We start from the raw sequence: 144,179 nt of genomic DNA on the forward strand, positions 1-144,179 counted from the left end.
CAACATAAAAGTACTCCACACGACTCCAGTGGTTAAATCAATGTCTTCTGAAGCAATATGATTGGTGTGAGTGAGAAACAGATCAATATTTAAGACCTTTTTCCTTCACTTTCACTTTCTCCTTCTTGTGTTTTTGGTGATTCATATTCTTCGTGCATATCGCCCCCTACTGGGCAGGGAGGTGAATTTGTGATAAAAAATAAATTTAAAAAAAGACATAAATATTGATCTTTTTCTCACCCACACTTATCATATTGTGTCTGAACACATGGATTAAACACTGAAGTCATATGGATTACTTTTATGCTCCCTTTATGTGCATTTTGGAGCTTCAGAATTTTAGCACCCATTGTATGGACCTAGAGAGCTGAAATATTCATCTAAAAATCTTCATTTGTGTTCTGCAGAAGAAAGAAAGACACACATCTGGGATGCCAGGAGGGTGAGAAAATCATGAGAGAGTTTTCATTTTTGGGTGAACTATCCATTAATGTAAATTGGGTAAGTAATTATTCAACTGTTTATTATGAAAAAGTAATTGTAAAACTGTTTGATATGAAAAAGAAACTAACATTTACATTCCTCTGAATGTTTCTAAAACTTCCAGTGAATGAAAGCCTGTTTTTGCTAAAACGCTTCATTTCTGATGCTTAAAGAAATGACCAGACTGCTCAGATTTTGCAGCTAGTGTAAAAATATTCTACTTGTCTTACAGTGTTCATGTTACAGTGTATTTACATAAGTACTGAGTAATAATAATGAACTCACTGTGCAATTATTTAGTGAAGCTACTTGTAATTACACCTGGTTATTGTTGCTACTATAGTAATTAACTTTAGCAACATTTAATATCTGTAACAGGAACACTGTAAACTGAAGTGTCACCATATATTCTACTCAAAGGCTGGATGAGGACGCTGCTTTATTGCTCAATTCAAATTCCAGCCAGCCGGGGCAGTCATGCACTGGTGTGTCTGTGTGCGGGTGCTCGTGTGTCTGCTGAGTTGGGCTTGTGGTTGGCAGAGGTGTGGCTTCTTTCCCTCTGTGGTCACAGCAGAACAAGATCATTCAGATATTTGCACAACCTGCCAACCTGACAGGGAGAAGGGAGAGTAGAGGAAGGGGGAGAGCAAGGCTTTTGCAGTCTCTCTCATTCCTCTCTCTCTCTCTCTCTCTCTCTCTCTCTCTCTCTCTCTCTCTCTCTCTCTGCATACACAGAAAAAGGAAAGACTGTCTACTTCATGCCCTGTGAACTGAGCAGAATCAAATTATAACTGCAGCTTCATGGGTAGTTTACTTGGTACCTCTCATTCAATTTAGGTACAACAGATCAATTGTGAGCTATTCTCTCAATTAATAATTATTTTGACTGAGACAGTGCAATAGGCACTCATTAAGAGTATGGTAAAGATCCTTTTTAGATGCTCCAGGAGAGAGTGAAAAGGAAACAGAGAGAGGGAGGAGAACACCTTGCTGGCCTCTTGGAAAGGTGTGTCAGCTGTCACAAATAAGAATGAAGCAAAATCACAGTTACTATACTTGACTTAATACTATGGGAACAAAAAGGGGCTTGAAGACCCTCATCCCCAATAAAGAAATTTCCTCTAATCCAAGGGTTTGCAAATGTATTTGTCTGCTAAACCCATATGACCTGTTTGTTTTTAACTTGTAGCCTACCACTTGAGAGTTTAAGGCATGTTCATTTTTAAATATTTTTGTTAATTATTTCTGTCATCACATTTTAATTAACAATTTACTTTCATCTTTAAACTTTACATTTTTTATAGTTTAAAAACAGTTTTTGTAACAAATTAAATTTAAAGCATTTAATTTGGCATTCACATTTCAATCATGTTTAAAACAACAACAACAACAATATTAATAATAATAATAATAATAATAATAATAATAATAATAATAAACTCCTGCAGTACCCTCACAACCCACTAGGGGTTCACAAATCCCCGTTTGCTCAAATATTATGAGGAAGTGAGACATGAAGGAATCATTCATTAGTCAACATGAACGCATTTCACAACCTACTTTTCTCATGTAATCTGATGTATTTCTTAGTGAAAATGCATATTCAATATAAAAAATGAAGGGTGTGACTTGATTTTATTCATCATGAATTAACTGGATTGTAAAAAATTTGGCGATACAGAGGGCTGGCACTACGATCTGAACTTTAAGTGATGGTTTTTATAAAAAAAGTTAGAGGGATTTGTGACATCAGCCAAAAAAGAAAACTGTCTCAGAGCAGGAGTTGTTGAATTTTGATGAAAGAATTACACAAATGTTTTATTTTTTTTATCCTACATACACCTATGAATCATTCACATTAAGACCAGGAATGTACATTAAGAAATAAGCCAGGTCAATTTTGATTTTCTCGACTGTCATTGAAGGTCCTGTTAGTGATTATTGTATGGAATACCACACAGAAATGGTCCCTTTTACCTGACAGATATCACTGTAATAGTTGTCCTAAGATATCGCCCTAATTTCTGTGACAACCCTAGTCTCTGTAAACAGCAAAAAAGCCAAAGAATGTTTTTTTGTTTTGTTGTTTTTTTTGCCAGATCAGAAGACGCTGAGGCACTCTCTGCCTGCCAGTCATTTTCAGAGTATTGCTGACATATATTTGGAAGGTAGGATTTTGGAGAGAAAGGGAGTTATAATTCAGTGTCTAACAGTCTGGCAGAAGTTAGTTAACTGAGTGACTAACAAAGTTACAGCACGTTTATGCTCTGTTATTGCATTAAAGTTAGCTGCAGTTAAGGAAACACTCAAATGTTGTTGTTGTTGTTGTTTTTTTTTTTTTTTTTTTTACAAAATTTGACCTATTTTAGGGGAGATAAAACTAGGGCAATTAAGAATGTTGAAAGGAGTGGACAAATGCTACTTGAAACAAATCAGTCAGCTATATGAGACCCATAGTACTTACTGAAAACATTAAAGAATAAGATGGCAAATACTTCCCTTGCTATCTGCTCATGAAACTTGAAACTTATTAAGAAGCTTGAAAATGAAGGGACTGTAAAGTGGACACAAGCCCTTCATTAGATTAAGGTCATGTACATACAGAGACACAAAGAAAAGAATAAACTGCAGAGTTGTGTTAGATAAAGGGAAGAATATCAAACAGTAAAAGTGAGATGGTTACAGTGAGCGGTCCTATAGAAGACAAGTACTGACTCACAACTCTCATAAAAAAGCAACACGATACACTGATGAAAGACATTTTCGTCCATGCTTTGAGCTGGCCTCCCCCCATTCAGTTAGCCCTTTTCCACCGACTTGGTTCTGGGGCGGGTTCACAGACACTGCCACGTGCTAAAACTGTCCCTGTTACACAGCTGTGTGGCCCCAATACTGGAAATAAATAGACTCCTGCTACCAGCCCATGAGTCATGGGTGCAAAATGGAGGCAACTGTTGATGCAAAGAAATGCCCACTTTCCTATGCAGAGCAGCTGTGTGACTAGAGAGAACTGGAAGTCTCTTTCTCACTCATGAATCTTGTAACTAGTGTACATTATTCAGTATACTTGCTATACGATCTTCAATTTTACTGGCATTTCTACAGCATTCAAGGTGCATTCAGTAACCATGCGTATGTGGTCGAAATCACATACTGTCAGAGTACTGTATTTGATGAAGGATGCACTTCTCACTCAGTAAAACAGTACGTTCATTAGGTATGCGGGTATTATAAATAGACTTTGGACTTCACCCAGGAACATGGGCATTGTCCTGTGACCCGAATATATGACGTAATAACAACAACCGTGGAAATTTTTTACTCACCATTTGAGCACAAGGATCAGCTTTCTTGGTATATACTGTATATCACTTACAGTTGAAAAATTGTGCTATTTGTTTTATTCTGTGAGTGAAAGTGTCAGATAGGGGGTTACCAAGACAAAAATGTAGTATTTCCCTGATCATTCATTCACTCATTCTCATTCATTTATAAATAAATGAATGAATGATCATGTGATCTCAACATGGCAGCTCCGAGGTGGTAGACCAGCTCTTTGTAAAAAAAAAACACATACACAAACACACTCATGTTGGTGCGGCTATCCTTATGAGGACTCTCCATAGACATAATGATTTTTATACTGTACGAACTATAGATTCTATCCCCTAATCCTACCTCTAAACCTAACCCTCACAAAAAACTTTCTGCATTTTTACATTTAAAAAAAAAAAAAAAAACATTGTTTAGTATGTTTAAGCGATTTGAATTATGGGGACACTAGAAATGTCCTCATAAACCACATTTATAGCATAATACCCTTGTAATTACCAGTTTGGAACAGAACATTTTATCCTCGTAAACCACTTAAACCACAGTAAAACTCTTTAATTAAGAAAAAATTTCTGATTGCACCTAAAATACTTTGTAGTAATAAAAAAAAAAGTGTTGAAAATTTAAATGAAGTAATCATAGACAATGTATTTTTTCTCTGTTTATTGTATGATATAAAACTAGAAAAGTAAGACTGTTTCAAATTCATAGACACATGTCCATATTTTATATATATTCTACAGTCCACACCTTGAAGCAATACAGTGATCATCAGTTGACGGGTAATTTTTTTAAATTTTTTTTTTTTACGAATATGTAGGTAATATTGCATAGAAAAAGGCACAGCTCCAAAGCCTGAAGATACAGCCTTTCTTAATGAGCAGAAAAAGGGTAAGGACCCCCCACAGCACTATCTTTCACTTTCTGTCACTCACTCACAAACACACATTCACACACAAATAATCCCAGTGGTCACTATCCTGAAACCATTTCATTTTAACTTCGCCAAAATTGTGGCTTGAACCATGAGCTGAAGACACCGAGATACCATTTAAAAATAACAACCAACATCAGAAACCATGCTGCCTTTCTTTTTACATTTGGCATTGAGGGTTATCAAAAGATTTTCCCAGCAAGAGACTTTGGAAGATTGAAATTCTGAAGTTTGTAGAGAATAAAGTATTGCTTCACAAACCTTTCCGTTGCACACAATCTGAAATACATAAAAACATTAAATACTTGTAATTAAATAGGGGCTAGGAGTGTTGACCTGGAGACTAGCACAAATACCACCCCGAATTATAATACAATAAACTTAACAAGACACAAAAGAATGCATTATCAAAACAAGATGAAAAAAAATTTTTTTTAAAATAAAATGGCTTCCACCCTAATTAATAAGCAGTGATACATTCCTGTAAGCATAATACATTCCTATCTCACATTCTGTACAAATTACAATCTGGATGTTAGCTTAAATAAATAGATTTACACAGAAAACGAAAAAATAAATAACTTCAAACAAAACAATCACTCCAAATCCAAAAAAACAAAACAAAACAAAAAAAATATCCTATAAGTAATATTAATCATAGTTTTGATTCAATAGTATTGTCCGATCGGCTCTCATTTACTCATGTTTAAAATTCTCAGACAATCTCTCCTTTGAATTTGGGGTTTTAACAAATTCAAAGCTTGCCTCTAGCAAAGGTATCTCTGACAGTAAGTTCAAATCTCAGATCTTTGATGGTCACACCTTAACAAGATGAATTACCTGTTAAAAAGACATTTAACTTGTGATGAGAAACATGTTTTCTTCCCTTCCCCATTGCTCACTGCAATGGATGTTTGATTGATTCATACCACAAAGCCATATTGTGCACAGCATTTGTTTTTTCTTTTTCAGTTTGTATATCCATAACCTTATTATTAATGGTGCAATACGGCAGACTGCTCTAAGAAAATAATACAGCTGATATGATAAATGGTCCCTTTTCTTGTAATTCAAACATGTGAACCGCACACAAAATAATATTCTAAACAATTTGATCAACCAATCAAATTCAGTGATTTATAGAGTTTTCTTTGCAAATATACTGTGCTTTCTATTGCACATTCATGCAGGATACTCTTCAACAATGGGAGAGGGAATGACAATAGGACCGAATGAAACTCCAAAGCTTAGTGTAAAGAATTTCCCCAATAATCACATCTCTAGCAAACTTACAAACTCTTCTGGTGAACAAATACCATGAGTGCATGTTAAGAGGAATGTTCTGGGTTCTGTAAAAGTTCAGCTCACTGGACAGCATTTGGGGCATAATGTTGATTACCACAAAAAATTATTTAGACTCGTCCCTTATTTATTTGAAAAAACCACAGCAAAAAAGCACCAACTGTGGTTACCCTAAGGCACATACAACAGAAGCAAATGGGGCCAGTCCAAAAACATTTAAGTATAGCCAGTACATGTATTAAACGTGATTTTAGAGTGATAAAATCGCTTTCTAGCCTATCTGTGTGACGTTATTTCCAAAATTAGGCTATAACACTGTTGTCATGACAACATGATGCTGGTAAACCCTGTAATCTGGCTACTGCTATAACGCAGGTAAATCCTTGATTTTATTACTCTAAAATCATGTTAATATGTATACTGTTTATGTCTTATGTCTATATTTTTGAAACAGTGTATATTTTAATGTTAATTGACTTGGCCCTATTCTCTTATTTTGTAAGAGCTTACTGTAACCGCATTTTTAAAAATAAATGAAGGATGAGTCAAAATAATGTTTTTGTGATGATCAACATTATGCAACAAATGCAGTCGAATGAGCTTAACTTGTATTAAACCCAGAACATTATTTTAAACTCTACCAAATAATCTTCCACTTCAGTGTAATGTGACCATTTCTACTGGCCAAACAACACTAAGAGGAAACCCAGCAGGGCAACAGAGAGATAATCTGATGTAAACATGAACAGATAATATAAATTAAAACTCAAACAATGGTATAAATAAGATGAAATAAGACCAAACCATAAAAAAATCATATATCTGCCATCTGTACAATTATGAGCTATACTCCTGCATGCATTAGTATGTTAACAGAAATGTACCGTTGTACTGATGAGAGACATATATGAAGGAAATGTTTGGCAAACAGAGGTCGATGGGAAATTAGTTGAAAATGGGCTCATAGAAACAGCAACCTTGAACTTACGTGTCTGTGTAGAGCTTTTTTCCTCTTTGCATGAACAGACATGCATAGACCCTCTTGCTGTGCATTAGTGTAGCATTAAAACTGAAAGAGCCACTGTGTCAAGAGTAATGATATAAAGCCCAAAAAAAGGCCAAAAAAGAAGTTATGATGATGCCTTGAACACGGATAACAAGGAAATGGGTGCGAGGAGTTGATGGTTTGCTTATTACTGATCAGAAAAGCATTGATTGCACACATTAAAGGGGTTGTAGCATTGGCTTGGTAATTTTCCCACCGTATCAAAGAAACCTATCTGTAAAACACTATGCATCAGAACTAATGTTCACTTATTGCCAGCTGAGATGTAAACACATGGAATCTGAGCCGTTATGGCAGATTACAAGAAATTTGGTTGACTGTAAATATCTAACCACTGCACAAATGTATCAATAACCTGGTAAAGGTAAAGCATGTTCCATAAATGTGTACATTTCATGTTTCACTTTAACATTAAAATGGAAGCAGACGAAAATGAATGAATGACTGACAGCAAAATAACAGAACACTTTAAATATTACTAAAATTTCTAGAAGCATTAGCTCTGTATAGAAAAACATGAACACAAAATAAGTTCCTCTTTTAAAAATCATTGTGCTTTGTGAAAATGAAAGAACAAAATAGGGCTGTCATTGCACATTCTTGCATCTGTCCGCTGAGGAGGGGGAAGAAAGATACTACTCCTCCTCTGATGATTTGTCTTGTTTGATTAGAAATGATAAGAGACAAGGATGAATAGACCAGAATTTACCAAGTGGTCATAAATGATGAAGGCACTCAGATCTGCCAGAAGCCAAAGTTTGTTCCATAGATTTCTTCATGTTCATTTTTGGAAAAGGCAAGCACAGTGCATGCACAGTGTTGAGAAGTAGTACTGGGCAACTTCACTATAAAAATTTCAATTTCCTTGTCTTTAAAAACTGTACAAAAACACTCACAAAGTGATTCTTAAGTTCCATTCGCAGTCTGTACAAAAAATTATTTGATTGTTTTTGCATTTCTTCCCCAATTCCCTCCAAACCTGGTCATGATCCCACAAGCACCTCCATAATATGATCCAGTTCAGTGAGGTCCATTTTAAAAGGCTGGTTTGAGGTGACCGCAGGAGTAGCACCGCTGTACGGAGACAGAGTCTTGAGGAGCTCGTCTGCTGTCACCATGGGCGCCAGTTTTGAAGAGACAGCACCTGAGGAAGAGGTGCAGGGGTCAAAGTCGTACATGGAGGTGTCAATGTCTGCAAAGAGAATGTCGTCCAGGGCCAGATCTGTTAGAAAGCCTGAGGACGAGGAGGTGGGTGAGGTGTTCATGTCCAGGCTGTTAGGAGGAAGGGACTCCAGCAATCTGGATGGCGCATTGGGGACTGCAGGCTGTTCCTCAGGCAACGGGACCAGCCCTTCAAGCTTTGGGCTGCAAGGCTTACAGCAGTCTTTGGAGTCCCCTGAGTTTAAGGTGGGGGGCAACAATGGCATGTGGAGGGCCACTGTAGGGGAGGAAGGGGGAGAGGTAGCACCGGGCACTGCTGTAGTTGGTGGTAAGGGAGACGGACAGAGTTCCTCAATCTCATCCAGGGCAGATGAGAAGCTGTCTCTGGCCACTGAGGGAGGGAGTCTGGGCAGAGGAGGAGAAGCTAGCGGAGTGTGTGATATGCAAAGCGTGACACTGTCCTCCTCTAAGAGTGACGCTGGGGTAAGACAGGCCTCCAGAGGAGCTGGGTTTGACAGTCCTGGCGAGGGGGACATAAGGACCGGAGCGGAGAGTGCGGGAGACTGGGACAGCGGTGGTGCCACCATAGACAGCACGCTGAAGGCAGGTTGTGCCTCGCGGAAACTTTCGTCCACGGGGTCGTCTGGCGGAGGGGAGGGGGGAAAGAAGAGTGGCCGTAGGTTGCCCTCTTGCTTTAGCTCATCCTGGATGCGCCTCAACATGTTGTTGATGAGCACACGCTTTTCCAGGCTGGGTTCGGTAAGTGCTCGCTGGTTGTACAGCTTCATCAGGGACATGTTGAAGATTGTCTGCCTCTGCAGTGTGTAGGAGACCTTAGAGAGGCCGTCGGTCATTGCTCCGGCCCCTGCCGCCAACGCTTTGCCTTCCAGGCCCTCTTCATCCTCATCTAGTTTCCGCTTTGACCCTTTACCCAACATATATCTGCTTAGGAAATAAATAGATAGAGAAAGAGAAAGAGAAAGTGTTATTGAGTGAACAGCCACTCATTAATGCTGTTTAGCACTTTGATGACTCAACAACATTTCCAAATAAAGCTCTCGTTCCACATAATAGAAAAGTTCTAAGAAAGTTTCAAATGTTGTGTAGATGTGTATAAAACATATTAGCAGCTAAACATAAAAAAATCACAAAAGCACTCACAAAGACCAAATATTTTACAGACATAATCAAACTCTTACCAAAACTCTTGTGGTAGTCTTGTGGACATTTTTTTTTTCTTTTTTTTTAATTAAGGGGCAATATTTGTCCCCTGGAACGGAATGTCAGGGGCATTTTTTATTTTATTTTTGTCTTTATGACAATTTTTTTGTCTCTAAAAAATATTTTTTTAACATATATTTCATCAAAACCACTTCATATTAGTTTCGCATTCAACTGCAGTTACCTCTTAGAAAGCAAAACAGTATCTGGCAATTACAGGTTATGGTGTCTAAACCCATCAACAGAATGAAATATTTTAAAATAAATAGTTAGATAAGATAAACAACAGAAATTCAACAATCACTATGGGGGTATTTTTGGCCCATCTTTTTAAATGTCTGGGGCACGTGTCATTTACACAGGCATTTTTGGCCCAAGCACTGGTTAATTAAATTGGTGGTAGCTATAATCTGGTGTTTGTTAAAATGATGTTCTAAAACATCTTAGGCATATACTGTAGATGAAAAACCAATAGATGAAAAACAAAACACATCCAATCTAACAGGCAGCCAACCCAAACAACTGTTAGTTTTGGGTTGGCTAATCAACAAGTTGACTGAGTTAAAAATAAAAGGAACCATTTCGATTAACAGATTTGTGGCTTGTTGCTATGACATTGCCCTGCAAGCTGTTGTCATATTAGCATTCGCAGCCATCAGTGGGGTGAGAGTCAGAACAGTCTCTGTGCAGCAGTTGCAGAAAGGAAAGAGCCCACCATGCCTTATTTTATTGCTGTGCCAAACAGATAAGGTAACAATATATGTGAATGGCACTGTGTGTTAACGCACACTCAGATATACACACAATCAGAAATCTTTGAGCAACCACAGCATCTCCAATAAGACATTCAAGGGATAGTTCACCCAAAAATGAAAATTCTGTCATCATTTACCTCATTCACCCTAATTTTGTTCCACTGTTGACTATCTTTCCTCCATGGAACACAAACAAAATGTTTAATAGAATGTTATTCTCAGTCACCATTCACTTTCATTGCATTACTTTTCCATACAATCAAACTAAATGATGACTAAGGCTGTCACTCCTAAAATTCTGCATCTTTTGTGTTCCATTGGTTTGGAACAATATAAGAGTGACTCAGTGATGACAAAATTGTAATTTTTGGGTGAACTAACTCTTTAATGCCTCTAAAAGCATTACCAAACACAAGAATTTACAATTTTGGATTGTTTGTATGATGAGCCATTACCGCAGGAGCGCTTACAGATATACAGCTTTGACTACTCTTTTCTAAGCCATGCTGCAGTGAGGAGGGAGGCAAATACGTGTCAGACTTTCAGTAAGTACTCACGGTAAGAATGTGTCACACAAGCGCAAAGAACTGATCACTGCCTGCTCAAGCATATGCTGGATGCAGGAAGACAGGATCCAGCTGAGTGCTTGGTGGAAAAGGGACAAGAGGAGGATTGTGTGTTTGTGTGACCTGTGCTGAGTTAAAATGGCAGCAGTGCTCTCAGCTACTGTAGCACTGTAGGTTCATAATACTAGAGGTTTATAACAGATCACATGAGCCATCGTAATATTACAGTACACTGAGTCGCCATAGACTCTGCTCAGGGTAAGAGAGAAAGTGACATGGAGAAAGAACAAAGGGTCGTCCATGTACACTGTACAGTACATATTACTATGCTGAGTGCAACTCACATGTATGTGGGACTTTTAAAAAAAAGACTTTAATGAAAAGTTTCTATCAAGTATTGGCAGTTAGGGTCATTAATAATCTAGTATCTTTATGTATACATGAAACTGAATTTGCAACCAATTTTACTTCTGAAATCCAACGTGTTTCCAAGTAAAACAAGATGTTCAATTAAAATTTTGATCTTGGTAATTACTTGCATTGTGTAAAATGGGCACTACATACAGTTGAAGTCAGAAGTTTACATGCACCTTAGCCAAACACATTTAAACTCAGTTTTTCACAATTCCTGACATTTAATTGTAGAAAACATTCCCTGTCTTAGGTCAGTTAGGATCACTACTTTATTTTAAGAATGTGAACTGTCAGAATAATAGTAGAGAGAATAATTTATTTCAACTTTTATTTCTTTCATCACATTCCCAGTGGGTCAGAAGTTTACATACACGTTGTTGTATTTGGTAGCATTGCCTTTAAATTGTTTGTACTTGGGTCAAACATTTTGGGTAGCCTTTCACAAGCTTCTCACAATAAGCTGCTGGAATTTTGGCCCATTCCTCCAGACAGAACTGGTGTAACTGAGTCAGGTTTGTAGGCCTCCTTGCTCGCACACGCTTTTTCAGTTCTGCCCACAAATTTTCTATCAGATTGAGGTCAGGGCTTTGTGATGGCCACTCCAATACCTTGACTTTGTTGTCCTTTAGCCATTTTGCCACAACTTTGGAGGTATGCTTGGGGTCTTTGTCCATTTGGAAGACCCATTTGAAACAGAGCTTTAACTTCCTGGCTGATGTCTTAAGATGTTGCTTCAATATATCCACATAATTTTCCTTCATCGTGATGCCATCTATTTTGTGAAGTGGGATGGTGCTCTTCGGCTTGCAAGCCTCACCCTTTTTCCTCCAAACATAACAAAGGTCATTATGGCCAAACAGTTTGTTATTTGTTTCATCAGACCAGAGGACATTTCTCCAAAAAGTAAGATCTTTGTCCCCATGTGCACTTGCAAAATGTAGTCTGGCTTTTTAATGGCGGTTTTGGAGCAGTGGCTTCTTCCTTGCTGAGCAGCCTTTCAGGTTATTTCGATATAGGACTCGTTTTACTGTGGATATAGATACTTGTAGATATGCACCAAACTACGTTCATCTCTAGGAGACAGAATGCGTCTCCTTCCTGAGCGGTATAATGGCTGCGTGGCCCCATGGTGTTTATACTTGCATACTATTGTTTGTATGATGAACGTGGTATTTTCAGGCATTTAGAAATTGCTCCCAAGGATGAACCAGACTTGTGGAGGTCCAAAAAAACATTTCTGAGGTCTTGGCTGATTTCTTTTGATTTTCCCATGATGTCAAGCAAAGAGGCATGGAGTTTGAAGGTAGGCCTTAAAATACATCCACAGGTACACCTCCTATCAGAAGCTAATTGGCTAATTGGCTAATTGTCTAAAGACTTGACATCATTTTCTGGAATTTTCCAAGCTGCTTAAAGGCACAGTTAACTTAGTGTATGTAAACATCTGACCCACTGGAATTGTGATATAGTCAATTAAAAGTGAAACAATCTGTCTGTAAACAATTGTTGGAAAAATTACTCGTGTCCTGCACAAAGAAGATGTCCTAAACGACTTGCCAAAACTATAGTTTGCTAATATGAAATCTGTGGAGTGGTTAAAAAAATGAGTTTTAATGACTTCAACCTAAGTGCATGTAAATTTCTGACATCAACTGTATCAAAATGTAGCCAGGTGGTCGTAGGGAAGGGGTTACAAAATAAGAGGGCTAGGTGATGTCAGATGAAGAAGAAAGTCAGAACACGTTATTACATTATATTACACGGCTCTCCGGATTACTCGCTTCTAATTGTTCAATCGCGCCATTCAGCAGTGTGATGTTTCTGAATAATGACTGTACATCTGGGGATTAGGTGATATTTCACCAGTCATCCGGTATTGTGAGTCAACTTCGCATATCACTCTGTGATCTTTACAAAGAAGCTAATAAAATAATTTAAACTCAAATCAATCTTTCATATTTGTTTATTTATTTATTGTCAAGTAGTTGTGAAATAAGATGGAAAATATATAGTCTCCCTGTCGTTATTGCAATATAAACACCTACAGAGTGATACCTGACCACCCTGTTGTGGTTTATTTTGCTATAGTGACAAACTGACTGTAGATTAAACCTTAATTGATGAAATGTTAGGAATACAAACAAATTATCCTTTGTAATAACATGCACTGATGAATCGTTCACAATAAGACCAGGAACGTGTATTAAGAAAGTAAATAGGCTCGATTTCATGTGTACTTTATAGGTAAAGTTTTTAATGTTAAAATCCTTTCTGTTATTCCAGCTTAATATGCAGAAACAATTAACCAATGGTGTCAGTTTGTTAGACAAATGGAAGACAAAGGGAATGTTTAGGGAAACCTGTCATAAAACAGTCATTATTTTTCCAATTCAATTTGGTGCTGCTAAAGGCACAGAAATCTTACACTTCACCTTTAAGGTTAGAATATGGGTAATTTATCAAGTGAAATATGTATCAAGCATGTAAAAGGACAAAACAGTTTTCACTTTGGCCTACAAGGAAAAGACAGAGAGAGGGAGGGAGGAGTGAGTGAGTGAAAGAGACAGACAGAGAGGAAAGGAAGCCCGTTCCTGAGGCCTACCCTCATTAGCATAAAGTGAAGGCCAGTAGCGGTAGGCAGCGTTGCAGTGTGCTTGAACCTAATCCAGGCTGACAGCCTCACGCACCCTAGCCCTGTCTGCACACACACAAACACTCTCTCTCTCTCTCTCTCTCTCTGCGCAGACGCAGATCTGTCAGGCTGCTTCACTCACTCAGGAAGTGCAAGTGGCTGGGCCTGTTGCCTTGCTGCCTGTTACCATGACAAACACAGTCAGCTGGGAATTCACCCAAAGTGTTGACAAAGAGGTAGTGGAGAGAGAGAGAGAGAATGTTTTGGGTTTTTTTTTCACTATTACTTATTGTATTATTGCATCTTTTTTATTCTATTTTTATATTACTTTATTTAAAATCTATATAGAAACAACTTTGTAATGCTTTGGCAATACTGTTCTAAAACTGTCATGTAAATAAAGCTGAATTAAAATTAAAACATTTAAATTGTGAGAAAGAGAGAGAGAGAGAGAGAGAGAGAGAGAGAGAGAGAAAGAGACAGAGAGAGAGAGAGAGAGAGAGAGAGAAAGAGAAAGAGAGAGAGAGAGAGAAAGAGACAGAGAGAGAGAGAGAGAGAAAGAGAAAGAGAGAGAGAGAGAGAGAAAGAGAGAGAGAGAGAAATGGGAGTTTGGCAAGGGGGGAAGAGGGGCTGAGGGAAGTTAAAGAAAGAAATGTTTCTTTTCTTTCAGTCCTTTAGTGTTCTGAGCCTATGAATCTAAAGCAATATGTGACTTTCTGGAGAGAAAAACAGGTTAGCCTGGAAGAGATGAATGTGCATTCCAAAGCATACCATTTACATGCAGAGTGCAAATAATTCATAAGACGGAGGGTATATGAACAAGTAAACTAGATTTACGATCATGTGTGACCTAAATAAGTATTAGTTCAGTGGGGGGAGATGGAGGAAATGTTAATTATTTTTTTTTTTTACAGATTTAATGGATTTCAAGAGAGCAATGTACAAATACAAGCAGTTACAATGAGATGAGCACAGAAAGAGTATTGAATTTTGAAACAGGAGATATAACTAGAAATTTTATAAGTGTACAAATGAGTTTCATTTAATCCAAATTATAAACACCTTATTTGCTGATAAAGAATCAGCCAAGACGTTCAAATTGAAATTTTAACATCCTCAACAATGTCAGACCGAAATGTGAGTTTTGTTGAAATGCTTTTCAGTACAGGCAGCAATTTGGGACTTTTTTCAACAGAGGTTATTTTGAAGATGAGTAACAGAGAAAAAAGACTTAAAAAGCATAAGAGTGACTCAAGCTGAGTTTTAAAAATAGCATCTTACACTACGCTGCTACAAAGTCACAGCAAAATTTGGGTTCAGATTTATAAGTGATTCTGAGATGGAGACAGTGAATATGACCACAAAAGAAAAGGCCAAATAAGCTTACAATCAGAGAGGAGCACAAAAAGCTGTTTAGTCTTTTCTTATGGCTATAAACTCACCCAGCATGGCCCTAGAACTATGTGCAATTGTCTGAAGCTTAAAGAAATTCTCAAGCAAATAAAGTTTCCCACAGTAATCCACACAGAGGAATGCCACAGCAGCTGAACATGTCCTTGTGACTCACGCTGAGGAGTGGATACAACTGTCTGAAGCACTCAAATGCCACTGCTGCCCCACCCTACAGATTCATTCTGATTGTGGCTCTGTCTCCTCTTCCTCCCTTCTTCCATTATTTTCTCTCCATCTTTTGTGTAAAAGGTCAAAGAGAGGGTCTGAGTACCAGGTAATATGCCACCTGGTACTGTGGCATATTGTTTCTCCTGGTTCATAGTTCTTTAAAAGGGATAGTTCTCACCTGTCGTTCTAAATACATACATTTTTTTCTCTTCTGTCAAACACAAAAGTTTAATTTTCAGGAGCATTTTATGATTCCTTATTGGTGCTTTTTGTCATTTTGGAGCTTGACAGCCCCAATACTCATTCATCACATTTGTATAAGGTATTATAAGGTAAAGAGCAGCCAGGATATTCTTCAGGAATTAACCTTTTGTGTTCTACGGAAGGAATAGCCTTTTGGTTTTGGAAACGATATGAGGGTGAGTAAATTATGACAGAAGTGTCATTTTTGCATGAACTATCCTTTACCATGTTTGACTTCAGGGTTGTATAGTTGGTAAAGCTGGGCCAAGACCAGAGTGACTGGGCAACCTGTACTTTGAGTTGGCTGTTGGTCTGGATTTACTGACCACAGGGAGACAACAGAAAGAGCCAGAGAGGAGAAGGAGGGGAATGCTGAGTTTTCCTCACTAAGAAGTGCTGGGGCAGCACACTCTGTTCCCTCACACAGAGAGACATTCATAAACATACAACCTGCCTCTTTGCTCCCTAATGCACCTGCGCATAAAATGACCTGTGCAAAATCTCTCCAAGGAGAAGAAAAGACACAGCATCAAAAAAAGGCTGTGTTGCAATAGAGGCTTTAAAGACCCCATGAAATTGATAGATGAGTGTAGTTTTTTTTTTTAATGAATAATGACGTATATTGAAACAGGAACTCTGGGCAGGACATTTCAAAGGGCTTGTCTCCTTCTTTTTTTAAATAGCCAAAAGCCTTTAGTTTCCATCAAAGTCATGGACCATGATTTGCTACAGTGTAGGTTGTATAGAGCGCGACAGCCTGGTTCCAGAAGTACAAATCCCATTCATTTTCTCCACAGGGGGATAGATTTTTGACGATAACTTATAAACCTTAAAAGACAGAATTACCATGAGCTCCAAGGCTGTTAATTTATCATACTTGCTTCTGTTGAAGCCATCAATCTGTGTTATGCCATCTTCATTTTTTGTAGATTGTAGTTCATTCCATTATTATGTTAAGTAAATAGTCTTCAATTTTCTAATACTTAATTGATTTAAATCACAGTTTGTGATTAACTCCACCTCGATTCACTTTGGTGCTGAGATTTGGTTTCATTGGTTAGAACTCTTTTATGAAGGATTTTATGCAATCCCAAGAACCAAGATGTCTGAGAAAGTGGGTGGACAATGTTGCGCTTTTTAGGGGGAGGGACATTCTCATTTTAGGGCATTTGAGTCGTGCAGCATGAGTCAGCAATATTTTTGGTCAGTTTTCTTGGAATAAAAAGACAGTACATTCTAAATGCTTATACTTATGCTAAAAGTAAATGTTGTCTATTCAAGTAAGCTTCTATGGAGTGCACTAGCATATAGGTGGTTTCAAATCTAATAGACATGGACTAAATGCCACAAAATTCTAATTATTATTTCATGGGGTGGCAAAAGCACACTTTTAAAGGACAGCTTCAATTTAGTTGCATCTGGTTTCCTGGTTAAGACTCCTACCATTTGCCAAGTTTCTAAAACACAGCACTGGATATCACCCGAATTAGTGTAAAAAAAAAGGCAGGCTGTACGTTCAGTTCCAATACTACACACAACAGACACGGCACATAAGGGACCGGGTGTGACACAGAGGTTTCATACTGGGTGTACTGGTGGAGCCGGAGCGAGAGAATGTGGCGGAAAGATGGCGTGAGCAGGCAAACAAGTGCAGCGGAGAGGATGGAGTGAGTGCACAGTTTTCAGTGATATTACGATCCTGTAACAGGATCTGCACGTTTCCATGCCTGTGCTTCAGAGCTCCCCTCCCCCCTCACCTCTACACTGTGCTATTTAAGATCCGGAGGGTACCGATTCCCACAAACACACTTTCTGTCTTTCTAGCTTTCTCAGACACCTGCAGATACGAATGCACAAATGTCAGACACACATCGCAAGCATGCTGAGAAACACTTCAATACCAATTTTAAAAAATGATCACAAACGTCAAACTGGTACACCAGATGACAACAACCACAATTACAGACATAAACAATTCACACACACGAAAGACAGTCAAATTTCCTTTGAGTGTTCAAATAATAAACACAATCCTGTTTACAACAGCAGACAGTTTGAAAAAGTGATGCTAAACAAAGAAATTAAAGGCAGATGAGAAGTGAGAGACAGAGATAAACACTGCACTCTTTATTATTATTTCACAGAAGCATTTCAAGGAGATAAGATGTTTTACTGTACTCTCCATCTAGACTCTGTAGTACTTAGTGCAATTTGTTGCAGCGCAAAGATGGAGAGGCATTTGTGTGGGAACTCCTGATGAAGACTGAATGACACTGAGCACAAGCCGAATCAGACAGACGATAGGACTGTGCTAAAACAATCATATATTGTATCAGAGAGAAAGTCAAGACAGATGGACAGACGGTAAAGCCAAGTCGTAATAACAGTACGAGAAGGAAAAATGTTACAAAATCGAGTTGGCTTGTACAAAAACGTACCTAGCATAGAGAAAAATAAACAAATCATGTTGTTATGTAGTTTAACCGCTAACCCGAACCTAACCATAAATTCTAACCCAGGGGTCGGGAACTTATGGCTCGTGAGCCACAAGTGGCTCTTTGTTAAAAATCAAGTGGCTCGCCGGGTGTCTCACCATTTACCAACACATGATCGTTTAAAACTTTCTAGATTTAATTTTCCTGCAAAAAGTGTGGGTGTGATTGCAAAGCTTGAATCATAGACACTGTTTTGATTTCCTTTCTCCCGAATTTGTCATACAGCCTACTCCTGGTGAACAAGGTTTGAAATCAACACCTGCCAAATGCAGATTTTTTATGCACAGTGGCGGGTCATTTTGCTGTGTAAACCACTGTGGAGAGCGATATATAAGACTTCTCGGAATGACATACTGTATGACAAGAAATTAGACACAAATACACGCATTTGACGAAACGTGTGATTATATTTTGAAGAACAGACAGAAAAAAATGCCGCCGATGCACGTCTGATTTGATATATGTGTGCAGCGAGCTCTGCTATTCACGAGAGCAATGAAAGCACTTCTCTTAGACACACACATGCATGTTCTGGGCCTCGTTTGCCAATAACTATTGATCTTAGCGGTTAAGAGCATTTTCTAGGAGTGATTTTACGAACGTTCATTATTTTTTATGTGCGCCCTGGGTGTGAAATAGCATCCGCCACCCGCCAAATGTGAAGAGGCTCAATCCAGTTCGCGAGCTCCTTGTCCAAATGCAGGTATTTCATGCATGAGTAATTTTGCTCATCTACCCACAACAGGCGGGTGACCTGTAAGACATCTTCGGAGTGACACATGACAAGAAATGCTGTTAGTTACAAAGACATGCGCTTGAAGAAACGTTATTATATTTTTATTATATAAAAACAGACAAAAGAAAAGCCGTCATTGCTCGTGTCTTATTCGCTGTTTGTTCTGAGGAGTGCAGCGGGACCCTCTCTCATGGAACACAAAAGAGTTATCACTCCTTTTTCTCTGTTTCATTCATCTGAAAACTTTTTGTAAGAATAATGTCATCTATGAGAATGCTGCAAATGTTCTCCGATCATCTCAGAAGGTGCCGTGAGTTTCGCTTTATTTCCACGGCGCAGTTCACTTTTAAGCATTGTGAACGCAACTCTGTTATATATAATATATATATATATATTAAAGAAACAAAGTAGTGATTAAATCATAAAATAATATGACACCTTGAACCTAAAATTGAGTTCTATTTTCTTTTCTTTAGGCAGCATAATCTGTATTACCAAAACACAATACAAACACATTCGATAAGAACACACAATGGGCAGCATTTTTTTGGGAACACATGGGAATTTATTAAGCTTATTTATTATGATTATTATTATTATTATCTTTACATTTATAATTGTCTTTAGTTCTTAATTTGTAGGCTATTAGTAAATTTTTCACCTGTTGTGATACTTACATGATAGCAAATGGGGCCGTTGGAGACGGTAAATGTCTGGATTCGTGGAGGTGGTCATATATAAGATTTTTTGATCACTTCATTATTTTAATTGATTTTTCAATTTGTTTAAAGTGCAATACGAATTTAGAAATGTATTTTAAGTTTTTCGTGTTTCAATAAATTAATGTAATTTTTAAAGCAGAATCAACAAAGCAAAAATATTCACTGACCCTCAGCAGGGGGGTTAACGATATAATCGGATATCACGATAATTTTTTAAGGCGATTATCTTTCAAATATTTTTTTTACATATCGCCCAGCCCAAAAGGGAAGTGAACTTTTTCATGAACAATTGTAAACTGAAGTAATTTTATGGAGATCAGTTCCACATTACAACATGTTACCTATTAATTGTTGCATATTTGTTTTCTTTTTGTGTTTCTGAGTAGTCTATGGGCATAATAAACATTTTATTTTATTGAAAAACTTAGTAAAATAGAAAATAGTAAATTATTAGTTTGTGCTATGGCTCTTTCCAAAAAATGCATCAACCAAAAATAAAACAATTGGCTCCTCAGTGAAAAAAGGTTCCCGAACCCTGGTCTAACCCCTTACCCAAACCCTAAACCTAACTATGATTTAATAGGAAAAAAAACTTTAGTATACCACAGAAGAAAGATAACATTGCGGTTTAGAAGGACACAATGGAAGCATATTGCAGGTTATTGACATACATTAGCCATTTGTACTACATATAAACAATTTTGATTTCGCCATCTCGTACAAATTTGTACAAGCTGTCATAAGACTATGCTGGTAGGGCTGTGCTAATACATTTATTGAAACATAAAAATTTGCATTCTCATGATATTGCATCAATACTATAGATCCTTGTATTTATATACAATATTTTATAAATATACAATATATTTTATTTATGTATGCATACAATTTTTCCTACAGTTCAATTCATGAATAAAATTCAAGCATTGCAGTCAGAGTCACTTCTTTGAGGTGGCATACTGGACAAAAGTGAAGTATACTTTCAATCAAGATCCAATTATGATATTTTGATGCATCACAATGTTTTGAATTGAGAGAGAAGAGTGGCACGAGAAAAGACAAAGAGAGAGAACTGTAGATGGAGAAAGAAGGAGAAAGAGAGGGATATGTGTGAGACAGTAAACACAGAGCGATTGAGACAGACAGATGGAGAACTCTCACACAACACCAAACGAAAGTTGCAGGGGTCAGGCAACATTCTGACATCTTAAACACTAACAAAATAACACGTCTGTAACTGTTACATGCTGAATCTGTACCATTCCTCTGCCATACCATCCCCTCCCCTCCATCACTTTGTATTATTAAATGGGCAAATTTTTCGGTCCAGTTTTCTGCGCTATTCAAACAGGAAGCTTTGGCGAGACATATCAACTTGTCTCTTTTTTAACATTCAATAGCTTTACTTTACATCACAGCCATGAACCATTATTTGCTTCTTGCTAGTTAGTTGCAGGGGAAAGGGACATTCTCAGTCTAGAGAGCATCTGATTGGACAAAAATTTGTGTAGTGCAGCATGAATCTTCAATATTTTTGGTTAAATCTTATCTCATTAAAAGTGAATTTTGTCCACTTTTAGGTGTACACTAGCATAGATGGCTTAACAGCTTACAGAAATGTTCTTAAAACCACAAATTATGATTTCATTTAAGGTCTTAAATGTAATGTAAACTGTATTTGTAGATTTGTCAAGTCTGCAAAGCTGTCAAACAAGTGTACAAAGTGTCTGTTGCTCTACTACTATTCATAAGAATGTGACCTCATGCATATTACCAAAAAGTGAGATACAATAAAAGCCAAACGTCAAAAAACATGCAAATGAGCCTCCACTGCGTGGCCATATAAGAATTGAGAGCAGTCTGCCTTCACTTTAAAAGTATGTAATAGAGATTTGGATCAAAACTCATTCTGAAACTGATCCTATGTGCTCTTCAAATGATCAGATACAATGTTTGCTTGTAACTGCACTTTTGGCCCACTTGAATTATTGAATTATATTCCTTAGTCAAAGGAAAATAATTGTTATTAAGAATTCATAGAGGTTTTATTTTATTTCTCTTGTATTATTTATGTTGTTTTGTTGCAAATAGTTGTTTTGTGTGAGGTCACCATTAGGGTGATCGGTGTACCCTTTAGTCAAGTTGGACCCTGTTAACTCTATTTCATTTCACTTTGTGCATGTGCAACTGACGTACTGGCATATATGCATTTCGGTGGACAATTAAGTTTCTTTTATGACTGACCTAGAATTGCTTATAATCTACTTTATTTGAGCTGTGTTACTGTATGATCTAAATTTGAGTCAATTAAATTTAAATTAATAAGTAGAAATAGAAATATAAAAAAGCAAATCTGAGTTAAGTCTACTTGCATCTACTTACTTTAACTTAAATAGTTAAATTCATTCTATATGAACACCAAGTTAAGTGAACTTAATTACACAAGTTTTGGATACGCCATTCTTCAATTTAATTGAGGGAACATTAGTGTGCACAACATAAGTAAGGCAAGATTAAAGCTACTCATATACGTCATTCTCGTGTTAAAAAACAGCTAAATGGTAGCAGAGAGAGGAACGCAATTCAAACCGGTTCGACCAGAGGGGCAGAAGGCTTGGAGCACTATGGGAAGGCATAAGACAGGCGTGCACATACACACAACACACGTTCAAACAGAACTACCCACAGTTTAAGTGAAAATAAAACTAAGCAGGCAACAGGTGAGCACTATGTGAAAGGAAATTAAAGGGTTAGTTCACCCAAAAATGAAAATTATCTCATCATTTACTTACCCTCATGCCATTCCAGATGTGGATGACTTTCTTTTATCTGCTGAACACAAATGAAGATTTTTAGAAGAATATCTCAGCTCTGTAGGTCCATACAATGTAAGTGAATGGGTGCCAAATTTCTGAAGCTCCAAATGCCAATAAGGGCAACATAAAAGTCCAGATGTCACTGGTGGTTAAATCCATATCATCAGAAGTGATATGATAGGTGTGGGTGAGAAACAGATCAATATTTAAGTCTTTTTTTTTCTTTTTTTTCTATAAATTCACCTCCCTGCTCAGTCAATATCCACTTCACTTTCACTTTCCATTCTTCTTCTTCTGTTTTTGGTGATTCACATTCTTCATGAATATCAACTCCTACTGGGCAGGGAGGAGACTTTATGAACAAATGTCTTAAAAATGCATCTGTTTCTCACCCACACCTATCATATTATGTCTGAAGATATGGATTTAACCCCTGGAGTCATATGGATTACTTTTATGCTCCCTTTATGTGGATTCTAGAGTTTCAATATTTTGGCACTTGCATTGTGAGTACCTACAGAGCTGAAATATTCCTCTATAAATCTTCATTTCTGTTCTGCCGAAGAAAGAATGTCATACACATCTGGGATGCCAGGAGGGTGAGTAAATCATGACAGAATTTTCATTTTTGGGTGAACTATCCCTTTAATTAAAGTCTAATAAACAGTACTAAGCTATCAGACTTCTTTACATTACTAGTGCTGTATTACTGTATAAAACCTCATTCCAAGAGATCAAACTATTTTATCTGTGATTGAAACAGCAATATATAACTGAAAATACATTTCGACAAATATTTAAGACAGCAAAGACCGATATCATCTGTGAAATAATGCCCAAAAGACAAACTACACCTAACAGTTAGAGATGCAGTTAGGGGACCTGGGTAGCTCAGTGGTAAAAGACACTGGCTACCACCCCTGGAGTTCGCTAGTTCGCATCCCAGGGCATGCTGAGTGACCCCAGCCAGGTCTCCTAAGCAACCAAATTGGCCGGGATGCTAGGGAGGGTAGAGTCACATGGGGTAACCTCCTCGTGGTCACTATAATGTGGTTCATTCTCGGTGGGGCGCGTGGTGAGTTGAGCGTGGATGCCGCGATGGATGGCATGAAGCTTCCACACGCGCTATGTCTCTGTGGCAACGCGCTCAACAAGCCACGTGATAAGATGTGCGGGTTGACGGTCTCAGACGCGGCTGCAACTGGGATTCGTCCTCTGCCACCCAGATTGAGGCGAATCACTATGCGACCACGAGGACTAAAAAGCACATTGGGAATTGGGCATTCCAAATTGGGAGAAAAAGGGGAACAAATCCAAAAAAAAAAAAAAAAAAAAAAGAGATGCAGATATTATCCTGGTCCAACTTGCATAAACTTTACAGGGTAAAACATTAATGCTGAGCACAATGCTCAAATCCATGAAGTCATAAAGGTGTTTGAGAAGGGAATTATAGACACTAAACACACCCACCCTGTGACATTTACTATTAATTGAGGGACAAATATCTCATTTTACTTCTGTGACTAGTTGCAGGAAGGAAGTGCACATTTAAAGATGACACAGAGAGTACAGCATGTAAATGTCACAGAGTCAGTCTTTTTGTTTAAAGGAAATAAGGTATACGATGAACTGCCTGATGAAAGCAAGGGGTTGTAATCTACTTTGCTTAATGTGAACCAAGCATTCACTAGAAAATCCAACTGGACCTTGATCCTCTGAATGTACTGTGTGTGTGTGTGTGTGTGTGTGTGTGTGTGTGTGTGTGTTGTCCACGTGAGATATTCGGACTTTGAATACCTGTGTGTCTGACACAGGATAGCAACTGCAAAATAACCGCTGCACTGAGTTGTTCACAGATTACACAGACTTTGGAAACACAACAACACACAACAAAGATAAATAATAATCAGCTTTAAGTGATGAAAAAAAGCAAGAGTGTGAGAATGCACATGTGAATTTTCAAAAACAGACAAGAAAGTCCAGGGTGGACATGAGACTTTGCTCACTCACTGAGACCTACAGATACTGTCTCTCAAAATCCTTCCACTGCCATTTTCCAGCATGTGAATTTGTTCCATGACGAGCAATGAAAGCCAGCAGATGCATTTATTTATTTTAGTCACCTGCCAAATATCTACAGTGTCAAAGCCAATTGAATGCATACTTAGTATGTAACCACTACCAAAATCACCCATTTACAAATCATTTCTATTTCAACAGACGAGTCAACATGCAACTTTGTGAGAAATGATCCAACAACAGTTACAGTACAGCGTAACATCACACTCTCATCTAGGTTAAGACTCATGGAAAAACAAAAAAAGACACTCAGTTTCAATGGAAAGCTGTCTGTCTGATTCTGAACCTCTGTCCAGCGGGTTCCAGCTGAGCTTTTCTGGACAAAGAGGTTCGAGCCGAGCTCTCTATAAGCCAAACTGGATCTGTAAATACTTGTTTTCAACACTTAAAAACAGATACTTTTTTAAAGTATCTGAAAATACACTTGTACAATAGGGCCAATTAAATTGTCTTCTCACCCTAATTGGTTTTATGCTATTTTTTTAAAAAAAAAAAGGTTTATGGACTTTATTTATTCTTATTCTTTGAACTCAATTTTAATTTTTTTTTCAACATGTCTGACATGTTTTTGTTGTCTGTAAAGCATTTTGTAAACACTTTAAAATGTGCTGTATGAATAAAGCTTCACTCTAATAGGAGTCAAATATTCAGAAATCAGATTATGAGGTATACTGTTTGATTCAATTATAAGAGTAGATTCGGTTCCCAGGTTCCGACCAGTTGTGGCTTGGGTTGCGACATGCCTCTGAACTTTCCGAAGATCGCGCAGAGCGCCAGACAACAATATGCGAATAATATGTGTATGACTGTTGCCTTTGCTATGTGCAACATCAGTGACACCGCGCGCCTGTTACATGATTTCAGTTATTTATGAATAAGATTCGCGCTTACCTCGTCTACTTGAAGTGGAGGTATCAATTCAAGCATCGGGAAGGATCTGTCTTTTATTCTTGACGACAGCTGTTCCGAATCCGAGTCGGTACCGATAAAACTCTAGCGGCCGAAGAGGAAGGTCGGCAGTGGGTTTGTGGAGAGAAAAGGTCCTCTAGCCTAGTGCTTTAAAATACTGTACAGTCAGTCACTACCAACCAACACAATCGCCTTCGAAAGTGAATGACGTAGAGTGAGACTTCTGCTCGACTACACAGAGCCTGGCCTCGGAATAGTCCAGCCCCTACACACGCAAGCACACCCGACATGCTTCCACCCATTAACTCTCGGGCATTGTCTCAAAACTTAGCAGGCTGCCTACACAGATAGCATGATGATGGCGCGTGCAGCGCATTTGGGCATCACAGGCGCGCTCCGAGTCAGCTGCACCGAGAGTGTGCGCGAGCATATCAAACACGGAACGCGACTATAATGCATAAAAATGCTGTCTAGGTAGGCAGCTCAATAGGTTTTGTGACACAGCCCCTTTCTCTCTCTCTTTCTAGCACACAGGCACACAGTGTGAGGACTGACAAAAGTTATAGCAGCCTACATGCATTGTTTCTTCTGAACTTACAACATTAACACAAATAATTGAACTATTGTGTAATTACACTGTTACAACTTTAGGCTACTGAAAATTATAAAATATTTTGGCTGTATTGAAAAAAAAATAGATGTTCTTCAATGCATACAATGTAGATATATTGTATACAATGAAAGGGTTTTCTTTGTGAAGGGTGTGATTTTTTTTAGGGCAATGTGCATGTTTGACCCTAGTGCACAACAGATGCATATGACCTTATGCTCATATAGTTAACAAGCTATCAAACTGCCACCACATGGCCTAGGACTAGCACTGCATGGCTCTAAAAACTACAGAATATCCCCATACATTGGAATTCAAGCAGTATAATAACTGATAAAAGATGAGAATAGTTTAATGAGTACTATAGTTTAATAATAACATTAAATTTGATAATTAACAGCTGAAATGCAGCAAACATTAAAACAAATTTGTTGTTGACATTATGCCTTATCAGCAATAACCAACCATGCAGACTAGATTTGACATTTTCTGATGAAAATTTAAGTAGTGCTTGTCCGTACAAAACTTGCCACCACAATGCTAGGGTGTTGTGCATAGTTGCCAGGGCATTCAAATGTGGTTGCTAGGATGTTCTTTGTAGCTGCTAAGACATTGCAATTGAGGTAGCTAGGGTGTTATGGGTGTTTAAAACTGGCTCAAGTCAAAAGGGGCTCTCTAGACATGGGCCAGTAAGCAACCACTTGTCAGCCAATAAGCCATTTAGTTCCCTTCAATGTGTATCAATATTGTGTGTGTGTGTGTGTGCATGTTTTATTGTTTTATTATCTGGCAGGTCTGATCACTTAGAGAGGTAATCACTTACCTCAATCCTCAATAAGTCACACAACTAAGTCACACAGGTATCATTAATAACGTTGCATGAAGCAAATATCTGATTGTCTTTAAATGTCATCAGATGTGTGAAATTTCTTCTTCTTTTTTTTTCTTCATAATTTTACACTGGATGCAAGATGCAAGCTGACATATTCTTCTTCTGTGCTTCCGAGCACTGCATCATCCCAGAATTAAATGCTTCACTGTCTGTTCTTACTTTTAGACTTGACCAACTGCATTTATATGGCAATCAATTACTTCCAAAATAAACATTCCAACACAAATAAATACACTACTGTCTCTTTAGAGAGAACTTGCAATGCAATGTGATTCACTGCCACCACTGCAATTCTGATAAATATTAACAATGACATACAGTAGGAAACAGGTCCATTTAGTGAATGCTGTTCATGTGCTGTGCATGAATAAAGAGTTGGTGAGGCTTAAGAGCCACCGTTGCCAGTATATCTGGCACTGAGGCATTATGACTGGCGCGACGCTCACCTATTTTAAGTCTGCAGCATGCTTAGATTTAGGGCAGCCAGCTCAGTAGCTAGCCAGTTCCAATGGTTCATCAACTCTGTTAGAGAAAACCTTGCAACAACTGTGAATTCCACAAAGGACACTAACTTCATTTAAAGTCTAAAGCCATTTTTACACAGTATTTCTTGCACACTTCTCATATTGACTTCTGGTCCAAAAGCTAAAGCTATGGCCCTCAAATATTTGCAAAAAAATAACACAAAAAAGTGAATCTGTGAATCTGTTCCTGCCAATCTCAGTGTCATTATAAATGAGGAGGAGAGTGCAGAGCATAAGCGAGTTTCTAAATAAAGAGTTCAGGTCAAAAACAGGAAATGGCTCAGTGAGCAGTTGAGGTAGGACGCAGAAGTGTTGGCCGCTGGGCGGCATCTACAACATCCCCTTTGTTCCTCAACACTACAAGCAAGGAAGCACAGCCCGTCCCTTTTCTCTCTCTCTCTCTCTCTCTCTCTGCATGTCTTTCTCCCCTCCCTCTTTTTCTCTCTCTCTGCCTCCCTCCCTCCTTCCCTCTGCCTCTGCCTCTCCCTCCCTCACACTCCAGGCTCTCTCCTGTCCCTCCTGCCTTCCTTTATGACGCCTTTCTTACACATTGTGACAGTGCATGTTCATTTGTTGCAGGAACCTCCCACCAACTGTCTCTTCAGCAGGAGCACGGAACATGGCACGAACAGCGTGGGCAGTCATTCAAAAAAAAAAAAAGCATGAGTCACTACCAAATAATGAACAACTGCTTTATTTCCAAGACTAATCTTGCTACTACATTCTTTGGGTGCATTCTTTATACACACACACACACACACACACACACACACACACACAGGCAGCAAAAAGTTTGGAATAATGTACAGATTTTGCTCTTATGGAAAGAAATTGGTACTTTTATTCACCAAAGTGGCATTCAACTGATCACAATGTATAGTCAGGACATTAATAATGTGAAAAATTACTATTACAATTTGTAAAATTAAACACTTCAAAGAGTTCTCATAAAAAAATCCTCCATGTGCAGCAATGACAGCTTTGCAGATCCTTGGCAATCTAGCTGTCAGTTTGTCCAGATACTCAGGTGACACTTCACCCCACACTTCCTGTAGCACTTGCAATAGATGTGGCTGTCTTGTCGGGGACATCTCACGCACCTTATAGTCTAGCTGATCTCACAAAAGCTCAATGGGGTTAAGATCCATAACACTCTTTTCCAATTATCTGTCGTCCAATGTCTGTGCTTCTTTGCCCACTCTAACCTTTTCTTTTTGCTTTTCTGTTTCAAAAGTGGCTTTTTCTTTGCAATTCTTCCCATAAGGCCTGCACCCCTGAGTCTTCTCTTTACTGTTGTACATGAAACTGGTGTTGAGTGGGTAGAATTCAATGAAGCTGTCAGCTGAGGACATGTGAGGCATCTATTTCTCAAACTAGAGACTCTGATGTACTTATCCTCTTGTTTAGTTGTACATCTGGCCTTCCACATCTCTTTCTGTCCTTGTTAGAGTCAGTTGTTCTTTGTCTTTGAAGACTGTAGTGTACACCTTTGTATGAAATCTTCAGTTTTTTTGGCAATTTCAAGCATTGTATAGCCTTCATTCCTCAAAACAATGATTGACTGATGAGTTTCTAGAGAAAGCTGTTTCTTTTTTGCCATTTTTGACCTAATATTGACCGTAAGACATGCCAGTCTATTGCATACTGTGGCAACACAGAAACAAACACAAATACAACGTTAAGCTTCATTTAATGAACCAAATAGCTTTTAGCAGTGTTTGATATAATGGCAAGTGATTTTCTGGTACCAAATTAGCAATTTAGCATGATTACTCAAGGATAAGTTGTTGGAGCGATGGCTGCTGGAAATGGGGCCTGTCTAGATTTGATCAAAAATTACTTTTTTCAAATAGTGATGGTGCTGTTTTTTACATCAGTAATGTCCTGACTATACTTTGTGATCAGTTGAATGCCACTTTGATGAATTAAAGTACCAATTTCTTTCCATAAGAGCAAAATCTGTACATTATTCCAAACTTTTGGCTGCCAGTGTATATATATATATATATATATATACACATGGATCAGCCACAATAGTAAAACCACATGCATAATATTGTGTAGGTCCCCCTCATGATGCCAGACATCCCACATCTCAGAATAGCATTCCGAGATACTATTCTTCTCACCACAATTTTACAGAGCGTTTATCTGAGTTACCGTAGACTTTGTCAGTTCGAACCTGTCTGGCCATTCTCTGTTGACCTCTCTCATCAACAAGGCATTTCTGTCCACAGAACTGCCACTCATTGGATGTTTTTGGCACCATTCTGAGTAAACTCTAGAGACTGTTGTGTGTGAAAATCCCAGGAGATCAGCATTTACAGAAATACTCAAACCAGCCCATCTGGCAAAAAAAAAAAAAAAAAAAATGGCACGAGAGGGACCTACACAATATTAGGCAGGTGGTTTTAATGTTGTGGCTGATCGGTGTATGTATATATATATATATATATATATATATATATATATATATATATATATATATATATATATATAAACTCATGCTTTTTAAATTTATTTAACATTCTTTGTGTTTCTGGTCCTTTTTTATGTCACTGATTCTTGAGATCAACTGATAAACATGTCTTACATACAAAAGTCCTCTTTATGTTAAAAATCAAGAAATTCTGATCTCTATAGTTCCACGTCTTCATCTACTGATGAAGATATTAGAAACTTTGTGAAACCATTAGAACTTCCTAAACTGATGACTGAGCAAAAAAATTGAGATAACCTTGGAGGAGCTTGGCGAGGTAATTTAGGCTCCGGGGCCAGACGGCTTTGCCGCTGAATTTTTTAGATGTTATGCTACAGAACTGGCTCCACTTTTGCTAGAAGTTTATACGGAATCATTAAAGAATGGAAAGCTTCCGTCAACCATGACACAAGCCCGGATCAGTCTGATTCTTAAAAAGGACAAATATCCAAGTGAGTGTTAGAGTTACCGTCCAATTTCCCTGATCCAGCTAGATGTTAAAATATTGTCAAAACTTTTGGCTAACTGATTAAGTAAAGTTATGACATCTCTTATACATATAGATCAGGTGGGGTTTATTCGGGGCTGTAGCTCTTCTGATAACATTAGGCATTTCATCAATATCATGTGGTCAGTGGCGAATGATCAGACTCCGGTTGCTGCCATCTCACTTGACGGTGATAAGGTGTTTGATATGGTAGAATGGGATTATCTTTTTAAGATTTTAGAAATGTATGGGTTCGGGAATACTTTTATTGGATGGATTAAGTTACTTTATAGACACCCGGTATTGGCAGTATAAACAAATTGATTAATTTCAGATTATTTTACTCTGGATTGGGGCACCCGGCAGGGTTGCCCTCTTTCCCCATTATTTTTCTGTTTTGCCCTGGAACCATTAGCAGCTGCGATAAGAGAAGAGGATGATTTTCCAGGGGTAGTGGCGGGAGGTGTGGCACATAAGCTTTTGCTTTACGCAGATGATATTTTATTATTCGTCTCCGACCCTACTAGATCTATGTCTTGCCTCCACAGAATTATTAATTCCTTTTTTAAATTCTCAGGATACAGAGTCAACTGGTCTAAATCCAAAGCTTTGGCTCTGACAGCATAATGCCCAGTAACGGCTTTTCAGTCGAGCACTTTCCAGTAGCTCAAACAGGGTGTTAAGTATTTGGGTATTTTATTCCCAGCAAATTTGTGTGATTTAGTAATTTTGACCCTTTAATAAAAAGTGTTTCGAGCAATGTGGGCAGGTGGGCTTCATTAAGTTTATCTATGATTGGGAAGGTTAATATTATTAAAATGAATTGTATTCCAAAATTCAACTACCTGCTAAAATCTCTCCGTATAGATGTCCCCCTCTCTTATTTCAAGCAATTTGATAGCATAGCAAAGTCCTTCATTTGGAATGGTAAACGTCCCAGATTACATTTCAGTAAATTGCATAGGCCGATTGACCCAGGTAGGCTAGGCCTACCCGACATTTGTTTTATTATTATGCATTCGGTCTCCGACATTTGGTTCATTGGTTGCTTCCACCTGAGAGAGCCCCTCCCTGGTATGGTATTGAACAGGAAGTTCTTGCCCCTATTTTGCCATTACAAAGCCTTTCTATCAAGCTAACCGGAGAAGTTAAGTTACACTCCGTTATCTTGCATTTGCATGCGGTATGCACAAAAGTGTCCAGAGTATTTAATTCTGACATTTATTTAAATGTTGCTTCGAGCATATGGCTGAACCCAAAGTTATGCATTAATAAATCCCCTTTCTGTTGGACAGAGTGGATTGTGAGGGAGGTTAATACACTCGGTGACCTATATGAGAGTGGAGTGAAGAGATCCTTTGAAAATATGGTTCAACATTTTGGGATTCCCAGGTCTCAATTCTTCAGGTATTTACAGCTGCACCACCTGCTCTGTACTAATTTTGGGAGTAGCATCCACCCCCCTAAAGCGGCTGATACTCTGGGAGTGGTGATTACTGCTTTTGGAAAAGGTCATGAGGCATCTGTGTATTACTCCCTGCTAATTCAGAATCTGGGGGATGGAGCTTTAACTTCTCATTTCGGGAGTGGTGCACAGAGATGGGCATGGACACCATTTGAGGTGTTGTATAGAAGGCTAGGCAACCGGGAGCTGTTTGAAAAAAAAGTGTTGAAAAAAATACATTTAAATATATTTACATTTAAATGTAAATATATATATATATATATATATATATATATATATATATATATATATATATATATATATATATATCAATTATATATATATTTCATTTTTTTTTTTTATCTGCGTGTGTACACGGGCTTGACCACAGGGATGTTTGTTGGGGGTCAGGTTGGGGATTGGGAGGGGGTAAGGGAAGGGAAATAATGGGGTTTTAAGGGGGATAATGGTTGACTCTGTACATGAATGTTTTGTTGTGTTATGTGTCATGTTTGAGGAGCAACCAATAAAAATGTTAATCTGAAAAAAAAAAAAGAAAAAAAAAAAAGAAATGTATAATAAAAATACTGAAAAAGTTAAATCTAAAGGAATGTGTGTACTCAGGGCATTTATGAATTTTATTTTTAATTTCATTGGAATTTTTTTAAATGCATGCTCTATACTTGAAAGCACAAGTAACTTATCCTGTCCTCAGCAAGAGGTCACAATGTTAAACTGCCAAAGTGTTTAAAAATGCAACACATTCATAAATATAAATATCAAATGCAAGGTAGGGATCTGTAAGATATCAAATAATACATAAAGTAAACTTAAAATTATATTTTCCATAAAAAACTGCCAATCAAAACTGTGTCCTTGCTTTGCGTCATCTCAACTTTTTTATAATTCTGAATAAATGAGACAATGTCATGGTCAGCTCTAACTCTGAGTACCCTTTTCCCACTTCCTTCTCATGGTGGATGCAACAGTAAGGCACATGTCCTGGTAAGTTTGATATTTTTTTATATTTCAAACAAACAAAGTTTAAGTCTCTGCGGTCACAGCTTCAACATGTCAACACCCTAATTGTGGAATAATTTTGGCATTTTAGTTTAGGTTATAGAGGAAGCTTCAACTGAGAAAAAAAAAACCAAAATGGCTTCAGTGTACAAAACATGGTTAAGATGGAAAATATTACATTTTGTCAACTACTTCAGAATTTTCAGAATAGTGTGAAAACAGAAAAAAAAATTTATAGAATGTATTTTTCACTTAACTCCTTTACTGAACATCATTATTAGATCATTAAAGACTTTACAATCTTGTTGGATGGATCAAATTAAAATAGCATGCTTTTTAGTGTGTCTGGCAGAGTTGACACAAATTACAGTATGATGTAAGTTATGAAGTGAACAAATGTCAATTTTCAGAAAAGTGTTTGTTAGCTGAGACCTTTGTCTACAAATATGTCCATTTCAAATTAATTCAGTACTAACAATATAAAAACTAAGAAGAAGAACTCAAGAATAAGCGATGTTCCTCTGACATTATATAAAAACTCATTAGATAGATATTATTGAAGCTGTATTCCTCTGTTTAAACCCAGTGTAGACATGTACTTTTATATATATATATATATATATATATATATATATAAAGATGATTGTTATCCAGTATAATGCTGTATCTGTCTGCAAAGTTACATTGTAGAAAAATACAATAATACAAATCAAAGTAAACAACTGGTTGGAGTGTACTTCTACAGTATGCACATCAATCAAAAAATCTTAGCCTGTGAAAATTATTTAGTTTTATCACCTGCGTCTCTGAGACCCTAAACATACTGTACAGAATGTAGCATGGTTCATGAAGGACGTGTAAAGTGTGTTAAAATTTTCTAAAGTCTGGAAAAAGTCATTGTTGTACTTGATGTTTAGAATGCTTTAAAGCTAAACGTGCAACGGATGTCAAGATTTTCACTGAAAACTGACGATTTTGAGAACTGAGAACTGACTGAATTTTTGGGTTGTTTCTCCCAAAACCTAACGTACACCTTCAAAAGATTTGAAATGTGACACACTAGCCACATGGACTTTTATGATACTTTTGGGTCCTTTTTTAACCTTGTGCGACCCCGCGTCCACATGCGTGGACGTTGTATTTTGGCTTCACTATACGCAACGCATAATTTCAATTTATTTAAACCGACTGAATACTGGTCACAACACTCTAGACTGTCACTTAAGAGTTAAACTTCTGGCGCACCACATCACATGACATAACAGCATGGAGTCGATTTCCGTGAAGCGCTTTTATGGGCGCAGAGCCAGCAAAAGTGCCTCTGGTATGAAACCTCTACGTTTTTTGGGGCGTAAAACATAGCATCTCTAGTTTTGTTTGATATGCCTTTTTAAAGAATTCATTCATTTTCTGCGTGTCAGTGCGCTGATAAACATGATTTCCACAATCGTGGATTTTGTGACATTATTCCCTCAAAAGTTGAAAAAAACATCTGAGTTATTTTGAATGACTTTCAACATTAACACATCTGTCGCTCATTTTGCTTCATTTTAATATATATTTTGTTATCTTTTATTTTATCACTGTACAATAAGGTTCTATTCATTAACATTAGTAAATGCATTCCAATGTTTACTGTTTCATATTGAGAATCAATGGGTTCATCCAAAAGCTGAAAAATGTTTGCTTTCAGAGGCTTTATATGGAGTTAGGATGAAAATAAGATGCATTTTGAACTGTTCTGAGACCAGTGCAGACAAACAGCACACTGGAGGTTAAGTCATTCAATAAATAGGGAGCAAGGAGACATCCTATAGCTTTCATTGCAGCTAAGTGCATTCACTCCTAAAACCTGACCAAAAGTTCAGTTTCAGGCTGCAGATTATGTTTGGACTACTCAACATGTTTGGCATGAGACAATGGTAATCAGTACATAGATTGAGAATTTATAATGCAAAATTTTATTTTAACATGTTTGGGAGTGGTTGGATGATGCTGGCCATTACTTTGAATAATAATTATTTATTCAGCTTTACAGAAAATCAGCTGTAATGTATGTAAAGTCTCAAAAACATGAATAACCAACACTTCTGGAAACATAGTAAACAATTTGATGGAAGACGGACTTTCTATGGCTTGGTATTATTTAAAATTTCACAACTTAGTCCTGCTGTCCACATATGTGGACATCAATTTAGGAAAACTATTTGCTCTAGAAAAGACTCTTTTATATATTTTTTGCTTGTTTATTAGGTGCTACAGTAGTTACAAATAGCAAAAGCAGCCACGCTCGGGTCTCAGGAGGTTAAGCTTTAAAGTGAATCATTATCAACTGCCATTGTATTGAAAAGACAGAAGCAAATATTAATCTCTATTTGTGTCCCGCAGAAGAAAAAAAAACCTCATACAGGTTTGGAACAACAGTTCGAGTAAATTATGACAGAATTGTCAGTTTTGGATGTGCTATTCCTTTAATAAACCCTACCTCACCAGGTATTATCTTCACGGCATTACATACACACAAATATATAAGGAACATTACGTAAAAAAAAAAAGAAAGGCAAATCAACAGGTCTCAACTGACTGTAATGTAATATAGAAATCATTCTACTCAATGGAATGATGACAGATATTTGGTGTTTATATCAGCAGAAGTACTATGAAATCACACTGCTCTATTACACAAAGTCATGCAAACAAAAGAGCTGCTTGATTGCAGTGTTGTCAGTTACAGGCCTCTTCAGGGTCCCAGCGACATAGACACACAGAGAAATGGTGCAAGCAGAAACAGCACTGAATAAACTACTTTTAAATCCCTCCAATACACCACAGTCCACTACACTCCTCCTCTACACTGTGCTGAGGGCCCTTGGCTTGCCTGTCTCCCTCATTATCTAATTTGGCTCATTAGCCATGTGGACACACTTCAGCAGGGGGTACTCTCTCATTTTAACGTCATAATTAATAGCAGCCATCAGTAAATAACTGCAGTTGCCCATAGGCTTGGGCAATATATTAATATATTAACTCGAAATATATAAAGCAACAAAGTGAATATCGCAATGATATTACTGTTCTTTTTATTTGGCTATCAATCTTCCTAAAGACATCTTAATTTCAAGAAATTATTATTTTTTCCCTTCACTATTCTTCCTTGTATTGCAACTCGCGAGAATAAGAGAAACGCCAACCAGAGAATTAGTGATCCAATGATTCAAAAACTCAATTAAATCAAAACTCTGTTTCAGCATCATCATTCAATAATGTCAAAGGATTTTCTATGTAGCATTTTTTACTTATAAAAATGTTTCTAAATATACAGTGTGTGGGTAAATATTTTTGTTTACTATGTATTGTTATATTGGTGCACATAAATTAAAATGATTAAATCTCATTCTTATTTTAATTTAGTGAAAAACATGCCTTCATTATTTTAAATTGGATTTTTACTGCGCTTTACTTCTTATATTAAACATTTTGAATCCACAACAATGGCGGTTTGGTTGAAATTATAGTTCTTCTGGTTGAAAAAAAAAATGAGCCTTTTAAGACATTTTTAAGAAAATCTATAAATAATAAGATATAGGGCATATTGAATATCATCAAAAGGCTGAAAATATTAAGATTCTCTTGACTAGATTACACAGCCCTTAGTGGCCAGGGTAGGTGAGGAGTTAAGGCCGGTCTGAAATCTGATTCCCTTTTGTTCTTCATTTATTTATTATTTGCCCTGGTCGGTCTGTGTCTGTGGTACACTTCGTGCCAGGCTGTCAGGTAAGCGTGACATGATTCTTCCCCATGCGAATCCAGCTGTCCACTTTCTCTATGACCGATGTTACAGCATTCCTCCCTGACATCTTCACTCAGACTCTCACAGCCCAACTCCACTGACTGCATACATTTGCTACAAAACCTGAGTCATGTATGACTGCAACATTTTAGAATAAGAATTAAAGAGAAATATGGGCAGAACTGAGTGTAGATATTTGTGGGTATGGGAAAGAGTGTGTTTTTAGCAGGAAGTGGACAGATAAGCAAAGGAGGACAGAGTTGAGAACTAGATAAAATTGTCCTAACATGATCAAGAAGGGGAATTTACAAGTAGGTGAGACCGAGGCTAGTTATAACATAGGAAAGTTGTCATATGAGCTACTGTATATCTCAGTTTGCGAAAACAATGCTTTTGCATTGTTGCATTACATTTTTTTTTTTTTTTGCTGCTTTTTATTATTATTATTATTATTATTATTATTATTGTTGTTGTTGTTGTTTCATAACAGTATTGTTTTTTCTAATTATTTTCTGCTGAAAAACATATCCGCTGTTTAATGGTGGGTTTTATTGTGACACTATATCCCAGACAGTGTGACAACATACCCAACTGGGGCCTTTTGTCACAAAAGGTCAACATGTGTTCAATAAACTGTATCTTTAGCCAAGCCAAAACTGCTGTGCCTTTACAGAAATTGACTTTCAAAAGTAAACCTTCCTTGAGAAATATTCACATAAGTAAAATTTGTGACAAGCCCCAGTCTCCCCTACACTAGAGGTGGGAAAAAATATCGATATTTTAAAGTATCGTGATATTTTTTCTCATGATTTTGTATCGATATTTGCACACCAAATATCGATATTATTTACATTTTTCCACATTAATATTGTGGTGATGGAAAAAAAAATTCTCTTTACCAAATCAACCTAGGAATTGAACAACAGCCCCTTAGAAGTTATCATGCTTTACACATAACGACCCTCCCTTACTTAAATCTATCACGATTTTACAGTAGTAACATTAACTGAGGTATTTTGACAGTAATGTTAGTATCATATAAAATAGGCTAACCTTTTAAATGAAATCTATTATCCTTTTGTGTATTGAAACTGTGTTGTAACAAATAATGTTTTTTAAGTGTTTAGGCTACTATTGTATTCATAAATACTATAATATATTTTTAGAAAGACTAGCTAAAATGACCTAACTACAGAAACAGGGAGCCATTATGGCCCTATATGCTTATGGCTTTGCATTGTACATAGATATTAGAAAATAAACTGGCCTTATTTTGTAAACTGCCACTTTTATATAAATTTAATAATGCATTTGGTGATTTGGAAATAGTTCTCTTAAGTCCGATGAAGACGAATGAGAAACATTGAGTGAAATATCGCAGTATATCGTAGTTTTGAATAAAAATACACCAAAAATAAGGAATCGCAACAAGATCGTATCATGACCTAAATATCGATATTATATCGTATCGCCAGTTACCTTGTGATTCCCTCCCCTCCCCTATACTAGCCTTTTGGTGATAAGAGTTATTTTTAAATAACAAGAAAATTAGATACACTGCCATGATAATCACCTCAAATAAGGGGAACATGAGATAAATGAAGCATTATTCTGAATCATCCGACACTGCTGTCCCTAAGGTGCTGTGTATTGAGGTGAAGAATTACAGGCTATGAGGCAAGCCGTGCTTTTAAGAAAAAGTGAGCAAAAGCTGAACTTTGTGTACACACACTTGTGTTTTATCCCATTTCCATGGTGATTATGCAGAACAATACAGTACTGATATAAAACAGGGTTTTCCTACCCTCTTCCAGACATGTGTGCACGTGCACACACACACACACACACGCCCCAGCTGGAGCATAACCAATGCAGTGATGGCTGTGGTTTTCAAAGTGGACTCCATATATGACAGGGCACCATACATCATGCTGTTTTTATCTTTCATTCTCAGACAATCCTGGCTGGGGCTGGAGAATTTCAAAAAGCTCAAGACGTGTTTATTGTGAGCAACATTTTTGAGTGGACACATTGACCCAGAACCAGCAGAAAGGTCCAAGTCTTACATTCAAGAACTTGTCGTTTTACTCTTGATTTGTGTGAAAGGGAGTAAAAATCATTGTTGTAGTGGCGCCTCTCGTGTTTATATCACTACATAAAATGAGCCAAGTAAAAATTATTTTGCAAAAATGTAGGTATAGTAACGTGATTCGATGAGACCAGGTTGGATTAATTCATTCCACAAGTGAAAATCACTAATAATATGGAAGTACCAACATAAAGTGAGTAATATTCATATGATCTGAGTGATCAGCATAAGATACATGTCGGCCCCAGTGAAGTGACCCGCTCCATGTAAATTAAAACTGCTTTTATCAAGCTCCTATGATCAAATTTAAACACTGTGTCCACTGGTTCTTCATTCTTAATACATCATGTGTGCAAGTAATTTGCCTTAATATCTGTAAATAATGTATGTAAATAAAACTATCATTAAATACATGGGCGAGCACAACAACCTAATCAAGTCTTTCTTGTGTGTGTCTGGGCACTTAATGCCAAATGAATTATTGCATTCCTATTGTGCTATTCATAGTACACAGCTAATGCAACAAACACAGTACCAAACCCATGTTGGGAGAGACAGTGATTGTAGAAAACAAGTAGCTTTACAGTGGCCACATTTGATGGAAAACATTTTGTTTTCATGACTTTTTTTTCCCTCAAGCTGACTATTTCAATAAACATTCCAGCATTTGGACATTACCCTGTCTACAAACTTTGAAACTATTTTCATTCTGAGCTCTAAACATACCTGATGTTCCTCCTCTTCATATTAAGCAGTTGTTTGGTGGGGCACAGCTGACAAAACACAGCACCACAAATTAAAAAGAAAAAAAAAAAAAAGTTGATTTTGTGATTATTAGTCATAGCTGTAGATGTACAGTCTGTGGCCTGAGTCATAGAAGAACATGTTTTCACTAGCATTTGCCTGTTTTTTTGTTTTATTTTCTTCTACAAGGCTTGAAACTAGAAGACATGACAAACAAGAGAAAAACAGCAGGATTCAAATGAAAAAGGATCAAATGTCTTGATGAAAAAAAAAAACTCATACCAAAAGAAATAATTTAGGTATTTTAGGCTTCTGCAATCCAGCACCTCCACGTCTCTTGTGTTTTCAAAATTGTGGGCTCCAAAAGAATGTCTTAAATCCCAATTTCCATGTTCTTCTTTTTCCCCCTTTATAATTCTGGCATTTTGTGGTCCACTATTTCAGATTTTTTAGTAGCTGTTTACTTGGATACATTACAGCATTTGTTGCCATGTCTACTCCATATTCAATGGTGTTTGGAAGAGAATGAAGCCACAGATGTCACTAAGAATATCAAACACAGAAAAATGAAAGGCACCAGATTTCTGAAGATTGTGGGTAATGAAATGATGGGATGACCAAAGCCACTGTTTGGATGCAACTTGGGATAATTGCAAAAGTTCATGAGAGTAGAATGGATCGTGAAAGAAATGTTCTTTTGTATCAGATTTGTTCAATGTAATGGTCAATCCAAATGACAAAAACAGTCAGAAAAATTTGTTCAAGAATCAAACTGTTCCGGTTCTCGAGTTCAACTCACTGAGCATGTTTACTTGCATGATTTTACACCAATTATGATTATAAGTTGACAACGTGTGTGGTCATGCAATTACCTTAAAGGGATAGTTCACCCAAACATGAAAATGTTCTTATTATTTACTCATCCTCGATATCCCAGGTGTGTATGACTTTCTTTCTTCACCAGAACACATTTAAAGAAAGTTAGAAAAATACCTTAGCTCGGCAGGTCCTTAAAATGCAAGTGAATGGCGATTTCTCTTTTGAAGCTCCAAAAATCACAGACAGTCAGCATAAACGTCATTAATACAACTCCAGCGGTTAATGTCTTCTAAAGCGATACGATTGCTTTTGGTGCGACAAAGATCAATATTTATGTACTTTTTAACTCTAAATCATCGCATCTGTTAAGCTTCACGAGAGGGTGGAGATCACGCGGTCTCTCGTGTGACATATTCCATTGCCATGATATGGACATAATTTCACATTCTCCTCTCAGTTGAGATATCCAGTATAGCATACAAATGCATCATTGTAAGTAAATAAACAGATAAAAACAGATCTAAACCAAAACCAACCAAGCTACTGTACAGCATTCCTCCTTCTCACTTGTAAACAGCGCTGCTCTTCCAGCTGTGACTCACATGCCTCAGTTCTCACGTGTTTCAAATGCCAATGCGATTACGTCACATGTGCGTACCGCTTCAAACTGGAAACATGATTTAGAATTTAAAAAAGTACTTAAATATTTATCTTGTTGTCTGGTCAACATTCCTGTCTTGGTGAGATATTGGAAACTGTGTTGAGTTGGTTCATCCAGATGCAGAAAGTACCAAATATTTAGATATATAACCCTGAAAACAAAGAGTAATATATGCAGATGTGCTCAAAGAATTTGCAAACTTTAAATCACGAGCTAGGGCATTTGCATTTTTTGCAAAACTCTTTTAATAAGACACAATGCCATAAACCTTGCAAACTTTGGCAACTCTAGCAAAAAAAAAATTTCTTATTCAAGTTCCTATTTTAGCCTATGTACAGGCTGCTATCTTAAGTTAAAGTACTCGACGAATCAATGATATAAGACTCTCAATTGTACACAATGTGTGTCAAACTTCAGAAAGCCAAAAGGGACAATATAGTGTCTTTAAATCATGTTTTAAAGTACAGTGTTAAAACACGCAATTTAAAAAAAATGTTATATTTGAACGTATCTGAAGCTGAGACAAAAGTTAGTGGGACCTTTTAGTTTTACTTTCAGTAATATTTAAAGATATAAATGATTTCTCACAGATGTAACTTTTAAACTTTTATTATATATATATTATATTATATTATATTCTGATTTTCCATCAAAGAATGTCCCCATATGTAGCCACAGAGGTCTGGGTTAAGCCCGGAATATCCACTGACCCTAGAACCGCCCCTGCTTGTACATAGTACAAATTATGCATGTAAACAATAAACATGTAAAAAAAAAAAAGAAAAAAAAAAGTGATATATGCAATTTTATAACATTTATCGATGGTATACATGAATTTGTTAATTTTTAAAAAGCTAAAATTTGACAAAAATGAAAAACGAATAAAATATAATTAGTAAAATTTATATTTTCACAATGTACCAAGTTAGAAGGTACCCTGTATAATTAACAGCTTTAGCTGAGAGAGAATGTCTTTCATAAGTAAGCAAAATGGACATTATAACTGAAATAAACATTATATATATATATATATATATATATATATATATATATATATAAAATATTAATTTTACTAATTATATTTTATTTGTTTTTCATTTTTGTCAAATTTTAGCTTTTTAAAAATTAACAAATTTATGTATACCATCGATAAATGTTATAAAATTGCAAAAAAATATTAATCGCAGAAATTCACACGTTAAATTATATATATATATATATATATATATATATATATATATATATATATATATATATATATACACTGAACAAAATATAAACGCAACACTTTTGTTTTTGCCCCCATTTTTCATTAGCTGAACTCAAAGATCTAAGACTTTTTCTATGTACACAAAAGGCCTATTTCTCTCAAATATTGTTCACAAATCTGTCTAAATCTGTGTTAGTGAGCACTTCTCCTTTGCTGAGATACTCCATCCACCTCACAGGTGTGGCATATCAAGATGCTGATTAGACAGCATGATTATTGCACAGGTGTGCCTTAGGCTGGCCACAATAAAAGGCCACTCTAAAATGTGCAGTTTTACTGTATTGGGGGGGTCCGGGGGGGTCCGAAAACCAGTCAGTATCTGGTGTGACCACCATTTTCCTCACGCAGTGCAACACATCTCCTTCGCATAGAGTTGATCAGGTTGTTGATTATGGCCTGTGGAATGTTGGTCCACTCCTCTTCAATGGCTGGGCGAAGTTGCTGGATATTGGCAGGAACTGGAACATGCTGTCGTATACGCCGATCCAGAGCATCCCAAACATGCTCAATGGGTGACATGTCCGGTGAGTATGCTGGCCATGCAAGCACTGGGACGTTTTCAGCTTCCAGGAATTGTGTACAGATCCTTGCAACATGGGGCCGTGCATTATCATGCTGCAACATGAGGTGATGGTCGTGGATGAATGGCACAACAATGGGCCTCAGGATCTCGTCACGGTATCTCTGTGCATTCAAAATGCCATCAATAAAATGCACCTGTGTTCGTTGTCCATAACATACGCCTGCCCATACCATAACCCCACCGCCACCATGGGCCACTCGATCCACAACGTTGACATCAGCAAACCGCTCACCCACACGACGCCATACACGCTGTCTGCCATCTGCCCTGTACAGTGAAAACCGGGATTCATCCGTGAAGAGAACACCTCTCCAAAGTGCCAGACGCCATCAAATGTGAGCATTTGCCCACTCAAGTCGGTTATGACGACAAACTGCAGTCAGGTCGAGACCCCGATGAGGACGACGAGCATGCAGATGAGCTTCCCTGAGACGGTTTCTGACAGTTTGTGCAGAAATTCTTTGGTTATGCAAACCGATTGTTGCAGCAGCTGTCCGGGTGGCTGGTCTCAGATGATCTTGGAGGTGAAGATGCTGGATGTGGAGGTCCTGGGCTGGTGTGGTTACACGTGGTCTGCGGTTTTGAGGCCGGTTGGATGTACTGCCAAATTCTCTGAAACGCCTTTGGAGACGGCTTATGGTAGAGAAATGAACATTCAATTCACGGGCAACAGCTCTGGTGGACATTCCTGCAGTCAGCATGCCAATTGCACGCTCCCTCAAAACTTGCGACATCTGTGGCATTGTGCTGTGTGATAAAACTACACATTTTAGAGTGGCCTTTTATTGTGGCCAGCCTAAGGCACACCTGTGCAATAATCATGCTGTCTAATCAGCATCTTGATTTGCCACACTTGTGAGGTGGATGGAGTATCTCGGCAAAGGAGAAGTACTCACTAACACAGATTTAGACAGATTTGTGAACAATATTTGAGAGAAATAGGCCTTTTGTGTACATAGAAAAAGTCTTAGATCTTTGAGTTCAGCTCATGAAAAATGGGGGCAAAAACAAAAGTGTTGCGTTTATAATTTTGTTCAGTGTATATATAATATTTTAATTATTAGGGCAGGGAAATTTAACGTGAATTTCTGCGATTAATATTTTTTTAACACGTTAAAAAAAAATAACGCAATTAACGCAGTGTTTGTTTTTTACTTCCTGAAACTTCACACAATGGAAGAAACATGTCTCGAGTTGTTTCTGGCAGGCTACTCAGCCTTACTGGCTCTGATTAGGGTGGGGGCGGGGTTAGGGCATCTGCTGCCTGCCAAGAACAAACTCAGGCACTTCTGTACAATGAGCAAAACTTCACTAATGTTTTTCCCCACTTTCTGTGGCTAAAATTGGCATATATAAATTTTCAGGAGGTGCACGCTTGATTCGACAGCACATCCTAGCACAGAATCTAGTGGTGTGGAGCAGTGCATGCTTATTCATTATGCACAACACATGACCTGGGCATAATAAACACGGGAGCGGATTTACTGTACAGAGAATGAAGACTTCACAGCGCAAGTGGTGAACCAGGTGTGTGAGAAATACAGGCACTCACTTTCAACCGAACCGGTGTCAAAGTAGCCAGAGAAAATAATAGTTTTGAGATTTTAAACTTCAGCAAATTAAACTTTAGCATTCGATATGGTTTATATCTGTATGTATACTGTCTAATAATGCATTGGCAATGTACACTTAAGTTTCTCTTGCCAATGAAGTTTGATATGAATTGAATCTGCCCATTCAATATATTTTGACATTTTACATTTCAAAACAGAAAATATGCACTTTCCATTGACAAGGTTGTCAGTAGACTTTAGGACTGACATTATCACAACTTCTGTTTATTAGTCAAGTGGACTAATACTTCATACTTTGGTTGAGCCATTAATTTGGTCATCTTAAAAGTGCAATATGTAACAATTTTCATGTAATATTCACCCTTTTTTTGCCAATGTGTGAATGGCTTGTAACGCAACTTAAAAAATGAGCCCTTCCCGGACTTTCTAGATTGCCTATTAAAGCCTGCAGACTGATTTTCATGCAAAGGGAGGGGGTCGCTTTTGCTGGGAAAATCCAAACGACGTGATGTTTATGCGCGCTCCCAAGAGCCTTACCTCAGACAGTAATAGCTTCTCTTCTGCTATTCAACAGCGACAACAAACTGCAACACTAGGTAATGTTATCTTAGAGATTGAATCCAGCAAACATCCGGCTCCCAGCACATCACTGGCTCCTACACAAACTCTGAGTAAGCGAAAAAAAAAAAAAAAAAGTATCTACTGAATCCCGTCTGGCTAAGCGGGAAGGTGATCATGGTCGAGCGAAAACTAGAGTGAACATCGGCAGGGAATTTGATTCCTTGAGGGACCTTCGTTCGGTTTTGGGGATCAAAACTGACCCTGAATTGGCGTTCTTCTTATTGGATAAGTAAGCTTACATAACTGCAAAGCATGTGAAATATAGTGCCATAAGGATTGATCTGTGTAATTTTTGCTAAACTACAATAACACATGAAATGAATGCTAGACAGAGGTGGGTAGAGTAGCCAAAAACTGTACTCAAGTAAAAGTACAATTACTTCAAAAAAATAATTACTCAATTAGAAGTAAAAGTACTAACATAAATAATTACTTGAGTAAGAAAGTATCCAATTAAAAGAGTACTCAAGTAGTGAGTAAGTCGTTACTTTCACAAATGACATAATAGACATTAACTCCCCTAATTTCCATTACATAATACATATTTAACATGTATTACAGAATTATTATTAATGGGAATTCTGTCATCATTCACCATCACGTTGTTCCAAACCTGTATGACTTTCTTTCTTCCATGCAACATGAAGTAGATATTAGACAGAATGTTTGTCTGAGTCACTATTTATTTCAGTTAATTTTTTTTTTCTCCATATTTTGAAAGTGAATGGTGACCGAGACTGTCAGTCCCTACCATTCTGTCTAACATATTTTGTGTTCTACATAATGCAAAGTGGCACACTGGTTTGGAACAACATGAGGGTAGGAAATTATGGCTGAGCTATAACTTTAAAGGGATAGTTCACCCAAAAATGAAAATTCTCTCATCATTTACTCACCCTCGTGCCATCCCAGATGTGTATGTCTTCCTTTCTTCTGCAGAACACAAATTAAGGTTTTTAGAAGAATATTTTAGCTCTGTAGGCCAAAATTTTGATGCTCCAAAAAGCACATAAAGACAGCATAAAAGTAATCCATAAGACTCCAGTGGTTAAATCCATGTATTCAGAAGTGATATGAAAGGGGTTGGTGAGAAACAGATCAATATTTGTAATTTTTTGCTAGATAGCAGGGGGCGATATGCAGAGAATGTGAATCACCAAAAACACAAGAAGAAGAATGTGAAGGTGATCTGTTTCTCATCCACACCTATCACATCACTTCTGAAGATATTGATTTAACCACTGGAGTCTTATGGATTACTTTTATGCTGACTTGTGTGATTTTGTTTAGCTTTAAAATGTTGCCACCCATTCCCTTGCATTGTATGGACCTACAGAGCTGAGAAATTCTTCTAAAACTCTTCATTTGAGTTCAGCAGATGAAAGAAAGTCACACACATCTGGGGTGGCATGAGGGTGATTAAATAATGAGAATTTAAATGTTTGGGATAACTATATCTTTAAGGGCTCTTGTCAGATCTGGATGAATTTGTCAATAAGAGAGGTTTGGAAACATTTCTAGTAATTATTACAGTGAAAATGTGAAAATGTCCTACAAGGACCTGAAATATAAACCTTCTTTTGCTATTTCATAGCTTTTAAAGTCCTGTGTGGATTCTTATTTCAGTGTAGTTACAGTTTTCAGTGTCAAAAGTATTTCGATCATTAGTTCTGTACAGCAGTACCACCACTCTCTAAATGCAGAGTACTCAGCCTGTGTAGGGCACAAACCCCGGTCCTGGAACACTTGCTGTGTCTGAAACTGCCCCCTATCCACTATATAGTGCACTATTTCGAGTGTCTGCCATTTTGTCGGATTGTCTGAATTTTTTCCAGTACCCTCGCGAGGGCAAGGGGTAAATGCGGGACAAAGCGCACTGATATATTGCTGCACTGATTTAAAAATGTACACTTAAAAACTGATGTCATAAGAGCCCAGTTACAGAATCACCCTGAAAATTACCATCACATTTACACAGAAAAGCCCGTGTTAGGATTAGAGCCAAAACTTACCTCAGTGTGCTGCTTTAAATTGGAGCTGTGATTTTAATCTTGAAATATCCACTTGTCTTGGTATTAAATGAAGGCATTGCATTATGAAACTATTCTTTTTTTCACTGTGCGGAGCAAAGAAAGTGTTTCACTTTGAAGAGTTTGATGCTGTAGCACTGATGATTTGAGTGACAGTCTGTGACAGCAGCACCTGCCTATGTGTGAACTCTCGTAAAAATCCCATTCAATAATCTCTCAATAAATTACGCATTAATTACAATTAAACCCAGTAATGTAACGATAGGAACGCCGCCCATTGTAAAGAAGTAAAAAAATTTAATTAGAAATTTACTTAAGTGAGAGTAAGAAGTAATTCTAAAAGTAATTTTTTTCTCCACAAAGTTACTCAAATAAATGTAACTGAGTAAATGTAGCACGTTACTACCCACCTCTGATGCTAGACAATGTTCAAGATAATGCAAAAAGACGCATTCATTAGTGTAACGTAACTTGGTTATACAGAAAATATATACATTCTATTATTATAAAACAACAGCGCATCAATATATCAAAATTATGTGTCAACATATTTATAATGTACAGTCTATTTTATAAACAGCTACTGTCATCATCCACCAAATTTAGCTAACAGCTATTGATAAAGCTGGCTAGCTAGCTAACACCGACATAGGCTATGGTATAAATGCAGTCAATGTATCATGCAAAGAAAAGTGATTACTTCAAACTACAGTCTCACATATTCAGATCTATATCCACACTTTGTTTTAGCCCTGTTCCAGCACTGGAGAGTCAAATATTATATACAGTCTCAAAGTTTGTAGTAAAACAATCATAACTGTGTAATTTTAATTATGCTACCTCATCTGTCAGCATGATGCCAGTGAATCACGTTGTCTCTCTGTACGTTATGTCATTGTTTTGTTCGATGCTCGCTTGCTTGCTCGCGTCCCTATGGAGTGCGTGCACGAGCGCGAGCACGAGCAACAGGTAGCTGGCTGTGGTTCACTTAATGACCACAGGTGTCATTAATAACAAGGGTTTCTGAATCTTACATACTGCACCTTTAAAATGGCCAAATAATGGCTGATTAATAGGCCTGGCCTATATGTCTGTCTATCGCTACCCTCAAACATTTGCTATGACTATATTTCCCAGCATCCTCTTCAACACAGAGACGTCTGAACTAAACTAAACTAAACTAATTTGCTTCAGCAGTCACTTTCTCTTTATACTAATTACACTCACTTACAGTGATTACATGACTTTCTTAAAAGCACTAATGCCTCATTCAGTTACTATCAGCCTCCTTTTCCCTTTCTCCCTCTCCCTGGTACAGAGACATGCGCAACGCACACAAACACACACACACACGCTTGGCTGTATCTGTGCATGTGCCTCAGGGCTTCTCCAGCAGAGTGAAAGAGAAAAGCTTTGGCCATCACAGCTGTTTCCAATGCTTTAGTACTCATTGCTCAGCAACAGAGAACAAAACAATAGCACATCCCTCCCCACCAACCCTTTCCATTGCCTCCCATCCTCTCCAGCAGCACTACTACCACATTACGAACCGTACACTCTGCCCCTGCTCTGTCTCACACACACACCCCTTCTGTCCTCATACCCAGTGGCAGACTGGGAAGAGAAACCGGGGGGGGGGGGTTGTCGCTGTCCTTTTCAGCATATCGTGGTGCCGTTTTGCGGCCCTCTTCAGCCAATCGCAGCCCATCCAGCATAATGTGGCAGCCTGTTTCAACTTATCGCCACCCGTTCGGCCCCGTTTCATGGCCGGTCCACCGGGAAAAGTCCCAGTTATCCCTATGGCCAGTCTGCCCCTGCTCGTACCCTCACCTCTCCTACCCACTCACCGTCCTCACATACACGCACAAAGTCCCTTGTCCACATTCACTTGTCAAAATATATATTCTGCAGTAGCAATGATTACAAGTCTAGCCAGAACAGTAGTAGAAACAGTAAACAACTTCTGCTGAAACAAACAAATAACTAAGCAAAACCAAAAGTGGAACCAGGCATATCATGCTATCTCCATAACAAAGTCAGGATGATTTCCTTGCATTCCACTTGTTGTGGATCATTTCTAAGGTAAACAACACACTTTCCCTGCTCTAATCTGTTTACATAAGTTTGCCTCAAGCCCCCAAGAAACTTCTGATGCCCCCGCCCTACCTAACAGCAAAACAATCAAGGGGCACTCTGCCTCCCGGATTGACAGTGTAACAATCAATTTGCCCCCCTAAACATACAAGTGCCCCACAAAACATTGCATCCAAGTGCCAGCTCTGGAGCACTTTTGAGCAACGAAAATGAAACATACTGCACCATAGGGTCAACAAACACTCAATTATTTCCATTTGGCTGAAATGCAAACTCAAAACGAGCTAAGAATTCGAATACACATGCTGAAACCAAAGTACGCTAATTCCCTAAAACCTAACCAATCAGTAGAGTGTGTAAACATGATGGGAAGAAGTTGTGTGCGACAGTAGTAAGAAATAGTTTACAGCAGAAATGACGTCGCACGACATGATCGGCTGTAGTGAAAGTCATTTGAATTCATACGAGAGAAGTCGTCTGATAACATACGAATTAACCAAATTTCGAGAAATCGTACGAATACTTACGTTTTCGGCGTAAGAGTGTGTTGGCTCTTCCTCTACTTCTATGGATCTACTATGAAGTAAAGTAGGAAGTTCAGCACTGGTTGCGTAAATCACCAAAATCTCAAAGTTGAATGAGAAACAGTTGAGTGAAAGATTGCAATATCAGTTTTGAATTGCAAAAGTCTAAACATAATAAAAATAAAAAAAATGCAATATTATTGTATTGCGACCCAGATATCAATTTACTATTGTACCACCAGGTTCCTGCTGATTCCTACCCCTATTTTCCTTGTGTTTCACTTGCTGAGGGTCATAATAAGGTAAACAACACACTGTACCTAGTCTAATCTGTTTAAAAACGTTTGGAAAGAATGACTGAACATTCAATTTGAGGCTAAAGAAGATATGCACTATTATACAGACCAAGTCTCAATGATGGTTATAAAAATCACATATATTCAGCAAATGCTTTGGCCCGGGCTAAATGTAAACACTGAGAGCAGTAAGACAAGACATTATTCTAACTGACATGGTAAATATAACATTGGGTTGAAACATGTTTGTGTTGAAACATTAATGTTTGTTGCTCTCACTAAGGCAGACATACTGCTTGTCTGCTAGTCAGGTATGATGCAAGGACAGAGAGGCATGGTGCCCTCCAAAAGTATTTGAACACTTTTTGGAAACTTAAGTCACACTTTATGATGTCTGAATGTCATTGCATTGGATACTAACGTCACTTTTCATTGTTCATTGTTAGTTTATAGTGCATTAACTAATGTTAACAAATACAACTTTTGATTTTAAAAATGTATTTGTGAATGCTGAAATTAACATTAACCAAGATTGATACAGTAAATGCTATAAAAGTATTGTTCATTGGTAATTTATGTTAAATCATTTTGTAAACTAATGTTGACAATAGGATTGAGGAGTAACGAAATACATGTAATGGGATTACATATTTAAAATACAAAATATAAGCAACTGTATTCCACTACAGTTACAGTTTAAATCATTGGTAATTAGAATACAGTTACATTCAAAAAGTATTTTGATTACTGAAGAGATTACTTTGCATTTTATTGTCATTTGTTTCATTTAATATTTAGTCCTTTCAGATGGAAAAATGTATACATATAAATTATGCGATCCAAAGTGCATTTGAACAGCGGTGAAACACTTTCTTATGATGTGTTACATTCATACGAGCAGACAGAGAAGTAAGTTTGAAGTAAGTTTGGAGCAGAAGAAATAGAAATAAACCTTGTGTAAATTGTCAGCTTTACGTTAAGCTAAAATGCTATTTCTAGCCATTTTACATGCACGTTACCAGGCACGATCATATTTTTTATCAAGAAAATTCATGTTGGATCATAATTTCTTTTTTTCTAGTAAGACCTTTGATATTAGGGCAAAAATCGTATTCTTGATAATAATTTTTGTATTGTTTTCCTGTAAAAATATCAAAAATTCCTTAAAACAAGATCAATTTGATTTATTTTGTTTTAGAAAAAACACTGCATAAGATATTTATGTTTTTCAGAGAATGTATTTTTAACATGTGTATTTTGTCTTATTGTACTGGCAGTTTTTATAGCCAAAACAAGCGAAAAAATCTACCAGTGCTGAAGAAGTAATCCAAAGTATTTAGAATACGTTACTGACTTTGAGCAATCTAACGGAATGTTACAAATGACATTTTACAGCATGTATTCTGTAATCTGTAGTGGAATACATTTAAAAAGTAACCCTCCCAACCCTGGTTGACAAATGGAACCTTATCATAAAGTGTTAGCCCAACTAGTCTCATTTTAGTGCATGTGCTGTATGAATTCAGATCCCTTCAAGTTCACAGACCTTGAGTAACCACAAGTGTGGTTCAACGCATTTAATATGGACAAGTCCAAATCTTTTTTACTTAATTTTTAACAATATATCATTTTTATAGTTGAATCCTAACAAATACAGTTGAAGTCAGAAGTTTACATACACTTAGGTTGAAGTCGTTAAAACTCATTTTTTAACCACTCCACAGATTTCATATTAGCAAACTATAGTTTTGGCAAGTCGTTTAGGACATCTACTTTGTGCAGGACACAAGCAATTTATCCAACAATTGTTTACAGACAGATTATTTCACTTTTAATTGACTATATCACAATTCCAGTGGGTCAGAAGTTTACATACACTAAGTTAACTGTGTCTTTAAGCAGCTTGGAAAATTCCAGAAAATGTTGTCAAGCCTTTAGGCAATTAGCTTCTGATAGTTTGTGTACTGAATTGGAGGTGTACCTGTGGATGTATTTTAAGGCCAACCTTCAAACTCAGTGCCTCTTTGCTTGACATCATGGGAAAATCAAAAGAAATCAGCCAAGACCTCAGAAAAAAAATTGTGGACCTCCACAAGTCTGGTTCATCCTTGGGAGCAATTTCCAAATGCCTGAAAGTACCACGTTCATCTGTACAAACAATAGTACGCAAGTATATACACCATGGGACCACGCAGCCATCATACTGGTCAGAAAGGAGACGCATTCTGTCTCCTAGAGATGAACGTAGTTTGGTGCAAAAAGTGCAAATCAATCCCAGAACAACAGCAAAGGACCTTGTGAAGATGCTGGAGGAAACGGGTAGACAAGTATCTATATCCACAGTAAAATGAGTCCTATATCGACATAACCTGAAAGGCTGCTCAGCAAGGAAGAAGCCACTGCTCCAAAACTGCCATAAAAAAGCCAGACTACAGTTTGCAAGTGCACATGGGGACAAAGATCTTACTTTTTGGAGAAATGTCCTCTGGTCTAATGAAACAATGAAACATGTTTGGCCATAATGAACATCGTGGAGGAAAAAAGGTGAGGCTTGCAAGCCAAAGAACACCATCCCAGCCGTGAAGCATGGGGGTGGCAGCATCATGTTGTGGGGGTGCTTTGCTGCAGGAGGGACTGGTGCACTTCACAAAATAGATGGCATCATGATGAAGGAAAATTATGTGGATATATTGAAGCAACATCAAGACATCAGCCAGGAAGTTAAAGCTCGGTCGCAAATGGGTCTTCCAAATGGACAATGACCCCAAGCATACGTCCAAAGTTGTGGCAAAATGGCTAAAGGACAACAAAGTCAAGGTATTGGAGTGGCCATCACAAAGCCCTGACCTCAATCCGACATAAAATGTGTGGGCAGAATTGAAAAAGCGTGTGCGAGCAAGGAGGCCTACAAACCTGACTCAGTTACACCAGTTCTGTCTGGAGGAATGGGCCAACATTCCAGCAACTTATTTTGAGAAGCTTGTGGAAAGCTACCCAAAACGTTTGACCCAAGTTAAACAATTTAAAGGCAATGCTACCAAATACTAACAACGTGTATGTAAACTTCTGACCCACTGGGAATATGATGAAAGAAATAAAAGCTGAAATAAATCCTTCTCTCTACAATTATTCTGACATTTCACATTCTTAAAATAAAGTAGTGATCCTAACTGACCTAAGACAGGGAATGTTTTCCACAATTAAATGTCAGGAATTGTGAAAACTGAGTTTAAATGTATTTGGCTAAGGTATATGTAAACTTCTGACTTCAACTGTATATATTGTGAAATGTTTTGCTTTAAAAGTGTTTTTTTTTTTTTTTACTTCGGTAAAGCTAAAAGCATTCGAACATTTTAAGTGTCCAAAAAGTATTTAGGGCCACTGTATAGGGCTAAACACAAACAGGTTTAGAAAACACTGATAGACAGACATAAAGGGAGGGTGGAGAGTGGCTCCATCTGAACAGACGGTATGTTGAACTTCAGCAGGACAATAAGTAGCTGTCTGTCTCTTACACCCAGACTTTATTTATGTTGGATATGAGCAGGATTAAACAGAAATACAATATGTCTCTCCTAACAGAGCTTTAAGGTGCTCAATTTCAAAACAACCAACTGACAATTGTGAGGAGCGCTGTCAATCAAACACCATTACACAGATAACTCACCCAATCCAAGCAAGAGGGCGTGAATCTCATGGCAAGGGAGCCCACAGCCGTTTCTCACACTCAGCCATGATTTTGACCATAACACGCTATGTGAACAAGTCGGATTAGATGTCGAGCATCTGTTTAATGAAACAGGGAAGGCGTCTGAATGGCCTGCCTCTTTCTGAGACAGCTGCTGTGCTATTAGTGCTAGATGTCCCTGATGGTTCACACCTCAACACTGACCACACACACACACACACACACACACGAGGACAAATAAACATATGTTTCTCCCTAAGGAATCTCTCGATAAATGTCAGTTTAAATTTTGACTCTTATGTAAATGTAGAAGCAGCAGTTATATTAATAAGTGTGACTGTACTTAATCAAATTAATAGGTGAGCCATGAAAATTATGTTTTATTATTCACCCTCATGTTGTCCCAAACCAGTATGACCTTCTTTTTTCCACAGAACAAAAAGGTGAAATTTTGAAAAATGTACTTGTAAATCTGGAAGCTTTCATAATTAAAATAAATTAATAATAATAATAATAAAAAAGCACAAAAGCAGCATAAGTGGTACACACAACTTTTGCACTATATTCCAAAACTTCTGAAGCCATATGGTAGCTTTGTGTGAGAAACAGACCAAAATGAAAGGCACAGTTTACCCCAAAATGAAAATTCTATCATTTATTCAACCTCATGTTGTTCCAAACATGTATGTGTTAAGATTAGCAGAGAATAATGAGGCTCAGGAACCAAACACAGAGTGAAAATAAACAGGGAATTTATTAAAACAAAATAAATTAAAAAACAAACCAAAATCCCACAACAGGGAAAAACAAACAAACTACCCTGAAGGGGAAAAAGGGTTATCCAGGCTGGGGCAGAAGGAAACAGGACTGACCGGACCGAAACAGGAACCAGGTAGGGGAAACAGGACCAACAGGGAATATACAAGACCGACAGACTGAATATACAAGACCGACAGACTGAACACACAAGACCGACTAGGTACACAAGACGAACTGGCACTGGACAGCACACACAAGGAGGCTGAAATAGGGAGAGAAATCAAACGGGTTAACAGGGTACAGGTGAGGCAACTGAACTAATAATAAGCAAACAAAGAGGCAAGGTATGACCTAAGACAGAGAGACACTCAATGCTGAAACAAAACAAAGCCACGTGCTCTCACAAGACAACAAAACACCCGAATGGCATGAGCACACATCGCCAAGACAATAAGGTGTTACGTCCTGCCCCAGTCTAGGGTTGGGGAGGAGTACCAAAAAGGTATGGGATTTCCTTTCTCCTGTCTCAGCAATCAAGAATCGGTCAACTTTGAAAATGAAACAAAACTTTTATTTAATCCAAAACAGAAAATGGAAGTCTCAACAACTTCAGAGGTGAGCATAAGCCAAAACAACAAACCAAAACCCCACTAACTCCTGACAAAAAACTGAATAAACTAAAAAAGTAAAAAGAGAAATAAAATACAATAAACACTCTTACTCTCTGACTAACACTAAACAAGAGAAAAAGGATATATACAAAAGAAACTGGCACCCACCACCTACAGTTTCCCACAGGTGAATTTGCTATTTACAATATTTATAAAAATATGTACAAAATGAAATAAGGTTGATCAACTATCAACACAAACAACGTTATATTTAACAGTCACAACAACAGGCAAGCAACAAGCAATCAAGCAAACAACAACACACTACAACAAACATTTTTAGCACAACAAGGTTTAACAGCAATGGAAACAACAGGAAATTGGGAGTTCAACAGAGCTCCCCCCGTAGATGTGGTGGTCTCTTTTATACTTCTGTCTCTTGGGCCACACCAATAACAGGTGGAGATTAATCCTGACTGGTCCAATCTGTGAAAAGTGAAGACAGGAGAGAGAGAGAGAGAGAGAGAGAGAGAGAGAGAGAGAGAGAGAGAGAGAGAGAGAACAACACAGCAACACGTATATACAACAATACTTCACTGGACGTAACACCCCCATCCGTAAATGTCAAACTACGGCTTGACAAAAATCACAATGCAGCATGGACAGTAAAAGGCACCTTTTCTAATTCAAACTTTTGTCCACAGACCAACACTTTAACCACCAGGATGAACCCTACCTGCTCTGGAGTGGGAAGCATAAGCCTTTGCACCAAGCATATTACACTCCTCAACATCACTGGGTGAATAACCAGGTTGGGGAAAGACTTTACTTCCTGTTAAGTCATTACCCAAAATCATGAATGGTTTGTAGGAGGACCGAGGTGAGTGTAAGGGAGAAACTGTCACAGGGTGAAGAAAAGAACAGTTGCAATACACCTAGTTTGGGCAGAAAGTTTCTCGTTCCAAGCCTCACAATCAGCTATAAATTGATCAGGCTCAAGACAATAGAAGCAGACACGCTTGTCAACTTTGTGATTTGAGATATATTTGCGTTTCCTATTTGGGCACGGCTTGGGTCCAGAGAAAACACAGAAATTGTCACTCCCTGAAGGCCCAACTGAACAGACTTCTTCCTCCTGAGGCTCTGACACAGGTAAAACAGTCTTGTGTGTTAAATGAAACTTATCAGCTAACACTGCAGCTTCAGAGAGAGACTCAACTTTTTGTTCATTTAAATGAACCACAATATTGTCTGGTAGGCAATTTGTAAATTCCTCCAACAAAATTAACTCACATAGTTAAGCATGATCACTGACTTTGCTTGAAATACACCACTTTTCAAATGATGTCTGCTTTTCACTTGCAAACTCCACAAAGGTTTGTTTGGGAGTTTTCACGTGGGCTCTAAACTTCTGTCTATAAGCTTCGGGTACAAACTCATAAGCCTATAACACAGAAATTTTAAGAGTATCATAATCCAGACTCTCTTCAAAAGGCAAAGCAGAACACACTTCTTGAGCTTTACCTACCAACTTTGGGCCACCTAATGGTTCCGGCAACACGTTCAAATGCAGTGAAGTAAGAATCTACTTCAGCATCTCGGAAGAGAGGCACCAAATGAATATGCTTACTTGCATCAAATGCAGCATCACCAACTGCTGGGGTGGAAACACAAATGGGAGCATGTGTAGGATCAGCATGAGTCTAGACAGAGGGAGCAGAGTTATACCTATTAAGACTATGCAATCTTAGAGCTTGAGACTGAAAGAGCTGTATCTCCCACAACCGCAGTGGCTGGTTCTCATGCTCCTGCCTCTTTATCTGCCATTCAAGTTCCTTTAACCTGACTGCCAACACTGGATCATACTGAGCTGCAGGAGAATTTGTCTCAGAGGAAGGCTTTGCATTGGTCACCACCATTGCAGCAGCCACCTCTTCAACACCACTGTCCTTTGCCTCAGCTGGCAAGATCTGCATGCTCACCAGTCTACTGTACAACTCAGTCTTCAACACCTGCTTTGTAGCATTAGCAGACACTACAACACCAAAGAAGTCTGCTATCTTTAGCAAATTATCTTTCATGCACTTATCAAACTATTTCAGAGTAGGATTCTGAATAAAAGAAGTTAGAGCAAACTCCATTTCTAACCTAACCTTCCCACACCAAATGAAAACAGCCAAACAAACAAAATTACTGACTCACCCAGGGTATATCCAATTGAATTGACAATGGACGAGCCCCCAGTTATTACTTCCTACCCCAGTCTAGGGTTGGTGAGAAGTACCAAAAAGGTATGGCTCTTTCCCCTCTCCTGTGTCAGACATGTTGTACTTCCGTAGTTGTTTGAATGAATAATTGTTGGTTTTAGTAGGTAACTGTTGCTACAACCAATTTGACTGAGGGTGATTCCAGTCCCGAAATCTCAGACTGAAGTGACCGAACCTCAGCACAACGTGATGTCAGCTCACGACTCGGGCGCGCAGCACAAAGCGAGCGCAACGCACGTCCACGGTGCAAGAGACAGACACAGAACATGGAGCATGAGTGTCTGGATCCTGACACAGATCTAAACTGAACCAGACAGGGAAGTCAGGATCCAGACACCATGCTCCGGACATGAAACACAAGACAGCTCGCGAGCCGGGTGTGCTGCGCAACGCGAAGCACACCCGTGTTCGCGAGAGACTATTGACGTGAGTGCATGCATTGAGTCATTCAGTTAAACAGATCAGAAAAGATCCAAAAGAAAAATTTGTTCATGAATCAGACATTGTCACTTTTCTCATGAACATGCAAAAGAAAGCTAGGGCAGATGTCTAGATTTTCAATGAATAACGACTTAAATTTCTGTCTGTTCTTCACAAAAAGCTGTGGTATCCCTTTTAAAGCATAAAAGCTCCAGTTTCCATTCATTATAATTGCATAGAAAAGAGTGACCAGTACATTATTAAAAATATCTTCTTTTGTGGTCCTCAGAAGAGAGTCATATAGGATTGGAACGAAATAAGGATAAGTAAATGATGACAGTCTTAACTTTTTTTTTTTTTGGTTGAACTTATCCTTTAAGAAAATGGCAATTCTGTCAAAACATGTTTCGAAAGACCAATGCTTACCAGAGTAAACTTGCTTCAACAAGGCAGCTTTGCTGTTTCTGTGTTAACTTAATGCACCAAGACACATTTCTGTTAAAGATAGTTATTAAAAATTTCTGGCGGTGGGAGAATGGAAGTTGGATCGATGCGGCCTGATAATAGACAGTTTTATAATAAGAGTTGAGTCGACTTTGCTCCACTCCAGAGAAATAATGAGGAGGTTGGACGAGAGGGCCAGACATGTGAGAATGCACTCTTTATTCCTGCGAATCAGTGCCTCACTGAAGCCTCTGTAGTGCAGGTCTGGCATACATTTACTCCAAATCAGCGTCGGTTCAGCATCTTTGAAAATAACATGGGGCTCAGATGTTAACACACAGTGTATACTGTGCAATGAGCCCACTGCAGTTAATCAGCTGGTGTAAACACAATCAATAATCACAGGCACCAGAGTGACTGGGGAATGACATGAGGTTAATTTTTTAGGTATTAATTTAATAGAAAATAAAGAATAATAGAATCGATGTAAACGTACAAATGTGTTCATGTGTTGAGCTGATAGTACTACACTCATATTGGTAGCTGAAAGCATTATCAAATTAGCCAAAATATTTAATAATAATAAATAAACATGTTCGGTGTGGGGGATTGCAGAATTTTAAGAACGACTGGAATTAGAATTCTGATTAAATCTGTTGAGTTTTCTGCACACACAGGTTCCTTGAGGGCCTGCCTGTCAGTAACATTTTTAAAAGTGGGTCTTAGTGAAGGGTCAGTTGGCAGCAGAACATAATAAGCTGTAGTAATGTTTCCAGATTGGTAACCATTGGTCCTAAATCAGTGTGCAGTGTGTGTGAGGTCAGGACTGATGTCTCTTACTGTACTCAATGTCCTGTTGACTCTCTGATAAGATCCTGAGACAGACACACCCCTGGATTCTTCTCATCATCTATTATTCAAAACCAAACAATTCACAGCACAATGAGACCAGAGGAGAGCCACTCTGAGAAAACAAAAATGACACAATGCCTCTAAAATACAAGGAGATAAGTCAGCATATGGGAAGTTAATGTCAATATACTTGTTTCTATTCATAATGAACGGATAATGAATGAATGAATAATGGATCCATAAACAAGGTACTGTAATCAATACATTTCGGTTCAAATCAATAATCTTTAGTCTGCAAAATATTTTTTTAAATTCATCCTGGGTGGCACTAAGTCTTTCACTTGTCAGGTACAGTATATTAAGGCATGTGCATGTCAGTCTTTTCAGACATCTTAAAGAATATCTAACAGAAATGTGTCTGAATGCTTAGTTATCAGAATTCCCCTGCTTTCTACTTTACACACAGGAAAGTATCCAAGCAAACCTCACACGCCAAAAATGGAGGCTTGAAAATGTAGTAAACCACATGATTTATTGCTAAAATATTACCAAGTGAAAGAGTCTATACCAGTTAACAGAACTTGCCTTATGGTGCATCTTACTACTGTACATCTTACATTTGTTGATCATGCACATGTGTTTTTATGTCTTGCAAACTTAAACATTTGGTTTTCTCTGATAAATTGAACATTGCTGTTACAAACTGTGCTAATTTAAATGTCACTAAGGTAACATTATCTAGCTGATTTGTCAGAATGACTTTTTTGACAGTTGAAGGCAAAACTGTTTAACTGTCATAAAGTTACATTATATCTTTTGTTTTAAAAATACATTGCTAAAAACATGTTTTTTATTTAATCGCTATAAAAATATGTTTTTTATTTAATCACCAGTCAATTAAATAATAATCAAAATCATGTTTGAGGTGAAAATGCTGGCAGGGCAAGAAAAAATCTGGCCCAATCAGGCAGAAAAAATAGTTTTTATTGTCGAGCCCTGCATGCTGTTTAACAACTTACAAAGACTTTGACTAATTCTGGCATTATAATGTCTTGGTTTATGATTCATGTGATGACAAAACACTGACACCAACCCTTAGTCTCTATAACCATCTTAAAATGATGTTTAAATTAAAAAAACTATGTGTAATGAAAATTGATCATCAGGTTTGAGTTACCATTATCCACTGATGGTATAACAGAAAGAGAGACAGAGAAACAGACAGAGCGTCTTTATTCATTTATAACACTACATCTTCACTGAAGCCCTAAAATCACAAAAACATTAAATATCTCCATGTCACGTTGCATGGATACATTACAGCTTTACTATATTACATCCACACAGATAGAACAGTCACATATGAGCAAATAAAATGAAGAAAGAACTTGGGCTTGGACTGCATTGTCATGGTGTGTGCAAACGCTTAGCATGCTTTGTTGAGCCATGGAGAATCCCCTCTCATCTATGCTTTTCCGTGGCCCCGTCTCTCTTGCCTCCTCCTCCTTTAAAGGTGGGTGTATGAAATATTAATGCTGCAGTACAACTGGCCGCAGGAGAGAGGCCTCTCTCTATGAGTGAGTGTGTATAAGTATATGTTTGTGAGTATTATAGAGAGACAGTCGGCTAACTCTGGCATTGCTGCTGTTCCAGAGACACCCGATCTCTACAAAGCTTCCCGGCCTGCTGAGACCTTCACTGCTGCTGCGACTGCATATAATTTGAGAGTAAATACTCTAAACCCCTGAACCAATATTAGCAATATTAGCATTTTCTTTATATAGTAACAAGGAATAGTTCACCCAAAAATGACAATTCTGTTGTCATTTACTCACCCTCATGTTGTTCCAAAACTATATGACTTTCTTCTGTGAAACACAAAAGAAGATGTTAGGCAGAATGTTAGGGACTGCCTTAAGCAGGGGCAGAGTGGCTAATCGGGAGGACCGGGAAAATTCCCAGTGGGCCGCTCAAAAATTGGGCAGGCGGGTCTGCATGTTGATTAATAAACTTTCAGTCATGTGTCGCATAACAGTTGACAACCGTCCGTGTCATCTGGCAAATAAGGGATCAGAATTACATTCCATATTTTTCTAAAGTGGATGCAGTCTCTACTGTATTTTATTGTTTCGCACCCAAACAAATGAGAGAATAGGCTGTGACAGACAAAACAATGGCTGTTACGCCATCACACGGACACTTCACTTGACAACGAGGGAAGGATTACGTAAGATCCAGCGAGAACAGATACTATTAGCTGAATGGATGAACGTGCTTCAGGTAGCAGATCATCACAAGTTCAGTACTGACTGTAGTCCCACAATCTCCATCAGTTAATCTCTGAAATCCTCTTTCCATGCTGTGCAGAATGATAATAACAACATCCTTTATTGTCACAAAATAAAAGAATACTCAAAGTAAATCAACACAGATGCAACCGAATGACACAATACGAAAATAAGAGGACTTGACAGCTCGCAAAAGATTAAAATCAACACAACAAACTGCACAGAGTGCCTTTAATATTGTATTATGCTGGCTACCATCCCTGGAGTTCGCTAGTTCGAATACCAGGGCGTGCTGAGTGACTCCAACCGGGTCTCCTAAGCAACCAAATTGGCCCGGTTGCTAGGGAGGGTAGAGTCACACGGGGTCACCTCCTCGTGATCGCTGTAATGTGGTCCCCTCTATCGGTGGGGCGTGTGTTGAGTTGTGCGTGGATGCCGCGGTGGATGGTGTGAAGCCTCCACACGCGCTATATCTCCGCGGTAATGTGCTCAACAAGCCGCGTGATAAAATGTGCGGATTGACGGTCTCAGACGCTGAGGCAACTGAGATTCGTCCTCCGCCACCAGCATTGAGGCGAGTCACTATGCCACCACGAGGACTTAGAGCATATTGAGAATTGGGCATTCCAAATTGGGAGAAAAAGATCCCCCCAAAAAAATAAAAATAAAAAAAAATATTGTATTATACGCTCAAACCCAATCTTCTTAAAGAGACAGTAACCATATCACCAGTGTCGATAACATTTACATTCCAAGTAAAAGAACAGTACATATTTGCTACTTTTAGTCTTTTTTCACTCTGTTTGTTGGAATTTTGCTTTGTTTTTGTTTTTTTTAATGGCTTGTAAAAATGACAATCACTCAACCATCAGTACGTTTCTTGCGCATTTCATTGCTGCACACATTTTCACTGGATCTGTTGCGATGTTTCTTAAAATACCTAAAAAACAAAGCTCTGAAAAATCATTAAATATTTATGTACAGTTACAGTTCTATAGTGTTGTTATTTGCCTACGTAGACTTTAAAATACACTTGACATTAAAATGTACTTATGTTTTACAACAGATGCATCAAGTCTTATGTCAGAAGGCTAAAATCTAAGTGATTTAAACTTAAATTTTAAAATGGCATAAGTGGTATAAAGACATAGAGAGCAAAGTTATCCATTTTAAATAATAGTAGGTAACCAACCCCAATTTAGAATGCCCAATTCCCAATGCGCTAAGTCCTCGTGGTGGCGTAGTGACTCGCCTCAATCCGGGTGGTAGAGGACGAATCTCAGTTGCCTCTGCGTCTGAGACTGTCAACCCGCGCATCTTATCATGTGGCTTGTTGAGCGCGTTACCGTGGAGACATAGCGCGTGTGGAGGCTTCACGCTATTCTCCACGGCATCCACACACAACTCACCATGTGCCCCACTGAGAGCGAGAACCACATTATAGCGACCATGAGGAGGTTACCCCATGTGACTCTACCCTCCCTAGCAACCGGGCCAATTTGGTTGCTTAGGAGACCTGTCTGGAAACGGTTAGTTTTAACCAATCATCAACACTTTTCGATTAGCCAAGTTCTCCTAGGTCAAGAATTTCAGAGATGTGCGCGAACAGGAGAAATATTACCAAACGAACACCTTGGCAGAACAAAAAAGTTACTGCATTTCATCATCTTTTTTAGGCGAACTAAAAGAAGCCTGTTCTGCAAGTATAAATTAGGCTTGAGTCCCCATTTACTTTGATTGTATGGAAAAAAAAGCAGCATCAACATTCTTTTAAAATTGTTCCTCTGTTTCAAAGAAAGAAAGAAATATGGGTTTGAAATGACATAAGGGTGTGTAAATGAAAACTGAATTTTCATTTTTGGGTAAACTAACCCTCTAAATGTATAATTAGAAAACTGTAAAACCAGTTAGTACTGGCATTAGAAGTTGTCACAGATCTCAGGTTAGAGCATAATCTGTATCTTGTTCTACCAACCAATTTCACTTTATGCATATTCATCAAATATCTAAAAGTCTAAATATCAAAATTCAGAGCTCTCCTTTGACTTTTAATAAAAGGGCATGACTGACACAAAAAGAGTGAGAAGTTGGTATCCATTGGTAGTAGGTACAAAGACAAAGTACTAATTAAAAAAAAAATGTTTTGACCTCTTGTAAAATCAGGATAATCAACTAATCAAGAAATATCTGGTGCTGATCAAGCTATGCTAAAATCATATTAGTAACACATAATAGCAATACAATACAGCAAAACAAGACTGTTCACGGTGCAGGCCACAGGTTACAACTTAAGGGGAGTCTTGCCACATCCCTCTGGAGGTTCAGCATTCAAAAAACACCCAGGTTATCAGTGTGCCTTATGCTTCAGAGTACAATACAGTGAATGTGCTTCCTGCACATCACAATGAAAAGCTGGTCACTGCCCCTGGCTCTGGCAGTTCATTTACACAGGATTCAATGCAAATGCATTTGAACTATTCTCTAACACTGATCCCATATAGCACATTAAAACATTATAGACTGGTAGAAAATGTCACCGTAATGTTATGGCTTTAAGTAGACCATAGGAAATCTATTTAATAAAAAGCCTGGGCCTAAGCTCACATGGACTGCCATCCCTGACTGACAAGGGAATGATATCTCTATGCCTATATGGTATTGTGATATAAGCAAAACATCTGAACTGCAAAATTGCTTTTTAAAGCTTTTTTGAGAACCTTTTTAAAACAATCCCTATGAAACACTTAGATAAGATTTCTGAGTTGAGGTTATGCTTTTTTCTGTGGGAAAGGGAAACTAGTTTGAGGGTGATTTTGAGGCATGCACTTTTTGTGTCATTAAATTCAAATGATGGGTAAAAACGGATTTTTAAAGTTCACTACATAAATATTATAGCAACACAGCAGGCTTTCTGGGGAATGTTTAATTGGTCAACAGTGACCTCTAATGAGGTGAGGAGTCTGAACTCTGAGTTCTCTGACTGAACACAGAATTGTACACAGCACATAACCTAATCTGGATTATCAACCAAATTAGATGTGTCTCTAATCCGCCATTGCCAACTCTTGCTTTAACCATTTGATAAAGCACTGGTGGGAAACTGAAGCATGCTTTCTACCTGTCTGTCTCAGTGCTGTCTATCTTTTGCAGTTAAAGGTGTATGCATGTAAACAAGTATTTTTTGGCTATAGCCTAGTCATTCGGTAATTATTGCAATAATCATGGTCTATTTCATTCACTCGCACTGTAACTAAGCTGTGTATTTGCATTGTCTTCCCAGCAAACATAGAATTAACATTCCCCTAACCTTAGCATACAATTCCCATTTGGTTATTTTTTAGGAACGAACTCCTGACGTTCTAGGAATGTTCTTTTTCGTTTTTTAAATAACCATAAACTTGGGTTCCCAGAACGTTCTGAGAACCAACAATTGTTAGCTGAGTTTTTTCCATTTTATTCACCAGAAATAAAACCTCTGGAAGAAACTGGGAGCTAAATTGAGAAAACTCTTAGCCTGTTAGTTGTTACTAATCTAGCAGGGAACTGTATACCGTACAAAAAGCCATGTACTGTAGGCTACGCCATACGGGAGAGCACTGCAGCAGCACTGAATATTTGACACGTCAAGTCTCAACAGGCTCAGAATACAGTTATATAATAATACCAACTCAAACATACATTGCTTTGCTGGGTTGATTACAGAAAATTATCAACACGCAGCGAACATAAGTATGTCATGTGGCTGTCTTCGTTTAAAATGTTAACTGTTTTGCATCTAGAGAATGCCAATGCGCTGACAGATAGTGTTTAGAGATCATACAGTGTGTCAAGTTATGTTGATGTAGTAGCTAGAAATGCAAACAGGTAAATACTGTGGCCAAAACATGCACGTCGGTACGCTTGCTTGCCTGACCTGTCAAAGCACAAGAATCAAGGGGCATTCACACCGAACACGTTTTTGTGTCAGTCCGCGCTGTTTTGCTATGTAAACATCCACTAGACGGACGTCTTTGACCACTGTGCCGCGTCTCGCGCGGGACCACCACGTTTTTTAGACGCCGTGTCAAGTTAAAAAGAATTTCAACGCCTCGAGACACCTGCGTATTGTTGCATTCGCGGCGCTCCGTCCAGCTTTTTTCTTTTTTTTTTCTTCTTTTTTTCTTTTTTCTTTCTTTTTTTTTTTATCACAAGAACGTGTTCGGTCTGAACAGCCCCTTATGTATATATTTCAGCAAACGTCCACTCACCCTTCTTGAAGGACTTCAACGGTCCGGTTAAAAGTGTCAATCACTGCCAGCACAGCGGAATGATTCTAGAATCCGTTACATTGTATCAGTGCATTCGGCATGCCTTGGTTGTCGACATGAACTCACATGGCACTTTTTGAACGTCCCGTGCCTCATCAGCCTGAGGAAAAAGTCAACAATTGCACATATGAGAGTCAGACTTCTTCAGCGTCCCCAAAATTACTGAGTAGGTTATTTTCGGTGACTCTGTGTGTTACCGTTGTAAGTCGAATCATTGAATTTGAATGACAGGTCGCACTCTGTCTAGGCTGAATCTTAGTTGTATGCCCCGCCCTCTTCTCGCAGAATCAACCAATAAAAATGCAGAACAGGCTGCCGTTCGACATGTTATTTAAATAGCCTTATTTCTTGCACACAGCGTAGTGATGTGTTGTTTATCTAAAGCACGACGAAGTGTAAAATGGAGCAAAATGTGAGCTCAAAATTCCGCTTAGAAGTCACACATCTGCATTAGAAACAGATCGCCTATGCAAAGCTTTCACTTTGCAAAACTATGTGTTTGTCCAGATACTACCCAGTGTATCGCTGCAATACTTTACCTGAAGTATCAAATGTAAGTTTTAGAGAACTGTAAAAGTGCATGTATCAGACATTTGTTCTCAGAAATCTCCAAGTGGTGGAACAGAGAAAAGGCTGTATGCTTTTCAAGATGCTCACCGACAGCTTGGCTCAATCTTTTTGTTACAACTTCAATCTCTACTGCATAACAGGAAATGGAGTGTTCAGAAAAGCCTGCCACTGCGGAAAATAGACATTATCTAAAAAAGAAAAAGCAGGTCTGGCGTGGCAGAGAAAGTGAGAGAGATTTTTTTCTCCCAATGTTTTCTCCAGTTGTTTTTGAATTCATCAGCAAGGAGAATATTGAGTGTTGACTCTAATGTTTGACTAAATGGGACATAGGGCTAAGAAAATCTACACTACACCGTGTGTGTGTGTGTGAGCTGATGGTGCATGTTCTGATGGAATAAGTGCAAACAGTCGTTAATCTTGGAGTCTGACATTAGATTTCAGGTTTTCAGGTAAGATAGTGTAATGATGTTTTAATTCTTTTTGAGAGAAGTAACTTCATAATAAACCACAGTAAAAGCATGATAATCCAAAATCACCCAGCAAGAGGAAGAACAAAAATGGAAAAAAAATTTTTTGCCTTGAATAATTATTACATGTTTTTTTTTTGCTTCTGTGTTAAATAAACAATGATCAACGATGCCTGCTGGTTTGCAATCACACCCAAATTTTTCTTAAAACAAAGAATGCACATTACAAGACAAAAGACTGCCATCTTGTGGTTAGAAAATATCAGTGCATTTTTGAGGAGAGAACTCTCTTCTCTCACTTCATACTGTAGGCAATGCATAAGGTGCCTGCCTGCAGACTTGTACTTAGTTTTAAACACGTAAGGCAACAATTTAAAAAATACTTTTGGACCAGAATGAGAAGAAATAGATATTTCATATACTGTATAACACAATCATCAGCATCATAGCATAAAACTATTATCCAAATATAGTTTTGTGTTCAATTTATTACAGTAGAGGATGCATTGTTCATAAAATCACACCTTTAATAATCTGTAATGCAATAATGCAGATTTTGTTGTTGTTGTTTCTCCAAACTGGGGACTATAAGGACCCCCAGGGGGCTGCAATTGTTTTTTTGGGATTCCACAGAAAATGTAATTGGAAAAAATTAAGAAAAAATATATTAATAAGTGTTACGATTTTTAAACAATTTGACATTAAAGTTTCATTCTGCTTTCATCGCTATTATTTTATTAAAATGGATCTAGATACATGACAATACAAGGCTGCATTTATATTTTAGAAAGTGGTTCCCTCTCAAGGGGATCATTATATTTGAGGGTCCTTGGCATCAAAAAGTTTAAAGACCCCTGCAATAATGATTCTCAAAACATATCTTTAAAGATATGTTTAGAAGCAGCAGATCAGATTTGTTTTTAACATGCCTTAATTACATATATGGCAGACATATATTGTTATGCATACCACATTAAAAGTAATTGTTTTACAGCGTAAACCATATAATACACAGCTAAATATCACAGCAAAGAGAGCAGAGGGAAGAAATAGAATTGAACTAGATTTGGAGGGTGGTTCGAGACAGAGCTCATCTTTCTACGAAATGACAACAGCTGAGTTATAGAACATGGTTTGATCTTACACAGGGTAAGATCCCCCCCCCCCCCTCTCCCTCCCTCCCTCCCTCTCTCTTTCTTTCTCAATGTCTGTGACTTCATTTACCATGTTGATCCAATACATTACACAATAAAATACTTTTAAAGCAGGCACCTTTTGAAGATTATTTTCAGCTCAGAAGAAGACACAGGGTAACATCGGAATCATCTGAGGCCTAAAATATTGCCTTGTTGTATGTCTTGTTCGTCAAAGGACCCTCACAGTGGGGTTCACTGTATTATAATGACTGCAGCGCATACTCAGTTTCCTGTGCTCCTGATTTGGCAGCTGTGAACTGTTATTTTTGGAACAAAATAGTTGAGGTTCAGGGGAAAGGAACTACAGACAGCTATAAAGACCTGAATGTTTCCCATCTAGACTTCTTATCTTTGGGGGGAAAAAATGTAGATGGCAGTCTGAAATTGTGATAATTTGATTATTGTTTTAAAGTAAAACACAACACATAATTTGAAGAACACATAAATAGAAGAAAATGACAGGTCTCACTGCCTTTATTGTTTTGTAAATACATTGTAATACAAATGATGAATAAAAATTTATAATAAGGTTCTATTTGTTAAGACTAGTAAATGCACTAGGTATTTTGAACTTACAATGAACAGTATTTTTTAAGCTTGGTTAAAATCTCTAAATAGACTATTGCTCATTGGTAGTTGATAATGCATTAACTAATGTTAACACATACAACTTACCATTCAATGGTAAAAATGTATTAGTATACAGTATGTCGAAATTAACATCAACTAAGATTAATAAATGCTAAGGGTATTATTCATTTCATGTAACTAATGTAGTTAACTAATTTTAACAAATATGATATCATAAAGTGTTACCCATTGTTGCTCTAAAAAGTACAAACAATTATTAAATAACATTGGCAGTAATAATAATAATAATAATAATAATAATAAAATTTTGCATGGGTTGCATGGTTGAGATATCAGCAACCCTTTCACTTGTTGCATCATTTCGTCATGATCCAGGAGTGCGCATGTCCCCATCCCTACGAATCCCCTTCGTTATTGGTAGATGACGCACATTGGTTTTTTACAAGCGCTCTCCAATCCGCTCCATTGCCAAGTGTGCGCACGCTGCTGAAGCGAAAATCCCGGTGCCTCTTTCAAACCCGTGGTCAGACTAAACGCCGAGGGGAAATCATGGAGGAAAAGAAGAGCGAAATCAACGGGCACGCCGGGCACAAAAGCCCGGTAAAAGCGGTTTCAACAAATTCTGAAAAGAAAAGCTTTAAAGACAGGTTCATGGTGTTTTTAAAAAGAAACCTCTTAGTTATTTTGACGGTGTCCGGGGTGCTGGTGGGCGTCGGGCTCGGAATGATGGTCCGGAACATGAGCCTTACCCGAGCCCAAATGACTTATTTTGCCTTCCCTGGAGAGATGCTGCTGAGGATGCTCAAGATGATCATCCTCCCTTTAGTGGTTTGCAGTTTGATTTCTGGCGCCGCGAGTCTGGACACCCGCTCGCTGGGAAAGCTCGGAGGAATCGCCGTGGCTTACTTTTTGGTGACCACTCTGATCGCTTCATCCATCGGTGTGGCGCTCGCCTTCATCATCAAACCCGGTGTGGGAGCCGGAGCGCTCAACACCAACAGTTTGGGGCTTGAAGGTGTGAGCACCAACAAAGAGACAACGGATTCGTTTTTAGACCTTGCAAGGTATTTAATTATGGAAATTAATATTAATTTTAAAATCTTATTATATTTTAATATCGAGCCTACTGCAATGTACTGTATGTATAGGCCTATAATAGCAGCATTCATCAGCAGCTGAAATGTGAGAAATAAAGTTCACTATAGCAGTACTTAGTCCACTGCTTCTGCAAGTGCACCAGTATGATTAACTGGATACTGTTAGCTGTTTCACACACATGAATGCATAAGGCCATGCTGAGATTACATTTGTAAGATAATAACCTCAACCGATATTTGCAAATCATGTGACAACAATTACATACTTCCCTACCCCCAATACATATGTGTGTGTGTGTGTGTGTGTGTATATATATATATATATATATATATATATATATATATATATATATATATATATATACACACACACCGATCAGCCACAACATTAAAACCACCTGCCTAATATTGTGTAGGTCCCCTTGTGCCGCCAAAACACCGTCAGCCCGCATCTCAGAATAGCATTCTGGGATACTATTCTTCTCACCACAATTGTACAGAGTGGTTATCTGAGTTACCGTAGACTTTGTCAGTTCAAACAGTCTGGCCATTCTCTGTTGACCTCTCTCATCAACAAGGCATTTCTGTCCACAGAACTGCTGCTCACTGGATGTTTTTTGTTTTTGGCACCATTCGGAGTAAATTCTAGAGACTGTTGTGCATTAAAATCCCAGGAGATCAGCAGTTACAGAAATACTCAAACCAGCCCGTCTGGCACCCACAGTCATCCATGCAATTATCTAATCAGCCAATCGTGTGGCAGCAGTGCAGTGCATAAAATCATGCATATACGGGCCAGGAGCTTCAATTAATGTTCACAACCATCAGAATGGGGAAAAAAGGTGATCTCAGTAGGGCTGCCCCCTAATAGTCGACCAAACGTTAGTCAATGAGAAGAGTCTTGGTTGACCAAGTTTTGATTGAAAAAAAAAATGCACTCCTCTTTGCCTCATAGATCACAGCTTTACTAGATTTATTCTTTCTTTAACTCGGGTCATATGATGAATAAGAACTCAGATGAACTCAATTTAGTGTATATTTTTTGTGCAAGACTGGCTTTGTTTGTATATTGCTTTTGGTGTTTAAATTGCAGCTATCTCAATGTACGTAGATGAATATTACAACTACATTTCTATTAGTATGGATAATATTAAAACATTGCACAGACGTTTTAGTTTGCATGCTTTATTCTTTAGTCAGAGTGAATATATATTTAGAGATACAGTTATTGATCTGTAAGGATCAATGGAAAACTTTAAGTCTGCTCAAAGCATTGTGATTCTGTCAGAAGTGTCAGGATTTGTCCGGCTGCGTGGGAATTTATGAAAGGAACATCAGCGGTGTCCATCTGTGATGATAAAGGAGTTTTACACATGTCTGCATCATGGTTTATATTGCTTGCTTGTTTTTCCTATCAGAAACCTGTTCCCATCTAACCTGGTGGCTGCAGCTTTCCGTTCAGTAAGTTACCTTCTTTTTTTTTTTTTGCCTCTGTCCACTTTTGTAGTGTAAACAGCTCCAAATCACTCACATACACACACCAACAGTCATATCCAGAATGAATATTCTTTCCTAAAATCACTTATCCATGTGAACAGCCACTTCATCTCTAATTTAGAGTCTCATAATGGAGTAACCATTTTTTGTTCCTGCTTCAATAAATACCTCAAATCCTCTCTCACCACTATGGAACTACACTGTTACCATAGCAAGCTGATTCCGTTCCTCGATGCCTGGCAACCTGGCTTGGTTCACTAGGTTGTACAATGTGAGCAACTGCTCAACCGTGAGCACGTTCTGCTCAAAGGAAGGTCAGGGGGTTCAGCAATCAGGGCGGGTGATAACATCTCTGTGCCCAGACTGGACCTTACTGACACAAACTGAGCAGTCAGTAATCAATTTGTAAAAAAGGATGTTTTCTTAAAGGCCAGAGTAGCTTTAGAAAGAGAGTCGGGGTCATTAGGATGAGATATCCAGTTTGGGAATGTTTCTCTATCCAGACGGATTTCTATTGGCATTTACCTGGATGGAATTCAATAAAGGCTTTAAATGGGAAAAGACAAAGATTAGCAGGATTAATGCAGAAATGCCTGGGAATTATTTTAACAGCCAGTTACAAATGGACTGATCCAAAGTACTAATTGTAGTAGATCTATTCAAGTTTGTCCTAATTATCTTTAATTGAAAAATGTTTGGACGTCAGGAAGGGGTACTGAAAAGAAGGGTTGTGGGGACTCACAATTATTGTCTCTGTGTGCCAGTCTCAAAGTCCTCTTCAGCTAAACTTTAAATGCTGCTTTTGTTAGTATTTTGGCACTAGACTTTCACAGAAACAGGCTCAAATGAGATAAATAATCAGATACGTCAACACAGTAATGTCGAGTTTATGAAGCCTCACGCTGAAATTGAATTAGATCAGCCAAAATGGCTGTCATAAGCACTGCATGTAAAGCCAACTCATTATATTGTCCTCATCTGTCTCTCACTTTTTTTCACAGTATGCCACTGATTACAAGATAATTCTTGTTGGAAATGGAACCAATGGAACCCTCAACTACCAAAAGGTACATGATCTTTACCACAGCCATCAAATGTATTGATGTCATTCTTCTGTAATATCATCACATTAGACAATTAGGCCCTTTTATTTCTTTTGATCTATATAAAGCAAATACTAGCAAGTATACAATGGTCAAAATTACCAGGCATGTCAAACAGAATTTGTTCCAGACTAATAACACTGTGAGTTTGGTGAAATTTGAACCACTTCCCCCAGTGGCCGAAGCTGGAAGCGTTGTTGACCAGTTTCTGGGTAAAATGTTCACAATGTGGTGCTAAAAACGAGTTGTATTTTTAGTTGTAAATGATGTAACACAGTCAACAGGAATGCATATTTTATTAACCCTACCCCCTAACCCAATCCCCAACCCTAAACCTAACTGTCAGTGAAGTAAAAATGCAATTTTATAAAAATAAAAAAAAAATAAAAAAACGCAACTTCCAGTTCGTGATTACCGTTGTTTACGTGAATGCAATTCCTTCTTGGTTTCCATGGGACCAGAACTCGCCTTGGAGACTACTCGCACAAGGCGCTATTAGTAGCATTGCAGGGAATGGTGAAAATGTTTGAATTGATGGAAAAATGTCTGATTGGGAGATGGAGCTTAATTTGGTAGATTGGGGTCAATTTCAGGGTACATGAATTTGGAAGCAGCATGTCAGTGTTCTCAAATTGTTTGTTTAAAAATATCGCTTTTTGAAATGTCATTTTAACCCAATATTTTTTCACTTTTGGGATAGTAGAAGCTTAAGTACTGTTGGGGCCTCTTGGCAGAAACCTTAATTTGGCTGTATTTTTTTTCTTTTTCTGAACACTGTAGTGCTGGCTGTTTGGCAGCCTTGAACGAGCTTGCTGTGTGTTTGCACAGGGCCAGGGGTTGACACAGCCAGTTTAGCTTCTTCTAAACTACTGTGCATTCAAGCAGCTGGAGATGGCAAGCCTTTCCAAGAGTGCTTTTTTCATGTTGCTTCTATGTGCCTTAATTAGAATAGCAATAGCAATAGACCTTAGTCAGAGTAGATACCATATTTAATATTAAATTAATGAAAACAAGGCTGTGAGGGATAGACGTTCAGTTCATTCAATAGGTCGTACTGTCTTAAGGTCCTATATGGCATGTCTAATATTCACAGCCCATGTTTTCTAGGATTTTTGTCTGCTGGAACTTTTTTGGAAAAGCATAATTTAAATGTTGCATAATTTAAAAGATTGACACCAAGGTACCGTACATTGTATATCTTGGTTTTGATCTGTATATATATAGTCATACTTAAAGCATATTTCTGAGCTGCTTATTGCTATAATGTATATCTAGACTGATCTCACTTTGAATTCGGTATCAGTAGATCGAAACTTCGGCAGCTGAAATTGGTTTGTGTTTACCGAAATTTTAATCATTGCCCCCCAGCAGCAGAGGTGTTGCTAAAATGTCCACTGAGTGGCACCAAACGAGAGTTGTATTTTCAGTTGTAAATTATGTAGTACAGTCAACAGGAATGCATTTTTTATTAACTCTACCGCCTAACCCAAACCCTAAACCTAACCATCACTGATGTAAAAATGTAATTCTAGAGCGAAAATGCAACCTTTGAATCGCACTCACCATTGTTTATGTGAATGGAATTACTTCCTGGTTTATGCAAAATGTCTGATGGGGATGGAACTTGTTAGTAATTCGACTGAGTGGGGGTGATTTCAGGGGTACAGGAACTTTCGGACTAACACGTTGATTTCCCATATGTTCATGTTATATCTCAGCATTATGCTTATATATATTAAGTACTTAAGAGAATTAAATTGTACAGTGCATCCGGAAAGTATTCACAGTGCTTCACTTTTTCCACATTTTGTTATGTTACAGCCTTATTCCAAAATGGATTAAATTAATTTTTTTCCTCAAAATTCTACAAACAATACCCCATAATGACAATGTGAAAGAAGTTTGTTTGAAATCTTTGCAAATTTATTAAAAATAAAAAACGAAAAAAATCACATGTACATAAGTATTCACAGCCTTTGCCATGACACTCAAAATTGAGCTCAGGTGAATCCTGTTTCCACTGATCATCCTTGAGATGTTTCTACAACTTGATTGGAGTCCACCTGTGGTAAATTCAGTTGATTGGACATGATTTGGAAAGGCACACACCTGTCTATGTAAGGTCCCACAGTTAACAGTGCATGTCAGAGCACAAACCAAGCCATGAAGTCCAAGGAATTGTCTGTAGACCTCCGAGACAGGATTGTATCGAGGCTCAGATATGTGGAAGGGTACAGAAACATTTCTGCAGCATTGAAGGTCCCAATGAGCACAGTGGCCTCCATCATCCGTAAATGGAAGAAGTTTGGAACCACCAGGACTCTTCCTAAAGCTGGCCGCCCGGCCAAACTGAGCGATTGGGGGAGAAGGGCCTTAGTCAGGGAGGTGACCAAGAACCCGATGGTCACTCTGACAAAGCTCCAGCGTTTCTCTGTGGAGAGAGGAGTAATCAAATCAAATCAAATCACTTTATTGTCACACAGCCATATACACAAGTGCAATGGTGTGTGAAATTCTTGGGTGCAGTTCCGATCAACATAGCAGTCGTGACAGTGATGAGACATATACCAATTTACAATAACATCAAATAAACACAGCACAATTTAAACATCTGTTATACACATAATTACACTCAACAATATACAAATAATAACATACACTGTACAGTATACATTACGCACTATATAGATACACATTATTCAATAAAAATTAAAAATAAAATATATAAAAAAGTGTATATATATATATATATATAGAATGTACAGTATTGTACTGTATTGACATTCAGGCTGTCGGTTGATAGTCAGTTGTTAAGAGAGAACATAATATAATAATAATAATATAATTTATGACAGTCCGGTGTGAGATATAAGAGTAAGGGTAATAAAGTCCAGTGCTGATGTATTTTGATCGTGGGAGATCAAGAGTTCAGAAGTCTGATTGCTTGGGGGAAGAAGCTATCATGGAATCGGCTGGTGCGGGTCCTGATGCTGCGATACCGCCTACCTGATGGTAGCAGTGAGAACAGCCCATGGCTCGGGTGGCTGGAGTCTCTGATGATCCTCCGAGCTTTTTTCACATTGTATATATTTCCTGGAGGGAGGGAAGCTCACCTCCGATGATGTGTCTGGCAGTTCGCACCACCCTTTGCAGTGCTTTGCGGTTGTGGGCGTTGCTATTGCCGTACCAGGCAGAGATACAGCCAGTCAGGATGCTCTCCACAGTGCAGGTGTAGAACTGTGTGAGGATGTGGCGGTTCATTACAAACTTCCTCAGCCGTCTCAGGAAGAAGAGGCGCTGATGAGCCTTCTTCACAACGACTTCAGTGTGGACGGACCATGTGAGTTCCTCAGTGATGTGGACACCCAGGAACTTGAAGCTGCTGACTCTCTCCACTGGTGCTCCATTGATGGTGATGGGACTGTGTTCTCTGTCTTTCCTTCTGAAGTCCACCACAAGCTCCTTTGTCTTACTGACGCTGAGGGAGAGGTTGTGCTCCTGACACCAGTGTGTCAGGGTGTGCACCTCCTCTCTGTAGGCTGTTTCATCATTGTCAGTGATCGGACCTACCACCGTCGTGTCATCAGCAAACTTAATGATGGCATTGGAGCTATGTGTTGCCACACAGTCGTGTGTACAAGGAATACAGTAGTGGGCTGAGAACACAGCCCTGTGGGGCTCCAGTGTTGAGGGTTAGTGATGAGATGTTGCTGCCTATTCTAACCACCTGGCGTCTGCTTGACAGGAAGTCCAGGATCCAGCTGCACAGCAAGCTGTTTAAGCCCAGAGCCCGGAGTTTCTCATTTAGCTTGGAGGGCACTATGGTGTTGAATGCTGAGCTGTAGTCTACAAACAGCATTCTCACATAAGTGTTCTTTTTTTCCTGGTGGGAGAGAGCAGTGTGTATTGTAGATGCAATGGCATCATTGTTGCGGTAAGCAATCTGCAGCGGGTCAAGATTGAGTGGCATTACAGAGCAGATGTAATCTCTGATTAGTCTCTCAAAACATTTGCTGATGATGGTGGTCAGAGCAACAGGACGCCAGTCATTTAAACAAGTTATTTTTGATTGCTTTGGTACAGGCACAATGGTGGATGTTTTAAAGCATGTGGGGACTACAGACAAAGAGAGGGAAAGGTTAAAAATGTCCGTAAAAACACCAGCCAGCTGGTTCGCGCACGCTCTGATGACGCGGCCCGGAATGCCGTCTGGACCCGCGGCTTTGTGGATATTCACCCGTCGGAATGATCGGGTTACATCCGCTACAGAGACGGAGAGTGAACTAACCTCTGTAGCTTCAGCCGCGAGAGCTCTCTCCGCAAGGGCGGTGTTATTTCCCTCAAAACGAGCATAAAAAGTATTTAGCTCACCCGGTAGAGAGGCAGCGGTGTTCATGGCGGAGTTTTTATTCCCTTTAAAGTCCATGATGATGTTAATTCCCTGCCACATGCTTCTAGAGTTGGTGGTGTTAAACTGTCCTTCAATCTTGCTCCTGTACTGGCGTTTTGCGGTTCTGATAGTTTTTCGGAGGGCATAACTGGCTTGTTTATGCTCCTCCACGTTCCCGGAATTAAAAGCGGAGGTCCGCACATTAAGTGCCACGCGAACATCGCTATTGATCCATGGCTTCTGGTTCGGATAGATCCGTATTGTCCTGGTCAGAATCACGTCCTCTACGCACGTTCTGATGAAACACATATCAGTGTAAAGCTCGATGTCGTCATCAGAGGCGGACCGGAACATCTCCCAGTCCGTGTGATCAAAACAGTCTTGTAGCATAGAATCTGATTGGTCCGACCAGCACTGGATCGTTCTGAGGGTGGGTGCTTCCTGTTTCAATTTCTGCCTGTAAGCGGGCAGAAGCAGAATGGAAGAGTGGTCCGATTTGCCAAATGGTGGGCGGGGGAGGGATTTGTAGCCATCCCGGAACGGAAAGTAGCAATGGTCCAAAACCTGGTCCCCTCGTGTGTTGAAACTAATGTGCTGGTGATATTTTGGTGCGAATGATTTTAAACTGGCTTTATTAAAGTCCCCGGTCACAATGAACATGGCCTCAGGGTGCGTGGTTTCCTGCTCACTTATTCTCCCATACAGTTCCTTGAGTGCCCGGTCTGTGTCGGCTTGTGGGGGAATGTACACATTGTGGGGGATGTTTTTCAGCGGCAGGAACTGGGAGACTAGTCAGGATCGAGGGAAAGATGAATGCAGCAATGTACAGAGACATCCTTGATGAAAACCTGCTCCAGAGCACTCTGGACCTCAGACTGGGGCGAAGGTTCATCTTCCAACAGGACAACAACCCTAAGCACACAGCCAAGATAACAAAGGAGTGGCTCCGGGACAACTCTGTGAATGTCCTTGAGTGGCCCAGCCAGAGCCCAGACTTGAACCCGATTGAACATCTCTGTAGAGATCTGAAAATGGCTGTGCACCGACGCTCCCCATCCAACCTGATGGAGCTTGAGAGGTCCTGCAAAGAAGAATGGGAGAAACTGACCAAAAATAGGTGTGCCAAGCTTTTAGCATCATACTCAAAAAGACTTGAGGCTGTAATTTGTGCAAAAGGTGCTTCAACAAAGTATTGAGCAAAGGCTGTGAATACTTATGTACATGTGATTTTTTTTTTTATTTATTTATTTGTTTTCATTTTTGTTTTTTAATAAATTTGCAAAGATTTCAAACAAAGTTCTTTCACGCTGACATTATGGGGTATTGTTTGTAGAATTTTGAGGAAAATAATGAATTTAATCCATGTTGGAATGAGGCTGTAACATAACAAAATATGGAAAAAGTGAAGCGCTGTGAATACTTTCCGGATGCACTGTATATCCTAATTAACATTTGTTAATGAATTCTATTCATAAAATGGTTAGAATTGATCTCGTAGATGGAGTTATACAGTATCCACTATACAATTAATTAGCCTTCCAAAATAGTATGTGTTCATTCATGACATCCTGGCTCAGCTAAATGTTTCATATATACTGGTGCATGTGAAAAAAATTAATCAATCCCTCAAAATGCTTGAGGTCCATAATTGCATAAGTAGGGCTTACTGAAAGACCAGTGGTGTATGCCAAGTGATGAGGCAAGCCTGGGTGTCTAATGGAATCCAGAACAAGAGAGGGATTCAGATGAATGCTAGCTCTGTCCCATCAGATCTTCATCATCCTGTGACCCCACTACCACCACCAATTTCTGAGAGCCAAACTTTCACATTTTGTCTTTTGAAAGTCACTAAACCATGCACACTCATGTCAGATTCAGTGGTGGAAAATATGGCATTACACCAGTGAATAGAAACATTAGTTAAGTACATTTTTAATTCTTGTGAACTGCCGGGTGTCAAATTCAACAGTTATCAGAAAGCATTCATGTGTTTGTTGTTCACCAGTGTCAGTCACCAGAGTTTATTTTATTTTATTTTTATCCCCTTTTCTCCCAATTTGGAATGCCCAATTCCCACTACTTAGTAGGTCCTCATGGTGGCGCGGTTACTCACCTCAGTCTGGGTGGTGGAGGACAAGTCTCAGTTGCCTCCACTTCTGAGACCATCAATCTTATCACATGGCTCGTTGTGCATGACACCGCGGTGACTCGCAGCACGTGGAGGCTCATGCTACCTTACCACGCACCCCATTGAGAGCAAGAACCCCTAATTGCGACCACGAGGAGGTTACCCTATTTGACTCTCCCCTTCCTAGCTGGCTGGAGTCAACCAGCACGCCCTGAATTCGAACTCGCAACTCCTAGTCACTAGCGTCAATACTCGCTGAGTTACCTAGGCCCCCACCAAAGTTGATTTAATCAGATTTGTTTTTGCTTTGGCAATGTTCTCCTTTGATCAATTCTCAATAAAGTAAATTAATGTAGTATAGTAAATAAAGCCAAATAAACATTGAATGGCAATATTATAATATTTGACTCTGCACTTTTGGAAGCCCCTTCTTCATAACAATGATTGAAATGTTCTGGTGGGTTTCAGGTTCCTTATGGAACAGATGCAGATGGAATGAATATTCTTGGCCTTGTTCTCTTTGCTATGGTTTTTGGAGTTGCTTTGAGAAAGCTTGGGGCAGAAGGAGAGGAGCTCATTCGTTTTTTCAATGCCTTCAATGAAGCCACAATGGTACTGGTCTCTTGGATCATGTGGTAAGTAAAGAGCTTTGATTAAATTGATTTGCCTATATAGTATAAAGCCAATTGTTGTTGTTATTATAATGTGAATATTTAAATCAAAGAACCAATTGTTTTGAACCAATCATTTTTTCAAGTACGTGTAAGTACAAAGTAATAGAATAGTGCCATTGTTTTTTTTTTAATAGTCAACACTATAACCTTATACTTGTATGCAATGCATATACTGTACATACAGTAATCATTTTATACATTCTGAAATGTTAATGTCCAACAACACATACAATATGATACATACCGTCTTTAACTATTGTATTTTTTTTTCCTTCAGGTACGTGCCTTTTGGCATCATGTTCTTGGTAGGGAGTAAAATTGTAGAGATGGAGGATGTGGTTCTGTTGGTCACTAGTTTGGGGAAGTACATTTTTGCCTCTATCCTGGGTCACATCATCCATGGTGGCATTGTCTTACCACTCATCTACTTTGGATTCACTCATACAAACCCCTTCAGTTTCCTGTCTGGCCTCATCACACCTTTCACTACAGCCTTTGCAACCTGCTCCAGGTAATTTGTTATAATGCATATCCTTGCTGTAAGGACCAACTTGAATTTTTATGCAGGTTAATGCCAGTTAGTACTGGTTTGGTGCTGGTCTAACTTTTTTAACCCTTTGATCTAACCCTTAAAATTAGTTTTGCCAAGTAAAACCTTTTTATAATATCTCATATAAATACTATTTTTGACTTGATTTACATTACCACATGAAGCACATTTTTAGGTTCACATAATCGCATCTTTTTTTTTATTATTTTCAGTGCATTTCTAATGAAGCTGGTTGACAAAGAGACTTAATGCAGGCTAATGTTAACATAGCATTTGCATTACATAAGTATTTGTTTAGTCTTTGTTAATGTTTAGGTTCATTGGGTTTCCAGAATATGACTACCAAGCTTTGTTTTTTTCCTGGAAATACCAGTCTTGCTAAATCTTTGACAGTGTTGTTTGAAATGCAGAAACCTTGATCTGTTGACAAAGGAGGGTGAACCCTTTGGCTTAAAGGGTTAGTTCACCCAAAAATGAAAATTCTCTCATAATTTACTCAACATTATGCCATCCCAGATGTTTATAACTTTCTTTCATCTGCTGAACTCAAATGGACATTTTAAGAAGAATTTCTCAGCTCTTTTGGTCCATAAAATGCAAGTGAATGGGTGCCAAAATTTTGATGCTCCAAAAAGCACATATAGCCATCATAAAAGTAACCAGTGGTTAAATCCATATCTTCAGTAGCGATTCTTCTTTTGTTTTTGGTGATTCACATTCTTCATGCATATCGCCATCTACTGGGCAGGGAGAAGAATTTCTTGCAAAAAGTACTTAATTATTGATGTTTCTCATCCACACCTATAAAATCACTTCTGAAGATATGAATTAAAACACTGGAGTCGTATGGATTACTTTTATGATGCCTTTATGTGCTTTTTGGTGCATCAAAATGTTGGCACCCGTTCACTTGCATTGTATGGACCAACAGAGCTGAAATGTTCTTCCTTTTTTTTTTTTTTTTTTTTTTTGGTAATTAACATTTTTATTGATTCCTATGCACATGACAATGGAAAAAAACGCAACACATATATATAAAGAATCAACATTTTACATTTAAACCCTACTAATACAATCCCACCCTTACCCCTAATGAACAACCCTGTGGTCCCACGTAACACACACACAATCCCCCCCCACACAAAAATAAATAAATATATATAAAATAATAATAAACATACATGATTAAACTAAACTACACTCTCCACATCCCAAATAAATATTTGCCCCATTTTTTAGCAAATAAGTCCCTAAACCTCAGCCTTCTACTTACCGCCTCTTCAAATGCAGCTACCTTCCCCATTTCCACACACCACTCCAAAAAAGAGTGTGCTCCACTTGACTTCCAACTCCTTAAAATTACTTGCCTGCCGATCATGAGATTGGTCAGAACCCAATTTTTTATGTGATTATGCCCTAAATGCATGACCGCCCTAGCACCCAAAATACAGAGTCTGGGACAAAGCAAAACCTGAGTGTTCAAAACATCACACAAATACCTCTGAACCCTCAACCAAAACTCCTGGATCTTAACACCCCCCCCCCCCCCCCCCCCCAAAAGACATGGGTAGTGTCTCCAACTTCTGATTGGCATCGCCAGCAAGTGGGTGTGTCTTTAAGACCAAGCCTATATAATCTAGAGGGGGTCCAATAAAATCTATGTAAAATTTTAAATTGCATAAGGCGAACCCTTGCATCTCTAGATACAGACTTGACATTTTTAAGAATCTTAGTCCACACTCCATCCAATACCAAATTTAAATCTTTTTCCCATACTCTCTTGAGAGAAGTCAAGGCTCCATCCCCCAGTCTCTGAATTAGTAGGGAGTAATACACTGATGCTTCATGGCCTTTTCCAAAAGCAGCAATCACCTCTCCCAAAGCACCTGCCACTTTAGGGGGGTGCGTGCCACTCCCAAAAATAGTGCAGAGTAGGTGGCGAAGCTGTAAATACTTATAAAACTGAGATCTGGGAATGTTGAACCAAATTTTCAAAAGGTCTGAATACTCCACCCTCATATAGGTCACCGAGTGTATTAACCCCCCTCACAATCCAATCTGACCAACAAAAAAGGGACTTATTAATACATAGTTTAGGGTTCAGCCATATGCTCGAGGCTGCGTTTAAATAAATATCCGAATTAAACACTCTGGACACTTTTGTCCATATCGAGTGCAAATGCAAAATAACGGGGTGCGACTTGACCTCTCCAGCTAGTTTGATTGAAAGGCTTTGCAGTGGCGAGATGGGGCAAGAACTTCCTGTTCAATACAAAACCAGGGAGGGGCTCTCTCAGGCGGAAGCAACCAGTGAGCCAAATGTCTAAGACTGAATGCATAATAACCATTACCATTGTCAATTGGCCTATGTAACTTATTGAAATTTAATCTGGGGCGTTTACCATTCCAAATAAAGGACTTCGCTATGCTATCAAATTGCTTGAAATAAGAGATGGGGACATCTACAGGGAGAGACTAAAGCAGGTAGTTGAATTTTGGAATACAATTCATTTTAATAACATTAACTTTCCCAATCATCGATAAATGTAATGAAGCCCACCTGCTGACATCGCTCGAAAACCTTTTTATTAAAGGGTCAAAATTAACTCTAACTAAATCAGACAAATTTGCTGGGAATAAAATACCCAAATATTTGATGCCCTGTTTGGGCCACTGGAAGGCGTCCGGCTGGAAGGCTGCTACTGGACAGTACGCTGTCAGCGCCAAAGCTTCGGATTTAGACCAATTGACTTTGTATCCTGAGAACTTGGAAAAGGAATTAATAATTCTGTGGAGGCAAGGCATAGATCTAGTAGGTTCAGAGACAAATAATAAAATATCATCTGCGTAAAGCAGAAGCTTATGTGCCACACCTCTCGCTGTCACCCCTGGAAAATCATCCTCCTTTCTTATTGCGGCTGCTAATGGTTCCAGGGCAAGACAGAACAATAATGGGGAAAGAGGGCAACCCTGCCGAGTGCCCCTATTCAGAGTAAAATAATCTGAAATTAATCCATTTGTTTGTACCGCTGCTACAGGGTGTTTATAAAGTAACTTAATCCAACCAATAAATGTACCCCCGAACCCATACATTTCCAAAATATTAAAAAGATAATCCCATTCTACCATATCAAACGCCTTTTCAGCGTCAAGTGAGATGGCAGCAACCGGAGATTGTTCATTCGCTACTGACCACATGATATTGATGAGACGCCTAATGTTATCAGAACAGCTGCGGCCCCGAATAAACCCCACCTGATCTATATGTATAAGAGATGTCATAACTTAATCGATTAGCCAAAATTTTTGACAATATTTTTACATCTAGTTGGATCAGGGAGATTGGATGGTAACTTTTACACTCGCTTGGATCTTTATCCTTTTTTAGAATCAGACTGATCCGGGCTTGTGTCATGGTTGGAGGAATTTCCCTTCTTTAATGATTCAGTATAAACTTCTAACAAAAGTGGAGCCAGTTCTGTAGCATAGGATCTAAAAAATTCTGCGGCAAAACCATCTGGCCTCGGAGCTTTGCCTGTAGGTAGGGACTTAATTACCTTGTCAAGCTCCTCCAAGGTCATCTCAGAATCAAGAGAGTTATTTGCTTAATCGTCAGTTTAGGAAGATCTAATGGTTCCACAAAGTATCTCATATTTCATCAGTAGACGAAGGCGTGGAACTATAAAGATCAATATATAATTCTTTAAAGGCATTATTAATATCAATGGCTGAGGTAAATATTTCACCAACAGCAGATTTCATTGAGGGAATGGTAAAAAAAAGACTCTCTCTACTTTATATATCTAGCCAAAAGCTTCCCTGCTTTGTCACCCGACTCAAAGTATGACTGTCTTGCCCTGAATAACCAAAACTCCACTTTCCGTGACAAAATAGTATTATATCTATATTTCAATCGGGTCAATTCTCTGAGGCCATCAGCTGACATACGGCGCTTCAGCTCTGTCTCGGCCTTTTTAATATTTCCTTCCAACTCCACAAGTTCTCGTGCTTTGGATTTTTTGATGAATGAGGCATACTGTATGATCCGGCCCCTAAGAACCACTTTAAGTGCCTCCCAAGCCACGCCCACAGAGGATACTGAGGACCAGTTGGTCTCCATATAAACACTGATTTCAGTCTTTAACATTTGTTGGAAATCAGGATTTTGCAGAAGGGATACATTAAGGCGCCAACTATATGATTTCTTTTTCTCTATATGTGGCATCACCTCTAAATTCACCAGGGCGTGATCTGAGACTAAAATGTTTCCAATTGAGCAATCAACAACAGATGAAATTAGGGATTTGGATATAAAAAAAAAAAATCTATTCTAGAATAAATCTTATAGACTGATGAAAAAAATGTATAGTCCCTACTGGATGGGTTCAAAAGTCTCCAAATATCCAAAAGACCAAGATTTTTACACATCCTGTGAAGCGTCAATGTTGCTCTAGGGGGTTTACACACTTTTGCTTCACTATGATCAAGGACTGAGTCCATCAAAAGATTAAAGTCTCCTCCCAATATTATATCATAAGGGGTGCCAACGGTTTACAACATCCCTTCAAGATCTATAAAAAAGCCCTGATCATCAGCGTTAGGTGCGTAAATATTAGCCAAAATCAACCTTTGCCCTTGAATTTCAGCTAAAACAATAATTACTCTTCCTAATTTATCTTTAGTCTGTTTGAGACATTTGAATTGTAGATGTTTATTTACCAATATAATGACTCCCTTGCTCTTACTTGAGCCAGCACTAAAAAAAACATGTCCACCCCATATCTTCCCAAATTTTCTTGAAGAAACACTATATCATATTTCTTATGTTTAAGAAAAGAAATAACCTTCCTTCTTTTTATGGGGTGCCCCAACCCATTTACATTCCATGTGGAGAGAGACAATCCACTCATTAACAACTGACATATTGATATAGTGGAAAAAATGAATTGTGTGTCAAAAACATAATTATACAGACCACATTCCCCATTAGTGAAACAATCAAACCCCGAACATCTCCCCGAACAAAACAAACAGAAAAAAGAAAAACGTGCGCATTAACCCCGTGCACGAAAGCGCCAACCAGCGAAAAAGGTCCATGAACGCCCACGAGTCCCCACGACAACTTTGCCATCGGATTGCTCAGTTTTCCTCACAAATTTGTGAAGCAAAATTACATAACAGAAAATACTTTGTAAAATAAACCCAGTCAATAGGAAGAATGAACACAAAGAATGTGTAGATTCATTCACAGAACTGTCTCAAAGGTGTGATCTTCCACCAAAACAAATTCCAGCTGATATAAAACCGATCAGATTCCTCGGACAGACAAACGAATGTTCCGTGAGCCAGCTGTTATGAGTTCAACGGATGACGTAATCATTCCAATGTCCTGTAAAAATACTCAACAAAACAAACTCCAGCCAGCAGGAGGAATAAGCACGAAGAACGAACAGATTAATCCACAGCTGTTCCAAAGGAGTGTTATTCAATAGAACAAGCTCCAGCCGTTAGGCGGAACCAACACAAAAAGAAACAAAAGCGGCATCCCGGTTCCCCGGATGGTCGAGTCAATTCACTCGGAGGCCGTATAAACATATATACCATGACTTCCACAATCCGTCAGCTTTATAAAAGGCATCCTTTGTGTGAGCATGTAGATACGGTCATCCATAGTGTCCACTCTCAAACTGGCAGGGAACATCAATGCAAAAGTTTCTTTAAGGAAAAGTGTCATTCAAAAAACAAGCTCTGTCCGCTAGGCGGAGCCAACGCAAAAAACCCAAAATGTTGCCCAGCTTCCTAAAGAGTAAGTACAGCGAGTTGACCCACTCACATAAGAAACATCCAACGGTTTACTCAGTCATTGATTCTATAAAAGACATTGCCAAATTTGGACATGTAAATACTTTGCAACCGTCCTTCGTTTCTATGCCAGTTTGGCCGGAAACATCAAAGCAAACAAGATCTTTTTGATGTAAGAGTTTCTTACATTCCTTGAACCGATCGCGTTTCTCTCTTGTCAAGTTCGCAAAGTCCGGGAAAAGGAAAATATTATGGTTCTTCCAAGAAAGCTTCCCTTTGCTCCTCGCCTGGCACAACACAAGATCTTTATCGGATGATCTCAGAAATCTGGCCAGAATCAATCGGGGCCTTTCTCCCTCAGCAAATCTGTGAGCTGGGACTCTGTGAGCTCGCTCGATTTCCAGCTTGTGGCCTGTTATGTCGAGCAGACTCGGGAAAAGCTCCTCTAGGAATTTCACCATATCTCTGCCCTCCTCATGCTCAGGAATTCCAACAATTCGAACGTTATTCCTGCGGCTTCTATTCTCAAGATCTTCAAGCTTTTCAAGGAGATGTTCCAAATCAACTTTGGTCGTGGGCAGATTAGCGGTTAATTCCCTCTCCGAAGTTTCCAGAAAATTGATTCGTCTCTCAACATCCTACAGTCTTGTAACTAGTTCAGAGAATTTTATTTCCATCGCCGTAATCAATCGACGTATTACAGCGAGATCCTCCAAGTCAGCAAGAACCTTCGTCAACATTACCGACATGTTGGACAAATGACGCTGGATCTCCTCTCCCGCCGCGCCATCCAATTGAGTCCCCGGTCTGTAGGCCTGTCGGGGCTTTCGTCCTGAACACGTAAGTGTCTTTTAATGTCTCCAGAGCCCGAGGATTTTGACTTTTTTGCCATGTTTTGCATCAAAGAGCAAATGTGTAACTGGGTGTATCAAATTCACCAGATTATAACATGAAAATAATTGAAAATTTAGCAAAGTGCGCAGAGCTTTTCGCTCACACGTCTGCTCCTTGCATGGCGTCACGTGACCTCCTCGCTGAAATATTCTTCTAAAAATCTTTATTTGTGTTCTGCAGAAGAACGAAAGTCATACACAGCTGGGATGGCATGAGGGTGAGTAAATGATGAGAGAATTTTCATTGTTGGGTGAACTATCCCTTTAAGTGTGAGTGAGCCCTGGCCTAAAAGTTTGTTAGACCTCCTATTTCCACATATTAATGCTTATCTTCTTCATTATAGTCAGAATTAGATATGTAATGGCCATTATTACTGTTGTTTTTGACATTATAAATTATCATTCTTTACCAAGTTCTTGGCTGTTTTCTGTACCTGCACAGCTCAGCAACCCTGCCCACTATGATGAAGTGTATAGAGGAAAACAACGGTGTTGACAAAAGAATCAGCCGGTTCATCCTACCGATAGGAGCCACTGTCAACATGGATGGAGCAGCCATTTTCCAGTGCGTTGCAGCTGTGTTTATCGCCCAGCTTAACAACGTTGACCTCAACGCAGGCCAGATCTTCACCATCCTGTGAGTGTATCTGACCTGAGGCCTTTCCCTAAACAGTAGGAGTATTTATGGACACTTCGAATGTGATATCTAGTGATACTGGTTACATGTGACATGTACTCTGTATCTAAACATGGCAGAGATCCTAAGCGTGATCTAAATTTACATTGCAGCACACTCACTCTCGGGAGCCTGCCCCAGTGTTATGCTATAGAGATCAACAGTCTGTAGTAAAATGCCTATTTATTTTCTCCATTAGCTAATTATTTTAAACAATAATTTATTGACCTTTCATAACAGAGCTATCATGAGCCATGAGGCTGTTAAGCAATGATATATGTTTCTGTTGAATCTATCACTATTAAACTACTTTCAGTATACAGTATATATTTGTATAAATTACAGGATCTGAATATTTTGCAATAAACCTAAAAAAAATGTGTTATACCTATAAAGAACATTAAATCAATTACATAATTTGCAATGCTTCATGGGATTGTAGTTGATTCCTTCATAAAAGATGTTAAGTGCACAGTCTTGGACTCTTCAAATGTTGTGATGTGATTAATTTTAGACCTGATTTTTTGGTGCATTGCTTAGAACTCCCTATAGAAGAATGGAGAAATGAATGGGAAAATACTAGAAATAGAAATGTTTGTGAGAGTGTCATGCATGTAATAAGTGTGCTGTTAGTCGCTTTCAATTAAAGCATTGCTAAATGACTAGTTATTTGTCTATTCACAGGGTGACAGCCACTGCTTCCAGTGTGGGAGCAGCGGGCATTCCAGCTGGAGGGATCATCACCATTGCTATCATTCTGGAGGCCATCGGTCTGCCCACCCATGACCTGTCACTCATGCTGGCTGTAGACTGGATTGTGTAAGACAGCTTTTCCCATTTCACTCGTATCGTACGTAATAAAGCAGTTCATGAGAAGACTAGGGATATGATTTTTGATTATTATTATTCATTCATTATTATTTATGACATTTTAGAATAATAGTAAGGTCATCAAAAATGTGAAATAAAAGAAAATATGGGAAGTATGGGAATTATGAAGTGAAAAAATGTAAAAAAAAAAAAAAAGCAAGCAAAACTAAACAATTTTATGTTCTTTAAAGTTGCCACCCTTTGCCTAGATTAATATCATTATACCCTTCCCCATCATCACCATAAAACACTGAAGATTTGCAGTCTATTTTAAAAGTTAGAAGCCACTGCCCCAGTGGCTGAAGCTGGAAGTGCTGATGAGGTGAAAGTCCACAGTGTGGTGCCAAAAGCGAGTTGTATTTTTAATCATAAATGGCATACTACATTTTACATTTGGCAGACGCTTTTATCCAAAGTGACTTACAGTGTACTTATTACAGGGACAATACCCCCGCAGCAACCAGGAGTTAAGTGCCTTGCTCAAGGACACAATGGTGGTGGCTGTGGGGGTCGAACCAGCAACCTTCTGATTACCAGTTATGTGCTTTAGCCCACTACGCCACCACCACTCATACTAGAATCAATAGGAATGCATATTTTATTAATCCTACTCCCTAACCCAAACCCCAACCCTGTCAGTGAAGTAAAAATATAATTTTAGAATGGAAAAGGGAACCTCAATCACATTCAACCATATTTATGTGAACGCAACTACTTACTGGTTTCCAAGGGACTAGAACCTGTGTCTCTGAGATTACTCGTACAACATGCTATCAGTAGCGCCACAGGGAAAAGTAAAAATGTTTGAATTGATGCAAAAATTTCTCATTGGATGCTGATGGGTGGGGTCGATTTCAGGGTAAATTAACATTCAGAAGCAGCATGTCGATTTCCTGTGTGGTAATTTTGCGGAAAAAAAAAAAAACTTAGCACTGTTGATGTTTTTGCAACACCCACAGCAAGTAAGTTAGAGGTGAATAACTAGAAATTCATCCATGTAAAACAGTAGCCCCAACCCAAAAAATAGATAAAAAAAAAAAAAAAAAACAATTAAAGGAAAAAAGAAATAAAAAACAGGGGTGAGGGACAAGTCAAAATAATCTTGTTATCTGTAATTAACATAACACTGCAAAATGCAACAAAAGCTGTCAATTGATTTGGACGGAACTTGGAACCAGAGTTGGGTGTAATCTGATTACAACGTAATTAGTTACTGTAACCAAAACCAATAAGTAATTTGTAGTAGATTACTTTTTTGGAGTAATTTACCCAACACTGCCCAGAACATTCCTTTAATTTAACTGTCTGTGTGTGTGTGTGTGTGTGTGTGTGTGTGTGTGTGTGTGTGTGTGTGTGTGTGTGTGTGTGTGTGTGATCAGAGACCGCACCACCACTGTTGTAAACGTAGAGGGAGATGCTCTTGGTGCTGGCATCCTTCACCACATCAATGAGCAAGAGATGAAAAAGCAAAGACAGCAACAGGAGCCAGAGGACCAGGAACTGCAGGAGGTGGAGGTGGTGGCTAATGTGCAGGCAGAGGAGGAGACCTCTCCTCTTGTCACCCACCAGAACCGAGGAGACAGCTCTTCACGCGAAACACTCAATGACAAGGGCGGTGTGGAGTCTGTGCTGTAAACTGTTGATTGTGACCTCTCATCTCTTTCTTCTTCTCTTTTTTTCTCTCACTTTTTTATACAAACCACTATAGACATGTCACCTCAGTGTAACGTTTACGTCAAACGTAAAGTTTACTTAAACCTGTAAAATAGAACACTGATGGCCATTGTGCTGTTACATTCTTAAACATAGTTTGAAGTACATGGTAAGAAGAACAGGTTGTGCTAAGATAATCTTATCTAACTGTGCCAAAATGATTTCTTATTTGTGTTTATGTGCAAAGTCTAAAAGGGAATAAGCAGTTTTCATGTGTAGAGATGGATAGTGATGTCAATTCTTCACAGACTGACCTCTTGCTCTGTTTGTTTGCTACATTTTAACTGGCTGTGTGAAACATTAACTATTTTGAAGATTTACCGGAAAGTATTTGCTGTAAATATTTGTGTCCTTAATGGCAAATCCTGTGACACTGTGGTATAGTCTGGTAACAGTGTGATTTATTGAGGATTAAATCACAGCTGTGCATGTGTGCTTACGAAGAACTCCCTTTCTAGCATATTCTGAGATTGTGCTGAATTTAAATGAAAGAGAAGTTTGGCAACTTTTAATTAAAACTCAGGGAGAAAGGTTGTAATTGAACCCCATGATGAGAAGTCACACTGTAAGGGTCAAACATTTCTTCTCTGATCTCTCTTGTTTGTTCCAATGAGCATCAATCATGGTATCTAATGACACCCAGTGGTCAGTGCAATTAGAATTTTCCAGATCCCTGTCAGATTAATTCAATGATTCAGCTACCCATGGGCTGACAATTTCATTACTTTTTGTACATTTTTATGCCCATCCTTGAAATTTGACCTTGCCATACAAATGAACAGTGTAGGCATAGGCTACAATTTAAAAATGGTAATTTGGTAGTAGCAAGATCGGTCAGTGTAAAATAAGCTATGAATGACTTTAATTGATTATTTAATTTATTTAATATACTTTTTCACTCTCTTATAACTGAGACATTATCTTGTTAACACTGTGTGTCTCAACATACAATGAAATTAAAAGAATTTGTGTCTCTGATTTTCTTGCACTTGCTTTAACCATGTTTTCTATGGAATTACATTGTTATGAGAAAAAAAATCTTGGAATTACGTTGAACACAATTTTTTTGATTCCTGCGTTAGTTGGGAATCCATTTCCTCATGGGGGTTCTTAGGGGCCAGAATGTTTTTGTCTCACTGCCTGGAAACATTTGTACATTAGAAAATATAATGTAATTATTATTTTATTATATTACTATTATTTAAATATTTAATTGCAATTTTTTTTATGTCTGATATAAAAATCAAAATAGGACTCAGAAATCCCTATAAATTTCTTTATAAAGAATCTTTTTGATGAAAATATTCACAAGCCCGGCCAGCACTGAAAAAAGTAACGAGCATAACGTAAAAAAGCTATTTAAACCCTTAAATGCACTAAAATGTCCCCAAACTTTCTTACATATTTGGGTCCTTAGAGACGGATATCTATCACAAGGGCCGTAGCTAGTGGGGTCAAAGGTGGTAATGATTCTAGGGGCCCAAAATTACAGAGGGCCCCACAACAAATTCTAAACTGTATTTTTTAATAGGAAAGGGGCCCGTAGCAATATACAGTCAGGGGGTCCAGATTACCTTGCTACGGCCCTGTCTATCACAAATTGATTAACAAAATGCACAGATAGTGTAAAATTTTCAAAGCATTTTCAAGACAATTAGAAAATAATATTATTCTGATTTATTGTGATGTATTATTTTTCACATACCAAACAGATGATGCAACAACTTCTAATATATATATATATATATATATATATATATAAATGGTGTCTGAGGATAACATTTGCTCATTTTCTGTTCCACAGAAGAAATTAAGTCTTTAATATTTCTACAGTACAATATTACTAGTGAAATCTCCGAAATGTATTTACATTAAACATATCATAGATTTATTAATCTAGATTTCATATAGTAGCATGTAGAGAATGATTTAATAAGATACGGATTTACGTCATATGAGAGTTCCTAAAGTTAAACGAGTCGTGAACACATCGGCACTTTTGCCACTGTACCACTAGAGGTCTCCCTCTCCCGCCTATTGAGAGCGCACATTCATTCCAAAGATTCGAAAAATATTGCAACCATTGAATTATTTCCCTCTTAATGAACCAACAGCAAATGCCAAAAATAAAAAGAGCGTACAGAATGTATTTTCCAACCAACGTTCCATAAGTATTTTAATACTGGAAAAACTATATTACAAATTCCAGCGAAATTAACTTTATTTAGGCAAGCAAATGGCAAGATTATAATACGTAACAAAACACATAAGTGCTACAAGTGTGGCCACTTATTATTAATATTGGTAATTAAGAGATCCGATAAAAGATGAGCAGATTAGGATCAATTGGGGGCTGGATTATCCTCCATCCGTACGATAATCCGCGTCATCTTAATTTCTTTCACTCGAGGTGGACAATAGAGTTGTTTATTTCTTTAAGGAAAGACTTCTGTTTAGGTTACTATTTTTTTACTTGAATTTAAACACCTTATTATTGCATCTCCTTCTGTAATCTACCACGACACTGACAGATTCCTGGGCTGGACCGCCTTTGATTAGCATCTTATGTTATTCTGTTCAAGATGGCGGTGGCGAGCATGGAAAAGGACGCGATAGTAAGTAACAAATAATACAGTTGAAATGATACAATGTTTCAGAGTTTCATGTTCGCGCGCAGGTATTATAATGTAGATATTACAGTTATTATGAAGGGTATCTAATATAAAATCTGTATCCATCACACGAGAGGTTTTGACTTGTTCCTCTGTCTCTCCCTCAGTTACAATTCTGAACGATTTATTTAAGTGTACTGCAGACGTGAAGCGTCGCAACAATATTTTTTCAGCCCCTATGTTATTTCTCTTAAATCTCTTTTAGGAAAGATGCGGTGAAGGCATGTCGGTGTATTGTTAAATATCTGTATCTTCATTTAAACGTTCTCTCTCGTTATTGAATGAATGATATTGTCAACATAGCAGCACGCTTCATCTTAAGTGAATTAAATGTGCATTAAACTTATAAATCTTGCCTTTTCTTCTAATTGTTTATGGAAGAACACCGAAGATGATCTTCACCTTAACAATTCATTCGGGGATGCTGGACTTATCTCTCCCTATAAAGAAGACATCTCGCGCATTCTGGTAGAGTCTCTTTTAAAAACGTCGTTGTTAGCTTGTACTGATGTCTACTGTGTGATTTACGGTTTCCCTCCCCAATCTAATATTCCAGACAGTTCCTTTCAGTGGACGGATCAAAGGTGGGATGAGGCCTGGGAAGAAGATCATTGTCATGGGCATCATTGATCCAGAGCCAGACAGGTAGACTTGCATTGGCATGGGATTAGTTATCATACAATTGAACGAATGAATAAAACAAAACAAAACAAAACAAAAAAAAAAACTATTATTTCATGTCCACAATTTGACAGTTGACAGGGAGATGCTGTTTCAAAACCTTGTGAGCTACCTACCTAGACAGTATTTTGGGAATTAGTACTGTTTATGCTGCCATGTTACCACTGAGTTTTATGAGATTCCTTGCATTGGCTAGAGCTCTGTTTCAGATGCACTACATGTGTCTGCTGACTGTTGATGGGTGTTTACATTGGCTGTCAAAGAGACAAATCTCAAAGCATGAGAGCATAAGGTGTGTCCTTGGAAACACTCATTCAAATAACTATTTATCTGTGGTGAATCATTTGCTTCACCATAATAGAGGTGCAGGCAATTGGTTATACAAGTTAGATGGCACATAACGGGGCTCTTTCAGCTTGCAAGCAACTCCAAAAAAAGATGAGTAGGGATACAGTGAGATTTAATTTAAGGAAATGCACAGACACACAAGACCGTTAGATGTAGAAAGAATCCAGGTATTGGCAGTGCTGGGCAAATAACTTGTGAATTGTAATTGGGTACTGATTACAAATTACATGACAAAAAATGCAGTCAGCAATGTAATCTCAGATTACATTTTTGGGTAAATGTAATCTAATCCGATTACTTTGGGATTACTTTCAACCTAATTCTATTTATTTTGTTACTTTAATACGAGCTATTTATGACATTGTTGTGTATTAAACATTACATGAATAAAATAAACATTAAATCTAACAGCAATGACAGTGCAAGGCCAAAGTTTATAATTCAAAACATTGAGACATCAAGTTCATTTTAAGGGCAGAAAACAATACCAACATTACATAAATGACCATTAAATAAACGGCTATGATGTTGCTGTCAAAGCTTTCATCTAAAAACACTGGAAAAAATTTTAACCAGAGATTATTTATCCGAGATAGGCCACTTCTATTGAAATGAATGGGAGAAACGCAAACGGGCATGTGTAACGGGAGCTAGCTGGTAAGTGATAGTTTAACAGTGTGTATAAACCTCACTCCCCTGGCCTCAAGAGGTGCACTAGCGACTGACGCTAAAGGCTGTAGCCTTTAGTTAATAAAGTTTTAATTATCTATTTATTTTTTACACAAATGTATCGATTCGGTTCAGAAGACATTAATTGATCAACTGGAGTCATGTGGATTACTTGTATGCTGCCTAAATATGCCTTTTGGCCTGTCAAACAGCCAGCAGCCTGTTGGCACCAGTTTACTTTCATTATATGGACAAACTGAGCTGAAATGGGCTTATAAAATTCTTAATTTCAGTTCTGCTGAATGAGGAAAGTCATACACATCTGGCATGGCTTAAAGGTAAATAAATCATGAATTTTCATTTTTGGGTGAACTAACCCTTTAAGCTAGTAAAGAAACCCGGTCAGGACACCAGCAAACCAGCATTCCATGCCAGAAACCAGCATCCTACACACAACATATGCTGGGCTCAACAGGGTTTACGTGCCAAATGTTTTTCTCACAGCTTTGACATCAGTTTGATGTCTGGCCATGGTGGTGACAAGGATGATGAGGAGCTTGCGGATGTGGCCCTCAAACTCCACGCACGATTCACTGACCGGCAGTTCCTGAGGAATGCAAAGATTTCGGGGAAATGGAGTGAGGAGGAGTCAACCATAGCTTACTTCCCCTTCATCCCAGACCAGCCGTTCAGGGTAATGAGGACATCCACATGCTTGAATCTCTAATTAGCTCAATCCCAATGAGTCCTGGAAAAAGGGGGTGTGTGGCTTAGCTACAGTACACCTTCTGTATTTAACTTTTTTTTTTTTTTATATTTTGTAAAACATTATAGCCTGTATAGAGCTGCTCTATTTGTAGTCCTAAAACCAGGATGAGAATTAGCATTTTCTAGCCAGGTGTTCCCTCTGGAGTTTTAGAATAACGGTTCTACTATATAAATAACATTCATACCTCAAATATAAATTTTGAAAACGTTCTGTTTTTTAAAAGAAAAAGCTGCTAAATGGTAACCTATGGCAAAATTGCCTGCCGGGTTGGCCTACAATTTGATATCACTGTACACATGCACAAAACTGCCCATCAAGCTCCTCAGAGGCACACAAACTAATCACTTGTCTGAGATACTTCTATCGCAAAGCCCAGCCCTCAAAAGTTGCATTCTCTTTAAGTGATTGCTCTTGTATGATGTCGTATAATTTACCATCATCATGTGTCTTAAATTACTTTAAATACTAACAAAGCATCTCCCCTCCACAAATCCAAAGAGATCTATGTTTACATATCTCTTTTATTAGCATTTAATAAATGCAATAACATTAGAATGAAGGGATGAAATGTGTTTCACTGTATTGATTATGCTCTTTAGAATAGAACAAATGTATTTTAGAGAGTGAGTTGTAGATGTTGCTTTGAGAAAATCTGAGCATCTTACAGGAGCGAGCATGGTTTTGTAAATGCATAACTTTATTTTTTTTATCGTTTCTTTCATTTTGAGTAATATGTACTGTAGTCTTGAGGGTGTATTGTAAAATAGGTTTATTCCTTCATAATAGCCAATTACAGAATTACTCCATATGGCAGAGAGTTGTATGACCACAATGGGCAAAGATGCTGGGAGATAACGAGTGGTTATTGTTTGTAAATGGGGCTGAAGGCGGAAAAAAAATGGGTCATTTCAGTACCAGATCAATTCTCAACCGTTTCCTAATGTTGAGCTGAGATAAGCAGTCATGCAAAGTGAGACAAGTACTTCCTTTCAGCACTCTCTACAATGTGTCTCAGTGACTGATAAAGGCTTCTTTTAATCTCCTTTCACTCTTAAAATAAAATAAAAACTCAAACTCTCCTTTTCTTATACAGATTGAGATTCATTGTGAGCACCAGCGGTTCAGGATCTTTGTGGATGGACACCAGCTGTTTGACTTTTATCACAAAGTAAAGTCTTTGCTGGCCATTAATATGATCAGGATAGATGGGAGTCTTCAGATCACTAAGCTGGGCTAACCAAGCAATCTGAGCACGCTCAAGAAAGGACTTTGCACAGGTGACTACGCCCACCTGAGCACTTGCCACAAGCAGCGAAAGCTTCTGGGCCGTCGGTCACACAAAGGCATCAACATCATCTGCATTTTTCTAAACTCACTCTGTTTCCCTTTTCCCCTCTAACTACTTATTGTAATGACTTCTGAGTATTGTATCATAACAGGTTGGTCAAAGATTGCAAAATCAAATGTGTGTCTTTGCTACACATTGTAGCTTATTTGTTTTTTTTTTTTGTTTTTTTTAGTGTCTGTAATTTTTCATGGATTGCATAATTTGAAATGCACTCTTTGGCAGTACCATGCACCACTGGGATTTAGCTGCTCTGAATAGACACTGCCAGTGTATGCGTGTTTGTAGTCTTGCAGTGTAGTTTCAAAATTGATCCAAGACTCAGGAAATCGGATGACGTTGGCTTGCTTAATCATTTTAAACAAATGTCTAAATCAGAATGAAATTGTGTAAGATAAGCTGTCTAGAAGTACAAAGTACTATCTTGAAGTGGCTGCTAGAATATGGAGCTCAGATTTTACATTTGGCATTCCACCCTGGTTTGGTTTGATGTCTGCATTATTTACTCTTTAAGTTCAGTTACCAAAATATTTTGGGGGGGGTGGGGGAGATAATATTTGATCTCCGGCTTTTGTAGCAGGGTGTATAGCAGATATGTTTTAAATAGTGTACCTTTCTTGTTTATTGCAACTATTCATTTTTTGTGAGATTATGCACTAAAATATTGTTGATTGTCATGAGTATTATTTTATTTGATGGCTTTAAAAAATTTTGGCTTGATCATCCAAAAATTATTTTCCAAGCCAACTCGATATTTTATGACAAAAGTAGCCTATAATAATGGTTTAGTTAGTCCTGGAGTGCATTAAGGTAAAAGACCAAAACAAGAGCTAGAACAAATTTGAAATAACTGGTATAGGCATTTTGAAAAATACTGTAAAGGAGGGGAGGAGGAGGGATGCTGGAAATTTTGTTACTGTTGCGTGGGAAGCAGCCGCTTTTCTGACCCTTTGCCCATTTTAGAGTCTTTGCAGCAGTTCTGAATGTGTTCATTGCACTGCAGTGCTAAAACCTAACATTCTTCTGATCGGTCAGTATTATAATATTGGGTATTAAGGTCAGTATTGTTATATTGTGTAATGTTGTAATATTATACTCTCACTCACTGCTTGTGTCCAGGAAGACATTAAACACTTCCTGTTAAGAGGGAGTTAAATGCTGATCTTTTTTTCATTCTCTACTGAACTGCTTGACTGAATGTCATGTAATGGAATAATGTCTGGCATAATGCTATTATATACCACAGAGTACTTCACACCAGCCAAGATCCATCTGCCCTCATCAGAGTTTGATCCAAATCACATTGAAGTTAGAATATTTATTGAGTGCAATAGGGAACTGTGATGAGGAGGTGGGTGGGGCCGGGCCATGAGGACACACGCCTGACACTGAATTTTCCTAATCAGCCGGGAGGGGGAAAAAGACTAGCCTGAGGCGCCAGTTCTAGAGCGGCCACTTTAAGTTGATTTATGTCATTAAAGTTATGTTGACTGTTCTGCCGGTTCCCACCTCCTCCTTGCCCATCCCGAAGCCTGTTACAGGAACTTTTCTATTCTCCCTATTGTTTTGAAAACAACATTCTGTTTGTACTTGAATCAGTCTCTATACTGGCTGGTGTTTTCTGCAATTGTTCATGTGCCTCAGATTCATGTTCAAGCAGAGCTAGTTGAATAAGTATCAGTACTGCAACACAAGCAATATGGTCTTTGACCACAAACATGTCTTTGTCTTGTAAAGCTAACAATGATCCTCTTGTGGACGGGGCTGATGCTAGGGTGCGACCTTTGGGAGGAGGGGCTTTATGATCTTGAGGCTGAGCAAGTGCTTGTCCCTTTGTCGGACTGGGGTGGGTGGGCCTTGATAGTTTCGCCATCCATTCTGAATTGGGGCCTCCCTAAACCCGACTATGCTTGTGGATCAATATTGAACCTCAAAACACATTTTGATATGCAGAGTTAAATGAGACATATTTAGGAGCTGAAGCCTGGCCACCACGACACATTTAACAGTATTGCCATTATTACTGCTAATTCTTTATGGTGTAAGTTGCTTAATTCTGTATGATGCTTTTTTTAAAGGTGAAGCTGATCATTTTGGGCATCATTTTGTCTCTGAACAGCAAGTTTGTCAGGATATCCAAAAGGTGTAACATTTGGACAATTGAAAAACAGGGAGGGAGAAGGCTTGTTCAAAAGTTTAACAGGTGAAGCATAGCATATTAAGGGCAATAGTGTTGACTTGTAACAGGCCGATTTTTGTATTTTCCCTATGATCCTACTAATCTTCTTAATAACAGATTCTAGTTCTAATGCTTCCATCTCCAATGCTATTTTTTGGCTTGTATCTCAAAATAAATTGTAACAATCCTTAAAATGAATGTCATGGTACCTAACTGCAAACTATTGGTACATAACCTTTAAACTTTGGATGTACATATACTAAATGAGGCCTCTGTATGCTTCATTTTTTTTTTTTTTTTAATATGTATCTTTTTTTTATATTTCTTATTTTCTGATGGCTATTCAGAGCTTTCTTCTTAGAGCCTTACAATGTCTTTTTTTTTTTTTTTTGTATTTTTTTTTATTTTTTATTTAAGGACTATTTCAGGAGGACAATCAGCAGGTTATATATATTTATAAAGTGGCCCATTATTTGAACTAGTTCGTAGTGTTGAAAAAAAAATGTAGTTCAAACTTTTTCATGAGTTACATCAAGATTTGGAGAGTAGAAATTGGTTTCACATGCTTTCAGAACTTGAAATGTGCCTGTTGAAATATGGATGTGGTGTTTGGGATTTATAGTTCAGAATTTCTACTAATGTTTACACCAATAGTCTTAAAGGGTTAGTTCACCCAAAAATGTAATTCTCTTATCATTTACTCACACTCATGCCACCCCAGATTTGTATAACTTTCTTTCATCTGCTGAACACACATTAAGATTTTTAGAAGTATTTCTCTGCTATTTTGGTGTGGTGAGAAACGGATCACTTTCACATTCTTCTTTTGTTTTTGGTGATTCACATTCTTCATGCATATCATCCCCTGCTGGGCAAGGAGAAGAATTTCAAGCACAAAATGACTTAAATATTGTTCTGTTTCTCACCCACACCTATCATATCGCTTCAGAAGATATGGATTAAAACCCTGGAGTCGTATGGATTACTTTTAATGATGCCTTTATGTGCTGTTTGGAGCTGCAATATTTTGGCACCCATTCTTGTGCATTGTATGAATCTACAGAGCTGAGAAATTCTTCTAAAAATCATAATTTGTGTTCTGCAGAAGAAAGAAAATCATACACATCTGGGATGGCATGAGGGTGAGTAAATGATGAGAGATTTTTAGGTGAACTATCCCTTTAAGTTTTTAATTGCATTTCAAGTTCTATTTAATTTCTGTCAGGGTATTGTTTGCCCCCAGAATTCACTTAAGATATGTTGCAATGTGGTACACCTAAAGAGTGGCAGCTGGATGAAAAGGGGTAGTGCATATAAAAATGTGCATTACTACTACCTAAATGTACATTTTAAGATCTTTCATCCAAGTGATTTATACTGTTTTGACATTGTCACCAGGACAAACTCAAGTTTATCTGAAAAATTGGTATGTGTGTGTGCATTATTGATTGTGTTTGGTTTTAGACAAGGTATTGTTATTTCATGAATTTTGTAACCTTGATGAGTTCGTGTTTTTTTTTTTTTTTAACCGATTTACACACCAATAAACCAATCCTTAAAGCATTTGAAGTAATTTAATTTCTCCTATATTCACACTTGGCATAAACTTAACCTGATTTTTAAAACTGCTTGGCACTTTGCCAGTTCTCAAACACAATTAAGACAGTTAAAATGATCAAAATTTCTGTAAATATATAGCAAGATTACAGCCCCCTCTATTGGCTGATCTCTATACTGTAGAAAGAATTATCAAATACAATTTATTGATTGGAGCAATTTTTTTATTTATTTTTTTTTAAACCACACATAATATTTTCTTAACCATTAACCTATATATAAAAAAAGAAAGAGAAAAAAAGACAAGAAATAGCTGTGTAATTTGAAGGTCATTTAAAAAAAAAAAGACAAAATTAACCAATAGAGGGAGCTATGCGTCTAAAAACAGATTGGACATTGTTGCCATCTCCATTCTCGTCACGAACGGAGTGTTGTGGGTCAACACTATAGAACAATTTAAAATCTCCTCTTTGAGGTAGATGTGGCGCAGTAAAGACAGCAGTTTATATGAGAAGGGATTATGTGTAATATCTGATAAAAACAATTTACGGCTTATTTGAATTTATTAGCATTGTAAGCACTGGACAACGGATATAAGGAGGGAGATTTTCATATATTTTCCCCCTTTATTGAAATACAAAATTGTACAAACATTCAAAAATTGCATTCATAATACCATTTTGCAACAACCAACCTGTGGTTGCAGGCTGTGCACAATACAAATGCAACTATTCAACAAAACATAAAATTAAATTAAAGGTACAACAACTTTTTTTATTTTTCATTCTGAACAGGGCTTCTGAAAATGATATTAATTAATTAAAAAAAATAATATGAGTGCTGGTGATTATGTTTGAAATATTTTGCCAAAATAATTATTTTAAGCGACAATAAAAATGTTCAATTAAATTATTAAATCTAATGTTTTGATTTTCTACTATATCTGGCATCCAGGCTTAGATGTGACGTCACCAACCAGGGCCAACCAGCATGTCTTCAGAGCTGCACAGTGACAGTAACGTTACTGTTGTTGACTCCGCGCAACCATGGCGCTACTCTACAGGTCCACAGGGTTACTTCTCAAACATAGATTAGTGCCATCTGCATTAGCAGCAACAAGGCAATGCAGTACAGGTAACAGGAAATATTTCTACTTAAAAACAATGTCTTCTTTTTCAGTGTCATTCACGAGCTTTGCCGGAAACTTGCGTCATCCAAGTGCGCTGGTTGTGTGAATGAATGTGTAATGAAATGCCATATATTCAAGTTCTGACAGCGAAATGGGTGCAAATTGTAACTTTTTATCCAGATTTGACTATCTTAAATTTTTTTTTTTAAAAATCCTATAATGTCATGGCCTGCCGAATGCGTCTTTAGCTCCGTGCACAGCCTGCTGACCTGCTAATTGTTGGAATAACTTTACAGTACCTGCAGCTTTCCTTCTTAGTGCTTGTGTACATTTGAAACTACTTGTTTAGCCTAAATATGGCTTTTCACCCTTGACAAATTTCTTACAAATGCGGGCAACTTATATCGTACATAATAAAAGCCACGACAGCTTGTGACCTGTAATGGAGTAATACATACTATATGCCCTACAAGTTATCTTTATTAAGTATCATTAATACTGTTTAAAAGAAATGTATTGAGACTGCATGTTAAAGGAATAGTTCACCAAAAAATGAAAATTCTCATCATTTACTGACCCTCATGCCATACCAGATGTGTATGACTTAATTTCTTCTTCAGAATACAAACAGATTTTTAGAAGAATATTTCAGCTCTGTAAGTCCATTCAATGCAAGTGAATGGGTACTAAAAATTTGAAGCCCATAAAAAGGACATAAAGGCAGTATAAAAGTAATCCATAAGACTCCAGTGGTTAAATCTATATTTCCAGAAGCAGATAGGTGTGGTCAAGAAACATCAATATTTAAGTCCTTTTTTACTAGAAATTCTCCTCCATGTCCAGTAGGTGGTGATATGCTTGAAGAATGTGAATCACCAAAAACAAATGTAAAAGAATGTGGAAGTGAAAGGGGTGATTGATAGTAAAAAATGTCTTAAATATTGATCTGTTTCTCACCTACAATGATCATATCTTTTCTGAAGACATTGATTAAGCCACTGGAGTTGTATGGATTACTTTTATGCTACCTTTATGTGCTTTTAGAGCTTCAAAATTTTGGTACCCATTGACTTGCATTGTGAAGACCTACAGAGCTGAGATATTCTTCTAAAAATCCACATTTTTGTTCAACAGAACAAAGAAAGTCATACACATCCGGGATGGCCTGAGGGTGAGTATACAACGAGAATGTTCATTTTTAGGTGAACTATTGGCCCCCACCCACATGTCTTTTGCAGGTGGCCAGTATCAATACATAGTGATTGACAAAAAAGGTGAAAAGAAGAATGTTGGTTTCATCCAGCTGAACAGACCGAAGGCCCTGAATGCTCTTTGTGATGGACTTATGTGTGAGGTGGGCAAAGCCCTTGATACATTCGAATCTGACAGTGAAGTTGGAGCAATTGTCATCACAGGGAGTGAAAAAGCCTTTGCAGGTGTGAAACTATCAAGACAATATGTATTATATAATGTCTTTTGTATTGTCAATTTGTACTGATTACATGTTATTAAAATGTTTTGCTTTAATAGCTGGAGCTGATATTAAAGAGATGCAGAACAGAACCTTTCAAGAGTGCTATGGTGGCAACTTCTTGGCACATTGGGACAGAGTATCAAGAATCAAAAAGCCTGTTATTGCTGCTGTCAATGGGTTTGCGGTAGGTATTTAAAGAGTTAATTTGTACAACACAATTTTTTCCGTCAAGGATCAAATATACATATGTTATTTTCCTGTGGACATAGCTTGGTGGAGGATGTGAATTTGCCATGATGTGTGATATAATCTACGCTGGAGAGAAGGCACAGTTTGGACAGCCAGAAATCTTGCTGGGGACCATCCCTGGTAATTTTTTATGGATTTCTTAGGTGCAATGATTGCAGCAGCAGCAGCATAGTTCAGAATGTTAATCATTGAGAGCTGAAAGGCAGCTGAAATCACATTCATTTTTTTTTTTTTTTTGGCCTCAGGTGCTGGTGGCACTCAGAGGCTTACGAGAGCAGTGGGGAAATCCCTCGCAATGGAGATGGTCCTGACAGGAGACCGAATCTCAGCTCTGGAGGCAAAACAGTCTGGTTTGTCTTTCAAATCTTTCTTTAGCATTATTACTTTATCGGTACAGCTTCCTATTGGGTTGGTGTAAAACTATATCATATGTAAGCTCAGTCTCTCAATTTAATATCTGGGCTAATGTATTAACTTGTAGGTCTGGTAAGTAAAGTATACCCTGTGGATCAGCTGGTTTCAGAAGCTATCAAATGTGGAGAGAAAATAGCCAGCAATTCCAAGCTTATTTCAGCTATGGCAAAGGAAGCTGTTAATGCAGGTAAGGATTCCATTAACTCAAAAGATACAAAACTTTTTTTTTATTGTTAAAATAAAAGCTAATCCTGTATTTGGACATGGCCTAGATTTTAAAGCATATCAGTATTTGTACACACACACACACTGGGCCTCATGAAATTTATAATTCAAAACGACAATTCATTTATGAACAATTTACACAAATATTCGGTCTAGTCGTGTTTCATTAACAAGGCCCATTGACCTTCACTATTTGATGAATCCATTTAAATCTGGTGGTCCTTAATAAAGGCATGCATGTGGTCCAGAGTATTCATTTAAAAACTGAGTTTTATTTTGTCCTCTGCTTACAGCATTTGAACTGACTTTAGCTGAGGGCAGTCGACTTGAAAAAAGATTGTTCCATGCGACCTTTGCCACGGTGTGTCACATTATTTATTTCCATTTATTCCTTTCTTTTTCTGAGGCAAGAGATTGCATAATTCGTGAACCTGCTGTGTTCTAATTTTCAGGAGGACAGAAAGGAAGGCATGACTGCCTTTGTTGAGAAAAGGAAGGCTGCTTTCCAGGACAATTAGATTTCCAGTGAAAATAGGGTGATTTTTAAACACAGTGATATTTAGTTTATGATCAAATGCTGATATTAAAATACTCTACTTTGCCTTAACTGCTTTATATATATATATATATATATATATATATTAAATATTTGTTTAAAATACATTAAGCCGTTTCAAAGAACATTTTCATAAGACATCTTAAAGACTGTGGTCCAGTGGGCTCACATTTACTCTTCCCAGTAGTTTATCTTTTCTTGTGCATTATTCTTGATTTATCTAATCAAATGTAAAGATTTTATTATGTCCTTTGTTATATATGAATTGTAAATGCTGTTTGATTTATTCACCTACAAAAAGCTTTAAAGTATCGTACAGTCTGGTGACATTATATGTGCTTGACACAGATGCTTGCAAGAATACTCGTATGTTAGTAGAGAGAAAAAAAGCCTTGTTTGGATAGGAAATTACTTAAAGTATCAAGGGCTGTTTATGAATTCTTGAAAAGGTTTGCTTATTTACACTATAAATAGAGTGATCCAGTACAGTAACTTGTGTAGTTGTAGTTATAATTCCTATGACATTTGTTCATGGTTTTGCAAAAAGTCTGTATTAGTAATGTGTATAAAATATCATACTCTTTTATGCCAGCCTTTGTTGAAATGCTCAAAAAAAAATACGGATTTTCATACCCACTCTAATTCGCCTGATATACAGAATATGCTGATCTGGCAGTTTTAATTATGGAAATTAATTCAGACCTGTAACACATCGCAGTGACCCCTCGCTAGGTGGTGCTATTAATGTATTTCTACGTTTTTTCTTTTTCTTTTCTTTTTTGATGCTCAAAACATTGCAAAAGAACCAGGGGTAGCCTACAACAGAAATACGACAGTAATCATACAAATAAAAAAACACACAAGATTACACAAAAGTCTTAAAAGTACTACACACTTCCACAGTTTTAATGGTTTTCATTTTAGTAGGCTACTGATCTTAATTGAATCTATATAAATTCCCATTTCTGAGTGTATTTTATGTGAAATTCTATGTGAGAATCAAGTGAGGTAATTTTGTATTTATTTTTTTGGTAGCTATTCACTGCTGCACAATTGAGTCAAGTTACTGAGTGAGAGTGATTTCCTCAATTAGTTCATGTGTTCGGCATATTAAGTTGTTATTATTATTAACCATCGTGCGCATTACAGATAGCTTGTTTAAAGTCTCAGAAAAATGAAGATTTTAAAAACTTAAACTTCTAAACTTGTTCCAGCTCATAGCAGTTTTTTTTTTTTTTTTTTTTACAGTGACAACGTGATAAACATTTCACTGTGTTCAATACTTTTTTTAGTATAATGATGTATAAATAACCCATTTTTTGTGCTTATTCGATAGGTTTTTGCCATTGTTTTTGCAGGCGCTTTTTTAATTACATTGGCTAAATGCAATTTAATTTACTCCAGAAAATGTCGCAGCATTGCTTTTCAACCAAAACCTGTAAAACGTATTGCCATTTAATTCAATAATTGGTCAGGTTAAAGATCAGCAGAGAACTTACAGCCTACTTTTACGTATTAGAATGACCATTTGTATTATAAAAACAAAGTACAAATTGAAACATTATTTATAATAAAAATACGTTTGGACAATACAGCGTCCAAATGAACCACAGCAAATGTAATTATAGGACGAGCCTATTCATCTCAATTGCACATCAACGGAGAGCATTTTCTCACTTGAAAACCTCTGCTTTTTTCGCACGGCGTCTTTCCAAACACTCTCAAAAGTCCATAGCCTAATTGATTTTAATTTTCATTCAATATTCCCCTCAGAGTCCAGCTTTCTTCTCAGCCCCTGGAACAAAACTTTTAAAAGAGGAGAAAAAACTTTCTCTCCACACACCGACACAGCACAAAGGTCTCCTTAAAGACAGCATAAGAGAGGTTCCACTTTGAAGTCTATCCCCTGCTAACGAAAGGTCAAAATAATAAATGTAGACCGAATTGAGGCGCTCAGCGTAGACAAAAGGGGCAAAACGTTACATTTTGGCAGAGGCAGCTCCTCATAGCGTGATAAACTCGTTTGAAAAAGCAGAACCAAAGAGGGAGCAGCATGGTTCCTCGGTAAAAGAAAAGAGCTTTGAACTGATCAGACAGTCTTGGCTCCTCCGAATATCTTTTCTTCCATCAGTCTTCCATCTTTCTACATTTCGCAGCTGCAAAGCCTCCACACACCTCTATTGGAGCAAATTTCCCTGAATTACAACCACACTTGAAGGTCCTCTTCAAAGCTGCTACGCGTCTAGACGTTTCGTTCTTGATTTGGACTCGAGTGTAACTTAAATATTAAAATAATGATTTCCATAGGAACTAAAACAGATTAGTTAACACATTATTAATCTCATTTTAGTTTACAGACAAAACTATTTGCGACTTTGATCTGCCAGACATTTCTTGGATTGTGCCAAAGTAATTTAGTTTAAAAAATATAGGCAATACTTTAACCCAATAGGGTAAACAGCAATCATTTTTAAATTCACGCGGTAAATGTAGGCTATCACGCAGGTGCACATATTTGAAAATGAGTTGAAAGTGTTGTAACCTGTCACACTACAGCTGATGTCCTCGTGAAGTATGTCACACGGATATTTCATCAACATTTTAGAGCGAGCTTAACTACACTGGTTCGCACTGACGATTAACGTCAGAAATATGCACGTAACCTGTTTATCGCCATATTTATATGCCATATTTCAAACTCGTTTTTTTTTTTTTTTTTACATTTGTGAGCGCTTTATAGCATCTATTGAACATTAATGGGTGTGAGCATCACTAACTTCTTACAAAGACGCTCTTGAACACATAGTATAAAATCGGTCGGTCAGTCATTGAGCACTTGGGAGAGTCATGAAACGCATCTTGCGTTTGAAACATTGGTCTTACTGTGTCTAACCAACTGAAAAATACCAAAAGGTCACATGACTCCGTACAAACTCTCGTCCGAACTGTCACAGTTTTGAAATGGTTATGCTAAAAGAAATCCCCTCAATACTTACACCTTAATTATTGTATGTTTTGGCGCAAATGGGTCATGGAGATGAACTAGGTAAGTCGAAACAGACAAACGTCTAGCCAAATCCTATACTCCGAAGCCGAAGGTTCTTGTTTCACAAGAGCCATTTCTAGATTATTCCGAAACGACATATAGCCTGCGTTTAAAAGAATGTATCATGTCACTGATTTAGATGAAACTGAACATTTAAAAATGTTTTGATCATGATAAATCCTAAGTTTGATCCAGCAGAAGGGGAATGCAGCGTTTCTTACCTGACTTGCGCTTTCATTTTCGTGAAAATGTCACTCAACTTTGTAGCTTAAGTCACATAAAAAATGTCAAGATTTTAGTATCTCTGAGCCAAAGTACATGCTCTTGAAAAGCATCAGAATTAAAACAACACGGTTCCATCTGTCATAGCTTTGATCTTTTGTGTCTTAATATTAGCAATGGTGCATTAATGCAGCACTAATAGGATATACACGCAATGCACGCCATGCATGGAATGTGATGTTTATCACTTTTTTCAATTCTCACAGACGCAAATTTTCCAACCTAATTTGTTTGTAAATGTGGTCCGGTGGAGATGAGATGGGATGTGTCCTACAAGCGTCCAAATCCTGTTTACATGAGAACCACAGTTTCCACCAAAATACTGTAGAAATGACATAGAGTTTCTACCTAAAACTCTTTTCATTTCGTTGGCCGCACTGTCATTAATATACACTCTCAGGCTACTGTTTAAGGTACAAGGGCCGTCACTGGGTTTGAACCCTAAAGAGAACCTTTTCTGTACCTCTAGTTAAAATTTATAACACGTTTTGTGGACATCTATTTGTACAAATATAAAATGTACACACTTCTTAAATGAGATATCATATTAGGCTATATAGCCTACAGTACCACAGTATTATGGTTTAGTTAGTAGAAATAGCAGTCTGATATTTTGCAAGTCATGGTTACCATGGTCGTTTTTTGTAAGCACAAAATATCTATTCATCCAGAAATAATTCTTAATATAATGGGTGAATTGAGTAAACAGCCAAAAATGATTGTCATAGTTTGTCACTGGTAATTTTGCATTGTTTAACAGAGGTAATCGATTATCACCAAGACAATTCCTTGTATGTGTAAGCATACTTGGCAATAAAGCTCATTCTGAGTCTGATTCTGATATGTTCTGTTTTACTCCTTAAGATGTGGGTATACCAGAAGTGTTGCAGGCAATATTGAAGCTTTTTCCTCTTGATACCTATGATGATTCGGTTGGTGATAACATTCCTTACATTCTGTCATCTTTTATTTATTAAATGGCTATGCTAAAACTACAAAGTTACACACTGATTTCTTGTTTTTCTAATGAAAAACTTATATGTAACTATTTTCCAAACTGTATAATAATAAAAAAAACAGGTTATGTCTGTCACTGAATAAGGTCTGATTTGGTAGGCAGCTGTCATGGACCTTGTGCCTTGTGCAAAGTGACAAATTGAAAGGGCTTAAAGTGCCTGTATGGGACCAGTACTCTGACCTCCTGAAATAAGCAGGATCTGATGTAAGCTTTGATCTCATATGGGAACTGTTCATCACCACTGAAATTAATTTTGACCAAGCTGGGTTCACAAAGGGAATACAAATTATTTGTCCATGTAACATCTCACTTATATTGTTACTACCGGCAGTTTTCAAATTTGTCATCATAGATTTATTAACATGACTTTAATTTAAGAAGTCAATATAACTCTTGTAAAATTTATTAGCTTGCATAATACATAACTATACTGTAATTATCATATATATATATTCATTTGTAAGATTCATACAATTTAACAAATAACTTAGCTTGCATTTCTTCCGTTCCAAAAATTAAAGTTTTTCAAACTTAACATACATTGTCAAACGTAAGCTTCCTGTTTTTTTCTTTTTCTTCTGTGCAACAGCTGTAGCTCAATTGGCTGGCCAATAGTCATGCTGGCAGTTAACGCCATCTCAATCAAGCTTCTGAATATTATGTTCTTAAGACTGATTTTCCTTAATAAATACTTAAGACATTTGTCAGAAAGTTGACTAATATTCTGATTTTTCCATTGTTTTATTATCATTTTATTTTTAGGCATTTATAAAAAAATTATAATAAAAATATTTAGTCAACCTTATGGCTTACCAGTTATGGTCAAAATCATTGTTGTGTTTTTGAGTTAGAGACATATACTGATCTTACAAAAAACCTTCTTTGATTGTTCTATGTTTAATTCTGTTAAATAAAAGTCATACTAAGACACATTTTATTTTAAAGTTGTAAAAAAGAGACTTAAATTCATACTGTATAGTGAATTAACATCCAGTGTTGCAGTCATTTAGACATTACATCACTTGTTTTATTATCGCTTAAATATGATAAAGGTCATCCAGGTCTACCTCAGGCTCTGTGTGGACCCTTTTTGTGTGAATGGGGAATATGTTCATCGGTGGAGCCTGCTTGTCAGACGGTTCTCCTCTGACATCTGCGTGATACAGGCCATCTTTGTCCTCTTCAGGGCTTGAGTACAGGCGCCTGCTATTACCTCCAATTACTTGAGCATCCTTCTCTCCTCTCATTGGCTCTTCAGGATAGAGCTTCTTATTAAGAGCACTGTCAGCTTCACCAAATATGCCATGGTACAGATAATCCCTATCCTCTTCTGGTTTATCATACATCCGTACCTGATCACGTACCAGTGGCTGAAAGAAGGTTTCAGGCTGTTCAGCTGCAAGCTGAATTTCAGTGGGGTGATAGAGAGCATCTTTATCCTCTTCAGGTCTATTGTATTTCTGCTGTATTTCTTCTTTTACAGCTTTCCATATCAACATGTCAGGATCAATGTCAAAATCAGTACTATCCATGTCCTGTGGTGGCTCCACCTCCTTCATTCCCAGCATCATCTTCCCATTGAAATCATCAGATCTACAATGGAAACAGAATATCTAATTTTCGTAATGTTTGATTAAACAATGTACAATACAAGATTTCAGAAATACAAACCTCTGCTTTTACAGATTGTAAAATGTGGACCTACTTTGATCCTTCACAGTGTACAGAAGGCAAGACAAAAAAGTACTTACTCCACTGTGTCCTGAGCAGCTTTGCCAACCATTTTCCCCTGTAAAAGCAACAAGCCACCTTTTAGTGCACAAAAACTATTTTTAAACTGTCTTAACATATTAAGTATATGCTGAACTTATCGGTTTCAGATTTATCAGAGGTCAGAGAAAGAGTACTGTTTACAGTAATGGCAGTAAAAATCACAGATTTATATATTTAGAAAATGTTAAATTAAGTTTTAACGTTAAATATTTACATCCTGTTCTTGTTAATGAATTAAGAAGGGTCAGGATAGCCCTTGTAACAACAGTTGTAATTAAAAGAGACCAAAGTCATTGTTTATTTTTTTGTCTTTTGTAACCAAAGACTGTGCAAATATTTTGCTGTAAATTAAAGAGTGCCCACATGAGAAGATATACATACCTTGGGCCTGTATGGCATGGCTGAGGTGCTGAACAGCAGCACTGATAGGCAAGTAAGAACAGAAAACCTTTAATGTGAGAAAGAAAAAAATAGTGTTCAAGCTCGTAAACATTTTGCTGCTCCAAATAAGAAAGAGATAAACCTATTTTGTTGAAAACAGAGAGAAACAGCTATGTAAAATCCTAAAGCCCCCGCAAAAAAACCTCACCTGATCATACTGGCTCCTTAGACTGTATATAACAACGAACTGTGAAGTTGTTTTCTCTGGAACTGTGGTGGAAAGATAATTGTACCTATAATAAAAAGATCAAAGTACAGCTATAAACGGACTTGGCACTAAAGTTTGTGCTAATTGGAATTTTGCTGTTTCATTCATATGCAAATCTAATAGAAAATAAAATGAGTACAATTTGAAAATATGCGTAGACTATAATTTTCTATTAATTAGGTCTACTTTTTACTAGGCTATTAGCAATGCAAAGCTGCGTTCAAAGAGCATTCCGTTTCAAATGTGCCATCTCTGCACTTCACTTTATGATCTTACGTAACTTTTATGATGATAAAGGAAAGCTAGGGTTGAAAGTGCAGCACAATTGAACACATAATCGCTCGCAGTTATCACAATATTTACAAGCGTTATCGACGATTAAATAATATATTTGGCTACATGTAATGACGAGTGGGTAACCGTGGAAAGGCACAGCTAAGAAAATCGTATTTTGACAGGCGTGTGGTATCAGTTAGTAATCTAATTATTGCGGACTACAGTTGTTCCATGGCGCTTAATTTTCTGACAGAAACAAATGTGTAAAGCGCAAAAATAATTTTGAAATGCTTAATTTTGAAAAGGGTCGTATGGTTAATAATGTCATTTTGATTTAATAGTGACACGACTATTTACACTTATTAGTGTACAGTTTTACACTAATAAATATCCAGGTTTATTGGGTGAAATTGGGTATAAGATGTTTGAGATGGACGAACCAAGAGATGTCCCACAACGGGTAAAATGCTGTAGGGTCAGGTTTAGGTTAAGGATTAAGATTAGTCTTGAGACCTCGGGATACTGACAGGGCTCCAGCCACCCAAGTGGTGGTCTTTTCCCAAGCATAAAATATAAACACAACCCTTCAGTAACCGGGTTACACTGCGCACCTCATGTAGACGCAGAGCCTCAGAACTGTGGAACGGCAAGCTGAACTATAAACGAATTAGATCATACCACGTTGAAGGTTCCTTCACAATAGTACCCTAAAACAAATGGTATCAATAGACATTTGTGTAATGTTGATCAATTTATGTGAAAACTATAAGTTAACTAATGTTCAGTATATTGACTTAACTATAAGTTGCTATTTTAAAGTGGATGAACAAACTATTGAAGAGGAAGATTGGCTTTTTGTGTTTGTGGCCTAAAATTGCATGCAGCTGATCTACAAATGTATCTAAAGTACTACAAAATCAAAGAAAGCTAAAGACCGCAATTCCATGTGAATGTCATTGCGAGTCCCCTTTGTAAATATGATCGCTAGCCCATGGTGACTAACAGCACCCTTAGAGACTCTCTCATCTCCCACGGACCTGATTCAAAATCTGTGCTGCAGCAAACACTCACAAGCTGTGTGGCATGAGACTGAAGGCAGACAATCATTCTGTGATATTAATGCCAAGTGTTTGGCCATTAGGGTTATTGTATTGCAAGATCAAGAACAAGATGATGTTTACTCACGGCTTGATTGGAGACAACTTGAGTCACCGTCATCTGCAGGCTGTTTCAGACTTATAGCTTCTCAGCACAGGAAATGTGTGGCACACATCACACGAGGAATTTATTCTCATTTTTGTCAGTTTATTAACAAAGGCTTCAAGGCATCTCTGTAGAAAACTTTTAGCTGTTCTCACCACTGACTTACCTGTAATTAGACAGGCTGTAATACTAATGCAGTCATGCAGGACATTACAATAAATAAATACTGACATTTTAGATAAATAATTCTTAATACAATATAAATATAAAGATTATAAACTGTGTATAAATACTGATACATAAAGACATTCATTATTATGTGTATATTGTATACTGTGAGTGTGTGTGTGTGTGTGTGTGTGTGTGTGTGTGCAGGATGTACTTAAAAAATACACAAAATGAGTGTCTTTTAAGGTTATTGTACTTAAAGGAATTTTCATCCCAAATATTCAGTGCATATGTTAAAAACATGCCTCAAAACCCATCAAATGTTGTTTTTTATTACTTTATTTTGCTGTGGTACCAGGTCTAAACACAACAGAGTGCAATATGCTAAACAGCCCTATGGTATGATTTTCTGCTTAGTGGAACAACCACACTTGTGTAAAGGCTGAGTTGACTCTATCTAAATAACAGTGCAGTACACAATAATTTTTTTGCCATGTCTTCATCAAGCTAAAATATGGAAAGTAATTAAAATAACTGTAATAATACAGAATATAATTTTTTCAGGGTATTTTCATGCAGAGTTTATTTGATGCAATTGCTCTGGCTGTTTTTTTTTTTTTTTTTTTTAAAGGTTTTGAGGGTAAGCAGATACGTAAATGCTTATATAATAGAAAATATATATTCACAGAGATATACGCTAAATCTGTTTTTCAGAAAAATTTTATTTGGTAAGATCACCATTCTGCAGTGAGCCATTAAAACTCTATTTCCTAAAGTGAAAAGGGGGTGTTCACTCTACAGAACATTTCCATATATTGATTTTGTTTAAATGTTAATTGCGTTGAATTTTGTTGCAATTGGTTTTCTTTCACTCTGAAGTCGACAAAGTGATATTATGTTCTTCATTTTGGTTGGTGGTCATTTTGCCATGAATAGTTCTGATCATTGTGACAGTCATAGTTTTCTTTCTTTCTTTTTCTACAGTTTTTGATTTTGATGTTTATAGATTTGGATTTTATTTGTTTTCGAAGTTTGAAAAGTAGAAAATATATATAAAAAATATATTTTTCTGGCCCTCAGCCTCTGTTGTTGTCGATGAGTGTACATTCTCTTATAACATATGTTCATTGTATTGTTATTAAAAAATTTGAACAGGATTGTCAATATAATCCTTATTTAATAATAGTTTCCCCAATTATGCCCTCTGCTTTTGCACACTGAAACTCAAGAAAAATAACTTCTGTGCAGTGGGGCATCAATGGCCCTTAATGGCTCTTTCAGTGGCTCCTTCGAAAACAAATTGAGCTGAACTCTGTTGATGAACTGCCACACCCAGCCAAGCTGGCTTTAATTAAATAGACACTGCTGTGCCTTTTCTTTCCATCAGCCACACAGTTGCCGAGTGACGGACTGTAGGAGATTGGCCCACAGCATGGAACTAAATTAAGTGCTACAAAGTATTTATTGGGGCCAGTTATGTGGACCTTGTGCCTGATCAAGCACCTTCTCTTGTTGCCAAGGTAATCAGGTTTTGTATATAGAAATATTGCAAGGGAGAGGGACACAAGAGTGTTTATGAGAAGAACAAAGAAGGGACTTAAACAAAAACTTACTATAATTTGCAACATCAATAAATCGTATTAAATCTTATCAATAAAACATGGAGTGTGCAAGGATTTCTGTATAGTCTGTTTCCCAGATGATTTCTTCCCGCTATGACAACAGCTCATAATACTGACTTAATTTCTTTTTAGATAGCTCATGTAAATAGTGTTGGATAACTTAACAAAAAAGTAAACCATTACAAAAGATTAATTACTTACATTGGAAAAAATTCCACTTCTTATTACTTTATGAGAAAAGTAATCACATTACTAATTATTTTACTTTTAAGTCACTTTCTAAAACACTTTTCACAGAAAGTTTCTATTTTTCCACTCAACAAATTCAAAATATCGATATTTTATCTATATTTCCTTCTTGTTAATTGTCATACACTCAGCACTGCGTGTTTCTCCCTTAGTGACTCTTCAGCTGTCACAGTAATGCAAAAAGATGTACATATGAACCTTATTCATGTTTTAAATGTATTCTACATAAAGAATATTATGTACTTACAAGTAGTTAGCTTAATTGAAAGTCAGCATCTGTAATCTGATTACACAAATGCTAAAATGTAATCTGTTACACTTCTTTTTGATTAAAAAGTAAACAGATTACAGTAACTAATTACTTTCTAATAAAATTACACCCAACACTGCATATAAGGTGAAATAATTTTGAGGGTGTGATTCACTCCTGACCTTACATGCTCACTTAGCTTATTTTAAACCAAGTTTCATAACTTTATATTCACTCACTGTTGCATATACTGTATATACCTATATTGAACAGTTGCTACAGTTATAGACCTTATTCACGCTAGCGCCATTTTTAAAGGGAATGACAAATGAGGCTGTGAGGGACAGACTTACCATCAGGGTTGGGGAGTAACCGAATACATGTAATGGGATTACATGTTTAAAATACTAAATATAAGTAACTACGGTATTCCACTACAGTTACAGTTTAAATCACTGGTATTTAGAATACAGTTACATTCAAAAAGTATTTTGATTACTGAACTGATTACTTTGCATTTTATTGTCATTTGTTTCATTTAATATTTAGTCCTTTCAGATGGAAAACATTTATACATATAAATGATGCGATCCAAAGTGCATTTGAACAGCGGTGAAACACTTTCTTATGATGTGTTACATTCATACGAGCAGACAGAGAAGTAAGTTTGAAGTAAGTTTAGAGCAGAAGAAATAGAAATAAACCTTGTGTAAATTGTCAGCTTTACGCTAAGCTAAAATGCTATTTCTAGCCATTTTACATGCACAAGTTACCAGGCACGATCATATTTTTTTATCAAGAAAATTCACGTTGGATCATAATTTCTTTTTTCTAGTAAGACCGTTGATATTAGGGCAAAAATCATATTCTTGATAATTTTTGTATTGTTTTCCTGTAAAAATATCTAAAAATCCTTAAAACAAGATCAATATGATTTATCTTGTTTTAGAAACAACACTGCATAAGATATTTAGATTTTTCAGAGAATGTATTTTTAACAAGTGTATTTTGTCTTACTGTACTGGCAGAGTTTTTATAGTCAAAACAAGTGAAAAAATCTACCAGTGCTGAAGAAGTAATCCAAAGTATTTAGAATACGTTACTGACCTTGAGTAATCTAACGAAATACGTTACAAATTACATTTTACAGCATGTATTCTATAATCTGTAGTGGAATATATTTAAAAAGTAACCCTCCCAACCCTGCTTACCATCTCTTCAACAGCACGCACGGTATAAAGCTGCAAAAAGCTCTTTGATCACATCTGATTTTCCACAACTCATGTTGTCTGGAATTTTTTGTCTACTGAATGTCCTTAGAAAGATATTTTTTAAATGTTTTATCTGGAAAACATTAGAACGATCCAAAAACACTTTAAACTGCAGTACAGCCCATTGAAGACACTGTACATCTATCCCTCACAGCCTTATTGTCATTCCTTTAAAAAAAAATCAAAGATGGTGTTGCTGTGAATAAGGTCTATCGGGTTTCCAACCACAAAATTAAAGGTGCTGTAAGCGATTTTAGCGTTCTGAAGCTTTCATGTGACTGAGCCATTGAATAAGCCACGCCCCTCATTCCAAAACCCCACCCACCAAAGATCATTTTGAGACCAAAACCGAGCAAAAGAGCAGCATTGTTTGTTCCAGTGGCTGTCAAATTCAACAGTGGAAACATAGCGCCCTCAACTGACAATCATCATGAATCATAGCCTCAATGATCCGCTTCAAATACAACACTATGAGAACGAGCAAAATGATTGACAGGTGAAAAGCGTCAATGTTCGCGGTCTGCAGACACATTTTTGTTTGCTGTTTACAAAGTCTACAGCTGTCACAGAGACTGGTGAGATATCTCAGGACACTTATTTCATTAATATATTTAAGGGAGTAGGAAAAACTATTTTACTTTACATACTTTTTTGAAAAAAAAAAAAGAAAAAAAAAGAAACAAGCACAAACACACCAGTCATTCAATATCTACTCAAAAGCTGAAGAATTACTCAATGATCTGGTATATAATTATTAAGAAAAACATAATAATAAAACACATGACACTTGTGTGTATGATGTGTTTAGACAGTTAGATCCAAGACTCCTCAGAAGTGCCTAATTCAACAAATACAGTACTGAGAGCTTGATGATTTATTAATACATAATCCTTAACCACAGATGTCAGCAACATCATCACTACCATATTTCCATACTTCCAACACCCACACAAACCAAATTCCTTGTGTAGAAATGATCAGTTATCAAATCTAAATGAAATATCTTGATTTAACAGCAGCACTGACATGCCTTTTTGTCTCATAACTTTCAAGAGCTGACAAGATATGATCTCATTTACTCATAAAATGTAAACCTGGATTTATTTTCTTGGGCTGGGTCCAAGCTCCCACTGTGTATGTTCTCCTTTGAGTCTCTTCAGGAATGTTCCAGAACTGCATACTGCTCATTCACTGCAGCTAACAGCGAAAAACGAGTTCTGTGTGAAACTCTGCCCATGCTTACTGCTGCCCTCTGCCACATGCATATAGAATCTATACTATACCTACAGTACATGCCTAAACTGTACAGCTTAAAATTATACATTTTATTTAGCATGCACTATATTCTGCTACAGCTGTATTTACTAGCATTGTATCCACAGAATGTTAAAATGAAAAGTGTTAACTGCCTTAAGAATATGACATCAATTCATTTTTGTACTGTAGGTGTACACGATAGCTTTTTAAACAAGGCTTAAAATTCACTGTGTTGAAGGTAATCAGTGTGTTTAAAATGATGGTATTCCTTTGTCATATTCTATAAACTCTATTTTTAACCCTTATGTTTTGTGAGAAAATTCCTCACAACTTTTTTGACATGGTAGAGGACAGTATATTTAAAGCACATGTCCCTTTTGATTATAAACATGAACATTAAACTAAGCTTTTAACACAAGCCTTCATAGTCCTAAATGAAATAAAAAGCGCCACCCTATATGTCAGTAGTAGTACTATTCTTTTACAGATAAACAGTAAACTTTTCATTTTGAGTAAAAAAAAAAAAAAAAGAGCTGATAATTGGAATACTTACATTCTGAATCTATGTGAAACAAATACAGAATCATGGTTTATATTTTAAAAGATTTGTATTTATTTTTAAATGAAAATGCCTGCTCTGCAGACAAAATATCCTATAGCCTTCCACTGAAAAGGTCCCCACACATCTAGGGATCAGAATATCAGAAGGTCTCTTTTGACTTGGGCCCTTAAGCAATCATCTATTCTAGCAAAACATTTAGCAATGCCCTAACAACACTACAGTTTTGTATATACTGTATTTATTTTTGAGATATACATATTTTAATTTCATAACAAAATTCCATCAAATTGCCATGGCACTTCCATCAAATAATAAAACTTAAATATTCAGTATTTATTTTATTTTATTAAAGATTACTCAATTTGATCATTTAATTTTGTTTACAAATTGAAATGCGTAAATCTTAAAGAGTGACCACCTACCTTTTAATAATCTAGCAACACCCTAGTAACCACCCAAAACACCTTGGCATTGCATATATATATATATATATATATATATATATATATATATATATATATATATATATATATATATATATATAAATTATCATAACATTTTTAAACAATTTCTTTTACTCACTCATTTATTAAATTTGGTTGAAAATCCAAAGACATTTTCAACAAATACAATGTTAAGTTTAATTTTTTTCTGACTGTTGTAACATTTAAATGGGTAAAAAATTACCCAAACATAACAGGAGAGATTTTAGCATGCTGGCACCAAATATACGATTTTTACATTTATTTTATTTGAACTGAATCTGTGGACTAAGCTCAGTGAAAATAACTTGATTTGTTTATTTTGCTGGCTCCACATTTGCAGATGAACACTATTTGTTTTAGTTTGGTTGAAGTGCAGTCTGTGGCATTGGACTGAGACATGTTACTCACATTCCTTCATGGATGTAACCTTAGCAAAACTGCATGCCTCACTTTAGAACACAAAGTGTCACCCAAATTATTCTTTTGGCCCCTGTTCGGCTTCTCACCAATTAATTTGTCTGACTACTTTGACATATCAACGTAAATCTGTGAAACCACAGGTTGTATTGAATTGTCAAAACCAAATATACTTCGGGTACATTAAGGGCTAAATGGCAGAAAATGATATTTACTGGTTCATGCGCTCTAGTTCTAAAATATATAGTTCATGCCAGATTTGATTCTGATTGATTACTCAGCTTTTATGACTTAAAACCTCTAATTTCCAGTCCAGCAGATGTCTACCAATTTGAACATGCTGATGTATGTATATATATAAGCATTGCCGTTCAAAAGTTTTGAAACACTTGACTGAAATGTTTCACGTGATCTTAAAAATCTTTTGATCTGAAGGCGTATGCTTAAATGTTTGAAATTATATTTGTAGACAAAAATATAATTGTGCCACCATATTAAATTATTTCATTACAAAACTACAATTTTATAATAATAAGAAAAAATGTTTTTGAAATTGATGACTTGGACCGAATAATAACGAAAAGCAGCCAATAAGTGCCCAACATAGATGGGAACTCCTTCAATACTGTTTAAAAAGCATCCCAGGGTGATACCTCAAGAAGTTGGTTGAGAAAATGTCAAGAGTACATGTCTGCAAATTCTAAGCAAAGGGTGACTACTTTGAAGATGCTAAAATTCTTACATATTTTTTATTTATTTTGAATTTTTTTAGTCACAACATAATTCCCATAATTCCATTTCTGTTATTCCATAGACTTTACTATTATTTACTATTCCAAATGACTTTACTATTATTCTAAAATGTGAAGAAAAAAATAATAATAAAGAATGAGTAAGAGACCCCAAACTTTTGAACGGCAGTGTATATATATATATATATATATATATATATATATATATATATATATATATATATATATATATATATATATATATTTTTTTTTTTTTTTTGTTTTTTGTTTTTTGCACAAAAGCCTGATCTTGTAGCAATTCTCTAAATATATTTTGTACATACTGCTTTTTAACCAGATCACTGACATTTTAATTTGTGACATTTTATTTTAATAAAATGTCATTGGTGAGGTCTGATTTTAAAGACAAGGGGCTTTATTATATAAACACAAGCTGAAAAAATTCTGTGTATTATTTCTATGTAAAATGTTGCATTTAATTCAATGGGACAATTTACACAGAAATGTGTTCTGCATATATCTCATTAATAAGGCTCAATAACTTTTTACTTACATTTTGACATTTTGTGCTTTAAATTGAATAATTCCTCCTCAGAGAAGGCAGCTTCAGAATAAGCAAATGATGGCTCAATTTCTGACAATCAAAATGAAAGTGTAATAGCTTTGAATAATCAGACCTCAGTTACTAATTTCAAAATCTTTCACAAATCACCCTGGCTAGAGGCACATCTTTGTGTGTTTGAAAAAGCATTTGGAAGTTGTTCAAAAGTTTTGTGACTGCAAATGAAAACCAGTAGCAAACACGAACACCACTAACTTCCTCTTCTGAAGGAAGGATGGCTCCATGTCGTCTACTTCTACTGTATGAATGTTCTCCTATATTGGATCCATGTGTGTCAGTTTTCACTTGCATTTCAGGAGGGAGACTCCGCTTTCTATACATGCTGCCACCCAGAGGACATTTACATCTATTTGTATCATAAAAATGGTTGATAGAATGTGATTCTGCACCCCAACAAATGAGCTATCCATACTCAAACCAGAAAAGAAAAATTAACATGTTATATTTTTTATAAATAAAAATAACATCAAATAAACATCTACAGTATATAAATAAAACTAGCTTTTCACCATACATTTGACAAAGCAGTATAAAAGTGCTATTTATTATGCTTGATTTCTAAACTCTGTACCAAAATCTATTACAAATGTTTCTATTAATTTGAATGTAAGAAATAGGTATTTTCAGTATAATTTAAGAGACTAACTTCCAAAAAGACTAATTCCTAAGAAGAGAAAGTATGTAACTAAACATATAAAATGTAACACATCCTGAAACTAATAAAAACTGTATTCAGAATTACCATTTTCTAGATATAAAACAGTGCACTCTCCAACCCAAATCTATATATCCATAAACAGTTCAGCTTCATAATTTCAGCATTGTAATGAACTTCTTAACAACGAATAATTCACTAAATGCAACAGATAACAAAAAATAAACCAATTTTCTACTCCTTGTTTAATGCATAATTTTGATGCCCAACAGCTCATTTGTGCCCAGATAAAACTGGCTGTATGAATACATTGGTATGATAACTACAAGGAATTATGTGCATAAAAGTTACAGATGAGGTTGGAAAGAATGAGTTCTGTACCTTTTCATATTCTCAGTGTCATCACTAAATTGCTTTAAAAACCAGTCGGTTTTATAAGTCGGTTTAGTTCATTGTTTGGAAGAGGGTTTAAAAAAAACCTTACATTTACTAGAAACAATTTAACCAAAACTAAGCATGGCTAATCTCTAGCTTTCATCATTGTAATGGAAAGAACAGTAATTGGCTACTTTGTTTGACCTACTTCAGAACACAAATATTGTCATTAGTCATAGACCAAATCCTTTAATGACATCCTGTCATTACGCTGAAGCTAATATGCTAATGGTACAAATAAATTATAAAAGAGCAACGTTGGTTTTCATTAACATTGGGCTCTTAGTGAATAGCTGGGGCACAATGCTTTAATCTAAACCATGCATGCTTTCATTTAAACTGTGGAGAAAATGAGTGCCAGCTCAGTTTGGAAAAGGCCTGGTGAATCACAGGCAGGGGATCGCAGTTGGATTTTGATTTCTGTTATGTTCGAGTAATTATCAGAATACTCTGAGCCAGCCTGAGCACTGGATAAATCATACAGTGTGAAATTTAAACAAATAGCCCCGATAAGTGGTAAAATTATTTTGTCACAATCAAGCCATTGTGATGAACTAGGGGTTGTGTGTTTATACTTACCCTGTAAAAAAATTCCTGTTGTTTAAAAAAAAAAAAGGCAGCTGTGGTTGCCAGAATAATTATGTAAAAAATACAGTAAAAATGTAATCAACTTTACAGATCAACCTGTAATTTTTACAGTTTAAAATCATTGTTTATACCCCAAAGTACATAAATTATATAAAAATAAGTAGAAACATAACTATTTCCATAAAATATAATGAAATGTCATGCAGGGAATTCTGGGAATGCCTGATTACTGTTTTTTTTTGTTACTTTTTATACCATAAAAAGTACATATATTCTCTTGTTAAACATAGTATACATTTTAACCATTAAATTAAAAATAAAAATTTTTTACAACATTTTACATGTACTGTCTTTTTAAATATATTAAACATTTTTAACGTATATTTTACAGTAACTACTCATTAACCAATTTACGTTTTTTTTTTTACTGTAACATTTTTACAGTCTTTTACCGTTAAAATTACAGACATTTTTTACAGTGTACATTTACATTTATGCTTTTGGCAGATGCTTTTATCCAAAGCGACAGTGCATTCAGTGTATACATTTTAACAGTTTGTGTGTTCTCTGGAAATCGAATCCATGATCTTGGCGTTGCTAGTGCCATGCTCTACCAGCTGAGCTACTTTTTACAGTTTAAACTTAAAAAACTTGCTTTTAAAGTGTTTGCAGTGCAGTGATATTATATATCATGCTAGAGAGGAACTACAATTGTGTACTTTTGTCACAGAGAGAGTCCTTTTTTCAACCAAAGTCAACTTTCTTAACCTGCCTTGTTTGCCCCAGAATAATCACAGCCCTTAGTGTGCCCCTAAACTGGTGTACAACTAGTGTTTTAAAATCTTGAAAAGGATCATTAAAGAGTAAAGTGACTTAGAGCTGTTAGCAAATAATGACTTCTGGCAACTAAATGTGACACTCTCATATTGGCATAGGTATGGAGTAAAATGTGTGCCAAGAATAAACTGTCTGTCTGTAACTATTTAAAGGCAGTATTATGGTGTGATTTATGTGCAGAAAACTGCATTGTGGGCTCGAACATTTTCCAAGCATTGCAGCTTGCAGCAATTTAAATTATATGGGGGGAAAACCACCTAAACGACTTTTGACTGTGGTCCCATATTGAATTTGATATATTTATATGGATTAATTTGGCTCAAAGTAGTTGTTATAATTTTTTTAATCTATTTAGGGTCTGCACGGGGCCTTTCGCAGTAAACATTTTAAAAATTCTACGCATATGAAATTCATGGTCCACGGATGGCATAACTAAAATGGAAAAAATGCTTTGATTTGTTCCAATAGCACAACTATTCTTAAGCTTTTTTAATTAACATGGCAAGTCCCCGAATTCTGAATGAAGTGCAGCATGTGTGTCATAGTCATGCCTAAGAGTTCCAAAAGTACTGTCCAAACGCCTTTTGCACAACCCTTTGTTTCCACAACTTGACTTATGCGTAATTTTGTCCAAAATACACAGTACCACATGATGAGGACTAAATCACATGGCCTAAACATAAAGGTCACATTTTCCAGAACTGATTATTCACGTATTTATTGGTAATGAAAGTTGATTTGCTGCACATGGATGACTGATAAATGCAATACAACTGTCATCAAAGTGCAAGGCGTGTAGGGATCATTAAAAGAAATGAATTAGGATCACTGTGAGTTCTTAACAAGTAACAAATGGGCCCTTGGTATATCATAAGGGAAAAGTGTGTAGTTACGGAATATTTCTCACAGCTGAATGGAGATTTAATAACTGAAAACAAGCAGCAAGCAAATTCTTAGATGTCTAAGTTTTGCAAGGATGTGGCCACAATGTAGGGTGAGTTGTTTAGCCTCTGTGGCCTCCACCTCACATTTCTCATTGTAATAAATGTGATATGGATGTTTTAAAACATTTTATGAGAGCAGAGTTGATCTCTTAACACAATGACAATTTATGCTGCAACAACATGAAGTACATTTTTGGGTGAACTATCCCTTTAACTAATAAGTACATGTTTGTTTGGCACTTTTGCTTTAAAATAATTTGATATTTTATTGGGTCGTAAGTAGTGTAGATGACTGTATGCAACCCAACAGAAATACAAATTAAAGGCATTTGCACAATCTGACCCTTAGGGCTACCTACTTCTGAAACTCTTAAGGAGACTACTGGCATAAATATGAAACACATGCTGCACTTTATTTAAATTTCAGGTATTTACAGTGTTTTTCTGATTAACATTTTTTATTGATTCATACAGATGACAAAGAAAAAAAAAAAAAACACATATATACTGAATCAACATTTAACTCCCACTACTACTCCCAAAAATAGTACAGAGCAGGTGGTGCAGCTGTAAATACCTGAAGAATTGAAACCTGGGAATCCCAAAATGTTGAACCATATTTTCAAAGGATCTCAACACTCCACTCTCATATAGGTCACTGAGCGTATTAACCTCCCTCACAATCAACTCTGACCGGCAGAAAGAGGACTTATTAATACATAATTTTGGGTTCAGCCATATGCTCGAGGCATCATTTAAATAAATGCCTGAATTAAACACTCTTGTCCATGGACACTTTTGTCCATACCGAGTGAAAATGCGAGATAATGGGGTATAACTTAACTTGATAGAAAGGCTTTGCAATGGCGAAATAAGGGCAAGAACTTCCTGTTCAATACAAAACCAGGGAGGGGCTCTCTCAGGTGGAAGCGACCAATGAGCCAAATGTCTGAGACCGAATGCATAATAATAAAACAACATCTTGGGTAGGCCTAGCCCACCTTTGTCAATCGGCCTATGTAAGTTATTGAAATGTAATCTGGGACACTTAACATTCCAAATGAAGGACTTCACTATGCTATCAAATTGCTTGAAATAAGAGAGGGGGACATCTACAGGGAGAGAATGTAGCAGGTAGTTAAATTTTGGAATACAATTCATTTTAATAACATTAACCTTCCCAATCATAAATTAATTAATTAAGCCCACATCGCTCGAAAAACTCTTTATTAAGGGGTCAAAATGAACTAACTAAATCACACAAATTTGCTGGGAATAAAATGTCCAAATACCTAATGCCCTGTTTGGGCCACTGGAAGGCGCCTGGCTGAAAAGCCGTCACTGGGCAGTACACTGTCAGAGCCAAAGCTTCGGATTTAGACCATTTGACTCTAATTAAATTAGAAAAGGAATGAATAATTCTGTGGAGGCAAGGCATAGATCTAGTGGGGTTGGAGATATAAAAAATATAATCTGCATAAAGTAAAAGCTTATATGCCATACCTCCCGTCACCACCCCTGGAAAATCATCTTCCTTTCTTACCGCAGCTGCTAATGGTTCCAGGGCAAGACAGAACAATAATGGGGAAAGAGGGCAACCCTGCCAGGTGCCCCTATCCAGAGTAAAATCATCTGAAATACATAATACATTTGTTTGTACCGCTGCTACCGGGTGTATATAAAGTAACTTAATCCATCCAATAAAAGTATTCCTGAACCCGTATATTTCCAAAATCTTAAAAATATAATCCCATTCTACCATATCAAATGCCTTTCGGCAGCAAGTGAGATGGCAGCGACCGGAGTCTGATCATTCGCCACTGACCATATGATATTGATGAAATGCCTAATGTTATCAGAAGAGCTGCGGCCCCGAATAAAACCCACCTGATCTATATGTATAAGAGATGTCATAACTTAATCGGTTAGCCGGAATTTTTGACAATATTTTTACGTCTAGCTGGATCAGGGAAATTGGTCGGTAACTCTTACACTCGCTTGGATCTTTGTCCTTTTTAAGAATCAGACTGATCTGGGATTGTGTCATGGTTGGCGGAAGCTTTAATGCTTCAGAATAAACTTCTAACAAAAGTGGAGCCAGTTCTGTAGCATAAGATCTAAAAAATTCAGCGGCAAAGCCGTCTTGCCTATAGGCAAGGCCTTAATTACCTCGCTAAGCTCCTCCAAGGTTATCTCAGAATCAACAGAATTTTTTGCACCGTCATCAGTTTAGGGAGTTCTAATGGTTCTACAAAGTGTCTAATATCTTCATCAGTAAACAAAGATATGGAACTATAGAGATCAAGATAGAATTCTTTAAAAGCATTATTAATATCAATGGCCGAGGTAAATATTTTACCACCAGCAGATTTCACAGAGGGAATGGTAGAAAAAGACTCTCTCTACTTTATATATTTAGCCAAAAGCTTCCCTGCTTTGTCCCCCAACTCAAAGTATGACTGTCTTGCCCTGAATAGCAAAAACTACACTTTCTGTGACAAAATAGTATTGTATCTGTATTTCAATCGGATCAATTCTCTGAGGCCATCAGACGACATTTGGCGCTTCAGCTCTGCCTCGGCACTTTTAATATTCTCTTCCAACTCCACGAGTTCTCGTGCTATGGATTTTTTGGTGAAGGAGGCACATTGTATGATCCGACCCCTAAGAACCGCCTTAAGTGCCTCCCAAGCCATGCCCACAGAGGATAATGAGGACCAGTTGGTCTCCATATAAACACTGATTTCATCCTTTAACATTTGTTGGAATTCAGGATTTTGCAAAAGGGATACATTAAAGCGGCAACTATATGATATCTTTTCTCCATATGTGGCAATATATCTAAACTCACCAGAGCATGATCTGAGACTAAGATGTTTCCAATTGGGCAATCAACGACAGATGAAATGAGGAACTTAGATATAAAAAAATGTATATATTCTAGAATAAATCTTATGGACTGATGAAAAAAATGTATAGTCCCAACCAGATTCAAAAATCTTCAAATATCTGTAAGACCAAGATTTTTACACATCCTGTGAAGCGTCAATGTTGCTCTAGGGGATTTACACACTTTTGCTTCACTATGATCAAGAACTTAGTCCATCAATAGATTAAAGTCTCCTCCCAATATTATATCATGAGGGTTGCCAGCGGCTTGCAACATCCCTTCAAGATCAAGTTTCTATATAAATTTTTTGAGACAGAATTACACAACAGAAGAAAATCTATAAAACAAACTCCAGCCCATAGGCAGAATATACACAAAGAATGTGTAGATTCATCCACATAACTGTCCCGAAGGTGTGTTCCTTCACAAAGCAAGCTCCAGCCGCTAGCGGAACCAGCACAAAAAATAAAAAAGCCTTTCAGTTTCCTTGGACAGTCAAACGAATGTTCAGTGAGCCGGCCCATTCGACTGCTACATAAGTGCAACAAATGACCCAATCAATCTCTACAATGTCCTGCAAGAAATACTCCACAAAACAAACTCCAACCAATAGGAGGCATAAGCACAAAGAACATGCAGATTCATCCACAACACTGTCCCGAAGGAGTGCTACTACATAAAACAAAATCCAGCCGCTAGGCGGAACCAGCACAAAAAGAAACTAAAAAGGTGCTCGGTTTCCTTGGATGGTCAAGTGAATGTTCAGTGAGCCGGACCACTTGGCTGTAACGTGAGTATCACAAAATAACTTACTCAGTCCATTGACTTTATAAAGGACATCGCTTGCTGGAGACATGTAAATATCCTTAGCATCTATTCTCAATTTGGCCAGGAACATCAGTGCAAAAGCGACATTCCGTTGATACAAGACTTTCTTGCGTTTCTCTCTTGTCGAATTTGCAAAGTCTGGGAACAAGAAAATGCTGTGGTTCTTCCAAGAAAGCCTTCCTTTACTCCTCGCCTCGAGAATTGTTAGGGGCCTGTCTCCCTCAGTGGATCGCTGAGCCGGCACCCTTTGAGCTTGCTTGATTTCCAGCTTATGGCCTGTTATGTTGAGCAGACTCGGGAAGAGCCCGTCCAGGAATTTCACCATATCCTGACCTTCTTCGTCCTCAGGAATTCCAACAATTTGGACGTTATTCCGCTGGTTACGATTTTCCAAGTCATCTAACTTCTCCCAGACGTGCTTGAAATCCACCTTAGGTCGCTAGCGAATTAGCAGCTAATTCCCTCTCCGATGACTCCAGATAATCAATCCGTTTCTCGACATCTCCCACTCTTGTAACCACCTCAGTGAATTTCATCTCCATGGCAGTGATCGATCGACATATTACAGCAAGATCCTCCAAGTCAGCAATGACCTGCCTCAGAATTGCCAACACGTTCAACAATTCTCGCTGAATTTCCTTCACTTCTCCGTCAAATCGTCTCCTGGGCTTGCAGCCTCCTGCTCAGGGCATCAGCTTGAGCACATAAGTGTCTTTTAATGTTTCCAGAGCCCGAGGATTTTGAATTCTTTGACACATTGTCTTCCTAGAACAGTTAAGGATCAGGGTGTATCGAATCTCACCAGTTTAAGTTTTAAAGCTCACCGTTCACATGTCCGAACCTCGCATGGCGTCATGTTTTTGTTTAAAGCTGGTTGCTAGATTGTACTTACAGTATCAATACATTACATTCTATAAAGAAATTAAGAGAGGTTAAAATCATGGACATACAGTACATATTGTATAAGAGGGTGTAATCTCTTATATAGACAACAAAGTTAAAGAAAGCAATGGAAATATGCAAGTGTTGTTCATGTGGAAAATAGATAAGTACTATCCGCAGTGTCAGCCAAGGCCGCATTAGAATTCCACATTTGCTAGGCATATGTGAGTAATTACAAATAACTCATTTGGCAGACTGTCTGGTAATAGTGAGGAAATCGGTCCTCACTATTAGCTCACGGACCTTGGGGCCACACAATTACCATTTACAACATGCTTGTTTTTTAATACAAAATTGCAAGACACGCCTCGTGTGATGGAGGGCTATTTCAATTCATTAGAACAACACCTTTTTAATCTCTTTCTGCTATTTGGCCTGTGGGTTGAATTGTTAGTAAAGAGTTGTGCAATAATGTATTGTGGTTTTAACATGATATAGACGATCTTTCCTCAGAAATCTATTTTTTTATCTATTTAAGAACAGTCCATTACAAAATTATAGAAATAGCAAAAGTACTATTGACATTACACCCTGTTAGAGATTGTGAGACTGTTATAATATAATAGGAATAATTTACAATCAGACGGTAATTAATCGCAAAATAAACCCCAGCAGGGTGAATATAATATAATATAATATAATTCTAAGTAGTAGCCTATGGCTACAAATAAATAAATAAATAAAAATCAGCAGTTTTTCATCAACTGACATTTTGAATTTTCCACTTAGCACTGGAATTGCCAGCTGGAGTGTTGCTAACATGTGTTAAGATCAAAAGATATTCTTTGTTTTATTTGAGAATTATGGTGACTGTCAGTCACTAGTTATCTTGACTAATTATCACACATAATTAGGTAAATGTCAGAGTCATTATAATTAATGGCTTTAGAAAATACTAGTTTCCTTCAGTGTAATCCTTGATTTAACACTGCTTCCACATCCAAAGAAGTTCTTTTAAAAAGACCCTTTTCAATTAAGTCAATGAGCAGTAATTAGCATAATTTGAAACTTTGCCAGCAGATAATGTAACAGGTTTAACTGCATCTTAAAAGAACAGGAATTACAAACCATGCAGTTGGACCTCCATGAGAGACTGACGACAATATAAGATGTTGTTTTGATGAATGGGTCGTGGTGTCTCAGCAATAAAGTCACATTTGATTTTAATTCAGAAACGTGCAGTGGCTGAACTCCATTTCACAACACAGACCTTGATATTGCTACTAGGAAGACGACTGCCTAGTTAAGACTAACTGACAACACAAAGACCAAGCAGCAGAATAAAATAAATGAATAACATCTGCCCATGAAAATGACACTCTTATATGATTGTAGCTTTTGCAACTGTTTCTCTAAGAAAGCCTGTGCAGAATACCTCCTACAACACTGTGTACATTCTACACAGTCAGTTTCACTAGTGATTTACATCTGATTTCCTTAGTATTTAAACATCTCTGCACACACTGTCCAACAGTATTACCTTCATTGAGACACAAGAAAATTATTTATCTTGCAAGTGATATTCATAGATCTGTCTGCTACAAGATTGTGGGGTCAGAATAAAACTCTGACCAAACCTTGTACCAGTAGTTCTGAACTAGTGGGTCACAGGTCTGTTCTGATAAGTTAGCAGACAGGGGGAAAAAATGCTAAGTGCAAATAATAAAAAGTTACTAACCATATAATCATGCATAGTTAGAATGTTGGGGAGTAGTTAAAGCAGCAATGCTACTAACTTAACTATATTTTTTAGTAGCACGACAGTAGCTCAGCTATTTTAACAATAGTGTAGCTTTTACAGTAATGAGCTACATTTTACAAAGAGTAAAAGACTGTATTACTATATTTTGATTCAGATATGACTATATTTCAATTCAGTTATTTACAGTAGGGTGTTTTCTGTTTTTATTAGTGTTTATTAAATATAAATTTATGTTCAATTAAATTTTGCACCCTATTAGTTTAACCTTTATGGAAATGAACCATGGTTTTACTATAGTAATATTGTAGTAACCATGACTGTAGTAGCCACAGTTAATTTTGTGTTTACTATGGTTTTACTTCAAATATCATGGTTGAACTATGGTTACTGTAGCCATGGTTAATTTTTGAATCATAATGTTTTGCTAAATAAATATATAACTGTAATATATAATAATATTTTACATATTATGTAATATACAGTATAATGTAATAAACAACATTTAAATATCTGACCTCATTGCAGAATTCAATAATATCATCTGATTGTTATAAATCTAAAATCAAAAAATATTTAAATTGTTTTAATAGCTTGTTGTGTGGCAAACTAGATTTTTAAAAGACTTGCTTGACTGTAGTTTAATTACTTTTAATGAATAGTTCAAAAAAAAGAAAAATATTCTCTCATAATTTACTCATCGTCATACCATCCCAGTGTATAACTTTCTTTGTACAGCAGAGCACAAAAAAAAAATTTTTTTTAAGTAAATCTCAGCACTGTAGGTCAATACAATGTAAGTGAAGGGTGACCAAAACTTTGAAGCTCAAAAAAAAAAAAATCACATGAAGGGAGCATAAAAGTAATCCATACGACTCCAGTGGTTAAATCCATTTCTTCAGAAGTGATCTGATCGGCAAAACTAGATAGCTGCAAGAAGCGATGACGGGCCCAAGCACCATGGGTCCATTTCCACCTGGTGACTTTTGGAAAACAATGCAAGGTGGAGACATGCATTTGGCATTTGACATTATTCTAAACAATTTTTGAAGAAATTTGGATAAATATAAGAAGAATATTTAAAAGTCTGTAATAAGAGCACACTTCCTTCTGCCAGGTGGTGGCAATATGACCATGACTCAAAATAGTCACATCCATGTGATTAGCCCCCAAGACTAAACATACATCTCAATTTTGATCTAAATCACACATTGCACACAGAAAATATGAGACACTTTTCCCATTTTTCGCCATTAATTTAATGCCACGCCATGGCAACACCATTCGATATATCAAAAATCTGTTCAGAATTTAGCATCTTTAATGCCTTGGCATAATATTGTCTAAATGTGGTGACAGTCTCATGAATCCCCAGAAGGAGTATTTAAAAGTTCAGAGACTGCAATATTCAAAAAATCCAAAATGGCTGACTTCCTGTTGGGCGGAGCTAAAAACTACAATTATGAAAGTTGTCTGGCTTAATGAGATCTATATATGTACCAATTTTGGTGACTATAGGTGAAAATGGGGGTGCTACAGAGGCCGTCTTACATGCCCATTTTAAAGGGGGCGCTACAGAGCCCCCCCTACACGCCCTACATGCCCATGCTTTTCCCCAACCCTAATGGACAACGACTCTGACGTATGTGCTAAATTTCATGAAATTTTAAGCATGCCAAGTGCCTCAAAAACACCCAAATATAGGAAAAAAGGAATAATAACAATTCATGTGTTGCCATGGCAACACTATTTAAGATATCAAATATTACTTTACAATTTTACATCAGCAGTGTCTTGACATTATTCTAAAGAATTTTGAAGCAATTAATGTAAACACAAGAGGGCTATTTCAAAGTCTGTTAAAAGTGCCATACTTCCTGCTGCCAGTTGGTGGCGCCATGACCATGACCCATAATAGCCATATCAATGTGATCAGTCCCCATTACCAAACATACAGCTGAATTTTCATCAAAATCACACAATGCACACAGAAGATATAAGGCACTTCCTGTTTCCCATTTTTCGCAATAAATGTATTGCTTTGCCATGGCGGCACCATTCAAAATATCAAAAGTATGTTCACAATTTAGCATCTACAATGTCTTGGCATGATGTGGCACAAATTTGGTGCCAGTCACATGAATCCCCTAGGAGGAGTATTTAAAAGTTCAGAACCAGAAAAGTTTCTGACTTCCTGTTGGGTGGAGCTAATGACTGTGAGTATGAAAGTTGTTCAGCTTGATAAGAACTTTATATTTACCAATTTTGGTGACTGTAGGTGAAAATGGGGGTGCTACAGAGCCCCCTTTACATGGCCATTTTCAAGGTGGTGCAACAGAGTGTGTGCTGTCTGTGGTCCCGTGAAAGTTTAGAAGGATTTTGATTGTGAATGCACAACGTGGAGGAGATGCTTACACTGTTACTATGGAGATGATACAAATGGCAGCTGTGCATTTGGATATGTTGCGACTCAGGCTTTTCAAGCATTTGTTTTGCCACTGTCAAACATGAAGAAAAGCGATGGGATTCCCTCAGATTTACGTTTTTTAATCATAAAAAATGGCAAGCTACCGCAAATAATGTGGAGATTGGTTGAATTTACATGATCGCAAAATCGGTCTTGTCTAGAAGGGATCCCTCTTTCGTCAACTTCTCGCACATGCGCAGTCTGTTATGTATAGTCTGTGTAACTGCATTCATCATTTAACTTTGTTTATCAAAAGAACGACATATAAAGTTAAAGATCAGTTTAAGATGGCTAGCAAAATAACAACGGCATGCTCATGATACACATTTTAAGTCGCACAGCAACGATGAGTGCTTGTAAAAGATTATTTTAAATGGTCTGCTTTGATAAAAAGTCATTCTTGATGATCAATTCAAGTTCTAAAATCAATATTTAACATAATACAATTTATAACTTCATCCCTATGTGTGCTATTGTCGGTCATGAGATATTGTAAGTCAGTGAAGTACATCAATCAGCACTGGTAAAAGAAGTCTGACTGCATAAAAGGTTCAGGGTTCCAATCCGTCCATATGAAACGTTATATTTTAATTAACAAAGATTGCATCCGCACCTCAGTGGATGTATATCTGGAGTGGGGACACATTTGTTTGCATTTTTCTATGGGATTAGACTGGAAAAGAGCGCAAACTGTGGAACTCGCAGCAACGAGGAGCTTTCGCAGCCCATTCTCGATTCCTCAAGTACATCACCGTGGCACATATGTTGCTATCTCCTTAATACTGTATAATTAATGCTTATGTTGTTTAAAATTAAAAGCAGTTTATGAGCATGCCCTTGTTATTTTGCTAGCCATCTTAAACGGATCTTTAAATTTATTTGTCATTCTTTTGATAAACATAGTTAACTGATGAATGTAGTTACACATACTTAGAATGTACATAACGTACGAAAGAGGGATCCCTTCTAGACACGACCCGCAAAATTCTGGAGGGACTGAGAAGTGATATTTTGGGAATCATACAACAATGGAGCTTGGCTATCCTCTATTGGACATTTCTGGTACTACGTCTGAACAAGTTAATTGCCACGCAGAACTGGGTTAGACATATGGCTTTGATTTTCTAGTATTTTTACATTTCAGTTCATATTTTTATTATATTTTATTTATATAAAAAATAAAAGGTTTGTGCAGTACATTTTCATTACAATAAACTTAGACTTCTACAGTTTTTTATTTCACTTTAAAAACTGCTTTCACTTGCACAATAAATTGCCATGGCAACAGTATTTAAGATATCAAATATCCCTTTACAATTTTATTATTTTATAACATTATTCTAAAGAATTTTGAAGCAACTCATGTAAACACAAGAGGGCTATTTCAAAGTCTGATAAAATTGCCTTACTTCCTGGTGCCAGTTGGTGGCGACATGAACGTGACCCATAATAGCTGCATAAATGTGATCAGCCCCCATTACCAAACATACAGCTGAATTTTCATCAAAATCATACAATACACACAGAAGATATAAGGAACTTCCTGTTTCAAATTTGTGCCCTTAATTTATTGCATCGCCATGGCAACACCATTCAATATATCAAAAATCTGTTCACAATTTAGCATCTTCAATGTCTTGGCATAATATTGCCTCAGTTTGATGCAATCACATGAATCCCCTAGGAGGAGTATTCAAAAGTTCAGGGCCTGCAATTTAAAAAAATGCACATTCAATCCAAAATGGCCGACTTCCTGTTGGGCGGAGATAATGACTGTAATTTTGAAAGTTGTCTGGCTTGATGAGAAAAATATATGTAGCAAGTTTGGTGACTGTAGAAGAAACTGACCCCACCACTTTTGTCAAAAGGTGGTGCTACAAAGCTCCCCAGCCATGCCCATGTGTAACTTTTGCCCAGGCCTAATGGCCGACAACTCTGATGTGTGTGCAAAATATCATGAAAATTCAAGCATGCCAAGAACCTCAAAAACATGTGAATATACATAACAAGGAATAATGACATGTAATGCATTGCCATGGCAACACTGTTTAAGAGCTCAAGAATTTTAAATCTTAAGTCCTGACATTATTAAAAAATAATTTGAAGCAATTCAGGTAAACATAAAAGGGATATTTCAAAGTCTGTTAAAAGTGCCACACTTCCTTCTGCCAGTTGGTGGTGCTATGACCGTGACCCACAATAGCCACATCAGTGTAATCAGCCTGCAAGCCCAAACATTTTACTCAATTTTTATGTAAATCACACAAAGCACACAGAAGATATGAGATTTTTTTTATGTTGCTTTATCGCGTTTTCATGGCAACACCTTGCAATATATAAAAAATAAATTTGCAATTTAGCATCATCAATGTATTAGCATGATTTCGCCCACATTTGGTTCCTGTAACATGAAATCCCTAGGAGGAGTATTTCAAATTCCAGAGCATGCATTTTTCAAACAATTCAAAATGGCCGACTTCCTATTGGGAGGAGCTTATGACTGTCAGCGCAAAAGTTGTCCAGCTTGATGAGATCTATATGTGTACAAAGTTTGGTGATGGTAGCTCAAAAGGGATGTGCCACAGAGCCCCCCGAACATGCCCATCTTCTAGGTAATGCTACAGAGCTCCCCCTGCATGCCCACCACCCCCAGCAACACTGCCCAGCCCTGATGGCTGAAGACTCTGATGTGTGTGCAAACTTTCAAGAGTTTTCACGCATGTTAAGTACCCCAAAAATACCGAAACCTTGAAAAGAAGAAGAATCCTTAGAAGAACAATAGGGTCTCCACACTTTCAGTGTTTGGGCCCTAATAATAATCATTAGAAGAACAACAGGGTCTCTGCACCTTCAGTGCTTGGGCCCTAATAATTCTTAGAAGAACAATAGGGCCTCCGCACTTTCAGTGCTTGGGCCCTAATAAATATAGCTGCAAGCAGTGATGACGGGCCCAAGCACCATGGGTCCATGGGTCCATTTCCACCTGGTGGCTTTCGGAAAACAATGCAAGGTGGACATATGCATTTGGCATTTAAAATTATTCTAAACAATATTGAAGCAATCTGGGTAAATACAAGAGGAATATTTTAAAGTCTGTTGTAAGAGCCACACTTTCTGCTGCCAGGTAGTGGCACTATGACTGTGTGATTAGCCCCCAAGACTAAACATACATCTTACTTTTTTATCTAAATCACACATGGCATACAGAAGATATGAAACACTTCCTGTTTCCCATTTTCACCATTAATTTATGAATCATGAATCCCCCATGAATCCAAAATGGCTGACTTCCTGTTTGGCAGATCTATTGACTATAATTAAGAAACTTGTCTGGCTTGAGAACTATATATGTACCAATTTTGGTGACTGTAGGTGAAAATGGGGGTGCTACAGAGTCTGTCTTACACACCCATTTTAAACCTGTTAACTGTCACTGGTCAACATGTGGGCCGTTTGAGTGTGGCTAAAAAACAAATGCTTTGTTTTATATCTAAAACTTCAATTTTAAATAGTTAAAGAAGAGTGTATTTTTAAAACATGCGACATGTGAGCGACTGTAGGCTACTTGTGTTTCATGTTGTCTACTTATGATCCAATCCAATGATGAAGAAGAAAAAACAGTATGCATTTCATTAGGCTCGTTTGAGATGTGCAGAACTGATCACCGGTGATCACCAACAGGTGCATGCCGGTTAGAAATCTATCTGACTTGCTGTGATATCATGACCACTATGTCAAAAATACTCCCACGAGAGTGAGGCGGCCTCAGTTGTAGTAGGCAGAAGGCGCAGTTGCATTTTCCGAACTGTGCGAACTGCAAGCACAATGGGAAATGACTTTCTGATGACACAGCTTAATGCTCATTGGCTTAAACAACCGTGATGTTTTGTTCTCTTTTAAAATGTTAGATTTTTTATCTCTGATATTATGTTTTTATGTTTATAAATTATATGTGAATATTCCCAACATTCTGACAGTGCAATCTCTGTATGGGATATGTGATTGGTATCATATTTCTGAAATATCTAAAATACGCATCTTTATTAAACAAAATATTTATGAAAAGACATGTCTTATGTGGGGAATTAAATAACAGGTACATTGAATGTTTTGTTCATCATATTTATTTTCATTTAAAAGCAACAGAATTTAAATTGCATCCACTTCATTAACAACAAAGCACTTGAACGTGAATCAAGCGATATCTGCCTTTGATCTCGTAGGGGCTAATCCACTACCATAAGTGAGATTTGTTCGACTTGACAGCCTATAATTCCACTCCTCCCCAGACTGCACCAGTCTGCTCTCGTCTACTTTCAAGGAAGGGCGTTTGACATCTCAAACGAGCCTAACATGAGGGTCCACTGATGAAAATGAACACTATCCAATGGATTTTATCCAAAACATCAAAAACAGGGGGTAACTGGGGGAAAAACCAGACTGATCCACTATTTTTATGTTATCATGTATTAAAAAATTTCTAATTTCAATAAAGTATCAATCCTTATTCATTTTGATGCTATCAAAATGGATCTCTGTGTCCGAAATCGTTCACTCATTCCCTATCCTATATAGTGAATGGCAGTGAGTGCACTATATCTCAGCAGTGAGTGAACGAAATGAGTGAGTGTATTTGGACGCTGACCTATACACCGAGCGTCAGAGCTCTGGGGCTGTTGCAGAAACTACGTCACAAATTAATTTTTAAATACTTGGGCCCGGTTGCATAAAGCACCTTAAGTGCAATTTTCCCTTTACAATGCCCTAAAGTTTCCCTTAAATTTAAAGGAGTTGCAGAAAATAATCATAAAGTGTATTTAAGAGGTTTATAAGTAAAATGTCATAATCCATTTCGGTTTCCTTTAAGTATTTATTTTTTTACTTAAGAACGCCTTTAAAACATGTTAAGTGCTGCATAAAGCCCCTTAAGTATCATTTTCTAAGTAAACCTTAAGATTGGAAAGTTAAAGGGTTTCAAAAAACAAGATGGCTTAGTTTATATAACCAATTGAAGAGTAGGCCTACAGTAGGTCAAAGCGATTTATTTCGCAATAGGAAAAACCATTGCAGGAATAAATTTTTGACCGTCACAAAATATGAGAAATCTCCAACAAGCTGGAGGGCAATCTAATAGGAACACACACACAGAAATGTGCCCAGTATTTTCTGCTCTCTGCATCTTTATAAACTGTATAAATGGATGCATTAAAATCATGACGCAAGTTCATTTTCGATATATCACGAATATGCTATATCTCTTACTGTCTTACTGACCACCACTACTATTCTTAATTTCAATCACTTGCAATCAGTTCTCTGCACAGTTATACAAGCATCTAAACATCTTGCGCCACCATCCACCCCTTACCTGACACAGTCATTAAAATTTCTTAAGAGGGCTCTTATCGGCTGTAAAAGCAGAATCCTTCATTAATTTTTCCACATGAAAACTCAGGACGTTTTTTTTTTTTCTTACACAGGAAAGATTTCAACTAAAAAAAAGTGTTTGAATATATTAATTTACAGGACTGTACATAATACAAGGAACTCCAGAAATTAGTTTGGAGAAAAAAAATAAATCTTTATGCAATAATCAGAAACGACTGTGATTGGTGCAGCCTGAAAATTGCTGATAAAAGGAACACTTGTCACATGACAACGCTCTCCACTGCATTTATTCGCCGCCTCAGAAGAGGTCGGACAACAATTTACATATTAATAATGACACTGAGAAAATTTAATAATCATTTAAATGAAAATAAAACATAGTATAAAGTATTTTCTATGTGGTAAAATTGCCCAAATATTGGTAGGGACAATTACGATCTTCTGAGGGTGTGTTCACACTTGGCAGGTTTGGTTTGATTAAAACGAACTCTGGTGCAATTGTTCTGTTAGTGCGGTTCATTGGAACAAGTTTGAACATTGCCATCCGAACCCTGGTGCACACCAAACAAGCGGACCGAGACCAACTGAATAGTGGGTCTCGGTCCGCTTCCAAACGAACTCTGGTGCAGTTCGATTGATATATGAACGCAACATGGACCAAAGACATCTAAATGGACCAAAAACAGGAAGTAATTTGCCTAATACTGACCTCAAGCATACCTGGTTCTTCTCATCATAGGAGCTATGTTGCCCATTATAGTTCGGTACAGGCGTCAGAACCGCCGTCAGCCGTCCTTGCATCATATCTTCATTTGTGTGTGCAACGGAGGAATTCCTGGCACTGTTTTGACTCCTTTACACATTTTATTAGCTCTTCGTTTGTTCTCAGCTGGTAAAAATACCACCATATATACATATATAAATCTAATGAGTGCATTTAGCCCAGCAGCCAGCATTGTTTTGGATGTTCGGCAAGTTCTGTTGCAAAATATACGTCATAAAAGTTGTCCAATCAGGTTGTGACTTTTTCCTGATGCCTTTTGTTTTGTATCTTTAGGTTCGGTGTTAAAAATGCCAGTGTGAACGCTAAGCGAACCAGGAATAAATGTATCATTTTCTTTTTTTTTGTCCGGACCAAGAGGACCAAGAGAACCGAACTACAAGTGTAAACACACCCTAAAAGTACGTAGGGACATGTTGTAGCCTATCCATGGTAACAGTAGAATTTTATTATGGTAAAACCTTGCTCACTGTATTAAATCCTTTAACGGTTTCCCTTAACTAAGAGAAGTGTCTAAGGGATTATATGCAACACCCTCATGTTATTTCGGTAGGCAAGAGAAAATCACACTTTAAGTGTTATACTTAAAGGTGCAGTATATAAGGCCGTTATGTGAACTGCAGCCAGCTACCTGTTGCTCCTGTTCGCACTCTTGCACACACTCCATAGGGATACGAGCGAGCGAGCATCCAAAACAATGACGTAACATACAAAGAGACTGAAGGTGAATCACTAGCATTATGCTGACAGATGAGGTAGCATAATTAAAATTACACAGTTATGATTGTTTTACTACAAACTTTAAGACTAAACTAAAACTGCTTATCAGCTAACATATCATACTGATACACACATACAGCTACATGCTACCGAACTATACCAGACAGTTTACTGTTGCACTGTTGTATGTTTTGTATGTCATACTGTATGTTGTACGACGATCAAGAAACCAGCGTATTTGCTTAAATTTATCCTGTATACCTGACTTTTAGTATAAAGAGAAGATCGTTGAAATTATTTGAAAGTTATGAAGCAAGGTAGCTTGCAATTCATCAGCATTAGCAGGCAAGATCAAGTTAGCTAAAATTACACAGATCAATCCTTATGGCACTTCACATGCTTTGCAGTTATGTAATCTTACCTGTCCAAAAAGAAGAAGGGCAATTCAGGGTCTGTTTTGATCCCCAAAACTGAACGAAGGTCCCTCCAGGAATCAAATGCCCTTCTGATGTTCACTCTAGTTTTCGCTCGACCATGATCACGTTCCCGCTTAGCCAGACGGGATTCAGTAGATAAATGTTTTTATTCCGAGGTTGTGTAGGAGTCGGTGTTGTGCTGGGAGCTGGACATTTGCTGGATTCCATCTCTAAGATAACGTTACCTAGTGTTGCAGTTTGTTGTCGCTGCTGAATAGCGGAAGAGAAGCACTGAGGCAAGGCTCTTGGGAGTGCGCATAAATGTAACATCCTTTGGATTTTCCCGGCAAAACCGTCCCGCTCCCTTCGCATGAAAATCAGTCTACAGGCTTTAATAGGCAACCTAGGAAGTCCGGGAAGGGCTCTTTTTAAAGCTGCGTTACAAGCCGTTCACACAATGACAAAAAAAATAAGGCAAATATTACATGAAAATTGTTACATATTGCACCTTTAAGAGAAAAACTTAAGGTGTTTTATGCAACCAGGCATTGGGACTTATTTGTTATTCTTATTAAATAATATATTAATACAATAAATCTTCATTCTGTTTAGGCAGTAGTGTGAGGTTTCCATGGTTACACGGGCTGGTCTTTCTCAGTTTAGAAAGCGGCATCTACCACGTGATCATTTCAAGCGATCCAGAGGAATTATCTTGTATAATTTATGGCAGATACAAATATAATATGTTTGTTGAAAATGAAAATAGTCACTGGCTCCAACGGCTAACAGCACTTGCATTGTAACCAGTTATTTTATAAGTTATTATAATATTTCTAATCTTGTAAACATCTTATATAATGTTGTGCAATAAAATGTTGTCTGTGGAGCTAAACTCATGACTAAAGTCATTGAAGCATAAAAGCATGTTGAATTGCTCTAATCGAAAAAATAAATGCATTGTATTATCAGTGCTTGCATTTAAATGCATTGAATTTACAGTGCTTGCACTTTGGGAGGCTAAAATGTAACACGGTTGTATTTTTAAGCATTGAATATTTCATCTGGAAACATTTCACAACTAATTTCATTATTAAAAATTAAACAATAAATATTCACCTTCCAAAGTTCATTTCCAACATAGAAGAGTAGAAAATAAAATAAAATAAAATAAAATAATATTGTGGTGAGCAAGGCGGAGCCTAGCGGCGTCTGGGCAGAGCGAGGCCAGGAAGATAAGTGGTGAATGACTTTCACCTGCGTGCCACACCAGTCTCACGTTCCAGCGAGGGGCGGTGGGAGTACTTAAGGAGAAGAGACAGCGGCAGACGAGGGAGAGAGACGCGTGAAGCTGTCTGTGTGTATCTGCGTGTCAGTGTTGCTGAAAAGCAACCTTTTGTTTACTGCTGAAAAGCGGCCTTATTGTGTGCAACTGAAAGGTGCAACAATATATGTCTACATGTTTTGTCAAGCCGGCCCCAGCTTCCTCCTTTCCATAACTGTTGTCATGTCAGCCAGATAATACCCATCAGAATGTGCAAACAGCATAACTTTCAGATAGTGTGATATGGTGTAACGCCCGTTTCACATCACAAGCGTGATCGGCGCATGAGCAGAGCGTATATTTTTCGTCGTCCATAATAACAGATTAGAGCATTCACATCGGAAGCATCAGCAGCATGTCAGAGCGTAGCGTGAGCTGCAGTGCAGTGGGGGTTTCAGCTCCGAGTCTATTTTTGCTGCGCCACTGGCGCTCAATTAAAGTGACCGTGCACTGTTGATGGATAAAAATAACGTGATTTGACACAAAAAACGTACACAATGCACAGAATAAGTATATATCAGTAGTTTAGTGTATCTTTATACTGTATGAATTAGAGCACATCTGAAAAACAAGTGAAAAGAAAAAAAGAAATTCCAGGAGATTTAACAGTTTAAACCAATTTAAAATATTTTAATTATAGATCTTAATCGGAAGTACAGTTTACCATTTAAAACTACAGTAAACTACAACTATAGAGCCTGAAAATATGAGACATGTACCATTAAACATAGAACAGGTCTATAGATGAAATTACTCTGACGCAACACCGCAGGAAACCGCGCTTCAAGGTTCTTTCGAGCAGCAGATTTCAATTAGGCAGTGCTGCAGTTTTAATAATCTTTTAAGCTTTATAGAATATAAGAATGTCTTTTAATGTTAATAAAAGTTATTATAAATGGTTTATTTATGGTTTACAGTGAAGAAATTAAGTGGGATCTTTTCTGAAATACCAGCAAATCAAGTTTAAACTTGGTTCAATGAGCCTGTATGATCATGTCGGACATGTAACAAGTTGATGAATACACATCCTCACATGTTTAACACGCTTCTAAAGCCTAAGAAATGTGATATATAAAAATAAAAACTACCACTAGAAATGCAATATGTGTCTTTACCGCTTAAATTATTAACCCACATACAATAATTAATAATATACTTACTTCAGTATGATCATGTTCCATATCAAAATGTAATAACAGCTGTTTTTGATTGAACAATATTAATTACTGCATTCAAAATAAATGTAAAGACAATTTTCACTGTATGACATTATTTTTATTCACTTATCCTTCCACAAACAGTAGTCTATGTGCTGCGGTGGTGGAGATGGGATCTGTTCCTCCCGTTATATTGTATATGGTGGTCTTGATCGGATAAGATCATTGTTAGATCATATTTGACCTCGTATCTGTCAAAGCAACAGCACTTTGGGAATTAAAAACAGCCGTTTGCAATCAGAGTTTACGTAATTTCTTCATAAAAAAGGTAATATCAACCAACAGCTGCTGCGGGTCAATTATATCTAATAGAGCAGATGCGATAACAATGCCGGTGACCTGTGAATTATCATCATTTATGTAAAATCCTGTGTTTTTCCTGATTTTCTGGTGGAAATTTAAAGAAGCCCCACTCTCCAATAATTTGTGGAAAACGGGGTGTTCCAACCCCACAAATAGCACTTTTTGGGTAGTTTCAGCGCAATTTGTGTGAAGCACCCATAGACAGCAGTTCTTTTCTGGGCAACAAAAGAACCCAGAAGGGGCAGGGCAGAGCATTTGTTTGTAAACAGTAACTTCATCTATAGGCTTCAGCAATACCCAATCACAGCTGAGTTTGCTTTCACTTGTAAACACATGCAGGTGACAGACCGTGACGTCAGTAAATTCAGAATTTATCTAATTTGTGTTCAACAATGGCTGATACCAGACTGATTGTGAAGGTGGAGAAGAACAAAGTGCTCTATTGTTTACCTTTTAGATGCAAATGTGGTCCTCTTCCTCATGTAAATAAGGTTTCATGACTATCAAGTTTGTAATACTTGTCAATGACCCACTCCTGATAACAATTTTATAAGGTATGGTCTTTATTAAAATAAATACTCACCTTAGTAATATACAAATCACAGTATTTTTCTGTATAGAGCCGCTGCTGTGAGGCTATAGAAACGCTTCCAGAGTGAAAGCCCTGCCGATATCATTTTAATTACAATACACTTAAATTTCTATAACTTTTTTTATTTCACTTTTTTAAAAATTAACTTGCACAATGAACTGCCAAGTGAATTCTTTAAAAAGAGACCAGGCTTAGGTCTGTACTCCCTAGCATTTATAAGTTACAACCATTTAAGTTTACATCCAAATATAGGAAGAATGGAAAAATAACAATTAATGTGTTGCCATGGCAACACTATTTAAGATGTCAAATATTCCTTTACAATTTTACACCAGCAGTGCCTTGAAATTATTCTAAAGAATTTTGAAGCAATTCATGGAAACACAAGAGGGTTATTTCAAAGCCTGATAAAATGTCCTTACTTCCTGCTGCCAGTTGATGGCACTATGACGTGACCCATAATAGCCGCATAAATGTGATCAGCCCCATTAACAAACATACAGCTGAATTTTCATCAAAATCATACAATGCACACAGAAGATATGAGACACTTCCTTTTTCCCATTTGTACCCTTAATTTATTGCATCACCATGGCAACACCGTTCAATATATCAAAAATCCGTTCACAGTTTAGCATCTTCAATGTTTTGGCATAATATTGCCTAAGTTTGGTGTCAGCCAAATGATTCCCCTAGGAGTAGTAATCAAAAGTTCAGGACTTGCAATTAAATTTTTTTTTACATTCAATCCAGAATGGCCGACTTCTTGTTGGGTGGAGCTAATGATTGTAATTTTGAAAGTTGTCCGGCTTGATGAGAACAATATATATAGCAAGTTTGGTGATAGTAGAAGAAACTGACCCCACCACTTTTGTCAAAATGTGGCACTACAGAGCTCCACAGCCATGCCTATGTGTTAACTTTTGCCCAGTCCTAATGGCTAACAACTCTGATGTGTGTGCAAAATATCATGAAAATTCAAGCATGCAAAGTACCTCAAAAACATGTGAATATACATAAAAAGGAATAATGACATTTAATGCATTGTCATGGCAACGTGTAAGATATCAAGAATCCCTTCAGAATTTTAAATCCG

The 144,179-nt window shown here is 37.4% G+C and overlaps 5 protein-coding genes across 17 annotated transcripts; 3 read left to right on the forward strand and 2 right to left on the reverse strand.

The window, feature by feature from the left end:
• Positions 1-4,464: 4,464 nt before the first annotated feature.
• sertad2b (SERTA domain containing 2b) lies at positions 4,465-68,097 on the reverse strand. 12 transcript variants are annotated; one of them, XM_051651689.1, is made up of 4 exons: positions 67,984-68,097; positions 65,615-65,774; positions 59,068-59,137; positions 4,465-9,221 (listed from the first exon to the last, which is right to left on the reverse strand). In XM_051651689.1, the coding sequence occupies exon 4, from the start codon at positions 9,215-9,217 to the stop codon at positions 8,102-8,104; it is 1,116 nt and encodes a 371-aa protein (XP_051507649.1). In that variant the 5' UTR covers positions 9,218-9,221; positions 59,068-59,137; positions 65,615-65,774; positions 67,984-68,097; the 3' UTR covers positions 4,465-8,101. The 12 variants fall into 12 exon arrangements, 10 of the variants coding, with proteins under 10 accessions (XP_051507649.1, XP_051507647.1, XP_051507650.1 ...); XM_051651687.1 differs by lacking the exon at positions 67,984-68,097 and adding an exon at positions 66,214-66,362; XM_051651690.1 differs by lacking the exon at positions 67,984-68,097 and adding an exon at positions 65,872-65,918.
• An 882-nt stretch (positions 68,098-68,979) lies between these two features.
• Positions 68,980-90,869, forward strand: LOC127414213 (neutral amino acid transporter A-like). Its single transcript, XM_051652077.1, has 8 exons — positions 68,980-69,562; positions 71,014-71,056; positions 72,094-72,159; positions 79,182-79,348; positions 79,665-79,898; positions 87,075-87,269; positions 87,993-88,127; positions 89,558-90,869. The coding sequence occupies exons 1-8, from the start codon at positions 69,048-69,050 to the stop codon at positions 89,811-89,813; spliced, it is 1,611 nt and encodes a 536-aa protein (XP_051508037.1). The 5' UTR covers positions 68,980-69,047; the 3' UTR covers positions 89,814-90,869.
• Positions 90,870-92,338: 1,469 nt separating this feature from the next.
• LOC127414187 (galectin-related protein B-like) lies at positions 92,339-100,117 on the forward strand. Its single transcript, XM_051652002.1, has 5 exons — positions 92,339-92,506; positions 92,945-93,031; positions 93,120-93,208; positions 94,766-94,955; positions 96,124-100,117. Exons 1-5 carry the CDS (start codon positions 92,474-92,476, stop codon positions 96,265-96,267), a joined length of 543 nt encoding a protein of 180 aa, XP_051507962.1. The 5' UTR covers positions 92,339-92,473; the 3' UTR covers positions 96,268-100,117.
• Positions 100,118-101,067: 950 nt separating this feature from the next.
• On the forward strand, positions 101,068-105,107 carry LOC127414186 (enoyl-CoA hydratase, mitochondrial-like). 2 transcript variants are annotated; one of them, XM_051652001.1, is made up of 8 exons: positions 101,068-101,245; positions 102,479-102,676; positions 102,771-102,898; positions 102,984-103,083; positions 103,209-103,313; positions 103,445-103,564; positions 103,896-103,963; positions 104,055-105,105. In XM_051652001.1, exons 1-8 carry the CDS (start codon positions 101,158-101,160, stop codon positions 104,118-104,120), a joined length of 873 nt encoding a protein of 290 aa, XP_051507961.1. In that variant the 5' UTR covers positions 101,068-101,157; the 3' UTR covers positions 104,121-105,105. The 2 variants fall into 2 exon arrangements, with proteins under 2 accessions (XP_051507961.1, XP_051507960.1); XM_051652000.1 differs by having other exon boundaries at positions 101,080-101,245; positions 102,375-102,676; positions 104,055-105,107.
• A 3,906-nt stretch (positions 105,108-109,013) lies between these two features.
• On the reverse strand, positions 109,014-110,945 carry si:ch211-217g15.3 (uncharacterized protein LOC368914 homolog). The gene is made up of 4 exons (XM_051651935.1): positions 110,867-110,945; positions 110,659-110,725; positions 110,256-110,293; positions 109,014-110,097 (listed from the first exon to the last, which is right to left on the reverse strand). The coding sequence occupies exons 1-4, from the start codon at positions 110,872-110,874 to the stop codon at positions 109,542-109,544; spliced, it is 669 nt and encodes a 222-aa protein (XP_051507895.1). The 5' UTR covers positions 110,875-110,945; the 3' UTR covers positions 109,014-109,541.
• Between the last annotated feature and the right edge of the window lie 33,234 nt (positions 110,946-144,179).

The sequence above is a fragment of the Myxocyprinus asiaticus genome, chromosome 23, assembly GCF_019703515.2.
Source record: "Myxocyprinus asiaticus isolate MX2 ecotype Aquarium Trade chromosome 23, UBuf_Myxa_2, whole genome shotgun sequence".
Taxonomy (NCBI): domain Eukaryota; kingdom Metazoa; phylum Chordata; class Actinopteri; order Cypriniformes; family Catostomidae; genus Myxocyprinus; species Myxocyprinus asiaticus.

Bases quoted from the DNA above. Each gene is read 5' to 3' on its own strand.
- LOC127414187 (XM_051652002.1), top strand. From the start codon at position 92,474: ATGGCGGTGGCGAGCATGGAAAAGGACGCGATA. The intron at 92,507-92,944 runs GTAAGTAACAAA...TGTTTATGGAAG, and splicing joins GCATGGAAAAGGACGCGATA to AACACCGAAGATGATCTTCA. The intron at 94,956-96,123 runs GTAATGAGGACA...TTTCTTATACAG, and splicing joins TCCCAGACCAGCCGTTCAGG to ATTGAGATTCATTGTGAGCA.
- sertad2b (XM_051651689.1), bottom strand. From the start codon at position 9,217: ATGTTGGGTAAAGGGTCAAAGCGGAAACTAGATGAGGATGAAGAGGGC.
- si:ch211-217g15.3 (XM_051651935.1), bottom strand. The intron at 110,294-110,658 runs GTATGTATATCT...TTGCTTTTACAG, and splicing joins CCATGCCATACAGGCCCAAG to GGGAAAATGGTTGGCAAAGC. The intron at 110,098-110,255 runs GTAAGTACTTTT...TTTCCATTGTAG, and splicing joins GCTGCTCAGGACACAGTGGA to ATCTGATGATTTCAATGGGA.
- LOC127414186 (XM_051652000.1), top strand. The intron at 103,565-103,895 runs GTAAGGATTCCA...CTCTGCTTACAG, and splicing joins AAAGGAAGCTGTTAATGCAG to CATTTGAACTGACTTTAGCT. The intron at 103,964-104,054 runs GTGTGTCACATT...TCTAATTTTCAG, and splicing joins TCCATGCGACCTTTGCCACG to GAGGACAGAAAGGAAGGCAT.
- LOC127414213 (XM_051652077.1), top strand. From the start codon at position 69,048: ATGGAGGAAAAGAAGAGCGAAATCAACGGGCACGCCGGGCACAAAAGC. The intron at 87,270-87,992 runs GTGAGTGTATCT...GTCTATTCACAG, and splicing joins GGCCAGATCTTCACCATCCT to GGTGACAGCCACTGCTTCCA. The intron at 88,128-89,557 runs GTAAGACAGCTT...GTGTGTGATCAG, and splicing joins CTGGCTGTAGACTGGATTGT to AGACCGCACCACCACTGTTG.